Here is a 144,179-nt window from a genome sequence, read left to right on the forward strand (position 1 = left end):
AAATGCGTGAGAATACATTATTAACGACAAGGTTTTAACTTTTTCATTTCGATTGTAATATTCTAATGGAATGTAAACTCGCGTAGGCATATCTGAGCTTTTGCATAATTTAATACGACTATAAATTGATATAGAATTCTTGTTCTTTTTTTCCTTTTTCATTTTATTATACACTTGGGCGTATATGTACTTGTAGATGAAAGATTTGTTTTTATTTATTCATAAGGCTCACGTACAAGTATTTGAATTTGTTTAGCAATTATAATATCATATAATATATAATATAAATTTTCATTTATAGTTCATAAATTTTAGTCAGGAAAAAAAAAACAAATTTACAATAATCATTTTGTATTTATGAGTCAGGTGGTTAAATTGAATCGCTTTTTCTCGAGTTTTTTGATAAACATATTTTTCTATGCAGAGTAAGTCAATTTAATAGCACAGCGTGTCAAATTTCCCATAAAGATGACAATCACAATAAATGATCACGCGCTTCTACATTATTAAATTATATATTTTATACTACGAAATTATTCAAAAAGTTACATTGAATTTTATTATATTAAAATGATAATAACGATCGCGGAGAAAAATTTCATTATATTATTTCTATCGAAATGCAGAGAATTTTGTTTATTTTGTATTAGTTCATTAGTATTCATTTCCGTATTTAAAAAACATACATGCTAGAAAAATATCAATGTGTGTATGTAAATTCGTAGAAAAATAAAACCAACGCGTACCTATATACGCTTGATTAAAAAAAAAAAAAAAAATTAAGGCAAGGTTTATTAATCGATCGATTATAAATGTATGCCAGCAGATATTCAATTATTTTCTTTGAAAGAATATTCAAACACATATATACACTTACGTTGCGTGCAATCAGATCTACGCGATGATTGCATTATTCGAAATAACTATAATACTTTGAAGAGTTTCAAAACTTTAGTCTCGTTCGATCTTCTTTCCTCGTCGTGTAACAATTTTCATACTAATCTCTTTTCAAAACAAAATGATATTTATTGTTCGATTAACGATATTTTTGATTATTTTTTTACTACCAAAGATTGTTAAATCGTACGAACTTCTTTCTATCGGTGACGAATACGTTTCTTTAATCATTGCAGTTTGCAAACTTTACACCACGAAATCGGTCATTTTTTTATATGCTCAGGCAGTCAAAGGTAGGAAGATATTTTTCATTTATTTTTCATTGGTGCTGGTAATTATGACAAAATATTATACAAATTTATTCAATGATTTATTTTATAATATAATAAATCACTTTAATATAAAATTGATCATAAAACTCATATATTTTTCTTATTTTTGGATTTAGGCCAGTAGCATAATTACCGGGACATTGAATTTTTCATTGAATTTATTTGATAATTTCTTTTGAATTTGATTTTTTCGAAATTTTTCTTTTAGAAATAGAAATGACAACGATGGTTTTTAAATGGACTCGTGCACTTTCTCTCGAAGGTTATACGACGACAAATTTTTACTTTTCCGATATGCACGAATCAACGTATTACGTTAAACGAATCGAAAGACCGCATTACATCGCGATTATTTCCAATTACAGTGCGATTAATGAATTTTCTTTGGCAGCTAGTACATATGACATGTCGTTTGGCGCGTGGTTAGTTATTTTTATTTACAACGGTTATGGTTTCGATTATTGTCGGAATCCGCCCGGTAATATGTTTCATTTGAGATACAATTCGGAAATGTTGGTACGTTGCGGTAAGGAAAATATTTTAAGAAAATGGTATTCGTTTAATAATAATCGTACGGAGATCATTGATTTAGCAAAGTGGAACGTGAATAAAGGAATTTATGATCAAATTTCTGATCCTCAGTACGAAGAAAAGAAAAATAATTTACATGGTTTAAACATAAAAGCTGTTGTCGTTAAGGTAAATTTTTGTATACTATAAATATTTATTATTACAATATTGCCAATTGATCTCATTGCCATGTTGTACAACTGTCTCCCAGTTAACACGTTACTTTATTTACGCGATAATTTAGATTTACACGTTATTTTGAAGAACAGATCTTCTGTGTAAATCAGGAAGGGAGGGAGGGAGGGAGGGGGGTATAAGTGTAATTTAAGTTAACTTAAGTAAAATCTTCTATCATTGAGTTATCTCATTTTCTGTACAAGCGGTTTATTCAAATTTACTAAAAAATACAAATTATTCTTCATTCATTTTCTTTTATGATGTATCCTTGAACCATTGAACATATATTTTTGTTTCTTTTTTTTAGGATAATAAATTTGTAAGCGTTAATAAGGATGGCCAATTGGATGGTGTAGTCAGTAAAATAATAAGAGAACTTTCTTTATCTCTGAATTTTACTTTTGACATCGTCTCGCAAGTATCTAATAATGGATTGTGGGATCCAAAATTGAACACTTGCTCTGGTGCTATCGATGAATTGTGTAGTAAACGTGCTGATATCGCACTTTCTGATTTTACTATGACCAGTTCGAGATTGAACGTCGTTTCCTTTACTATTCCTTTTTTAGTATCCAAAAATTGTCTTTTCATACAAAAGCCAAAAAGATTCGTTATTAAATGGTCATCGTATTTTTTAGTACGATAATTTATAATCGACATTATTTAGTTTGACATTTTAAATCTTGGTAATTTAATAATTACTACTTTTTGTTTGGGTTTTTTTTTTTTCAGACATTTACTTCTACACTTTGGATTACTGTGCTTGGAATATTAATTGTTACAACGATCGTATTGGTTTTTATAAAAAAACAAAATGAAACAGATAGTTGCGTCGTAAATTTGTTATCAGATAATTTTCTCGAGATTTGGGGAATAATTTGTCAACAAGGACTCGCTGGTTGTATACAATATTGTTTTAATTCTAATTTCTTTATTTTTTTTAGGAGTGGGGGGGGGAAGGCGACTTGTCTTTTTTAATAATACATTTTATATTTGTTTTAGATTTTCCCGATAATTCGTCGTTAAGAATAACATATTTTTCTATATTGATTTTGGCTGTCGTCTTATTGAATGCTTATTCTGCAGCTTTGATTAGTTTTCTAACTTCTAATATGCAAAGCGTACCTTTTCATTCGTTAGAAGCATTTGCTGAAGACGGTACTTATCAATTAGCTGTTTATCATGCTTCTTCCGATTATAATCTGTTCACAGTGAGTATGCTAATTATTCTATCAATCAATTTTATTTTCTAATATTTGATTTAATAAAGGGCTAAATAAAATTCGTTTTCTCCCAAAAATTCTGTGCTTTTATTAATGTTTCCACCACAAATATTGTTTGCAACAAAAAAACTCGCTCTTCTTTGGTTAATTTGTGATTCATTTTTAAAACGAGTTAATACAAGATGCACGATAACAAAAAGAAATGAAATTTAACAAAAATATTATTGCCATAGTAATCAAATGAAAAATTATATTGTAGGAAAATATCAGTCGTTAACTATTATTGCATGAACAAATTACTATCATAACCGAATCTTTGAATAAAACAAATTTTATCTCGTCATTTATTCTAATTTTTTCTAATAGAATATTTTTCTTTGCAGGACTCAAAAGATCCGATAATGCAGAAATTAAAAAAGTTGATGATAGATGAAGACAAATTGCCGAAAACAACGGAAGAAGCATTTCGGATGGTACGATGAAATGTTATTATAAATACAAAAATATAAAAAGAAATGTGGGATGCGAGCACTTCCAAGCCAAACTTAAATAGGCGTTCGTGAGAAGATTGGACGGTGAGCCCTGGATAGCTCAATGGTTAAAGAGCAGTCGCTCGGAAAGCGGAAAACCCGGGTTTTCGAGTCCCGGTCAGTCAGTTCAACGGCCCAATTTTTTCACGAATCCTACAGAAATAATTTTTATTTATACATTAATAATACACGTTAATTATATTATATAATAATATTTATTATTAACTTACAGATCTGTAAAAATAAAAATCTAGCAATGTACACGTCGATATCAAGAAAGGAGATCATAAATTCTGAAATACCGTGCAGCGTTGTTGCCATTCCAACTGGACGGATAGAAAATTTAGCTATTGTTTTGTCAAAGTATAATCCATTCACCGAGGTTATTAATTTTAAGTAAATAACTTAATAATAAATAATATTAATATTCATTTATTCTACGTAGTTAAGGCACACTTTTATTGCAGGTTGCAGAAATTTGTCAACAATGGAATGATGAATCGTTTGAAAGATACGACATTTAAAAAGAATTTCAATTTTGTGCCTTATCCAAAACCGGTTCACATAAACAGCGTTTTATTACTCATTCTGTTCATCCTAATCGGTGTTGTTTTGAGTGTTCTTATTCTAATCCTAGAAAAATGTATTTTTGCGTATAACAGAAAGAAATCGTTGACGGTGGATCACATTCCATCGATCAAATCGTCAGGATTTTACTTACAAAGGAAAAATAATATTCAATTTCCACAATACTATTCTAATCGCAAATTTGCGCAAGTTCGATATTAACGAATATACTAATGTTCAATTTTTTCTTATTCAAATTACATATACTATTTTAATTGCAATTTTGTAATGGAATCTAAACACGCTCAGACAGATCTAAGCTTTTGCATATTTAAGCACAACATTAAATTGAAGAAGAATATATATAAATATTTTTTTATTATTATAACCTTAAACATGTATACTTATGACGTAGTTTTTTTTCTTCGTTAGTCGAACACACCCACACATATTTGAATTCTTTCAAAGTTTAGAAATGTTTTATTCTTCTACGAAGTATATTATATCCATTATTTTATAGTCGGGGCAAAAAAGAGAAAGAGAAAAAGAAAAAAAGAGAAATTACATTTAGTATATTATTTATTTATAAATCGAATCTCGTATCGTCGAGTTTTTTAATAAAAGTAATTTTCTTATTTGGAACGAGTAAAATTTCGATCGCAGCGCAACGTGTCAAATTTCCCATGATAGTAATCGCTATGTGTATCAACGTGTATGTAAATTTATGAGAGAATTCGCATCTTGCCATCAGAAATATGGCAGAAAGGTTAAACATATTGACAAAGATTAGAAATAATCTTGATAAAATATCATTTATTATCGTTAGACTTTTTTCCACGTTTAATTTATGAACCTCCTGTTCATTCCAACCATTAGACCAGAGAAATTTCTTCCCATTCATTCCCATAGTTTGAAAATACATTTCATTTACAACATCGTACACAGTGTGCTTCGAACCAGGTCAAAGTTTAACATGTCAAGTTTGTTAGTTTTCTTATTCACATATTTATTTTTCTTATCCTACGTCATGTGTTTCTTCAACTCCCGGACATTTTCATCGGATAGATTTCTCGCGGAAAATTATGTCTCTAACGTTATCGAGATATGTCATTTTTATAAAACATCTTCCGTATTTCTCTTATACACTGCTGCTTACATCGGAGGTACGTACGATTTAATCATTCGTTAACACATATTTGATTGTCCAGAAATTTTTAATTAAATTATAAATATATAATTAAAATAATTTAAACAAAATAATTCAATTAAATATATTAGGATGCACGAATAGTTTGTGCATAATACGATATTCAAAAATATAATATAGAAATATAAAAGTATTGTCTTCCAATAATTGAATTAACTTTTGAGACGAAATTTTTGCAATGCAAAATATTTTATTCTTACACAATAATTCACCAATATTTTCAGATTTAAAATTTAATACCATGGTACAAACCTGGGCACGTTTGTTATCTCGAGAAAAAATTTCTTTTATCAATATACACCTCTCGAATATGTCAAAAACGTTATGCTACTTATACAGAATACAAAAACCATTGTTCGTTGTCATCTTGATCGATGATCAATCAGTAGCAGAATTTTCAAAAGTATCTCGCATCTTCAACATGTCATTTCCTGCTTGGTACGTTATCTTCTTACCAGGAAATTATCATCAAAATTATTGTCAAGAAAGATCGACAAATTTGTTCAACATTCGTTTCAACACCGAAATGTTAGTCACCTGTCCCCCAGACAGTGTCATACGAGAATGGTATTCCTTGAAAAACACTGAAATTGAGACTTTTGATTTGGCTATATTGAAACCTGATGGTGCATTTAAATTTTTAACCAACCTGACAATGTATCATAGAAGGAAAAACATGGATGGATTGGAACTCAGGACAGTTATCGTCGAGGTAGGAAGAAAAAGAAAAAGTCTACATATATGAATTTTATTCAAACTTACGCGTAGAAAGTTTTGCAGTTTCAAAAGGGGCATTTACATTTATTACGAGAATAATTCATTTTATTCGTATTAATCTCTGAATGCTTAAATTTTGATTTTCTACGTGTGTATTTAACAATAATGATTTATTATTAATTTGTGTATTTTTAATGTTTTTATTTTTTAAATATTAAATGTAGGATAGTCCGTACATTGAGGTAGAAAAAAATGGTTCCTTGCGTGGATTATTCGGAGATGTAATAACCGAACTAGGTCAAGCTGCTAATTTCACATTGAACATCGTAGAATTTGTTAAAGAATACGGAAGATGGGACGACGACAATCAAATTTGGACTGGTGCGGTTGGTGAAATAGCAGCTGGTCGAGCCGACATTGCAATTGGTGAATTTTCATTAACAAATAGCAGGCTCGATGTCGTTGATTATATTTTACCCGTTTTAGTTAGTCATATGTGTTTTTATATAAAGGACCCACTTTATGATAATGTCAAATGGACCGGTTATTTTAAAGTTAGTATCGTTAATATTTATTTCATATTAATTCCCGACAAAAATATTCAATTATACGTTTGATCATTTTCTTTTTTTAAGGTATTCGATTCAAAAATTTGGATTTTTATTATAGTAATCATATCAACGGCACCATCACTTGTGAGTGTCTTGAAAATGAATGACATTCAGGAACGTAATATTTATCGGATTATTTCTATGGTTTTAGAAAATTATCTTGAATTTTGGGGTATCTTTTGCCAACAGGGTCTTGATGGTTTGTACATTTTTCATATATAAGAAATTTTCAAATTATTATAAAAATAAGTTAAATGGTAACATAGCTGTACTATAATTATCGTGACTATAAATCATCTAAATTTTATTTCTTTTCTTAAGGGGGGGGGGGTAGAGTTAATTCAGTCGAAAAATGGCATATTTTTATGAATTTTTATTAAAGAAACGAACGGTTAATATAAAGGATATTATTCTAATGGGGTATTGTCAAGTCACATTTCAAGAATATTCTGTGAAATTTTCGTGAAAAAATATAAAGATTTGAGCCAATGGCAGCAACTTTTGTCAGGCGCGCGCGGAAAAAACGCATTTTGCGGTGGTCATCAGAACTCAAGACTGAATTATCGAAACCAAAAAAATCCAAACGATTCTGTTAGTTTATAAATTTATCTAGATAGCCCTGTCGAGAACAAAATTTTTTTTTCATTTTTGGATTTTTGGTGGCATTCTAAAGTCAAAAACCCGATTTTCGACCAAAAAATCAACATTTGAGCCCCTATAAAAAATACTTAAAATTAAAAAAAAAAAAAAATCATCGAGAAATTTCAAAATTCATACTAAAAATGCTGTATCTCCGTCAATTTTTCTCGGATCGACTTAAAATTTTCACAAAATATTCCTGAAATCTGATACTTTCACTTCAAAAATTTTCAAAAAATCGAAAAAAAAAAATGAAATACCCCCTCCCCCTTAAAACAACTATTTTGTCCTTCATTTTATTAATAAATATAATTAAAAATAATTTATATCACAAAAAGCATTGACATAAATTTCTTAAAACATAAACCTAATTTATTAAAAATAATTCATACTTATATGAAAAATATCAAAATTGAATTCTTTTTTCTTTTTTAGGATTTTCTTATCGACTGTCTTTAAGATTGGCATACTTTTCAACCTTCTTATCCGCATTTGTAGTTTTCACTGCATATTCAGGAACATTAGTATCATTTATAACAAATAGCATTCATTCTTTACCTTTCCGAACACTCGAAGAACTCGTCGAGGATGGGACTTATCAGCTTGCAGTTTATAGGGGTGCGTCGGATTACGATACGTTTGCTGTAAGTATTATTAAACAAAATATAAACCTCGAAATAGATTATCGTTAAACTTTTATACTTTTATTCATAGTATGCCAATGATTCAACATCGAAAAAGATTATGAAAATCATGAGAAAGGAAGATGAGTTACCAACCACAGCTTTGGAAGCCCTTCTATTGGTAAATATTTTTTATCTATGATGCAAAATCTACAAAATTTTATTTTTCAAATAAGGTAAAAGACCCAATAGCGGAACGACTAAGGGCATGTGACAGTTAATATTATTTAAGAAATATTTATTCAGCCCGTAGAATGAATAAATTTTAATTAATAGTTTAGAACAAACATTCGGCTGTACGATAAGAATTGAAAATAAGCTTATCCAAAGTTTAATAATTAAAAAAAATGTTTTTCGAAGCAGCTTAAAAGACCTAGTACCGGAACGCTAAAAATGACTAGCCCTAATAGCGGAATATGATTGGCCCAATACCGGAACAGTGAATGATAAAAGTTTCTCCAAATGCAAAAAATGATTAATATATAAATTTAACGACGAATATTTTTTTATAGCATAAAATACTCTTGAATTAAATAATGTTTCATAAAAAATAATATATTTTCAACTTGATAATAAATATAAACACAAGATTTTAAAGCTAAACTTTATAAATTAGTTTTAGAGCAAAATATTAAATACAAAAATTTGTTTTTATTTTCAAAACTGAAGTTTATGCACATTTGATGATATTGTTATACCTAACGTACTTACTGTATTACTTATTCAATCACAAATAGTTTCTTTATTGCACTATTCACCTTGCTCTTTAACAAAATACACTGCATATGTCAGGCGGCAGAGTAAACATGGCAGACTGTTCCGGTATGGGGTCGGGCCAATTTCGAGTCTACCGATAGACGAACAGCAAAAATTAATAATTTTAATGAATTTTTTTCATATTAACACTTAAGACTGTGAATTCTAAATACCTCTGGGCACACATAAAAAAAAAAAACTTATGAAAAAGTTGCTTTTTACATTTTTTACGAGCTTAAGACTACGGACTGCTTTCTTAGCAAATTCCTTAAGGAATTGAGTTAAGTCATCGAACTAAGTTTGGTCCTACAATTTTTATTTTTTTTTTAATATTAGCGATGAACTTATAAGTTTTACTTATATTCCATTTCATGCCCAAACCATTAAAATTTCGAAAAAATAAAAATTCTTAAAATTCCATATCATATTCAATAAGATATAATATAATAATCCTGAAATCGTTCCGGTACTGGGTCTCGTTCCACCATTGGGTCTTTTACCTTACAATAATATAAAAAATAGTAGAAACCATTATCAATCTTGACTTATATCAAATATATTTGCAAAATTGTACAAAGGTCACGGTCTTTTAAAACGCGTTTGATTTTAAATATGAAATAGAAAAATACTTTTTTATTTTCCATTGGAAAAATGAATGATAACGTTACAAATGACCTAGTTTTTTAAAATGTGAAAATGATTGTAGGTTTGTAAAAGCAAACAAAGAGTTACATTTTATACAAGCGTGGATATAAGATTGTCGGTACGAAATCATTCGTTATGTAACTTGATTAGAATAAACGGTGGACGAATAATTACATTGTCGATGATCTTGACTAAAAATAATCCATTCATCGATTTGATAAATCATCAGTAAGTAAACGAATTTTGTTTCTTTTTTTTTATAACCAAAATTACTGACGGATATATAAAAGTTTAATTAGTATATTTTTTCATTGACAGTTTAAGACATTTTTTGTACAACGGTGTCATCGATCGTCTCATAAAAAAAAACAAGAAGAAATCTAACTTTCATGGTTTAACGTATAAAAGCGTTTCCTTGCACTCGGTGAATCCTATTTTTGATCTTTTAAAAATTGGTTTTATTATAAGCATTACTATATTATTAATAGAATTATTGTTAAGGAAAATATTTCTTTACAAAAGAAGAAACGCACGTGTGAAGAAAAAGATAGATGAAATTGTGAACAAAATCTAATCGACTGAAAATCATAAAGACCACTTTGTTCAAAAAAAATTGTCTAAGATAATTATTTAAATAATATTAAAATAAACTTGACCAAATTAAATAATGTAGGAGTTATAATTATAAAACAAATATTTAAGTATTTAATTAAATATAACTTATTACAAAATTTCGGCATTGCATTAAATTGACGAAGAATTTTAAAATAAATGCATAAAGAAATGTTCGAGAGAAAAAGAAAAAAGAAAACAAATTCTATTGAATAAAATTGTATTTCTCGTAATAATCGAGTCGAGTGTTCCTCTTCAATTTGTATTAGCAGTTACAATCAAGGTTGACATGTAATGCTTATGATTAAAGTCGACAGGAAAATGGCAGAAATACATCGTTACTTCAGAACGATTTTTAATCTAAATATTTGCGATCTTTACAAATGAGAGAATCTAAAGTAACATGAAAGTACATACGTCGTTAGAAAATCGAAGATAAAAATTGCCGGTATACCAAGTGAGTCAATAATTACTATCATTTATCAGTTAAATTGTCCATTTTTATTCATCTATTTGTTTCTTTACAATATTATAATCTTACAATCTAACATTGTAATTTAATGTTTAAAGTATAAAAAATGTTTATTTTATAAAATATAACTTTTTCTTTAAACATAATTTTTTTTTTTATTGAAAACAAAGATAGTTGTTGGCTCTTTCAGTATATAAAAATAAAGATTAAGAGAGATATCAAATTCCAAATTATTTCGCATACAAAGAGAGAGTTATTAGACAGAAATAAAAAGTATAAGAAAGAGAAAGGGAGAAAGACAATTATTTTTTATCTGTCGCAATCATCAAATGTTCCATTAGAACGCATGCGCATGCAATTTGTAAATTGTTCCGCATATCCTTTTATGATTGACGTTGTAATAGGGATGGATATGATTAAAAAATAAACTATATTATTTTACTTTATGTAACGCATTTATAATTTGGAATAATCATATTTTTGATATTGATACCATTTTATATGATGAACTTACAATAATCATGAAAAAGGTTTCTATTTATCTGATAAGCGAAATAATGAAATGACAATGGATTTAAAAAATGTTAAAAGATCTAATCGAATTATGTTTGAGTGCATCCGAGTCTGTTTGTTGGGCTATACCTGCAGTGCAGGTAAAATTACTTCTACTCGTAGTTGGAAACTTAGTCGTTCGTAGTGTTCGTCCTTGTTCGCGCCCTTATTTCTTGCTCAACACGTTTTTTCATTTGATGATCGATTCAACTTTTCAATCAAACTCAACCCACACTTCGTTGTATTCTATTAGAACGGACAGTTTTTTTTTCTCTCGTAAATGGTTAAGTACCAATTAGATCATATCTGTCATCCCGTTCATTCGAATTCATCGAAATTTATTCGTATCCGGAAAATTTGGTGTTTTTAATGTTGTAAATTTGTGAAGAGAAAATAAGAAATATGTTACAGTGGAAAAATGTTATCATCGTCGTGCTCGTACTTGAATTTGTTAAAACAGAAATCACCAATGATCACCATACGAACTATATTTCGGTCATAATAAACGTATGCAAATTTTATAAAACTTCGAGCGTGTTTTTATTCTATCTTCATACTAAGTCAGAAGGTACGTATTAAATCTAACTATTTTAATCAAAATAATCACAAAACGTATATTAGAGTTTGAAATGTTTCATCTATTTTATATGAATGACAAAAAATGTACAGATGAAAATGTCTGGTGGATATAAAAAATTATAATTTTCATAAATAACTTGCATTTATTTTGCACTGTTTGATTGAAAAAAGAAAATTTATTATTTACAACAATAACAATTTGATACAATATTTGAATTTAATATATATAATTTCAATATATTTATTTATTATTTATTATTTAATTTATTAAACATCTTGCATTAAAATTTAATTCTTTTTGAGAATAAATTTTGGAAAATGCTACATTATAATATAATACTATAATTAAAAATAATAATAATAATATTTTTCTTAGATTTAGAATTTAGCCGATTAATTCATCGTTGGATTCGCGAGTTGTCCCGCGAAGGATTTATGGCACTCGGGACAGAAATATCGAACATGCGAGAAATATCCTATTACGAGAATCGAATTGTACGTCCTCTTTTTGTAGTATTCTTATCGGACAATGAATCGATTATAAAATTTTCCAAGAATACTCGAAACTTCGACATGTCCTCAGCCTACTGGTACGTCATATTTTTACCAGGATACAATCAAAAGGATTATTGTCCTATACCAAAAGGTAATCCCTTCAATCTTCTCTTCAACACCGAGATGCTGGTCTCTTGTCCAAAAGACAAGATCATGCGGGAGTGGTATTCTCTGAGAACTAATCAAACTAAAGTATTCGAATTGGCTGAGTGGGAATCTGATGGAACATTAATGCTTTTAACTGAACTTAGTTTATACGAAAGGAGAAACAGTTTGGAAGGTTTAGTCATTCCAGCTGTTATCGTGCTGGTAAGCAAATATTTTCAACTTTTTCAAAAGCAAATTTTTATTCCGTTAGAAAATTTCCAATCAACATTGTATATTTATTTTTAGAACAATTTCTCTTACAGAAATACAAATTCGTCAAAGAATTTTTAAATAATTGCATCAAAAAGGCCTCGAGAGAAAAAGATTATAAATTAATATAATTTATATTTAAATAGAATTGTTTTTTTTTCTAAATATATATTTGTTAACATTTCAATGAAAATTTCGTGTCAATATTTCAGAGCAATCCTTTCATCAATATGGACAAAAATGGTACACTGACTGGTTCCTGTGGTAAAATATTATTAGAGCTTACCAGATTAGTTAACTTTTCTTTCGTTATTGTCAATGAATCTTCGTCGAATGGTAGATGGAACGCTAAGTATAATTCGTGGAACGGTGCGGTAGGTGAATTGATTGCCAATCGTGCACAATTTACAATATCTTTCGTGTCCATGAGTAAATCCAGATCAGAAGTTGTTGATTTTACTTTACCGTTCATTCTTTCATCTACTTCGTTGTATATCAAGGAACCTGATGTTTCCAGTGTAGGATGGTCCAATTATTTTCGAGTATGTATTCAATATTTCTTTACATTTATTTTTATGTCATGAAATTCATTTTCATTTACATTATTTCTCGCTCTTGTTATTTTTTATGTTTTTTGTTTTGTCTTTTAGACATTCAATTACAAAATTTGGATATCTTTGCTCATTTTAATCTTGACGATACCAATTTTGTTGGCGTTCATGAAAATTATTGCCAATCAACGTAATTTCGTGTCATTGCTTTTGGATTCTTATCTTCAAATTTGGGGTATTTTTTGTCAACAGGGACTCGATGGTAAATTTATAGAATAAAGTGTGTCTTCAAATATCGTTCGCTTTAAGTTCGATGTGCTTTAAAATGTATAAATAAATGTCTTTTATCTATTTTTAGAATTTCCTCAAAGGTTCTCTTTAAGATTGGCATATTTTTCATTATTTCTTTCGGCTTTTATAATCTCGTCAGCTTACTCAGCTTCGTTGATATCTTTTCTGTCAAACGTTATCAGTCGTTTGCCATTCCTATCGATGGAGGAATTTGTAAAAGATGGAACTTACACATTAATTTCGCCTAAGGACAGCTTGGAATACGATGTATTCGCTGTAAGTTATTTAATAAAACAAAAAAAAAAGGATTTTTTATTTTTTTTATATTATTTAGATTTCATTTTTTTTTTTTTTAATTTACTAAAACCATTTTGTGTATTATTATTTCCAAATATTTATGAATATATAAATAAAGACAGTAAATATTGATCGTACGTGATCGATACTTTCATTTGTTAATAAACATTTATAGAATTCTAAACGACCGTTGGCAAAGAAAATCATGTCTTTCATGAAACCCGAAGAAAAATTACCCTTAACTCATCTCGAAGGATTTTTTCAGGTAATTATATATAAACAAAATATATTGTATTTATTAATTATCGGGTTGTACGATAAGTAATATCGTTTTACGCAGAAAATTTTTTTTTTGTTTAACATTGAAAAAATGAAATTACTTTTTGAACGACCCAATATTAAATCATTTGAAAAAATAAAATAATGAGTTTACAGGTTTGTAATGAACGTAATGTAGCGATGTACGTGTCAACCGAAGTAAGAAACGTTCTAGATCCTGAAATACCTTGCAATATCGTACGCATTAATCTTGGTCATATAGATAGTGTATCATTAATGTGGTCGAAAAAGAATCAATTTCTCAGTTTGATAAATCATCAGTAAGTAATAAATAAAAATCAAGAAAAGCTGAATTTTCTATGTATTAATTAATATTAAAAGAATTTATTGCACGTAACAATTCAAGAAATAATTGTATTATAAAATAAAATTATTAACGAATGTGTTACATTATTTCAGTATATTTAAAATAATGAGAAACGGTATGATAACACGAATAAGAAACAGTTATCAAATTAAAAAAACGTTTAACAAGAAACTAGATTTACATGGTTTAAAATTTTGGAGCATTATACCGATTTTATCGTTTCTCGAAATAGGAATTGTCTTAAGTGTTTGCATGTTGATCGTAGAAAAATGTTATTTTGCGTATAGTAAAAGAAAGAATGTTATAATCAAAAATGGGAGAGGAGGAAAGAAATTTAAATTACGAAAATATTTTATTTAATATTAACTCGTGAGAAATTTCTAATCAAAATTTACGTAAATATTATATGTATGTTCGATAAAAAAGTTACATTTCTCGTAGGCTGTGACGATAATAATTTTGAAAAGAAAATATTGAATTTCATTGGGTCGGAATGTTTACAAACTTTTGTAGTTATTATTTATAATAAAATATTAATATGCATCAATCAATAATTGTAAATAAAATTCTGAATTCATTTAAAATAGTGACAAATGATTATTTTTTATTGAACAAAATGTTCGCATACAAAATACTCTTGCCAAATAAATAGAAATAATTTTGAAATTTTTTCCATCACCTTCCTCATTCACCCTCGTATATAAGAAAAAAAAAAAAAAAAAAAACACACGAGAATAAAAAATGCAATTCTTCGAGAACCAAAGAACCCAACGAAAACCCATTTGTAGTAGGAAAAAAAATAAAAACCCGACACTTGTCACATGTAGGTATGCGTCTTATAGAAGAAAGAAATTGTACACAATTTTCTCAACAATTTCTCTCAAACTTTTTTCCCATTTCCCATATGTGTCTGATATTATGCGGTCGACGACGGTCAGGCCAACACATTAACGATGTTTCATATGTAATATAGTGGGAATGATGTGAATGGCGTTCGTGATGATAGTGTTTGCCAGTGGAAAATGATGGAAATATAATTCACAGCTTGTTCGTAATTTTCCTGATAGAGGCAACCTTTATTTTTTATCGTCTTTTCATTTTTCTTTTTTTCTTTTTTTTCTTTTTTTTCTTTTTTATCTTTGGCTCATCTCTACGTTAGATAGAAATGCAACGACCAACGTAAATGTTACATTGATACATTCGACACACAGGACACACATAAATACACATATATATCATAAATACGTACACGATAGTCATATATAAAGCACATAATATAGAAAGTAGGTGATCAAGGAACAAGACCGTATAATACCTTCGGATAGAAACACGCATACGCATATAAATGTATATGTGTTTGTGTGTGTAAATATATATATATATATATATTTATATAGGGTGAGGTATTTAAAATAGGTCACTTAAATAATACAATTTTTATTAATTGATAGAACAAAATGCGTTACCCAATTCTCACGATATTTATTTCAATACCTGAGAATTTGTGCGAAGGAAATAAAATCAAAACTAACATTCTTTCCTTTTTAACGCTGTCACTATTACCCCTTTGCACTCAAACTGATGATATTTGATTATTTCTATACGCTTGTTTGTTTATAAATGTTTTTAAAGTACCTGTAAAATGTCTACTTAATTTGGCCGAAATCGTCTCGAGTTGCTGGTTCGCGCAAGCGAAAAAGGCCTCGAGTGCAAAGGGTTAAATCTAATAAGTAAATCTACCGGTAAGTCATTAGTTGATATTTTTTTTGTTAGTGAATAAGGTCAATTCTATCTTTTTAAATAAAATAATATATTAACATTGTTATATTTACTATCAAATCCTGTGATATATTTATTATTACAAAAAGAAATAAATCAAATACCACCAATAGTAATGTAGTTATTCAGATGACTTGTTTTAAATGTCTCACCCGGTATATACGTGAATTTGTACGTATGTATATGTTTATATAGATCTTCGGAAGAAGATAAAAACGAGCGTGGAAAAACGACAATCGCCTTTCAGTCGTTCAATTCAATCACGTGTTCGTAGTACACCGGACACCTTTCGAACTCCTTCTTATATTTATTGAAAAAATTATATCATTTTATTTTCAATCTTATTGTTACTTATATTACATTGTGTCAGCGTTAAAGAAAATAAGAAATCAGATTTAATTGTAGTAGTCATGAGACCAATATGTCTCCTATAATTTATTGCGTTTTTTATATCACATTCACTGGTATCATTGTCATTGGTTTAAGTTTGACCACTCATGATTATATTTTTCTTATCACCCAGGTATACACCCATTACGAAACCTCGTGTGTGTTTTTTGTGAAGAGTGGTCATTCCGATAGTAAGTGAAAATGCAGTATATTTGATTAAATAATTAACGGTTTAGTTTACATTTATTTTGACAGTATTTTGTTATACTTTGTTTTTTTTTTCAATGTTAACATGTCTCACACATCTGCATTAGTTAATTTTAAAAAGATAATTACGTGGTATAATTTCGCATATATGAGTCATAGTGTAAACAAAATTTCTTTTAACAATGACTCATATGCAACGTTAACAGTTAACTGGTCAAATAAACGGTTTGGTATAAATTTATATTGTTTGTTCATATTTGAAATGAATTATTTGAATATTCGATTATAAATATTTGAAAAAAAAAAAATCGATTTAATAAATAGGAACCATAAATGAATTTTGTAATGGTTCGATAGACATGCAAATGTCAACTATGATCCACACATGGTCACGTGAACTCTCTCGTCAAGGAATCCTATCTATCAGTATCAATTTCACGGATCTAGCCATGGACAATAAAAAATATAATCCGACGTCAAAACCATTGTTCGTTATACTTCTTTCTACGTGGGAGAATTTCGAAGAATTCTCGAAGGTCAGCAAGGAACTCGAAATATCCTTGTTCGTTTGGTTCGTATTATTTATGGAGACACCAGGTAACCCGATGGAAGAATTTTGTCTAAATCCAATTGGCAATTTTTTCAATCTAAACTTCGATACGGAGATGTTAATTCTTTGCTACAACGAAACGATATTAAAGGAATGGTAGGTTATTTCGTATGTTTAATGTCATAATATTTAATGCATTTTGCAATTTACTTTATACGTAGATGCAATTATTTTTATCGAACGATAGGTATTCCGTACAAGGTAATAACACGATAACTTCTAATTTTGCTACTTGGAAACCTGGAAATTATTTCTCCGCATTTAGCAATGAAAGCCTTTACGGTCGGAGAAGCAACCTTTTTGGAACAGTTTTACGCATTGGCACGGTCAAAGTATAATTCATTTATACATTCTAGAATAATTTACATTACGAATTTCAAAACGATTAACTCCAGTTGTAAAATTCTTTTTATATTTTATTATCAAACCATTAGATCGATACTTATCTTTTTAATACTTACATTTTTCAATCCCTACATGATATATAAATGTTTATTGAATTTTTATATTCAGTAATAAATCAAAGATTCTCTACTTTTTGTTTAGGGAAAGTTAATCGATTTGTCGAATGAGTGATCCTTATATATAAACATAATAATCATTTCGAATAGGATTCCTCGTTTATCGGGACAAAAAATAATAAACTGACCAAGCTACTAGGAGTAATAGTCACGGAATTAAGCAAAACGATAAACTTTACTATGGAGGTGTTAGAGCCTGTTGACGCTTATGGCAGTTGGGACAAAGAAAATGAAACCTGGAACGGAGTGATCGGACAATTGGTTTCCGGTGAAATTGATTTAGGTGTAGCTGAATTTACAGTGACAACTAAAAGAAAGGAAGCTGTCGAATTCACCTTGCCATTTTTACTTTCGCGTAATCGATTGTACATGAAAGAAAATCCTGGTTCTGTTATTAATTGGTCCGCATATTTCAAGGTTTAGTTTCATCCAAAAATTATTCATATAATATTAATTATTAATTTATCACGAAATATAATTTATTTATATATGCGTTGGTCGCCATATTGATATTTGTAATTTAATTTTTTTAATTTATTGCGTTATTATATACATTTTATTTTTTTTCCAGACATTTAGTCCAGGAATTTGGGCAATAATAATTTTAATGATAACGACGACGCCCATTTTATTGACCATAATTAAGGCAAAAAGTTTTTACATCTCCGGATCTGTCTTGTCGGAAAATTATATACACGTATGGGGTATTTATTGTCAGCAAGGATTATCAGGTATCTACATATGCGTTGATGAAACAAAAACTAAATAAACTATATGCGAGAGTTCTTATATTATTATGGTTTTAATGTATTATTATACGCTTTCAGAATTTCCCACCGACTCTTCTTTACGTCTGGCTTTCATCTCCATCTTCGTCTCGGCCATAATAGTCTCGGCTGCTTACTCGGCTTCTTTAATTAGTTTCTTGACCGTGACCACAGACAGTTTACCTTTTTCCACTCTCAACGATTTCGCCAACGATGGTTCCTACAACTTGATTGTTTTCGGCAACAGTGCTGATTACGACCTTTTCGCGGTAAATTTATCACGAATAAGATACAATTCAACGTTTCTTTATTTTTTTTTACTTATTTTCTTAAATATAATGAACAAAATTCTCACACACACATACATTATTTTACTCAGAATTCCAAAGATGAAGTCATCATCCAAATGATGAGTTTAATGAAACCGAAAAAAGAATTACCAACCACTTTATCTCAAGGATTCCATGAGGTATCTTAACACTAAAATATTATCAACAGTAAATAATTATTTGAATAGTGATTATAGTGATATCTCTAGACCAGAGATTCTCGAACTTTTCCACTTGACGATCCCCTAAATTTTGTTGACCCTATATAGGGTCGGTAGGGTCGTAATCGACATTTTGAGAAGCCTTTCTTTAAGTAACAACTGTTTTATCCGGAAAAAGGTATTTATACTTAGTTGTTCGTATTAATACAAGCGTTTTCATTTTTTCCAAAGGTATGTACAGAGAAAGTGGCGTTCTACGCAACCGAAGAAGTAAAAAAAGCAATAAATCTTTATCTACCATGTAAAGTTAATTTTATAGAAACTGGTAGATCCGATAGTCTGGCAATGACTGTGCCAAAGGGTAGCCCTTTCAAGGGTATCATCAATTATAAGTAAGTTCATTATTTTTTTTTTTTTTTATGATTAATGACGATCATTATTCGTAAATAGAATAAATTTATTCTTTTTTATAGTTTGCAAAAATTCATAGACAACGGTATAATGAATCGTTTGAGAGGAATGTTCGTTGTACAAGTTAATTTATCGAAAATTATTCACACTGCTGTTACTTTGTGGGACATCACACCGATTTTGGCATTACTGATTGGTGGTACCATTTTAGGTATCATTATTTTAATCATAGAAAGGTCTTATCATATTTGTAAAATTCAAAAAGAATTTACAAAATTACAAGATGAACTTTACAAAATAAGATTGAAGAAGATCATGCGAATGGATAAGAATTTTTATTTCGACAAGTTGAACAAAGCGCGTAAGGTGAACGAGCTTGAATCATCCGTTGGTTATTTTCCATGATTCGATTTTAAACCGATCATTGGTTTTGAGAAAAAAAAGGTATATCGATCTATTCATAATTTTTTAATTAACTTTTTGTAAAAGTTTAATGTAGAAAAAGGAAGGTGAAGCTTGCTAACTGTGCATGCATATTTTATTCCATTAAAAATATATGTCCAGGTATGGTATGCGTGTATAAGAGAAGAAAATCAATCGACCCACACTCTTTTTATAAATCATTAACATTTGCAATTTATTAACGTTCTAAAAATTATTCGATCGTTCTGAAAGTAATTTAAATCGCGTTTAATGATAGTTTAATCTTATCGTTAAAAATTATTTAACATTCTAACAACAGACACTTCAGACGTGATTTAAAACCTCCATTGTATTTCGATCTGTCAAGTAGCTATTTTGTTTGGCATTACATTAAAAATAACAAATCGAAGTCAGCATTTTCGTTATATTTTGCTTTTGTAAAAAAAAAAAAACGAATTAAATTTACCGAGGAAATCTAATATATAAATCAAAATATAATGATAATAATAACAAATTGTATTAATGTATTATATTTTCACGCACCAAACAATCGTGTTTCACACACACACACACAGTTGAATCTATTTATTTAATACTTATCTTATCTTGGGAAATTAATAAATGGCGACTGAAGTATGTAAAATGTTTGCGTTATGTTTTGTAAAAAAAGAAAAAAAAAAAGAAAAATAAGTCAGGAAACCCGCGGATAGGTATTATAAATGCATATAATAATCCATGAAATTGAATTTTCTCATACCGCGCGTGAAATCGCTTTCACTTTATGCATTACTAGCAAGAAAACCTATCTATCCATCTATTCGTCTTATCCGACCGAGAGTGCAATATAATTAATTACAAATAGATTTCCGCATATCGTTTCGCTCTCTCAACTGTAAATATTTATACAATGTTTCCGTAGTTGTAAAGACCAGCTGTCCGTTCGTCAGTCCGTTTCTGTTAATGTTTGTTTGGTCCGCCAGTCACGAAAGCAAATAATTCGTCATGCACGTTTCAGTTTAACACGAGCCTTGTCAACTTTCGACAGAATCAATTCGGGAATTGATCAAGCACCGAATAACACCTACTACAATTTATTTCCAATGATTGTGATTGGTGGAGGGGTGGCTCGTTAGAGGAAAGGGGGAGAAACTCACGTAGAGAATTGTCGACAGTTTTTCGATTTTATCGTAAAGGGGTTAGATAATTATTATGAAAATGCGTTACTTTTTCTCACGAGGGAATAAAAAAGACCTCCCCTTTCGTTTTATTTAATCGAGATCTACTGATTTCATAGATTTTTTTTTTCTATTAAACACTTTGTTACTTACATTGACGTTAATGAGATTGTAATCTGTTTTTTCATTTTTTTTTCTTTTTTTCTCCTTTTTCCTCCTTTTTCCTCCTTTTTTAATTTATCTTACATCATTATTGTTATACGAAATTTATCGTATATTAGAATTATTTTATTTTTCCTTTTTTTTTATGTTTTTAGAACACTTTCATTTAATTTAGATGGTATTTGAAAGATACATAATATAACATACATGAAAAGATAATTATATAAGATTATTAAATACACACTTCTAGGTATATTCAATACCAAGAAATATTTAAAGAAGTTGGATTTACGTGTACACGTGAAATCATAAAAAAACGTCTTTGAACTGTGACCTTTGGAGAAATTCGCCCACGTAACTTCTTCCCACGCGAAATGCAATGAGCCATATCTACCGTCTTCTGATTTAGAAGAAAATGAATGTTTACTTACGTTACTTTATAGATGTCATGATTATGTCTAATTAAAAGCAAAATATACATATATATTTGAAACTGATAAACATGTATATTCATTTATTTCAATTTATGGTTAACATAATAATCAATAATTGCTGATTTAATGATCAATCGATCATCGATACTAAATAATCACGAATACATAATATAATTTCAATTGAGATACACGAACAAGCGTACACATAATAAATAAATATGTGTGTACCAATTAATTGAAATGTATCACGAAAACCATTTGTGTTAATCATAATAATAATATCTGATTAATGATCTATCGGTCTTCGATGCTTAACAATCGCGACGGGGTAAACAAAATTCCGTTGTAAAATATATGAAAAATATTTTCGCATTTAAAGCACGTGTGCTCACATTCGCGCTAAATAAATTTCTATATTAATTAATTTCTACTCGTTATAATTATTAAAAACATTTTTATTAGACGTAATAATGGATAGTACGTAAATAATTGATTAGTCGCTGCGAATTTATCGATGATCGATTAATAGATCAATGCTAGATATTTACGATGCGGTTAAAATTTTCTGTTAAAAAAAAAAAAAACCAAAAAAATAAAATAAAAAATAAAAAGAAGATCTCCAAGTATGTCTGCACTTATTGTTAGAAACGCATCGGTGAGTGGTGCGCAGTGCGCAGTACTTACATTAGTGCGTTACGCACTCAGGTGTTACGAGGAGCTATCGCTCGAGCTACCACAGGATATGGAGGAGCACGCGCTGTGTTTCCGTTTTCTGCATGACCGGAAGTGACCTTTCGCTCATTAGAAAAAGATCCACGTCACTCCCTTCAACCATCCATCGACATTGAATATAACTGTACGTACCATTATACTCTCGATTCATTCTTTCTATATCTTACAAAAAGTTATCCTTTTTATTCAATTCTGCCAAAAAGAAGAAAAAAGAAAGAAGAATCGTAAAAAAAGAAATAAAGATTTTACGTTTAATTATAAGAATTGTATTTTTCATCGTAAAGCGTCAGGAATTTTAGAATAAACGTGAACAAGATTCGATGAAAATTGTACTAGTCTCTCGGAAAATAAATTGTAACACATAGCTAGGTTTTCTGCATGCATTTTCGTGAAATTGATTGCTCTACTTTCGAAATTGTTCATCCCTTTTTATTCTTTCTATTATTTAGTTAATTAAAATAGGTCTTCTTATGAAACATGTTTTACATATAGATAAATAGGATTAACTGTACATCTATAATGAACACATGAAAAATAATAATCATTTTCCTCGGTCGAAAGACTACATCTAAGAGTATACAGTTTTCAATGCACGTGGTTTTAAGAGAGCCATTGCTGGCACGTTGTGTCATCTCTGGGCGAGCCCAGAATGCCATTATCTTTGGCGCAAGCATGTTACCAAGTAAGAGACATAAATAGAGAGAGAGAGAGAAAGAGAAAAAACCGATTCGATATATACCTTCTCGTCTTAAGAATAATTGCGAACCAGGAAACGATAATTTATATATATATATCTATAGATATACTTACCAGTCGTGCTAATGACGAAGAAGATAAAAAATAAAGGAAATAGAAAAAATGTGATAACAATAGGCTGACTAACTTAGTGCCATATTACACATTCTTAAGAAAACGAAATATTTTCAAATACTTATCTTTCAAATAAATGCTATTGTTTATTATTATAAATATATGAATAATTTTATTTGATTTATTACTTGAATTAATATTAATTCTCGGTTGCATCTTATAATAATTATTTTGTCTAACTTTTGCCCCCCCCCGCGATAGGGAAACATTTTGCATATTATTATAATATTATATTATAAATATATTTTTGTAAACACAATAATTTAGTATTAAGATATAATTTATAGAGATTCTGAAAATGATTAAATAATATAAGAAATAAAAAATCTGTTTCTTTTTACTGTTTTTTTAAAATATTTATAAATATAATAAATGTTCGAACATCATCCTCGAACGTTCTCTCTCGACTTTTTCCACGTTTCAGATATATCACGTTCGAACTTTCAAAGAACTCTAACTATGTGTTAGAGTTCTATGTGGGAGTAAACATGTATATGTGTCTACATTTGTATTAGTGATTTTCACTTTCAAACTGTAGTGTAATATGGCATCATCAAACAAACGAGCTGCCGCTGTTTAATGATCTCGTGCAAAAGACCAACGTTTATTATTTTTATTCGATTTTTTTTTTATTATTATTATTATTAGAAATTATAGTTTCTTTCTTTCTCGTTTTGTTGTTGTTATTCACTTCCTCATGATCTTCTTGGAATAAATTATATTTTTAAACGTTAGCTCATAGAAAACATGTTCATTTCATACACTTTCGAAGTATCGTTGTATACGATTGGTGTGTTAGTAATTAGAATAAATTTTGTCCATAAACGTTACAATTATCTTGTCGTGTTAAGAAACAATGAGATGTGATAATAACGTACAAAGAAATTGTAAGTGAAGAGACAATACTTATGAGGATACGGTTCATTAAATTTGTTAACAATTGAACATAAAATTCATGACGATGATGAGAATGACGAAAAGAAATGAAAATTAGAAAAAACAAATGTTGACCAATAAAGTAGCCTCGAATTTTGCAATCATTTATATTCCAAAACGTAACACTATGATATTATAATATTTTTATTCGCAAATCAATTATTGTATGTAAAAAAGGTTAAGAAAATATTTTGAATATATTGAAAATAATGACATTTTTTTATTGGCCAATCAAACAGAGGTGTATCTTGTAAAGTATATGCAAGTTTTTGATTGTTTAAAAAATAGTTATTTCATAACGGAAAAGGAAAAAGGTTCAGGTCGAGGTAACGTCCATTCTGCGTTATGATAAGTCTCTTCATTTTATCTGGAAGTATACGTGTTCGTTGAGATTTGACGATGATCGTGGGCGTATTCTCGTCCCTTCTACGTTTCTATTATACCCTCTTTTTTCTTCTTTTTCTTCTTCCTCATCTTCCTTTGACTTCACTCTTTCTCCAAACATTTATCTCCTTCTCGAGTCTCAAAATACGTAGTATTCTTGTTAAGTGTTGGGTCCCACGAAGAATTGAAGAGAATAGAAGTTTACTGATTAGGAAATTCAAAGTTAGTATTAAATAAAAAGGAAAAAAAAAGAAAAAGAGCGAGAGAAATATATTTGTTTTAAATAATTAAATTCTTCAAAGATTATCTCTAAATCATATAAAAAACAAGAAGTGGTCTAAATTAAATTTGATCGTTAACTATGTAACAAATTTGTAGTAATCAATACAGAATCTACATTCAGCCATCCATTCGAGTAAAAAATAATTAATTCTATGTTCTATAAACGTAATACAAATTTCTACCCTCGATATAAAAATCCTATATACCCGTATAATTCTGCCGCAGCAACGAATAAAAAAAAAGAAAAAAAAATATATTACAATCTCCACTTATACAGAAATTGCATTAATACTAAAAGAAAAAAGAAAGAAAAAAGAAAGAAAAAAGGAAATTAGAAAAAAATACTCTTAATCAAAATAAATCCAAATAGGGTAAAGCCCACATAATCGAAATGAAGAAGAAAGAGAAGACGAATCCTTTATTTATAATAATCATAATAATAATAACTAAACGAGATATGCGTTTAGAATAGAAGAAGAAAGAATCGGTGCTCGTCTATCTCAATGCCATGCAGAGGCTTCTACGACCCACGTCCAACATATACCGGGTGTCGCGTGGGTGCTTCTGATTCCCCCGAGGCTCGTGCTTATGGCACGTGGTATTGGGGAGGTGTAGTGGGGAAGAGGAGAAGGGTTTAGAAGAGGAGAGGGTTTTTAAGAAGGTTCTTCTATCTTTCCCTACCCCACTCGTCTTACCGTCTACTCGTTTAAAGGAAAGGAAAGGAAAGGAAAGGAAACGAAGAGAGGTGTATATGCCTATCTACCACAACAGCGTCCACGTAAACGCGATTATGTTTCGTGTCTGGCAGACCCATTCAGTCCTTCTCACGACACGACGCGTCGTGAACACTCGCACAGAGTGACAGAAGAGGAAATCGGCTTCAAAAATCGTGCTTTCATCCTTTTCTTGTTTTGTATCTTTTATATTATTCATTTTATTAATTAAACATCGAACGTTTTTTTATTAATTAAAAATTTCAAATAGATCGTATTTCGTACGCACGTTTGTTTAAATTTTGTCGTTTAAAAGTGTTTACTAGTTTTGTAGAAGAAACAAAAAACAAGGCTGATGAGAGACGATCGAGAAAAATAAGTGCAACGCGAGTGACTTTTGATTTTTTTTCTTTGGTCAGAATTTTGAACTTCGACGTATTTGATTTGAAAAATACGACGATTGATCAATTGGGATTAAAACAAATAAAGTGCGACGTGACGTTTTAGGGGATTTTCATTTTTTCTTTTTGTTTTTTTTTCTTCTTTTCTTTAGTATTCCTTCTTCTCGGACAAGATTTTTGTTGTGGTCGAGTTATTTTATACGTTGGAGATACGACGATTAGGTGAGTTGGTGTTTATTTGAGCGTTAAGAAATCGAAGTGATAGCTCTGTCGTTGGAATCTTCAACTCGATGTAAGATATCTTTCGTGAGTTGCGAGACGTCGTATCTAATCTTTTATCTCGTCCAGAGAGACGAGAAATTTGACGAACGTAATCTCGTCAGAAATTTTTTCTTCTCCTTCGTTCCGAGCAAAGAAATACGATAGACGAGTCTAATGTTTAACAGTTTTATCATATGTCTGATATTTACGTCCATTTTGTCTGTTTTTGTTTGTACGTGCCAAGTTTATCGAACAAATAACTTTTATTTTTATTTTACCTTATGAGTTTTTTCTATTACAGTTAGTAAAGTAGCGTAAATTTATCGATTTTATCTTGGATACGGTAATTACCCACGCACGAAATAAAATATACATAAATTGTGCAACTCGAATCATCGCTGACAACTTGGTTGCATCTCCTTCTCTGGAGAGAAACCATTTTTTCATGCATTTTCTAAAAAATACAAGTTACTTAACCCTAAATGCATAAATTAATGCTCATAATTTACATAAGTTATGTACAACAGTATATACTTCTTTTTTCTTTTCAAATATATCATAAAACAAATGACGATTCAATTTTTTCAATAAAAATAAAAATCTATCGATTTTCCATGTTTCGTATTTAACTTTTCATCCTTGAATGATTCGCGAAATGGTTAAAAGTTCCATTTTAAAAGTAGCTACAAGATCGTGGCATATTAAACAAAAAAAAAAAAAAAAAACATACATCTCATCCAAGGACACTTTTTTTTTTCTTTTTCAATCTTATTACGCTCGACCGCTCGAGATTTTATTAATCGTCTTAAAATGTGTTGACTCCTATAACATATTCTTCGTAATATATAACGCGTAGAATATATTCTCAAATGAATTTGAGATCGATTAATTGAACATCTCTCGATCTATGAAACAAGATCTATTATATCCGAACACATAAATGAAACAAATAAACAAGAAGAAGAAGAAGAAGAAGAAGAAAGACATATGAGACACCGCACAACGAGAGAGACCACCATGAATTTATCGTCATTTTGCATTATTCTCTTGTCGGAACCATAATCTCGAGACCTAAATGATGCGCTTGATCGCGCGTTAACGAAAGCTTCAAAAAAAGATGATGCGCTTTTCTACGTGAATATATAAAGAAAAATACGAAACGTATTAAAAACCATTTGAGAAAGAGAGAGAGAGAGAGAGAGACAAGGGGTGGGGCTGGGGAGGAGTGGGGGAGGGGAGAGATTTGCATAACCAGAATCGGCGTTAATCAAGTACGACAAATGCATTCCGTTTCAACTTCGTTCTTACATTTCTATTTCTTATTTTTTTTTATTTCCTATTTTTAATTCATTTAACAGTCGGTAATATCGACTTTCAATTGCAATTTTTATTACACCCATTTGTGTTCCTGTTTTTTCTTTTCCTTTTTTTTGTATTTGTTTTTTTAATGAAATTTGACGTACTTTTTACGTGTGTATGTTGGAATATAAAATGAATTATTCATTATTATTATTATTATTATTATTATTATACAAATGTTAATATATCCCAAGTCTCGTATAAGATTGAGAGACAATTGGATTAAAAATAAAAAAAAACGAAGTAATTATAATCCAATTATTCGGAAGAAAAAATATGATAGGCATTGGGATTAACATAAATCAGATACAATACGCGTTTAAATATCATACGTTGTAAATTTCAATGTTTCTCCTCGTGCGAAAATTGTTATATACATATATATATATACATTGTAATTAAAAATAGAGCAACGACCGAGAATAATATTCGAAAGGTAGATTAATTTATCTACAATTAAGATATGGAAACGGATAATTTAACGAATTTAAGAGAAAATCACGTTGAGGAAAAGCCAAGTGCAGTTTTATGAATAAAAATGAAGAATTTTTTTTAATGGTAACTTTAGCAAGATGGAATATCGGTCGTAATATTCCTCTAATGGAAAATTCATGAACTTTGTTTTTGTTGCAGAATTAACGAGAGAATCGTTGTCGGGGCATAGCGATTTCCGTTATTAGGATTCCTCGAGCGAAACGTTAGAGCAGAACAAACGTCGAGTGAGACAACGAGAAAACGAGAAAACGAGAAAACGAGAAAGAGAAAGAAAAAGAGATTTAGATCGAGAGACCTAGAGATCTCAAGAGATCGTCGAAGAGAAAGAAGGATAGGAAACTGAACGCATCGAGGTCGGGATACATATATTGTAGACAATCGAGTGCAACGCTGTTATTTTTCAAATCGCGTGCGTTACACTACGCCTCCTATCGAAACGCATCGTCCGTAACATTAGAGGTACGTAATTGTTAAGTTATTTCGCATCACGAGTTAGCCTTCTTTTATTATTATTTTTATTATTATTATTATTATTATTACTAAGCTTATTAATTATGATCGATGGATCGATATCTTTAACTGTTTTTTTTATAGATTCGAACGATTACCATTTAATGATTTGTTCTTAATTGTAAGATCCAATGCTATAACATGAAAAGAAAAATATAAATAACATATTAAGATTATTCTTTTATTATTATTATTATTACTAAGCTTATTAATTATGATCGATGGATCGATATCTTTAACTGTTTTTTTTATAGATTCGATCGATTACCATTTAATGATTTGTTCTTAATTGTAAGATCCAATGCTATAACATGAAAAGAAAAATATAAATAACATATTAAGATGATGATAAATTTATTTATATAAGTTAAAATATATATTCTATTTTGTAGATTATATAATTTTTTTTTCTTCTAATATAATTTGTCGTGTACTATGAAAAAATAGGATCAAAATACAGTACATTATATATGGATAATAACTAATAATTAATAATTAGTATCTAATTGTAAGTGAGATTTAGGAAGTAAACCTGAGATAGTAATCAGTCAAACATTTATGTGCATGATATATCAAATATTTTTTAATAAAAAATTATATTAATGTTTATACCAAATAATTTAATTCATTATTTTCATATATTGTAAGAATATGAAAAAAAAGAAGATCATTTTGAACAAATTACTTATCTTATGGAGAGAAAAAAAAAGATTTTTTTTTTTAAATAAATTAATATATAATTAATTAAAATATTCTCATATATCTCGATGAAAGTTATAGAATAAAACTGACAGAACATTGACCTAATACACATATAACAATCTTCCTTTTCACGTTATTCAATATCGTCGTCGTTTTACCTTAGTATGGCCTTATCCTTTCTCACAGTTTACTTCGGCATAATCGTTGAGCGAGGCCAACAGGAAATATATCTCCTTATTGTATTGCTCGCGGAAATATAAAGTAACAATTCGCATGCAAATAAATTGTTTATAAGATAAGTCGTTCGATAAAAACGCTACGGAAAAACTCAAGATAAAATAATCAGATCATTTAAATATCATTCATACGAACAATTCTAAGAAATGCATGAAAAATACAACTCTCACATTTGTTATAGTTATTTTATTTTCTTCGACAATAAATTAAATATCGTATCTCGAATCAATTTTTGTTTTTGTAAAACAAAAAACATATGAAAAATGTTCCATAAATTTGATAAACGTTAATGCTGCGCTTTAAACGTGTTTAATTTTTCTAAACAAGACCATCAAAAATGATCTATTAATTTTTATAACGATGCACTGTTGCACTTCGTACGTGTGCTCAAACTATAATACATAAAATGAACTGCATCACATACGTCCGTTACTTGATACGTAAAACACAGACACTTGTCGATATAATCTAATTATCTAACCAACACAAACCTAATTCAAATACATAGTATAATATAAAAAAGGATGTACCTACCATATGTATAAGTAAGTATAATATAAGTATAAGTCTTGGCATAACGGATTCTTCATCGACATAAATCAATAATCATCAGATCGATCTATCTATCGATCATGCGTTCTCTTACAACAATCGTTCCAGACGATCGACCTCGGTGTCCATTTATGGCAACTTAGATCATTCCAATCCTTTTTCTCTCTATCTCTCTATCTCTCTCTCTCTGTTTTTCTATCTATCTTAGTCAGTCTCTGAACATATAATTAGAACGTGCAATACTCTTGCAGGGATTAGAGTAATTAGAATACGGGTGGTACGTACTTGACACGACTATTTGACGAGAGTTTCGAGACGAGAACGTTTAATATTTTACGCTGGTATAATACGCACACCTACACATATATACATATGTATATAAGTATATGTACATATATGCATATTCGATGTTTCGCGTGTCGTAAGATGGCCAGGTCGCTGCCTACATACTGACACCTACCTTCTAGAAAACCTTCACAACTATGTACATGTATATTAATGTATATTCATGTATTCATGTGTATGTGTATTCATGTGAGTATATACGTATTTATGTCCGTACGTGTATATATATTTGCGTATTCATATATATATATGTAGAAATGTACGGACGTTGACGTACTTCGAGCTTAATTCACGCCGATTAACGGTCATGCGAATAAAAGTCAAAGTCTAACCCACGTCTTTTATTCGACGAACGGCTTCTTAAGTGATAATAAAGCGGTATATGACCGCCTTTAAAAGACAAACGTTTTAAACGTGTCCATCATCGAGCCTACTTTCCATACCACGTTTTCCAATTTTCACATTTCTTTTTTCTTCCTTTTTATAAGATTTTAAGATCGAAATTAGGGTCTTCCCATGTTTATCGTTATCAGTCGTGAATAATGGGTAGTATAAATTTTTTTAATTGTATGTCGGTTAACGTGTTAATTGTTCTTTAAAAATTTCTTCATTCGAAGGTTTAATTTTAGGAAGCCAAGAAAAAGTTCGTGTCGTTTTATTCGATAGAAATCAACCTAAAAACGACAAGAATTTTCTCCTTTAGATAATAATAACAAAACCAAAATATATTTTTAGGTTAGAGTATGGATGAATTTAATGCACGGTCTTTATGGGCTACAACTCAGGACTCCGTTCGAGTTCAAAAATAAAAATAAAAATAATTTCAATTAAAAATTGAGGATATAAAAAATAAATTAATAATTGCTACAATTAACCCTAATTGGAGTTAATTGGGTAGGCCCCAAAACAGTGTTTATTCGGGGCTTTTGTAGGTAAAGGAGGGTTCAAATTGTGTGGGCTTCTTACTAAAATTATTTTCTTTTTACAGGTACACCCTGGGCGTTATGCGAGTATGGCCAATCTTCAACTCCGTTGAACCAACAACAACAACAACTTCGATTCAAGCATCAATTATAAGAAAATGGTCTATAGAGGTAGCTTGCAAACAGATGATCCAAGAGATGCACCGAAATTGGTCAGAATGTCGCCACTTAGAACGAGCAGACCCAACGGTCCAGTTTACAACACTTTCGGAACTTCAACGCCAATTAAAAATGTTTATCAGGGAAGTTACATCGGTCCCATCGATGCAAACCGTGCTAAACTTATCGAGGAGAAACGATTGGGTCGTGAAAGAGACATCGAATCAATGGAGAAAGTGATTATGAGGACAACTGGATTAAAAATTGGTGCACCTAAGCTTCGTAATATCAGTCAAATACGAGAAAGCGTGTTCGTTGATCCGGCATTGATGCCGATGGGTCAGATCGGTAGATCTGATGTTCGAGGTCGTCCAAGAACCATCGCGATTGGATTGGAAGAATCTAACGGTAGAGTTTCCAGAGTTCAAAGTTCAATGTTGGCTGATCTGAAAGACCTGGAACGACTTAGGAATACTCCGCCATCTCAAAGGAACGTGAAAACGACGAAGAAATTGGATAAACCTGAGATTAGAAGTTCTATGACAAATATGAAAAAAAATTCAACAGGAAATCCGACTAAAATTCGATCGGATATTATGAAAATACAACAGATGTTCCAGATTCCTGATAATAATACCAAACCGACGATGAAGATTTCTCAAGAGAGGAAGTCGAGGGTCGAGCACGAGAAGGATGATAAAAAGTTGGCTGGGGAGATCAACAGGACACGTTTGCTGGCCCAAAAGCTTTTGGAGGCGTCTCGAAATAACCGAGACGCGTTGAAGGATCGTTATGGTAATACCAAGAACGCGTCCTCGAACAAACAACTACAAACGAAGGAAGTTAATGGTAAAGCTCCCTGCAAGAGTACCACCATTCAAGAGAAAAATCTAGACTCGAGGCAACCCAAGACCAAGACCAAGACCAAGACCAAGACTACACCGGCAACTATCACGACAACGACGACGACGACTGAGAAAATCGAAACGAGTTTGAACGAACCGCAACCACGACCACCGATTCGTAAAAGAAGAGACTCGAGGAGTCGAGTTAACGACGATACTCAAGTTAATCCTTCGGAAGAAGATCTCGATGATATTTCGAAACATTCGTTGAGTTTGTCCAAAGGATTGGACAACGATTGTCAAAATAATTCGAAATTTGTACAAGGATTGGATAGGCCGGATATATTGGATGGACTTTTGAAGGAATCCGATCGACAGCTGGAGGATTTGAAAATGGATTTAGGGGAGAGGGGAAGATCGAGAAGTCACTGGAGGGGATTTATACAATCGATGAGATTACACGACGTGGAATTACATTCGGATAGCGAGGATCAACGAAAAGGTAAGCAATCTTTGTTAAACAATCACATTTTGAAGATTCTTATATGAAATAGTTGGTTGAATATTTGGAAATTTGGTTAGACATTTAACGCATATTCTTAAGATACATATGTTTCTAAACTTATCTAGGGAGAATGAATTTTACTTGATGTTTGATTGGATTAGCAAAGTTAGCGGAGATGTTTAAAATGACGGTACAACTGGCGTGGCCATTAATCCCTTGGTTGGCCTGTGGCAACCCCTATTTTTAGATACCCCTACTCGCTCACTCGCTCACTTAGTCAGTCTCATTTACCAGTGTAGGTCAGGGTGGTGTGCGACTAACATATGTCACTACATATGGATTTGCCGGGTGAAACAACCACGTAACGTTTTCCTTTTCTCTTGTCGCAGGAAAAGACATGTAATGACAAGTCAACCGAGTCTAAGTTATCCTATTTCATTCCTTTAACTCGGTTTTACCAATTCATTTCATGAAAATTAGAGCTATGATTAATTTCGTATCTCGTCTTATAAACGTCCGTATCTCCGTTTATATATTTTGAAAAAAGAGTAGAAAGGGAAAATGAAAGAAATAAAATAAGGACAGGGATACGAGGAGCCTGTTAATTTTATCTTCGTTTTGATACTTTAGCGATGAAAGTGCCGTAAGCTAAGCCAAGTTAAGCCCCGAGCCTTCTCCTTCCTTCCTTCCTTTTTTTAGCTTTTAAGTGTCCTTATCTGCGACATTATCTAAATACATACGAATATACTCTATCTCTAGTTCGTTGCACGCAACGAGTTCGGATAACAGGATAACTTGGTAGACTTTCAATGTCTAACTATAAATCTTATCGGAAGGATGTTTCGCAGTGTCCTTTGAAACAACGTCGTGAGGAAGTTAAAGGAACATTTGAATAATAAAAAATTGAAAAATATCAAGACAGTAAATATGTTTTATAGAAAATCTTAAAGATAAGATTCCGAGTATCTTTTAGATAGCGGATAAAAATAGCGAGATTAAGAAGTTTTTCGAAGTTTCGTTTGCTCGATAATAATTGTTCGCGAATGACTCGGCTAAAGTTCGATCAATTTGGGTCAGAAAAATATCTAAGAAAATGTTACTCTTCTCGTGTTTCACGTTACTTTCGAAGTTCATAGATGAACGCAACGTTGTACGGATCGTTCGTGGATCGGTTAGGCTCGCGGTTTTAATGTCACGTTTTCTTTAGGAACAGAAGGTCTCTCAGTGCGAATCGCTCCGCATGCGGATTCTCACGAACTGAACTGAGGGAAAGTTTATTCGATAAATGAGAAGGATTTTAGTATACTAACATGGATTATATACACGAATATATCATATATGTGTGTGTATGTATGTGTGTATATGCGTGTATGTATCTGTCGAAGGATGAGCAACGTACGTTCATTAATAGCTCGACGACACGCTATCATTTTTGTTTGTTGCTCGAGCGTTAAATTGCACTCGTGTCGCATCAATAATTACCTGACTAAATCGTGCTTTACGAATTTATATGATTTTTCTCTTTTATTTCTTTTTATTTTTCTTTTTCTTTTTTTTTCATTTGGTAGTTTTTAAAAAATTAATTATTAAAATTATTAAATTATATTTAATACATTAAACTTTGTAAATTGCAAACGACAATATCGCATATGACTCGACTTTTCTTCTAAATTACAAATAAATTATTAAATTTAACAAATAATTTTTTATATACTATGAAAATAATTATCGTTCAACGCAAATCTCTGTAAATTGCGTAGAAATATCCGAACCTTATATCCAACGATACAAATCCCTAAAACCTTTTGACAAAGAAAAATAAAAATACGACTAAAAAGAAAATAGTAAATAGATAATAGGAAACACTGTTAAGTTGGTGGGTACCAAGCGATAGAGATTTCCGGTTGCGATCGATCGGCACGTTTAAGTCACTTTTATCTATAAATGCGTTTCCTTTCGGCACACATCCGAAATATCCGGATTCCCTTTCTCGGTAGGATATGGGTTGGAATGGTAGGATACTTCCCTATATCTATATACACATACACACATACATACATACATATATACACGTATATAGGCGGTGTCGGCCCTTGCCCTTGAGTCTACGCCCTAATATTGATCTGAGTTCCTTTCCAGCCCCCTTCCCCGCCATATTCTCACCACCATCACTATCACCATCACCATCACCATGGTGGTGGTGGTGGTGGTGGTGGTGGTGGTGGCCTATGCTACTCGTCTATACTCTGCGTATCTCTACACACATACAGGAACACACATAGGGACGTACATACGTACAATGAAACGCATCGGCGTAACCCCTCTCTTCCCTTACCCCTCTACTCTTCTTTCTCTTCCTCCTCCTGTCTCACAACAGTACATAACCAATCGTTGGTACCATCGTCCGTCCCCATATGCCACCGATGTGTTTTACTCGACTCTCAGTGCAAACCTAGCTGTCAAACGGTCAACACTTTCCAGACGACCGAATCTATCCCAGTTGTGAAACGTTCAATCGTCTTTATCTTTTCTTTTCTCTTGCTTTCTCTCCCTCTCTCTCTCTCTCTCTTTCTCTCTCTGACTGCTATCGTCCATTACGGCGCACGATAGCTCGCGCTCGATCCCTCCAGCTCGAAAAAGATGTCAGTACAGATGTGACCACGCGACTGGGATACACGCGTTCCAAGACCCTGCTCGAGATGATGGTTCTTTGCGACGTTTGCGATCAAAAAGGTAACGATCATGCTTATTTCTATTTATTTACCTTCTATTCTTGAATATATGTATGTGTGTTTGTGTGTGTGCGTGTGAATTTACGTAGGTAGTCCCACTTGTATCTTCTTTTTTTATTCTTTATCTTTTATTTTTATTCTTATGTACACGTGCTGCGGATATGCGTATAATGTGTCTATTGGATAGCCCGAAATTTCATATCGATTAATATTATTTTCTTTTAAATATCGGATAATCTTAGGTAGAAGTTGACATTTTTATTAATCGGCACGGTATGAAAAATTTCTAAAAAAAAAGAAAAACGGAGAAATTTTTGACGGTTCGAACTTATTCGCATTTTTTCAACGTGGTCTGGAAAACTTGTATAATGGAAAGAAAATAGACGGAAAATTGTTTAATACGCCAACGTATATTTATGATCAACCTACGTGTATGCTGTATAGAAAGTAGGATATTTTGTGGAAGGGGGGAATAAAATAAAAACAAATACAGAAGAAAGATTAGATCCGATTGTCTTTCTGTCGAGTGTGTCAACATGGGGTAACGTGTAATACCGAAGATTAATCGTTTTCCGTAAATCATTCGATTGTCTCTGTCACACTTGAACTATAAACAGAATGCAGTAAACTCGTGTCACTGTTCAACTAGAAAGCAATACGTTCTTGTGACAATCATTTTTCTTTTCTTCTAACTTTATATATATATATATATATGTATATATTTATTTATTATTATGTTAATATATATTTATTTATGTGTATTCGTGTTTTTCTTCAATTGTTAGATCTTTCGCGTGCATTAGAGATCTCTCTCGTGCAACTCGCACGAGGTGAACAACGTGTGCGTGTGAGTTTACCTGAGAAACGTGCACGTGCAACTGAGGAACTGGTTTGATCTCGAACTATGTGCCGCTAGATACTACTAGTTACCCCGTTAAAGGTTAACGGATTCCAATCGAAACGATTTCTTAGTTTTTTTCCTTTTTTTTTTTTTTACAATTCTTTATCTTTGATTTATATACCCACCCTTGGGGAATACAGTTTAAATTATCTTTTTTCATGATTGTATTTTTTTAACATTTGAATTTAATACATCGAATCATCTAAGATCAGATTTGTTTTGTTTACAAAATTTTGTCCATGTTCAAACATTTAACTTCTTTCTTCTCCGTTTCCAAATTCAATTTAACTTCTTATTAAATTATTCGTCATATCTATTTTTGAATGAAAAAATATTGAAACTTGGCTCTAAAAAAGAAATTAGTTTGTTTACAAAAAAAAAAAGAAAAGAAAAAATGAATAATTTAAAATAATTAAATAACAATTAACTTAGCGAAATCTGTTGAGCATTTAGAAGAAGAAAAAAATGGTGCAACGAGTATTTTCCTATCTCGTGTGCCAGTATCATCGAAACTATTTAAATGGACACGTTTAAATAGAATTAACCGACATTCCGATTGAAAGGGAAAGCGAATTATCTTGACCTTGAAAGGTTGAGAGAGGAGTCGACAAGGAGCTTCTAAAATCGATAGAGGATTCTCCTCCGTTTGCTATTCGTGCAACTTCGTCGTCTTTCTCCGCCAAATATCCGAATCTCCCGAAAGCAAAAGAGGAGACTTCGTGCAGCAGCTGCTACGCGTTCGATGTGAAACGTGTGAGTGAAAAAGAAAAAAAAAAGAGAAAGAGAGAGAGAGTGTGAGAGAGAGGGAAAGGGAAGAAAATAAATAAAAGAAAAAAAGAAAAGAAATAAAAGAGAGGATTCATGGCGAACGCCTGACATTTTCACCCCGTAATCGTGCGTACCACCACGCAGAGAAACACGTTTATGAAACTCATACTTACGTACACACATAAACACACACATGCGTACACATTTATACACGTGCATAGATACTTAAGGTTACGTAACACATAGGGTGAAATCATTTAGACGTGCTTCCGTGAGCGCAAACGAATCGAATTTCCTTTATATCTTCTTATGGTGCTCGGTTTTATCGTTAAAGAATTACTCGTGTGCTGTTAAACCATACTTCTAACAATAAATCGACTTATTTACGCGCGACACCCTTTTATATAATTATCATTGTTCTCCTCGTCGTCATCGTTGTCGTCATCGTTGTCGATGTCGTCGTCGTCGTAGTTGTAGGCTAAGGGGTTCATACAGATTTTTACTTTGATCGTGAAGAATCAACAAAGAAAGATGTGTGCAACGAGGGGGTGGAAAGTTCACTCGAGTTAAGAAAATTATCGACGGGGTTGACACTTTATTGAACTTTTTCATAATATTTTATATGTCGTATATTTATTCTTTGAAATGTTCTTTTCTCTTTTCTTTTTTTTTTATTTTTATTTTTAAATTAAGTATTAAATATAACTAATACTATTCCCCCTTTTTTTTTAAGGATTCGAGGGGTAACGAATCTTTAAATTTATCTTGCATTGTTATACACGAACGGGTTCTATGTCAAACTTGGTTTTATTTTTAAAATAAAAGTTTTTCTTTCATCGAGGCTTCAACCCTTTTTAAACTTACCCTCGTATTACAAAATTATATAAAGAATAAAAATTGAAAATTATTATTATTATTTTGCGTGTGTATCTTTTCACTTGGGATATCTATTATATATATAAAAAAAAAAACAAGGATAAAAAATTGAATCTTATATCTAATCAATTTTGAATTTTATGCACGCTTAGATACAAATATAGATATACTATATTAAATTAGCGTTTATTCTTATCGTCGTCAAAATAGACATCTGTTTTCTTCTAAACGTTCATCATCGCACGATGTTATCAATGACGATTGATGACTGCTTTCTTGTTCCACTAACGACTAATAATGCCTCGTATTTTCCATATCTTTCTTCTATTTTATTATTAACCCTTTGCACTCGAGGCCTTTTTCGCTTGCGCGAACCAGCAACTCGAGACGATTTCGGCCAAATTAAGTAGACATTTTACAGGTACTGTAAAAACATTTATAAACAAACAAGCGTATAGAAATAATAAAATATCATCAGTTTATTCATTTATATGTCGAAAAAAACAAACTTTGATAAATACTACACTCTGTAATTAGTTTTGGTTGAGTTGACACTTAAATTCGGCCGGGCGCCGTATCGGCGCCACTCGAGTACAAAGGGTTAAAAATATAAAATAATTTTTATTATGCAAAATAATAATCTTATAATTGAAAAATCAAATAATAATATAACGATAATATTATACATCAAAATACGTTGTTGTTATTATTATTATTATTATTATTAATATTATTATTAATATAAATTTCAATGGAATAGAAATGAAGGGAAAAAAAGAAAGAGAGTAATGGAATGATGATGTAAAGCAAACAAGGGAGAGAAAACGTCATAGTAACGCATATAATGCGATCGTGTACCGTAAATTCTCTTCTGAGAAGAGTCAGATTAAAATGGCAGACTAAGCGGCTCTATAGATTACAACGACAAACACAGACGTGAACCGACAACTATAATACGTTCTGGAGCTCGGCGTAAACAAGTCTCGTTATAAGCTTAATTACGAGCAGTCGAAAGTGCACGTGCTCCTGTTCTGTTCTGTTCTGTTCTGTTCTGTTCTATTCTGTTCTGTCCTTTCATTTGTAGTGGTTGTTCACGTTTCTCTACGTTAATCTATCTCTCTTTTTTTACCTTTCTTTCTAATTATTTTATCGATTGGACAGCTCGATAAAAAGTTAAAATGAAAGTTTTCATCTATTTATTTTGAAAGTAGTTACATTTACGTTCTTGCAATTATATTTAATTGGGTGCGCAGATTCATCAAAAAATTCATAATATTTTCACCTGATTTAATTTTGATTTTTCTTAATTATGGAATGCATATTGGTAGGCAGAAAATATAATTTCATAAATAAAGGTAATTTTTCTTTAATTATACTTCTTTTTTATAAGCTTAAAAAATTGTTGTTATATCGCGTAAGTAATCTTCGCTGTAAATTAAATCGTAGAATTTAATATATATGATTTCTTTTTATTTTTTATTTCAATTATCGTTCCCAATCTATTCAAAAGTAGATTGGATTTTTTGGATATCAAAAAAATGCGTTAGTTTATGTTATTATATATTATTTTTTTTTCTTCTAATAGGATTTGCCAAGGAAAATGAATTTTCTTTCAAAATTTGTCGCTGTTCCTTTTCGTTAAATGTCATAAAGTGTTATTTATTATATATAAATTAATTATATATATGTTATTTATTATATAATTAATTATATAAATGTTATGTTTTAAATGTCTCGTTAAGTCTCATAAAATGTTATTTTAATCGTGTTTATGAATATAATAAAATTCAGTTAGCAACAACACATTGGTGTAGTATACGACTAACGCAATATATTACCACGCAACGTGAGAGAAAAGTTTGCAAAAGGACTTTGAAGCTTTATCGATAGTCGCTGTCGGTTGGTTCATACGATCGTCACTCTCCGAGCGTTCAATTACCCTGAATTGCCGGTTCAATGGGTTGCTGATAATTCCAAGTCAATTGGTATGATATATGTTTTGCTTTATACGGAATATTATTGTTTTAATGGAAACAAAAAAATAATAATAATAATGATAATAAAATCGCATTAATCGATAAATCAAATCCTTTGTTGTTCGCTAAGTATTCATATATCACCCATATAAATGCAACTATACCAGATTAGTTTACCCGGAATATTCGTGCCGAGATTAATATTTTTGATATTCAAACAATTGTTCTGAAAAATTGACGAAAACTTTTTCCACTTAAATTTAACCCTTTGCACTCGAGGCCTTTTTCGCGAACCAGCAACTTGAGACGAATTCGGCTAAATTAAGTAGACATTTTACAGGTATTTTAAAAACATTTATAAACAAACAAGTGTATAGAAATAATAAAATAACATCAGTTTATTCATTTATATGTCGAAAAAAAACAAACTTTGATAAATACTACACTCCGTAATTAGTTTTGTTGTGATATTTAATGAAACTTGAAATCAGCCGGGCGCCGTATCGGCGCCGCTCGAGTGCAAAGGGTTAATGCAATATTTAGGTATATTACATTTAATTATTATATATAATAAAAGTTGCTTTGTTTTGGACAATCTAATAAATTAGATTGGAACATTAAATCTATATGTATAGTTATAGTATAGGAATATAACGTGAGAATTGTTTAAAAATGATTTAGAATCAATGGTAAGAATATTCATGATGGTTGACATAATTAAATGCTCACGTTCACAAAGCTGTAGATATTACAACGGATGAAGGAACAGAGAGGGTCTCTGTAATTCATTGGACTTTACGTTGGTCCGGAGGCGCCTTTTCTTATCGTACAAAAGAGAGGATGAGAAAAAAAAAACACAGGAGAGAAGAGAAAAAAGATCTTATCAAAAGTATCCGATGTATTATTATCCGACTATTCCGGTATCACGTTCGTTCACTCTTACGGTACTGAAAATTGTTACACGCTGTGTGAATCTTCTTCCATCGAGGTCACGATCAGTTATGTGTGTGATTATGTTAATTACGTAAAAAGAAGATAAAATTTTATATCAAAAGAGAAGAGAAAAATTCGTAAGATAAAGAGAATTCGATTATAATTGATGAATTTTAATTAAAATTTATATGAAACTTTATTTGGAAATGAAATTTATGCGACTTAAGATTAGATTTTCGTGATTATGTTAATTAACTAATACGCAAAGATAAAAGTTAATTAAGAAAATATATCGAATAATAAGAAATTTAATTTATACGAATTTAATTCGTATAATTTATTGATGCGATTACCATTAAATTTATTTAGAAATAGTATCGATCGAAGTTATTGATAAATTTCGTTTTAAACTGATTCATGGTGTTGGAAGATGTATATGACTGCTGATAAGAAATTTATCAGCATAGGAAGTGTCAACACACCATCGATCGTATTGCAAGTGTTAAAGCGATGAGTTTAAGGGTTACATGAAAAAGAGAAAGAGAGATAGAGATAGATGTATAGAAAAACGTCGATGACGCACGATAGACATTCATCGATCTGTAAATATGTGTCACATATTTATTTAAGTATGATTTTGATAAAAAAGATCCTTTTTTTTAATGCCCGAAAAACTTTTGACCCACCTCGTTTTACGAATGAATATTTTTTTTTTCAATATTTTATTTATTAATTTAATATATTCAATATAATTTGCTGTTGCAATTGTTATCGTTAAATAAATTGGCATAAAAATTGTGTAATTTGATTGGTATTATACAGTGAACATATATAGACAAGAAATTTCACAAATTATTACTTATAAGATTTTCCCACATCTAGGATAAATATAATGACGAAATTCCGGGAAGCGAAAGAAGATGAAATTTCTCAGCGCCAGTCAATAATTTTCATCTTTTGTATTCTATAAGTCAATGATTGCTTCAATCGAGATACAGTTCTTTTCTTTTGGTTTACCATCCTTCCGGGCTGAGCAATGAGGTTTGAAAACTTATTCATTTTTTTTTATTACGTCAAACCGGTAGTTTCGAGAACCTTATTCTCAACAATAAATTCAGAATTATTCGTTTATCGTATTAAAAACAACAAAAATATTAAAAAATAATCCAATCACGGAATAAAATGTTTGGTGACCCAGAAAGTTCTTGCCGATTAATAAATAACTTATTTATTAATGAACATACACACATATATAAATATTAATTAAATTCATTGATTAAAAACAATAAATTAATTTTATAAAAATGTAAATCGAAATAATTTACACATTTTTAATATGAAACATTTGTCTAGTCATAAATCGATACGAACTACCCGAGCAATCCAATAAATATAAAAACATTTTTACAGCATAAACAAATTAAAAATATAATTACTATTACCGATACTGCACATTCACGACTTTTCAAATTATCGATGCTTATCGTCTGAAGTGTCGACATTTGTAATTAATAATAAATTCATTTTACTTTATCTCGAACCATCTATTACTATTATCACATTCATAATCACTGTTCTTAACTATAAAGAAGAATATAAATTATTATCTCCATAGTTCACATACACACACACACACACTCACACACACACACACACATATATGTAGAAACATTAAATAATCTATGGTGCTTCTAATGTATTGATATAAAAAATAAATTCTAATAGTCAGTTTAAAAGTCATCGTACTACATAATCATTGATGCGGGCTCGGAAAAAAAAAAGAACAAGAGCTCGTAATTCCCGTAAAGTATAATATAATACTCGTTCGATCGGACTGATTATTTAGTTAATTTTTCAAGCGGAAGTTCTTCGAACGGTAGTTCACCAAGGCTGATTGAAATTCGATGTAAAGATACTGTTTCCTGCCCGACAAGCTAGAAACGCTTCTTCTTTCTTGGCGAACATTGACACCAGCCTGCTTACTCAACTTACATGTGTGTATATATCTAAACACACACACACACACACGCACACACTCGCATATGCACTGTTACCACCAGCTAATCTCGCGTGCACTTAAGCGTTCTCTAACTCGTGTACAGTGACGATCGGTAGAATTTTATTGAATATTTTCTAACAAAATAGAAAAAAACCTGAAGTTTTTGTTTTTTATGACCACCTTTCATCGAACATCCTAATATTTTTGTTCTTTCAATTCCAACCAGCCCTCCCTCCCTTCCCCTTTCTCCCAAGAAGATCCGAAAACATTGATTTTATCTTTTTATATCTTTATCTCGTTTGTTATCGTATGGAATCGTAACTTTTCTTGCGTTACATCCATAAACATATAATTTTCTCATTATTTACGAACCCTAAATCATAAAGTTTGTTGCATATTTATCGACTGGGGCTTGAACAAATCGATGGAAAGTATGATCGATGTAACCGCATGATTCCAATACGTTCAGCCATGTTGCAAATATACCGAGACGACGATTACGTGTATTATGATCATCGAACGATGACGCGCAAAAAACAGTGTTTCTCCACTTTTTATATATTTTTTTTCTTTTCCTTAGAACTTTTTTCTCTCTAATTCTCAATAATTCTTTTTAAAAACTTTTCAAAGGGTAATTTAACCCTTTGCACTCGAGGCCTTTTTCGCTTGCGCGAACCAGCAACTCGAGACGATTTCGGCCAAATTAAGTAGACATTTTACAGGTACTGTAAAAACATTGATAAACAAACAAGCGTATAGAAATGATCAAATATCATCAGTTTATTCATTTATATGTCGAAAAAAACAAACTTTGATAAATACTACACTCTGTAATTAGTTTTGTTGTGATATTTAATGAAACTTGAAATCAGCCGGGCGCCGTATCGGCGCCGCTCGAGTGCAAAGGGTTAATCGTTATTAATTTAATTTATGAAATTGCGTGGATCTAACGGTACGCAAATTTACTTACCGTCGTCGTCGTCTGTGTTGAAATGATAAAACAAATTCTAGAAATTTAGAAAAAGAGTTAACGGCGCCAAGTTGAGAACTCCTTGCATAATTGGAGTCAACGATGCGTACCGAGTGGCCTCAGCCATTGTCTGCATACAGTTACCCGATTATTCCGCGCACACGTTACGAACTATTCACGCCATTGGCATGGTGTCGACTCGAATGTCATCGAATCGAAAACGGGTGTGGGTGTCTTTTTCTTACGAAAAGGAACAGGAATTAAATTACTTGGATACATTGGCTTGCAATTAGCCGATAAGTCATGTTGGAACTTTAAAGGTGGGCTCTCGTAACTATTTAAATTCGTTCAAAAACTTTAAATAGCTTTTAAAAATATTCCCTACGTTTTATCAAGATTTTTCGAAATAACGAATGTAGAAATTTTTAAAATATCGATCAACAAATATTTTGTTCAACGATTTAGGAAGTTTTGATTTCTCTTGTTTTACAAATTCAAATGTTGTTGGACTAATTTGATTTTGCACGAATACGTAAAAATAATTAACTAATTTTACACAATTGTATTATAAAATTAAATAATAATAATATAATAATATTATAAAATTATATAATTATATTGTATTAATAATTATTTGTGCGAAAAATTGTCGAAAATTTTTAATGGAAGATTTAATATAATTTTATGTTTTAAAAATTGTATTACACGTTTAAAGATTTACTTGTACTTTTTAATTTTCTACCCCTATGACAAAGTTTATTGAATAAATACGAAAAATAAAAGAATATTCTTAGCGAGTATATAAATCATTCACTGCGGTTTAAAACAGACAAATAAAAAGAAGAATAAGAATAAGAAGAAGTAGAAGAAGTAAATAAATTAGGTTTAGATTGTTTTCGATCGGTTTTATTCGCGCATAACTTAAACTTTCTTGGCTTCTGCTTTAAAATCGCGGGGACGTTTTCGACGCTCTCGTAAATTACTCTTTCGTCGGCATCTCGAAGCTTTAGTTTAGTTCGAGCCAGTTGAGTTACTCTCTTCCGTTCCGTTTGTAAGAAAGAGAAAGAGAAGAAAAGGGTCGTGAAATAAAAAAAGAAAAAGAGAGAATGAGAGGACCTTAGACCTCTTGTAAATGCAGCTGCGAGCGAAAAATGTATGTACGCGTGTGCGTTGTGTGTGACTTTCTTCTCTTTTTTTCGAACACTAATACTTAAGCTCGACTTAAACGTGATACTATTATCAGACGTAATGTCATTGACCTTTTCGTATTGCAAAAAAAAAAAAGAAATTAAAAAGGGCAAAAAATCGATAAGACACTTTACTTCCCGTTTGATTTACGCCATTTTCTTTTCTTTTTTAAATCTTTAATCCAAATTTTATTGGATCTTGACTGAAAACAAAATATTTCAAACAAAAGTTAGTATCTCTTTCAAAATATTTTACAATCATAAAAAAGTCTAGAATCTTATTTATGTAAAGAAAAAGCAAACTTAATGTTAAAATTAACATCAAAAGTCATCCGTTAAATAAAAAACAATAAATGCCATAATATTTTTCTCTCGACCATGAAGAAAACTGTTATCTGAAAAAAAATATTTCTGCAAAATTACCATATTGTTCGTATCAAAAAAGGAAACAATAATTTAGCAATGATAAAATAAATAAAATTACATAACGGAGAGTCTCTCGTATTTATTCGTTTTTCATGCAAGCAGTTTAACTCGAGTTTTTGTTACGTGTACATACACACACGCACGTAAGCACTCACACACACGCACATACACATCTACATACGAGCTACTTCTACCCGGAGTCCATGATTTATCATAGTTGTAAAGTTCGCAATAAAGTTTGAGGGTGGTCCATGAAGCGCGTGGCGTCCCATAAACGGGCAGGACCACCTCTCGTGGTAGGGTGGTAATATGAATTGAAAAAAGAAAAAAGAAAAAAACCAATACAAACATGCCCTTCCATGCTTGTTCTCTCATTCGTGGGAGAGATATCGATTGGTACATGGCCGTTACGATTTTAATGGGGCTGCTATATTTGTGGGAAAACGATAAAGAAATAAAATCAAATAAAAGAGAGAGAGAGAGAGAGAGAGAGATATATAGAAACCATGCAAAAGGTACACATACACACATATACGTATATATATGTCCTCAGCTACGTCTCGTTTTAATTAAACTTTACCACAATTTTTCTTTTTTATTATTATTTTTTTTTCATCTTTCCCATTCGTTTGCAATCGTCTAAAAAAAAAGGATGGGAATGAGAAAAAAAGAGAGAGAGAGAGAGAAATAAATGGAAATAAAAAATAAAATAATATATAAAAAATATATAAAATAGTATATATATATATACATAAATAATACAATATATATATATAATATATAATATATATAATAATATATATATAAATAATATATATAAAAATAAAATAAAGAAATAAAAAAAATACATAGAGTGTATTCGGTCCCATCGAGTTCTAACAGAGCTTAGACATTCCTCGTAACCACTAGCTACACAAATACGTACGTTCGTGTGTGAGAGTTTACGTATGTGTAGTCAAACTTACACATTTGTATTTTCAGCTGCAACATTGTATCTAGGAGCAACCTTCTCTCCTCCCCTTTTCGTCTCTTTTTCTGTCATTCTCTATCTCTATCTCTCTCTTTCTCTTTCTCTATCTCGTTTTCCCTTTTACTCCCTACCCAGATCCTTAGACTTCTTTGACGTTACAAACTTTATGTCGTCGGGTAGTTCCTTGCTGACGTATACGAAAAGAATGTTTGCATTCTCTCGATGCTCATACTAAACTTAGTTCATGTAGTTTGCCTTACATAAAGTATTTCTTGTTAATAGTTTGTTATATATTTGTATTAATAATCATCACGGTAGACTTTGTGTTTAAAAAAAGATTGAACAAAAATTTATTCGTTACAAAAAAATGTCTTTATAATATTAAAAACAATTGAAATTTTATGATTAATATTATAATAAATATTCTATGATTGGATGTGTGTTTAAAAATGTAGAATTTATTGAATTCATCATTTATTTTATACTTAAAAAATAAATGTTGTAATTATCTGTAAGTATATTTAAAATTAAGTATTATTTATATTATGCTAAATATATAGTAATCATCAATGAATCGTTAAATATCTCCACTCGATCACACACACACATATACACACATATACACACATATCCTAATAAGAAGATTCGCAAAACATATGTTACTTTTCTGATGGTTAACATATGCCCTTACTCTCTATCTACATAAGAATCGATTGAAAAGGTCCTCGTTGCTAGTCGTTGCGGTTTTTATTTCAAAGCAACAACCCCTGAGGTTCAAAAGGGTTCCACGAGAGAGAATCCTAGTTAAAAAAGTACAAAAGACACGACGAGGAGAGATTTTGTCGTTGTCATAAAGTTTGCTCATTCTCATTGAACTTTAATACTTGCATTTCAAATATCCCCTACGTATAAATAAAATTAGTAAACGATATTTATTTATTTATTTATTTATTAGAACAAATGGATGATAAATTAATTAGAAAACTATTTGTTTAACACGATGTATGAAGTGAAATTAATTAAATAAAATTAATTAAATAAATATTTTCTTTTGGAAACTCAAATCCTCTCAAGATTGCTTCAAACTACTTTTGCAATAAATTACTACCCCTACTATTAATTTAATATATCCCTAATAAAAATTGTTATATAAGTGTGAATATTTTTTAATAATATATTTATTTGATTGAAAATAATTATTTAATTTACATATGTATTTTCATTACAAACAATTAATTAACTTTCTTTTTCAAAAAATATTATTAAACTGCTATAATAGATAAATTATATTTAAATAATAATTATACAAACCTCCTTTATAAAAACAAGTTTATGCTTATTATTTTGTTGAAAATACTTAAGCTGTTTAAGAGATTAAAAAAAGAAAAAGAAAAAGGGTAAAAACGATAAACTTAGTTAAGAGTCAGAAAGAAGAGAACAGATAATGAAAGACAACTGAGAAAACAATATAAAGAAATAGACAATGACCGAGGAACGGAAGAAGCATTCTCTTAGCTTGACCTCACGCACACGTAGTGTCACTTTTAGTCACGTACACATCCAAACATTCTACGAATTTATGAGAACGCTCACGCATGTGCCAGACCTTTTTTCTGCATGCCCTTTCCACCACATACTTACGTTCTACGTTTCTGATGTTACAAAAGACGATTTAACTTTGTTAATGGGTTATGGGCCAAACTAATTTTGTTAAAAGTTGCGTGTATTATTCACGTGCATCCCTTCTGCGTTGTCACGTTTTCTACTCAATTAATCTTTGTTATTTCTAATTATTTGTAAATTAAATTAATTATATCATCCAAATTTTAGATGGCGATGACAAAGCTATAAATTTTTCTAAATTATTATAAATTTCTTAAATTATATGTATTTAGAAAATATTGAAATTTGAAATTCTTGCAATAGGGAAGAAAAATATTATTTTCATTATCTACTTGATTAATAAAATATTGTTGATTTAATAATGATACATTTTTGATTAATTTTTTGCTCAAATGTATTTCAAATCTATATAATATAGTATATTAAATAATATATATATATAATATAATATTTGTTTTATATATTTTTTAAAATACTCAGTCTAAATATATGGCTCATTTTTTTATTTGGTTTTTATATCATTCAATGTTCTTTTATGTTGATTTTGAATAAAAAATTATAAATATTCCTAAAACATGAATCAGAGCACACGTTCACACACACACACACACACATATACACATAACTTTCGTTTTAATAATAATACATAATCTGATACTTCTCAAGTGTCAATCCATTAAACATACCTACCACCCTAACATTTTTCATTGATTGTATCCAAAGGGGGAAATGTAACAACGCTCGAGGGTAACTTTTCCCTATTCGATTAAATGAAATCGAATCAGACAAAACGATTTTGATTACGTTCGATCATTCCAATTTGTATAACTATATTAAATTAACGTTAAATTTAAACTCCAACTAACTCGAGATTTTTCTTATTCACCAATTTAACATTTTAATTCTTTTTATTTAATTTTATTAAAAATTCAATAAACCTCGCAAAAAATGTTCACAAAATAAATCCAATCACTGCATCTGAAAGAAACAAAAAATTGAAATATAAAAATTACAAAATAGATTTTTAAAACATCAAAAAAAAAAAAAGTAAACAAAAGTAGTGTGAGAAGTATGTTAAGGACAATTGTCGTAGTAATCATTTTCAAGGATCACTTGTATTTAAAAGTATCATACAGTCTAACAGGAAAAACCGATTAGAGTAACAAAGTTTCTGTCGTAATACGCATGAACGTATCTTTAAATGCATAGGAAGACAACAATAACAACGACGACATCATTACAATGACGAAATCTGCATTACATGTGTGTATTGTGTACAGAAGTATGTGTGTGAATAGTATCTTCATTAATTTCTATGTGTAAACATACAAACGTCTTTAATGCTGTAATATTAAATGCACTGTGCTAATTATGCGCATGCTTATCGAGATCATCGACGAGGTTCATGGGAAAATGTTACATAAACCTGTTAGACACACTTGTTAATTTTCTATCAATATCGACAGACAAACGCAGTAAGTTAATTTAACAATACAATTGAGTTAAATATTAGACATTAAGGGGTTATACGCAGTTAGAATTTTCAAAAAATCAATTTTTTTTTTTTGAATCTAATGGAACAACTTCTTGAGAATTACTTTTATATAAAAAGTTTCGTTCACTCTTTTCAACCTGATTCCAAGGTGTACCATTAGTATTAAACGATCTTGAACTAATCGTTCCAATTTAATACACATTATTATAATTATCTTATAAATTACGTTTACATATAACAAACATAATTATTCTTTTTGTAATTTCTTTTTTAGATTTCATTTAAATATCGTAGTAGTGTAAGTTGGTAAAGAAAAATTAATATTAGAAGGTGTAAATGTATTCGTGTGTATTTTAAAAAGCAGAATGCGCGTGTCCACCTTTCGTGCAAATTCGCACAAAGGACACTAACACATTATTACAGGAAATAATGCGTCCCGCCCTGACCGTGAGCCTTACCAGTAGAATTGTGCATGGGGTGTGCACGCAGCCGTGATGCACGTTAAGTAGGTGTACGCGGCTTTGGTCTTTCTTTGGTATATTCATGGAGAGCGTTTACCAATACTCGGAGAAAGGTTCTCACAATCAGCGTACACAATCTGAACGTACCTTAGACCTTTCTATACGGTGACTACAAAAAAAAAAACCCATTCATTCGGATTCTAATATATTCCTTAATTTTACAAATTTACAAACATCTTACGGTGCAATAATAAATATTCCTTAATTTTACAAATTTACAAACAACATCTTACGGTGCATACTTATATATAATATAATAATATAATATTATTTAATTATTTCTCTCAATAATAAAAATATATGCAATAGAGTGTTGTTAATATAGTAAAAAATATGTTATACATTTTGTTACTTTTTATAATAGATAAAGTAAGAGAAAATAATTTTGTAACCAAATGAGACTCATAGATCATACAGATAAATTAAAACATATTCAATAATATACAAGAAATTTATTAAAATAATATTTAGGAAAAAAAAGACACGTACTATATTACACCAAACACTTTACTTTATTTCATTCCAAGAATCAATTCTGATTTATTTCTAGATCTCAGTCACGTAACTTACGTGAATACTATAAAACAAATGTATCTCTATAAAAGAAAGAAAAAAAAAACAAGAATAAAGTAAAACAGGAGGAAGGTGTTAAAACGATCAAATAGGTTTCTTTTGAAGTCACCCTGTATGCACAGGTATATACACAGAAGTGTTCAGAATCGTGTGTACGCATAGAGAGACGACCACGCACACATGCGTTATAACAGTCGAACGCACACGGTAAGAGAACAGTACAAACCACGACGACGGAGTTCTCTTTCAGTCCACGTCGAGACCGCGTACGGCGTACACAACACGGGTTTTAAGTGCTTTTCCAAATATTTTCTAGTAAAACTTTTACCTGGATACACACTAACGACATATATTTTTTTCTATTATATATACTCTCACATTTATATTCCAATTATTGGTTTCTTTTCGTATACGAAAATATTTGTCGATTAAAAAATAAAACCATAGAAAAGAAGAAGGAATACTTTAAAGTGCTTGGATACACACTAACGACATATATTTTTCTATTATATATACTCTTACATTTATATTCCAGTTATTTGTTTCTTTTCGTATACGAAAATATTTGTCAATTAAAAAATAAAACCATAGAAAGGAAGAAGGAATACTGTAAAGTGCTTGGATACACGTTCCTAACGTTTGCCTCTTCCTGTATACAATATAGCTTTTATATGTATATATACACTTTATATACTCGATAATATATAAATGGAAGCACGAAAGAATCTATCGATCGGTCGATCGATGATCGTGTGAACCATAAAAGAAGTTTTACGTTTGTACGGTCCTACACAATCGTGAGAATCCTTATTCGTCCTCTTTTCTGTATACACGCGTACTCATACTCATAAACACACACATACTCGTGTGAGTAGCAAGAAACCAAGCAAGCAAGCAAGCAAGCAAGCAAGCAAGCAAGAAACCAAGCAACCAATCATTCATCGAGTGTAATACTCTTCGTAGCCAAGGATGCTCGCATACATCGTCGGATTCTTTTACTTTTATGCGGAAATGTTAAGACTAGAACTTCAAATGATGTTACACAGTGAGGATTATAAGCTCTCCAAATTTTTACTCGGTTGATAAATGGTAGTTAATAGTAGTAGTAGTAGTAGTAGTGATGATGATAGTGTTTGGAAATCACTTAATGGCTTGTTTGTAAAAGAACAAGAAGAATCCTAAGATTTGAAAAGAAGATAACATTTACATTTGAACGTTTTAGAAAAAGACTCCTTCCTTGCTAAAAGTACATTCCAAAGATGCTTTAGCTAGAACCAATCCTCTTATCGTTGATCGTACAATTCTGAAGGATCAACGATAAGAGACTACTCTTATCGATATTTTTATATAAACAAGTGTGTCGTCTTTATAATCAACGGATTTCCTATAATCATCTATTCTGATGAAAAATGGATTACAACATTAACAGTGAAAGTAGATAACTGTTGTATAGTGATTGGATATTTTTGTTCATTGGTGATTAAAAATTCGACTTACGCTGGTCGTAAAAATGCCTACTCATAAAAAACATGTTTAAAAGAACGTTGTACAAAGTATTACGTAAACCCATCTACCTATATTTGATGAAAGTGTCGATACAATTAAGAGAATAAATTAATAATTAAATAATTGATCAATTAAACCAATATTAAACAAAGAAGGATAAGCAACGGTACAATATATACCAAATAAATTGATAGGATTAATAAATAAAGATATAAAAATATTATATAAAGAAGAAGTTGCAACAATACAATGAAAGGGTTGATACAAATAACAAAATAAACACATTAAAGTAATCAATTAAGAAATAAAAAACAATGAAAAATGAAAAATAACGATGCAAAAGTGTTGATACAATTTACGAAAAAATAAACGTAAATAATAAAGTGTCATAGATTAAAAAGCATAAAAAAACATAACAAAAACAAAAAAGACAATAAAGCAAACAAGTCATAATATAAAAAAATTAAAGAACAATGAGCAATGTGAAATAATTTAAATTGGAAAATAATGAGGGAATGAGCAACGTCCGGCTGTTGGATCTAGCAACGAAGAAGACCTCGGCAAAACTGTGAGATATACCCAACAACACGTCGGGGACGAGAAGTGAAAGTGCATTTTGCAAGATGACCGTAACGCCGGATAACGATGCGATTCGTGTCCGGCGTCAGCGAAGACTCGACAGTGGACTCCCATCGTTCAACGCTTATGCTAGTATCCTATTCGTCTCTTCGTCATCATCATCATCATCATCATCATCATCATCATCATCATCTTCTTCTTCTTTTTCTTCCCCTTCTTTTTCATCTTTCACTTCATATCATTCGAAATGTCAACAAAGTAACTTTGATTCTACGTAACTCGTATAATTCAAAAAACGAAAAGAAATTAACGTTAACTAGGTGATTCTAATTAAACTTTGTAAGTGACATTGGTGGTGGTAGTAATAGTAATAGTAGTAGTAGTGCCGCCATCCTACGAATGATACAAACGATTACGACAATAACAATGACTACTATGCACTGAGTTTGATATACTTTTTTCTTTTAGTGAATAATTCATTATCGATTTTTTTTTTTTTTTCATTTGTGCATCGTTGTGTTTTCGTTCGTGTACCTAATGGTTCTACACTTCTCAAGATCACCAACGGTCTTCCGCAACGAAGAACTGGAAGAAACAGAAGAGGAAGAGGAGGAGGAGGAGGAGGAGGAAGAGAAAGGGTCACGACCCCCCCTCCTTTTTAAAAAAATCCTCTATTACCATTATTATCATATCCATAAACGTGGGAGAATATGGAGACTATTTTAAATTGTAATTACTATTGGGTCATTGTGTATGTGTGTATGTGTGTGTGTATGTAATAATTTTCTTTCATTTTTTTTTTCTATTGAAGTTAACTAATTTGCGTTGGAAAAATTGCCATAAAATTCATTTTATTATTATTCGTTCTTTTTCTTTTCATTTCTCGTTCCGTGCGTATGGAACGTGTGTGTGTGTGTGTCGAGTAATTACGCTTGGTTAACCGTGTACGTCGACGTGTGCGGTAAATTATAACGGGTTTGGACACAAAAAAAAGGAAGATTAATTACAATAGTTACATAGAATTCTTCATCTTATTATTTCGTCAAACGATTATGTGTATCGTGATTAAAAAAAAAGTATCATTTTACTTTTCGTATTGCGATAATAACGGTCTGATCGATAAACGTATATCCGAACGTGTGTTTTTCTAATCGTAACGCTTATCGTTCTAAATAAAGAGATGTTACTCTGTTTTCTTGTCTGTCAAAGTAGATAAGGAGTTTCCGTTTTGACGGGACTCACTTTTTCGACATTCGTACACCACCCTTCTTCTCTCTCTCTCTCTTTTTCTCTCTATCTGTGTGTATTTCTCTCTGACGTGAGTCATTCGATTCGATATTACGAACGACAGTCTTGCATTCTTGCGATAGTCCTTCTGAGATAGGCTCATTTATGTTTACTGGATTTCTTTCTCTGCTACGTATTTTTTTGTTTTTTTTTTTAAACGCGTTCTTCTTATTACATATTTGTTTTGTTTATTTTAGATCTTAATTTGTGGAACAAGAGTATCAGTCAACGTTGGAGGAAACTCAGAAGACGATGTTCCGTACAGGAAACATCCGAACCACAGGAATCGTTGATACCTGGTGGTGGAGCTCAAGGTGTTATTCACACTGTAAGATCAACCCCGGCTAGCAGGGAAGCCTCACCGGCTGCTAAAAGTCTTCAAGATGGTAGCTCGCCGAAAAAGTTACTTCAAACTAGTTCCCTCAGACTGCCAGGTTAATTATTATTCATAATTTTGTGTTTGTTTAATTCTACTAAATTCTTGAATCAGATTGTTTTATATTGACTATTAGATAAATTACTGTTACCGTTGATATTCGTCATTGTCCAATCTTTCTAAATTCCGAATTTGACTTTTATATTACGTTAATGGGTTGAAACAATTTATTTACTTTTATTTTTTTTCAATATAATATCAAAACATTTAGAAAAAAAATAAGCCGAACATATTTTTCGATCCATCATAGTTTTTTTTTTATTAGGTAAATTACTATTATTATTTTGATTAATTCAATTTTTCGTAATATATTTGTTTATAATATTTGAATTTGATTCTTCTAGGCACTACGAAAGGCATAGCAGATATTCAAAACGTATTGCGAAGCAAATTCAGTAAGATAAATGCTGGAATTAGAAAAAGAAAAGCACTGAGCGTGACGGAGGTATTTTCGCAGAAAGACAATGCTTCGAATTTTTATGTTCCGAGTCCGTTGACTTCATCGACTAGTCAAAGTTTCGACTCGTCCGAACGTTTCGATTCTAGCGAACCAACGTCCTTACCACCATATCCTTTCCACGATACTTTAGAAACCTTAGCAGAGACTAGTGTACCGAATTCACCTAACTGCAAGAGTCCTTTGGCTGATGGTTGTCAAAGTTTCGGGTATTCGGAGAACACGCCCAGTTCTTACGATCATCAACTAATTCATGATAATCATGATAAAAAAGACGTTTACGAAAACGTGGTATTCAACAATTCAACAAGTTCCTCGACAAGGTCAAAGGTTTCACTTTATCGAAGTAATTCGGAAAGTCGGGACAATATCAGACACCAGGATCATTCCTACGAGAACGTGCGTTTTCACAGAGGACACAGATCAGAAGTTGATTCGCCTGGAAGTCCTTATTGCGATAGGCAAACCTTAGCAAGAAGTAATTCCGAGACGAGAGATCATCATTGTTACGAGAACGTACATTTTCAGAAAAATGGTAAAACTAGGAATCAATCGGATTCATCTTTCGAAACTATTCATATACCAAGAGTAACGCCAAGAAAAAGAATCACGGATTTCAAGGTCGGAGGACAAGTGAGCAATTATTCGACCGATTCAAGCGCCACCTCTATCGTTGCCAAGGAAGATGGACCCTCCAGTCTTGGGACCGAGAGGAGTCCTGGGAAAAAGCCTACGAGGAGGTTGAACAGTCGAAGCGTGGCTAATATTCCTAGCTCATCTGGTGCTAATTTAAAGACTTGGCAAGTGAGTAGAACATTTTCTAATTGCAAAAGAAAGTCAAAGATGAAATTTGAATCTTTAATGAAGTGAGTCCAAAGTTAAATCTATCTTGAACCATTTTTATCGTACAATTTACGTTCGCATTACCAATAACATATTTGTTTTTTTTATTACGAACACATTTCCGTGTTGCCAAAAAATGATCGAATCCTTTCCAACTGTTCGTTTGACGTTTTACAGGGCGCTCAGGACACGGATGAAGGTCTGAACACAGATTCCGAATTGGAAGACATAGACGAGGCTGGTGAAGGTGAAGAATCAAGATTCTGTACGTTACCAAGGCCTGGTAAAAGTGGTGCATCCTTTACGATATTGACAGCCAGATTCTTCAAAGGACCTGGTCATAAGGGACTCGGTTTTAGCATCGTCGGTGGCACCGATAGTCCACGTGGAAATATGGGAATTTATGTTAAAACTGTTTTCCCTAATGGTCAAGCTGCTGATCTTGGAACTGTCAAGGAAGGTATGATCTCGTACAATGTTTTTCAACCTGTTCAAGTGTGTACACAATTTTAATATGCTAAATCATTTAATTAACGTTTAAAAAATATTAAGGAAGTTACAAAAATTGTTTATTACAAAAATTTAGGCCACAAGTATCGTCAAAATGAAATGCGTTGAGTTGCGGTATTAAAAATATTGAAAAATCTTAATTAAACGAGTTTAATTAAAAAACAAAAAAGCATTAATCGTAATATTGTTTCAGGGGACGAAATTTTGTCAATAAATTCGAAACCCCTTCACGGGATGACGCACGCCGAAGCAATTGCAGAGTTCAAATCCGTCAAGGCTGGAGACGTGGTTCTTCACGTTGGTCGTCGAGTTAATAAAAAAAAACGTGAATCATTGACGTTACCTCCGGTTGGTCCACCGGCACCTCGGCAACCGATCAAGTGAAGGAAAAATTCCAATAATTTCGGTTTTTTAAGTTGATCTAAAAAAACGTCGAGATGTTAAGTGATATTTTTTGTTGACTACCCTAATCTATTTGTAAGAGGCATTTTTCTAGGGACGTAATCTTTTTTTAATTATAAACTGTTTTTTTTATTTTTTTATTTTTTTATCATCAACGATGGCCAAGAATATTAATTGTTGTATTTTCTTTTTTTTTTTATATAATCGTACAAAGCAATAGCGTTTATTATTGCTGGCAATAATAGAGAACTGTGGCCACCACCCTTCTCCCCCCCCGGTCTGTTTTTCGACAGATTTACGTAGAACAAAAAATAAAAATAAAAAAATTACCGTTGATACGACAACGACTGCGATTTTTGCAGGCTGGAAGACTGTACGTGTGCTTTCTATTTTTTTTTTTTTTTTTTTTCATTAAATCTTATCGGAAAGTAAAAAAAAAAATATTTAAGGCTTCGCGTTTGACGTAAATTTAATAATTCTCTTTGTTTTTACTTTCCTTATGCGAATGAATTAATTAACTCGATCATTATTCTACTGAATAGTTCGTGGATGATTCAAAATGTTATTTACCACGTGACTGGAGTTAATTATAACGACGAATACGAGTGATGCAAACCAAACGAATAAAAATGAAAATAAACATAAAATAAACATCAAATTATGATAACATGTAATCTTGAGAGACATACTAATCTTTAACAATCATTTATATATATCGTCTATTTATATTCGGAATTATTAACGAAATCTCAAAGTTAGTATTTAAGAATCTAAGATCAAAATTAATGAAAAAACAAAACTTTTTCTCTTTCACTCTCTTTATCTCTTTGTCTCTCTAAATATTTTTTCATCGAGTATATGTAACTACACACAGGCACACATACACACACACTCACACACACACACACTATACACACATCTTCATAAATTGTATTATCGTAAAAATTTAGAAAAAAAATTATTTCTAAAGGAAGAAACTCTTTTTCATACGAGCAATGAACAAATGAACTGAATGAAATACATTTGGTTGTCGATCGTAATTAATTAGATAGTAGTTTATTTTTTGATAAGGAAAAAACATCGAAGAGACGAAGAAGATTTTTTGTTTATAATAACTTATTAGAAAGATTAGCGAAAGAAATGATTATTTTTCGATGACGCTTTTGCGAAGCTATAAAAGTGGCAAGGAAAAAAGAAGAAACGATACAAAAAGATTTTAAATATACTGGGAACGTGTGCAAGAATCCTACTAAACGCGACAAAATAATTGTTCTATTATAAAATTTAAAGTTTTTATTTTTTTTTAATTTTTTTTATTTTATTTTAATTTTATCTTTTTGTACTTCGTAAAAATTAAAAATTACGAACGTATTATAAAAATATTGTAAACATTTGAAATCCAAAAAAAAAAAAAACAAAAGATGTAACAACGATGAAAATGAAACAATTGTTATATGTTAAATTCTTGCATGCACGTTGGAAAAAAAGAATTTCAAATATATCACTTCGTTTTTATTTTATTGGAGCTTGACCGAGAAACAGGACGGAAAAAAATTATCATCGAGGAGAAAAAAGAAGAAGTAAAAAGAAGAAAACGCTTTAAAGCAAACTCATATGCGTTCGTAGGCGTATTTAAAAATATATGCAATAATAATTCTATGGAATTTATTTTCTAACGGTAGATTACGCAAAGATCGCCCAAAGATGAAACCCAAAAAATATTTTTATTACTAATGGAAAATAAATGAAAAAAAAAAAAACAAAGAGAAAAAAATAGCGTATATAGAAGAAAGGGAAAGAAAGGAAGAAGAACATAAAAAAAAGAAAATAAATAAATATCTTTACACAGGGTGTTTCAAAATACATGGACGTAACTTCAGAGATGTTTTATTTCGATACGCTAAAATAAAAATCAAAAATTTATAAAATCACATATACAACCCAATACGACTTTGTTTCCAAAATTGTATTACACAATTTCCGAAAAATTGGTCGAAGTGATGACCATTTTTTATTTCAATTTATACTTCTAATCGGTCTTATCATCAATCTTCTTATTCGTTCAAAAATTTGGAATTTGCCAACAACGCGAAGAAAAAATCTTACTTGTAAATAGTTGAAACAAGTAGTCAGAAAAGTTACACGAATTACTGGAAAACAAAAGCAGCTGTAATTTAGCAAAAAAGATCGTATCAAGTTCATATGATTATATGATTTGTTTTTCCTTATTTTAGCATACTGAAATTAATTCTAAAATTACGTTCATATATTTTGAGACACCTTTGTATATGATTATATATATATATGAAATATATATTTTAAACGAAACGAACGCGAGACACGTTTATTTTAAAACGAAATATTGTTAGTATCTAGTCGACTTGTAATTATATCTTTTTCGAAATCTCTTCTTTTTTATATTCATATATTATATAAATAAATATAAATATATAAAATTACGATTTAAGAAGAACAAAAAAAGAAAAGAAAAGAAAAGAAAAAAACATACACTCATATAATTGGACCGTTTACTATGAAAGTGGTGTAAATCTATTTCTAAAAAAAAAAAAATATAATTGAGAAAAAATAATTTTCATTAATTATAAATAAAACGTAAAACTTATGTTTTCTCAATTATTTTTTTTTGTTTTAAGAAATTAACTTATACCACAATTTCATAGTAAACGATCCAATTACAAATATATATCTCTACATGGTGACATATATAAATTATAAATATAATAATTATATATTTCTTATACACATATACATATACATTCTCCTAGATGATGTAATCGCATAATCGATCGAATATCGTTCATAGAATTTAAGGCGTCACCGATTGAAAAACTTCATTTTTTGACGATCAACAGAAATGAAGCTAAAAGCAAATTTTGTTCATGAAATTAATTTCGTATGCTTTGTGATTCGGATTATGGGGAAATTAATAATTAGTATGTAATAACTATAGTAAGGTTGTTTTTTTTTTGTTTTTTAGCAATATGTACAATAATGATTCATCCTACCTTTTATTTCTTCACTATTTATAGATGACGATTACTGTGTAACACAAAAGGCGAGAAAATGATGGTCGATGGCATTGTCTTCCGAATAAAACAAACAAACGTAAAAAAAAACACATAGCAAAGAAAAAAAATATGAGAACAAGACGATCCTCCTAGAATATAAATTGTCGTTCGATCGTTCATTCATCTATACAGATGATAATAATAATAATAATAATAATAATATAATAATAATAATAATGATAATCATAATAATAATAATTAATCAAACAAGAAAGCCTTTATATATATATATATGTGTGTGTATATATATATTTAACAAATTTTTTAGTTACTTTCACATATCCCACGTTTGATTTATTTTTACAGTGCGATAAAACGGAAGAAAATATTGCTTTTGTGTGACAAAAATAAAGATATACATTAACATAATTATTCTATCGGATCCTATTATGTATGAATAATAATTAAAAATGAAGAACGAAAAATAACGAAGGAGAAAGGAACTCAAAGCGAGCACGACGATATATTATTATATATTGTATTTTCTACTTAACGAACGGTGTCGAAAAAAAAAAACAAACAAGAAAAAAAAACAGAAAATAAATAATTCATGACAACAACAACAAAAATAGAAATGTACTATACTACGGGTGTGTGTGTGTGTGTGGTTGAGAGAAAGAGAAGAAGAAAGAACGATGACCTATTCGAGTATTCCCCAAGTCATATCACGTGTACCTTTTGTCTAGAAATGTATGCACGTATGTGTATGATGCATGTACATACGCATATCTGCGCATGCTACGTTTGCATGTATATATTTGTATGCATAAAGTCGAAAAAGAAAGTAGTTTTATCGTCACGTTTCACTTGAGGGACACTTTTCACGCGTTTAGTTGTCATACGTGCGTATATTTGAGTGCATGTGTGTGTGTGTGTGTGTGTTTACAAATATATATATATGCATATATATATATATATATATAAAAAAAATCGATGAAACCGTTAGTAGTAACGATTTCAAATGCGAAAGCAAAAAGAGAAATAGCGGGATCACAATTGAAAAGAGAGATCATTCCGACTGAGCTGGCCGGCACAGCGTATTAAACGCGTGACACTTGTAGAAAAAGCGAAAAAAAAAGAAAAAAAAAAGGGTTAACAATATAATGATCTCTTGAGATCGGCGAGGTGAGGAGGAGGAGGAGGAGGGAAGGGGGGCGGGGGCCAGGAGGGAGGGGCTTTTAATCGAGTTTAAGAGAAATTCTTTCACGGACGGTAACTTTGCCGGGAGATCGTAGATTAAAACAGCTTACGATCCACAGAGAAAGAAAGAGAGATAGAGAGAGAGAGAGAGAGAGAGAGAGAGAGAGTACACTGATTATTTCGTGCACCTACTTTCTAACAATATCTAACATCTATTCCTAATGACCTGGCTCGATTCAGATCGGCATGATTTTTTTCGGATTTCTACTTTTTTCTCGCGAATAGAAAAAAAAAAACAAACAAACAAAGAACGAACATAATTGAACCACCCACTCGTTTCCCATCGACCAGCCCAACAAAGAGTAAAGAACACAACGGACAAACGGAACAACAAAGAGAGTACGCTAACTTAAAGACAAAATTCTACTCATGGTTATCCCTCTTTTGACGACTCCTGTTCGGTTGAATGAGAAAACTCGTTCAAATCTCGTTGACGTGCTGATGAATACTATAGGCTCTACCACCTCGCCTGGATTCCTTTGGTACGGTCAAACGTTGAAAGGAATCATCGATCGGCTCGATTTCTCCTTTTTTATCTGTTATTCCTCTTTCTACTGGTAAACCAACTGGTAAACCAACTGGTAGACCAACTGGACTGGAATAAACAAATGTCGTTTGCGCGCCATTCGCTTGACCAATTTTTGCGGATTCTTTTAATACGTTATCCTGTGCGCTGAGCAGTTGTTTAAATCGTTCGTCACTTTTGTCTGTTTGAATGTCCACCATATTCCGAGCAGATCTCGTCTGCTGGTCAACACTTTCTACTTGACGTTGTTGTTGTTGTTGTTGTTGTTGTTGATGCTGTTGCTGTTGTTGGTTTTGTTGTTGAGATTGTTCGTGGAATGGATTCCTGTTAGTGAAATTTAATCTTGGATTCAAATTTAATCCTAACCATTGAGAAAATAAAGCAAGTCCGTGTTCAGCACTAGCCGACACAGCTGCTATCAACTCGTCCGTATTGATGCCCTCGTCTTCCTCTTCATCCGTGTTATCCGTGTTCTCGGTTGTTTCGGCAATGCTGATTAAATGTTAGAATTCATTCGAAATAATTATATTTAAATTGATCGATGTCTCACACATATTATTACTTACGCGGACATTTCTATTTGCCGTACTGTCTGGTCAAAATTAAAACAGCCCATCTGATAAGTGGCCTGAGGAGTACCCAGCAACGCTGGCTCGATCACCAAACAACCATCGTGACCATGTTCAGCAGATTTAACGGAAGTGAATCTTGCACAAATTTGCGCCAGATCCGATAGAAGGTTCATGCATGTCGGTTTGTTAGCTGCCTCAGCTGTTTAAATATAATAAGATAAATTGATTAAATTATTTTTCTTTTTATTAAACAATCCGAATTATTTATTACAAATATACATGCCTATCTTGATGGTCGCATTGTGGACCGGATTGTCGCCGTAGCTTAAATTCAGGGTAATGTTCTGTTCCTTTTGCCTAATATTCACACAAGACGGACCACCGAGGTCCATTGTCACGGTTAAATTCAGGTCGACGCAACAGAGACAACCGGAAGTCTGGCAAAGACACTTTGATTGAGTTTGAGTTGATCTAGCTTCGGAATCTGGCAAGTCCCAGGAAAGCAATGTCTCTGTGAAGAAAAAATACGCGTGTATGTATTTTTATGCATAAAAATCGAATGAAACAACTTGTTCAAGTTCTAATCTTTACTTTCCAAATTTTCTCGAGCTTGTTCGTGACAATTAACAGAAGAAAAAATCTATTAAACAAATAATATAAGTATCATAATACAGATAGCGTGAAATTTCTATCATCGTTACTTTCACGAATTACTCTAAGAAGATAAACAAAAAGGTTTTGAATAATAAAAAGCGTCAAAGTGTTACGCGTGACGTTAATACAATTAAGAAAGTTATTTATATTCTTAACACTTAAATGACAACATGGTACGTGACAATAAGAAAGAAGAAGAAAAGGAAGGAAAAATAACCGAGCCGTGATTCTCACCGAACAATCCAGCTGATGAGACAACAGCGATGCTGACGAAAAATAGGAAGATCGTGAACCTGACCGCCATGTTGGTGGAAGAACCGATAAGAAGAAGAAAAAGAAGAGGATGATAGGAATATTCAAAAGTTATGTTTGGAAACCGAATTTGATATTGAACGTGAACGATGACAACGACAACAATGACGACGACGACGACGACGACGAAGAAGAAGAAGAAACGGCACGCTTGCGCGATACGCGAGACTCTACTGGCTGGTGAGCGAGCGTCGAAGGATAAAGCTTCGTTCTGTTGGAGAGTAGAGAAAGAGAGATAGAGATAAAAAAAAAGGGAGAGAGAAAGAGAGAGAAAGAAGAAAGAAAGAAATAAAAGATGGCAGGCCGAAAGAGATCCTGCCCGGCAAGGAAGTAGTTTAAATCTGGTAGCAAACAGAGTCAATGCCGGTTGACGATCGTCAACCGAACGAACGGTGGTCCCTGTTAAAATAAGCTAACAGGATTGGTTGAGAGGACTCGGAGGATGTAGAAGTGGCCCGCCATTGGCCGTGGCAAGGAATCTCATCTGGGTGACCGGGTGACCTCCTTCCGTTCTTCGAACACTAACAGGGAGGAGGTCTGGACTCTTTACTTGCTGCTCTTGTATCTTATTTCGATATCCGACTAAAAGTATTTACTTTTACTTTGACCAGAAATAGAGAGAAACAAAGAAATAAATAAATGAATAAAGAACGTACTATTGGCGCCGATTCCAACGGAAATTATAACGGAATTATTTTACTTTCGCCATGTTAATTCCATTAAAAGAACTGCTTTGCTGCTCTCTTAATCTCTTTAAACTGTCTAATCTTTTCTTTTTTTTTCCTTTTTTTTTTTTAATCGTAACAAACAAACAAAATATATATAATATAACACTCGTCTAACCGATAATAAATATGATGCAAAATGTACGTATATTTTCGATCTTCTTTGTTTTCTATATTTTTTTCTTTCGATTATTTTCTTCGAAATAACTTGCGTCACGAAACTCGTTTCTCTCGGTACAATGACCTAGATATTACTGTCAGTTGGTTTACAGTTGGTAGGATGGTTTAATTAAAGAATCCTCGGGAGATGGTAGTGGGACTTGTTTTAAAAATACACACAGTTCGGGACAACACGACAGTCCGTTTTCGAGTGGTTAACAGGCAAGAATCGTACGAACCATGGCCAAACAATTATTAGCCAAGGTAAACCACTACCGACCACTACTTTCTTCGACCTACTAACCGGAGAAAGGCCTAAAACACGATTCCATGGATTCGTTTGTGAATTCCTTCTCGAACTCCTCAATCCTCACCCATCGTCGTTGTCGTCGCCGTCCTTCTTCTTCTTCTGCTCATTTTAACTGACATTTGTTCTTGTTCTTGTTCTTTTTTTGAGGATTTTTTCTTTTTTTTTTTCGATTGATCTTCAGTTACCCTCCTTCGCTCGTGTTTCTTTTATTTCTTCATAAAGGAAAGATCGTTCGATTACGTTTTAATGTTTTACCTAGGACACGCGAGAAATTGTTGAAGATGAGGTCAACGACACCAAAGATATTAAAAGATAACCGTGATCTTGATCGACGTTTATGATTACCTTCCTACTCTCTCTCTCTCTCTCTCTCTCTCTCTCTCTTATTTTCCTTCTCTGTGTAAGTTGTTATTTATTCAGTATACGGACATCCTTTACGATTTAACTGCATCGATATGTACAACACGTTCCTTCCGCAGGACGTGCAACGTGTTTGCCATCAATTGCATTCTATTTATCATTTTCAAATCGCAATAAAAATTATTCTCTCTAGATCACTGTTATTTAATTCAAATTTTCTAAACCATCAATATTTTTTCCTATTTATAATCTACAGGTTGGCTCAAAAATTACTTGATTACCCTATTTTGATATTTTTTTTAGGTTAACTTTTTATCAAATCATAATTATCGATTACTCTTCTTTAATATTTTTTAGGCTAATTTTCTTTTTATTCAAATTGCGTAACTAAAAGCTTCGAGATTTTATCTTTAATTAACATATAATTATAGATAATTATAAGATAAATGTTAAATAAATCATAAAATAATAATGTTTAAATACAGTTTACGTTGAATATTCTCTTTAACAGGTTTCGAGGTAAATAGGCGTAGAAATTATACATTTACAATTAATTAGCTTTTATTGCATGGCAAAAGAAAAATTTCATTATCGTAATTGCGTCAGGATAAAATGTACCTAGGCACATTCGATGAATATAAAAGCGAACACCTGTTCAACGATCATCATACTCGCTGCGCTATTCCGTAGCTTTTTTTCAATCGATATTATTTTATGGCGATAGGAGATATTGAAAAGTGGGACTCTCTCTACATTGGTATTTGTGTCGTCAATAGAAATAGAAAATAACTTGCTGTTCTTCTCGTTATCTCGAATATGAAGAACGTAAAAACAATTTAAAAATAAATGCATACAAAATATTTTATCCAACTTATAAACAAGATTATGAACATCTTAAACGAAAAACAAAAAAAAATAAACAAATTGTATTAACTAACGTTAAATAAATGCAACAAATAATTGTACTGGAGATAACTGTTAACTATAATAATAGTTATTTAAATTAAACTTGAAGCACTAATGGCATAAACGACTTGGATTGGATACAAAAGTAATCAAAGATTTTGTTGGGAAACTTGGTACATTAATTTGTCGTATTTATTTAACAATTTGTTTTTTTCTTTTTAATACATTCATACAAAATTTCTCAAAAAAATCTTCGAATAAATTGTTAATACCCGCAACACAATAGTACACTAATTTCTGTACCAAATTTGGGAATAAAAATATAAAACGATACAAAGAGAGAAAAAAAAAAAGAAAAAAGTCACGATCGTAACTTCCTGCTGGTAATTTGAAAAATATTTTAAGAGTAGACGTTGAATCACATTACTCGAAAGTAAGAGATCTTCATTGAGAAAACTGAGCGAGCATAGTTCATCCAAACACGTTCTTGACCGTGACTCGTTCGAAGGCAACTCGAAGAGAAGAGAAAGAAAGAAAGAAAAAGAAACACAGAAAAAGAGCATGATTTCCTCATGCTACGTTCTTATGGTCGTTGACGTTGAAACACTCCGACGAGTTGGAGAACTATCAGTGTTTTAATAGTGGGGATGTGTATAGACGGTTAGAATCTACCGAGTCTTATTTACCTAGAACACATTAGAATGTTTAATAATCCTAGCAGCAACAGCCGAGGCAGGTGGTGGTGGTGGTGGTGGTCTGTGACCGACTTTTAAAGAAACCTTGGGGGGAGTTGGGCGGCATCTTCAGTTGGACATTGGCCTCCGTAAGATTAAGAGTCGAAGAAAAACGAGTCGAAAGGGTGCAAAGAGGATAGAAGCATTTTGTTTTTTTTTTTTTTAATATACGACGAATTTTCCGTTCCAGTCCAATCGAATCGTCGCCAATCTTTTTCACCAACGATTTGCTTCGTTGTATTTTTCTTTTTTTTTTCTAATAAGGATTAAAGGTAAGTCCCAACAAAATGATTTCATTATTTTCTCATCCAATTCGATATTATGTCATCGACTGTTTTCGAGTTTATCATCTAATTGTAAGTAATCATTCTAAAAGTTTACTGTTATTTGTTTTTTTTTATCCATTCAAATAAGTTCCTCGAAGAAAATCTTTGATTATTTTCTTATACCATTCAATTCGATTATGTCATTGACATGGTTGTTCAGATCAAAATGATTCAAGTTTAATGTTTAAGTAATCGTTTAAAAATGAACATTTGTATGTTTAGTTTGTTTGTGGTTTCCTTATCGTGTAAATTGGTTACAAAATGATTATCTTTTAACTCGCCATTTCGTATTTAAAAATATTTCAAAGTATTATAACTTGTCAAATAGTTCCAGTTCGTGATCAATCAATCAAAACGGTTCTTTAAAGTACTCGGCAAGCATATTAAAATGTTCGCTTGGTAGCTGAGTAAACCAACCATATAAAGTTATAGCGATGAACGATTACCTTGCACTCGACACAGTAGTTGTATGATTTGTATGATGAGTTAACTTATCTCTTCATCATTGAGTTATTCGTCATCTTCTTCTCGTTTACGTGCACGAAAGATACTCCGCTTTGACCGTGACCGAGATTTAGGTCAAGCGGTCGCGGACAAGAAACTTCAAACTATCGTTGTGTGCGTGTGTGCGTAAATAATATTTCCTAAAAACCAGTTTACATTCCAACGGCCTTCTTCCTTTTGACTCTATTTTCTTCTTTTTTTTTTATGATATTATGAAACGTAGCATACGCTCTTTTTCTAAATAACCATTCATTCATAATTAAAAGAGAATTATATAACGGGGTTTAGAAGTGTTTAAAAATACTGATCCGATAAATGGGTGCTCTATTTTCATTAATTATATCATTTATAATAATTAAAAATTATTGAAAACCTCGTTGTGCAAATATTAGCCACCTTTTTTTTAACATAAATACATTAATTAAATGAATTGAATTGATTGAATTCATATGATTGCAGATAAATCGTAAAGATGCGTCTGTCATCGATAGTGGAACTGTTGTTAATACTTTTAGTGATCGCGTTTGCTGCTTATGGAAGAGTAATCGGTAAGTAAATAGCAATAATAAATTCATTTTTGGGATCAACGTATAGAAAAATTGAAATATAATTTGATTATTGTACAGATTCAGGCCTGGTAGCAGTGAATCGAAGTATACGAGCCAACAATGTCCCGAAACAATCAATTCAGTTACCAACAATAGCCGAAACTACCGAAAATGTTAACAGATATTGTACATGCAGCAATCTCATTTGCAACTGTTGTCGAGACTTTCACATTCCGTTGGTGCAATTGAAAGGACCAGGTGAAACAATCGACCCGATTAGGTTTACCAATCAATCCATGTGTTTATTTTCAATTAAAATAACACACATATGACTTATTGGCGAACATATTTTTCTTTAAACGATGATTTTTCACTGAACAATTGTAATTCTGTTTCTAGGGTGTGCTTCTTTACAGTATCTCCAAGATGACAATTTAGCGGTGCAATTGAGCTTCGGTGACAACATTCTTACTTCGACAATAGTAAACGGTGAATATTTGTCTAAATATAAAACATAAGATTGGTGATCAAAATTGGATCGTTGGACCAAATTTCAGGATCCTTCGGTTAACTTCCTCCCTATTGATTATTTTATTTCGAATGGAGGTGCTCAATCCTACATGTATAAACTATAATACATGAAATTTATGAACAAACGGTAACACGTATCGCCCATTGTCATTTATTTTCTATAAGGAAGGAAGCCATTGTCTCTCTGGACGCATCGGTAATCTTTACGTTCTGTCTATCATGTAACGAGTTAACTCAATCGCTGACGAAACGTTCCGTGACAAGAAAAAAGAAAGAAAGAAAGAAAGAAAGAAAGAAAGAAAGAAAAACTAATTTCTTTTATAATTAGTAAACATATTAGAGGCACCGTGTGTCCATGATCGTCATGGACAGGTGTAGAGGTTTGTTAACGTAGGAAGTGTGTTAATTACACGGATACGAAATTTCGATTATTCTCGTAGATATTAAGGTGACCATGACTTTCACCAGGTGACCATAAACGGAGGATAATTATCGGAAGTAATGCGTTCGTTCAGATGTATTCCTATGACTAAATTTAAATCAAATATTTTGATGTTACGTATAAGTTAAGAAATTATGCGCGTAACGCGTAAAGTTTATAATTCGTGTCAACACGGAGTATATGAAATTTTGATATTATTTATGTTAGATGAAAATTTACATTTGGACTTCTGTATGAAGAAAATATCGATCGATTAACATTTTATTGTTTTCTTTTTTAATGATTTTCTTTTTTTTTCTTTTGTTTATAGGTAAAAATCCAAAACCTGTTTGCGTACCACTACCAGGTGGGTTCAGCAAATTTTGCGGAAGAATTTATTCCATCAAAAGGGACGTCAACAATCACTTCAAAGCTTGCCTCGGATTGGAACTCCAATCGGCAACCGAATTGGAAGCCAGCTTACGCGTCAGCTGTTTTAGGTGATTTATTCAAATACACAAATATCATTTTATTAACATTATTTAATCACTTTTCTGAACTTTGTCTTTCGTATGTTTTTGTTTGTTTTTTTTTTTTCTTATAGATTCGGTCCGGATGGATTAAAATTACGTCCAGCAGAGCCATTACCAGTCGTTGTATCCGAGCAAACTTCCGAAGAAGACGACGACGACGATCTGTTTGGTTTAGGTTCGGATGATGACGATGATGACGAAGAAGATGAAGATGACTCGGTTAGACCAAGTTTGAATGCAGTAACGAACAGTGCATCATCCAACGTTGGATCAGCCGAGGAAGAAGACGAGGACGATGACGATGACGATGTCCTTGGATTTGGAGCATTGTTGGATATCATCACGGGGGACGATGAAACTACGAAAAAACCCAAGGTCTCTACTGCACCTCCACTTTTACAATTCACTATACCAATCTTAACGAGACCTACCACAGCAGCACCTGCAACTTTGTTAAACCAAGAACCTTCCAACAATCCAAATGATGCTTTGATTTCTCAAAATTTGAATGAAAATCAAAACGTGGATGATACACAAAACTTGAACAGTATTGAGGAAGAAAGTAATACCGAAAGTATCGACGGTTTTACACAGGATTCTGATTCGTTGATAGATCAAACGACTCCCGAATCTTCTGCCAATAATGAAAACGAAGAAACGAAGATTACGAACAAATTGATTAAACCTGAGAAGCCTTTGATTAGTCATAAAATTAAAAAAATTAGTACCAATCAAAATAAAAAACCTAGTATAACTGCGTCGAGTATAAACGCCATCAATGACGATACTAAAAAGAAACCGTTGAAAAAACCGATCAAGGATGAGAATAATGAGGATGATCTTTTGGATGACGATGATGATGACCTTGTTGATTTGGACGATGACGACGATGATGATTTAGAAGATGACGAAGACGAAGAGGATGATGCTGATGCTGATGCTGACAAACACGAAGAGGAAGAAGAAGAAGAAGAGGAAGAAGAAGAAAACGAGGATGAAAAAACTGAGGATCTTGATGATTTGGATGACGACGATGACGAGGAAGAAGATGCAGTTTTAAGTGCACTCGTTCAAGATGATCATAAACCTAAAGGAAAGAAAAATAAAGTCGCGACGAATCAACAACAATCGAGTCATCACGAAGAAGATGATGATTATTCAATTGGTATCACTGATTTTCTTGCGAGGAAAAAACAAGATGGCCGTCAAAGTAGAATCATGAGGCTGTAAGATCAAAAAAATCATTTTGATCGACTTTAAGCGTTAATTATCGACAATGACAAGTGTCTCGAAAATCAGAATAATTCTTCCCGACAGGGACGTATACTATTTTTGATAGCCTAGGCATCAAATTATTATGAAATTTTCGAAGAGAAAAAAAAATCAATTACGGTTAATCAAATTTATACTCATAATTTTTCTTTCGACTAAAGTTCAATATTGTTCATTTTGATATTTATGGTGAAATTACGTTCTCTTAGGCTACGCAAAGATAAAATTCATTGAGAGATACCATATCATCCACGACCTCTGCCATAATGCGGTGCTCGCACACACATAGTTTGATATTATTTAAGACAAATCTTTATTTATTATCGTATATTTATTTATAGAAATTTTATTTAATTAACTTATTGAACTTGTACTTAAGTACACATCGAATAAAGACTTACACGCGTACACAAAATACAAATGAAAAATTGTTTTGCAGATGTTAACAACAACCTATTTTCCTCGAATTGTTTTGTTCGAATTTAATTAACAATAATTTATGGATAACATATTAATTATTAAAATTATTTTTGTAACTGAAAGCATGTAATTAAAAAGAAGTTTATCCTGAATTGCATTAAATGTAAGACACAAAGAAGCACGTATATTTAAAAATACATGCCCACAGAAATAGAACCTTATATGAATCGAGATGAAAGTATCGAGATCAAGACTACGGTAAAGCAAGTTTTGGGGCTCGCCTTAAGCTTAACTTTCTATCGAAAGTTTATGCATAAATAATGAATTCAATGTCTTCGTGGTATGGTTCAAGGTAAAACCAATTTCAGTCTTGAATTGAAATCGAAACACGAAACATCTTAGCTCGTGAGTGAATCGAACGGAAAAATGACTCGACAATTGTTTACCTTGCTGATTTTCATTTCGACGATCGTGAATATTAGCTACAGTAAAAAACCCGTAAATATAGGTGAATAGATATCATTTTGAAATTATTTTAAGTAACCAGTAAAAATGAACCAAACATAATTTCGATTTAAAAATATCAATTTGTTACGTTAAATATGTAGAATATATTTCAAAAATGGTCATTAAAATGGCACGGTAATTTAAAGAAAATGTATTTTTAGATTTGACAGAGTACTTGTCATCCTATTACGATCCAACAACGGGAATAGAATTAAAAGGTGAACTGGAAGAAGTTGAAAGAAGTCCAAATCAAATGCCGAAGTTCGTTTTTCGCGGATTACCTTGTTCGTGTACCAATATGACATGTGGTTGCTGTGCGGGTGTTAATTTAACCGCAATTAATTTTAATCGACGTGCATGTACCAAGTTCACTTACGATCCTCAAGAGTTTGCTATCAAAATGGCTTTCAGCTTGAACGAAAAAGAAATGTTTTCAGGTTCTTTGTCTGGTGAGTTTATTAATGAACGATCAACGAAATAATGAATAAGTTATTGTATCCTGATTTCTTTTCCACAGCAAAAAATCCTCCACCAATTTGCATTCCATTCACTTTTTTGCCTGTGATAACGTTCTGTGCTCGATTATACGACATTCACACACCTGGCAAGAATCTTCACGCTTGTTTGGATCTTGAAACACGTGTGGTGAACGCACCGATTTTAATTCTACATTTCAATTGCATCAAAATCGGTACGGATGGTATATCCTTGTTAAAACCAAATGAAAATCTAGCCAATTATTTTCCAACGACTGATTCGAACGATCCAGAAATTTACGACGAAGTTAATTTCGAACAATCCGATCTCGAAGTTACGGACAACGTTGGTACAACTCTTAGTCCCGAAGATGAAGCTGCGATTGGACAATTAAAATATTGATTTAGTTTATAAATTATTATTATTATTATTATTATTATTATTATTATATTTTGTACAGTAATATAAGTATAAAGTTACGTGTATATTTATTTATTTAAAATATAATATATAATTTTAATTTATGATTTACGACAGGGCTTCTCAAACGTTTCCACTTGGCGACCCTCTTTTAACCGAGAAAATATTTTCTTCTCCTTAACTATCATAATCACGCGCATCGAAGTAATATACTTATAGTATTGACAAACTGATTTCAAATTAATTTTTAATTACGCGACCCCATACAGGGTTGCGATCAACGCTTGGAAAATTCCAAATTTATGTGAATCTATTCTTCTTTAATTCAATATTTGATCATTTAAAATGACAGTATTATAAATTGTCAGCATTATAATCGAATCTTCGTGTCACGTTTTCACACATACATACGTACGTACGTTTACGTATTTTACAATCATCGCGAGGAACCGTAAAAATGCAAGATATGGGTGAACAACTCGAAGTAAACCTAAATTTCTCCATTAAACGAGGTCATAATACACATGTCGCGTCCGTTAACTTAACCAGTCGTGTTTCGATCGTTTAACAGACAAGTATTACTATTTCCAAATGAAAAAGATGTGAATTCGATTTGAAATCAAAATGAAAATTCAAGGAATACTGATCGTTCAAACTATATTATTATTTGTGATATTTTCATTATCAGAATCTAAAGTGAACGTTGTAGATCATGAAAAAAATACAAAAATCATTCTAAAAAATGAGGAATCAATGAAAAAATTAGAAACATTGTTAAAACAAGCAGTGAACGCGAGTGCAAACTCTACAGAAATAACAGCAACTAAACAGGGACCATGCCAATGTGCTTTAGGTGTTTGTAGTTGTTGTTCGAGAATACTTTTCTCAACGTGGAAACAAAAAGCATGTGTTAACGTAAGTTATGATCCAGATGAGTTCAGTTTTACTGCAAAGGTGATGATGAACGATAGGGTTCTTTACACTAGAACGGTTTCTGGTAAATTTATTTTTCAATTCTCACGGAGTTTTTTAACAGTGAATTTATCATTTTTCTGATTATTTTCATTTTTCGTTCTTCTAGGAAAAAATCCTAGACCAATTTGCGTACCAGTGCCAAGGATTCCGTACGTTAGAGCTTGCGTGAGATTTTATAATATTTTTTTCCAAGGTAGAAACATTCATCTCTGCGTCAACATGGAAGGCAAATTTAGTGATACGACATTGTTCAAAGTATGGCATTTTTATGATCCTATTTTTATTTTTACTAATATTTTTATACATAAGAAAAAACATTATTATTATTACTATTTTTATTAAAATGTTTTATTATAATTTTTTAAATGCATAAATGATAATAAATGAAAATTATATTCGCGTATTCAGGTTGGATTAGATTGCATTCGATTTGGTTCAAATGGTTTGGCTTACCTAAAACCGGAAGATGGGGGTGGATTAGGTCAAGTCGAACTCTTTCCAGGCGACAGCAATGATTATAATGATGATTACAATGACGAAGATAATGACGATGACGACGACGACAGCGATGATGATGATGATGATGATGATGATGATGATGATGACATATTAGATTTATAATAATTTTTATAATAATATTTATATACTTCATAGATTAACAATAATAATTTACTGTATAATTTTAGAAAAGAAAAAAAAACATTTATCGTATTCTTCTTCTTGTTTTTTAATATGTACTTTAATTACCTTCCTTCAATTTTAAAATTGGATCAAAATCATGAATGACTTTTTATTTTGCAGTAACGAAAACGAAATGTAAAACTCAGTTGAACTGTTGCTATATAAAAACGTTGTCAGATGAAAGATAATTGTGACAAAAAAACACGTTGATTTCCTCTAAAATTCAATGAACTTTTATATCGGTCATCATAGTAATTATTATTTCCGGTAGAAAAGGTATCGAATAGATGGAAAACCAGAGAATTCAGCTTATTTTATTGTAGATCCTTCAAAGTATAGAAACATCAGAGTGTTTACCTCTCCGAACTGTTTGTTTTATTTGTAGAATATTTTTAATATTGATTAATCCTGTGTGAAGAAATGCATTTACGTCTTTGTAAAATAATCATCATATTGTTGTGCATTTTTTCTGAATTTAATATAAATAAAAAGCAAAGTTAGTTCATTGGAAAATTACTTTTATATTTTAATTTGTTAATTTTTATATTTATAAAAGAAAAAGAATAAAAATTAAACATATATTTAAATAATCAAATACACTATAGGGTTTCCTACATCAAGAGCATTTTTGATTTTCAAAACGAATTCAATAAGTGGAAGATCATGTACTTGCCCAACATCTTATTCATGTTCTTGCTGCGAAAATGTTATCATCATCTACACTAAAGTGACAAAACAACGTGAGTTCAGAAAAATATATTCTATGCGTCTATGTGATTTTTTAATGATTCATTTTATTTGATTTTTGTTTAGTTTGTGTGAATTTTAGTTATGAAACAAATGGATTGAATGTAAATATCACACTGAATACAATAGTCCTAACTAATCAAACTGTTACAGGTAAGATTTTCATGAAATATCCTTTAACCATGTGTAATTTGATTTCTATATTTAATTAATCTTATCAATAGAGTATAAACCATTTAAAATATGCAGCAAAGTACCTGGTAGTTTATTTTCAAGTGTTTGCGCTAACATTTTAGAACTGAATCGATTTCCCAGGTAAATAATACTCTTTTAAATCATAATCCAATAATGTTTACTTTATAATTAACTATTTTTTGTAGATCGATCACTGCTTGCCTTCGGACAGATATAACTACTAAATATAAATTATGGGAATTGACTTACAATTGTGTCAGCATATCAACAGAGTTGCCAATGATGACTTCTACACAATCATCACAAATGCCTGCAGGACAAATGCCAGCAATGCCAGCAATGCCAGCAATGACTCCAGGACAAATGCCAGCAATGCCAGCAATGACTCCAGGACAAATGCCAGCAATGCCAGCAATGACTCCAGGACAAATGCCAGGAATGCCAGCAATGACTCCAGAACAAATGCCAGCAATGCCAGCAATGCCAGCAATGACTACAGGACAAATGCCAGGAATGCCAGGGATGTCAGGGATGACTACAGGACAAATGCCAGGAATGCCAGGGATGTCAGGGATGACTCCAGGACAAATGCCAGGAATGTCAGGAATGACTCCGGAACAAATGCCAGGAATGTCAGAAATGACTCCAGGACAAATGATGGGAATGCCTCCCGGATAAATATCCACAACAATACTAATAACATCAGGTCAATAATTAGGATTGCCATCAATGAATATAAGAATAACTATATTACAAATATTTATTCAACTAATACCTACTTACAATGATCTTAATAATCTATTAACATAAATGAAACATAGCATAATGAACAGTGAAAAAACTGAAATTATTTAGTATCTTAAATTTTAATCCATCAGAGAGGATATTTGTAAAATAAATTGTCCTTATATGTATAATAACACATTACCGCTTCCTTTCAAACTTCCATTTATAGATCGGAGCAGAATATCTGGTCGCAGGTTTAACCTGTTTCGGTTTTCTTTCCTTCTCTTTAGATAAAATCCTCTGAATTTCTAATTTTTGTTGTACTATACTCAACTCTCGTTCTCTTTCAATTCTCTTATCCAATTCCTTGTAAGCCATGCGTTTCTGCTGTTCGATACTAGCAAGAGTATTTTCATCGATCTGAGGAAAACTGGTCTTCTTTAATTTATCCAAATGAGGTCTGTTTGAACGTCTGGACAATAATGCAGGGTGTGTATTTAACTTTTTAACAATGTCAAAGTTTTTTTCTTCTTCATCGTCTTCCACAAAGAATATATGCTTGTTTTTTGTTTCATTGACAGCGTCTATCAAATGTAATCGACTCTGCAACTTCTCTACCTTTTTAGCTTCTATGTTTCTCTTATATGCAACGTATCTGATATCTTGAGTCTCCATTAATTTGATTTGCTCAGGTGTATGCTCATCATCCTTATCTTTTTCCCTGTGAATACCTTTCTCTACCTTAGAATTGATCATGTGGAAATAAAATTCATCTGGATTTCTATTGAGTGCACGCTGTTGCAATAACTTTAAAGTACGCTCTTTCTTATGATGATCTTTAGCTCGGGCAACATAATCTTTCTTTTTTTCGAGAAGACCCAAATGTTTACGAGATTCGGGTTGATGTCGTTCTCTATGCGTTTTTTGAGTTGATTTAGCTGCTTTTTTCCAGGAAGACATCCTTAAATTATTTTCAAAGCCTACAAAAATAACTAAAATTTAAACTGTTATCGCACAAGTACTAGAAAAATAAAAATAAAATAAAAGTAAATACCTTTTTTTCGTAATATTACTTCCAAGCAATATTATTCGAACGATCAAAAATTTATTTAGAACAAAAAATCACGTGTATAAATCTCTTTTAATTCGAACACTATGAAACATAACCTTACAATTCCAAACTGAACAAACGCATGCAAGCACGCGTCTGAGTATAACAGCGTTATACTCCGCATGTGCAAAACAAAGTACAATTTCTACCGCCAAATATGAAATTTATATACTTATAAATAAATCTATTTAAAAACAAAACAACTAATCAAACAACAAAAACTTATCATATTTATGTTTTTAAATATTATATATATTACCATAAAAATGAAAGTAAAGCAAAAAACGCAAGAGAAAAGAAAAAAAGTTTCATAAACAAAAGATGACGTTATTAATGAAAAATAAATATAATTTACTAAAATCCAATAATAATGAATCAACAAATCAAAATTGTCGTACATAAACTAATAATGTATTGCTTTGAATTAATATTATTTGAAAGACTTGATCAATTTTTCTTTAATCGTTAGATATAATATCGGATCGCACAGATTGATGTGCTCGTGATGGAATCGGTATAACCGTATTTCCAACGGACAATGAGCCTTGACTAAAAATTTGTGTCTCCGATGATATTCCTCTTTGAGAAGACAATTGATTTTTCATCCTTGCGATGGGCTCTCGACCTTTGATTTTACACCAACCACGGTGTCTTTTCGGCGTTGGACTTCTATCATCCGCACGTAAAATAGTGGAATCAGTTCTCGTCATCGTCGTCACACCCGAGGATGGAGATTCTTCCTTTAAATCTCTTGATCGTTTACGCGAAGTAATATTTGACGCACAAGAGGTAAAAATTGGTAGATAATTGTCGGTTGACGACGATGAAGGTATTTCGTTATCTTTAAACATTTGATCGTTCGAAGTTGACATTAAAAAATTTCCACCTATACCAACACATAATTGGATAGAAAATATATACATATATACACAAATAAATATGTTTTTAATATATTATATCATATCAAAATATATTATATATTTCATAATATATGTTATATAATGCAATTAATTTTTGAAAACAATTTTGATCTCCAAATATAACGAACGTTTGTTTCAGAATAATATTAAACAAGTAGCGTACGATAGGGCTTTCAAAAAATTCATTAACATACCGGGAAAACTTCTGAAAACTTGTTTAACGGCATGCGTCATACTGGATAACAGACCTGCACAATTGTTCTTTCTATTTAAGGAACTTTCTACGTTACTATTGTGCGACGACGATATGGAATTTGATGCAAGATATAATGCACAGTTGTCGTTGTTCTCTTTATTATTGTCCATCGACGTGGTGGTCGATTTTCTACTTGTCGTTTGAGAAACTTTACTTTCGGCCAAATTGGAAATCGATGATAATTCTTTTAAGCCAGATTCGATAAGAGGTCCAATATTGTTTGACGTTTCACCGGCCAAATTGTTCTCGACAATCACCATCATCACCACACGAGAAGAGCCAGCAGTCTTTTGAGTAACGCATATGTTGCTATGTGTTCTGTTGTACGATCGATTCTCTTGTTCAATATTATTGTTCTTCTCATAACTTTTCTCACCTGAGTTTAATTCATTTTGATTTTTATCAGACGTTTTATTCGTAACAGAAAAATTTGGCTTCTCTTTATCCGATTCCATGGGTATTTCTTCCATCCTAACAGTCGATCGTGATAAAGATTGTCGTGCTTCATAATATTCATCATTTTCCGTCATATTCGTACTACCGATACTACCTCTGCTCATGTCATATTGATCAGAAAATCGTACTTTTTTAAACGAATTTGATCTTCTTTCCTCGTGTATTCGTACTTCAACATTTTTCACTTCCGATAATAACCCACCTTGAACTTCTGTTAATTCCATGTGATCATTAGGTTTTTCAATTTCATAGTTCAAGAATTGGGTTTTCATAGCAGTTACATATTCACTTGCTTCTCCTTCTGTCATAACCGATAAGGTCAATCCTTTTGGTGTATTCTTCGAGATAAACTGTTGTTCTTCCACACCAAAGTTGCTTGGTAAAGATCGAAATGGTGTTTTATCCAGATTAGTATAACAAGTCAAATATCTACTAGACTTACCCTCACAATAATCACTTATTTTAGAATCCGACGAGTATGTGTAACTTTTGATCGATGTCGCCGAACTTATGTTAGGTGTCTTTAATAAAAAATTCGGTACATGTGGTGTCTTGTATTCGAAGCTCGTTTGTTTACTCGTAACAGCAACGTGCATCGGTGTACTCGTTGTTCTATAAAGTTGTGGTGGTGATGTTAACGAACCGACGAAATTACCATTGTAATCACCATCGATTGTTGAATGTTCTTTCTTTTTTGTTCCCAAACAACATGAGGTCGGTGTAGCCACGAGAGATCTTCTTTCGGATATCGATATTTGAGATCGTTTGGTAAACCAAAATTTGCAGGGATCTTCGAAAATTCGAAATTACGTTGTATATTAGAAATTCGTTTAATAATTATTACTAATTATAACTTTCAATGTCAAATAAACTTGGAATATCTCGTACCACGTGAAATCTTTATTTGTCTAATGAAATTTCGAATTATTTGTATTTTTCTAAATATGTACAACTTATAAATCTCTTAACTTCGATTGTTTTAAAACATTGGATCGAAATTTCACGTAGCACCAGGTAAAAAAATAAAAATTACCGAATAATTCGAAATCCTTGTTTTGTTCGAAATAATCACCGCACAAGTGGCAATACAAGGGAAGATGATCGATGATTACATGATTGAGTAATTTCTCGTCTAATTTTGGATGCAACGGGAATTTTTCACCGTGACACAACGGACAATAAAATTCTTGATCTGGATGTTTATTTTTTTTATGCCTATCACAACATTCGGTGCAACAAAATAATTTCTTACAAATGTTGCAGGTTCTATTCATCTGGAAAATCTTAACACGCGCGCGAGAAAATTAATATAACACATTTTTCTTGTTTCTTACTCAATTATAATTTTAAAGATAATTACCCAAGAAGAAGACATGAAGACGAAGAAGTCGCTAAATGTTCGCTAGAGCAAATTTTTACTTACTTCTTAACTTGCAAGCATTTTGATACACGAAGGATAGTCCAATAACGTAACAGACGATTTGAAATATTATTCTTGCTGATATTTAAATAATTCATCCTTTAATCCCTTAATTTTATATTTTACATAATTTCAAACTAAAAGTATTTTTAATATCCGATTTGAATATAATTGTCACACTCCAAATATTAATACTGATCAATTTCTTCCAAAGATAGGCAAGTTCTACTCGTGTTTGATACTTATATGCGCAAGGTTAATAATATATTTGTCTTCCGAGTTTCTCAATGTTTACTAATATTTTTTTTTCTTTGGCTTGTACAACACACAAGAAGATATAAGCCAATGTAATTTATAACGCGGTAAATTAAAAATAATATTTTGTTTACAGATAAACTTATGTAACATAGAATAAATAGAAACATTTATTTGTTAAATATACAAATTAATTTGATTACAATATTCTTCTTTTAGATTAAAATAATTTATTTACTTTCTTAACTGCTATTACTTTCGCTGGATATATTTAATTGAAGTAATGTCTTCAGAGAAAGTGTATTAATCACTTCCTCCTCTTCTTTTTCCTCCTCTTCCCGATTTTTATCAATATTTTCTTCTTCTTTTAATTTTTCATTTATACATTTTTGTTTTTGCCTTGCTTGTTCCTTGAATTCAGATAAAGACATTGAACGATTGCTATCGATAATAACACTAACATCTGCTTTTCTAAAATCAGTATTCCTATTTTCAATTAAAGAAAGCGCCTCTTCGTATGGGGGGGCAATTGGGCTTTGCACTGGCTCATGATATTTATATTCTTTTCCTTCGAACTGTAAATATGTTAAAATCTATTAATTTAAACGATTATACAAATAAATAATTTTTGTAATTATTAATTATTATACTCCTCACATTAAGCGGATAGCAGGTATCAGAATCAGGTTGATTTAAATCTCCACATACGACAAATGGTACAATGAGTCTGTTAACTCCTGTCAATTTTTCAAAGTTACATGGTTCATGCGTAAGAAGAGGATTCAACATGTGAGGTTCGTATCCTTCAGGCGGTGAATAATCTTTGCATACTACGAAAGCTTCTATGCTGGAATTTCTAGAACTACTTGGTTTGGCACAGTAGACGTAAGGAAAAAATATTTTTAATTGCGCGTATAATAAGGAGACATCTTTAGCTCTAAAAATCTTTGCTACGAATGTTCCTCCGGGTCTTAATATATGAGTAGTTATATTTAAAGCTGCTAGTAGAAGTTGAGATTGAATGTAAATATCCATATCATGTAATCCAGTGACTAAAATATACACAAACAAAATTATTTATTATTAATATTTATATCATTTTAAAATGTTAATAAAAAGGAAATCTGAGAAAGTACCATCAGGAGCTCCATCGCATACAACTAAATCAGCTTGCATATTATCAAAGTAGGCAATTATGTGCTGAGCAGTAGCAGTATTTGTAATATCTCCTTGAATTTGAATGACACCTTCCAACGGTGCCATTGCTTGCAAATCAACAGCAACAATTTTGGGAGGCGTAGCTTCACCCTTTTCCAATGCCTTTTTGTAATTTTCGCTTAAAATTTCAAATGCATTATATTATATAAAATTTAAATATGTATATGTTATTTTATTATATTTATATTTATATACTTTAATTTACGTGACAGAACTTGACTCCAACTACCAGGTGCTGCACATAAATCAACAGCCTTATTTACACCTGTAATGAAAGATCTATGAAAAAATATCACTTTAATAGTTTGTTTTAAAATAGAAAATGATTGTAGGACAAATTTATAATTTTGTTACGTTGGAGATACGGTACCATCAAAAATATTACATTCATTATCGATTTGTAATAATTTGAATGCACTACGTGCTCTCCAACCTTCTTCTTTTGCTCGTCTATAATAAATATCACGTTTGTCTTTCGATGTTTTTCCCATTTTTAATAGAAATGATATATTCACTATTGTTTCTTCTAAGTTATTATTAATTAATTAAATAATAGATTTATATTTAATAAATAGGATAGTAAGGTTATATAGTTGTTAGAAACTTTAGAAAGTAAGGAAGCCATGTTAAAAGAACTATTAGCGCACCTAAAGTTGAAAATGGAAACTACTTGACACTTGAAATTTTAATTATTTATATAATTTTTTTATTTATTGCGCAAGATATGTATAATTATGGATATAGAAAGAAAAAAGAAACATTTAATTAGAAAATTTGTATATATTTGAACTATTATATATTTACAATGAAAAATAAATTGCAATTAATAAAACATTCCTTGATACATTATTAATTTATTATGAAAAATATATAATAGTATTAAAAAAAAAAAATTAACAATATTATTTGTATGTTTGAGCCGTTCACTAAAGAAAAATATTGCCTCCACTTTTAGAATTTTTAAAAATTTCAGCAATAAAACATTCATGCACATTATTAAATAAGAAGAAATATCAATAAAACATTACAAGATGTATATAATCATATAAATGTTTTATCATTTTTTTATCAAATTAATAGATTTGATTATTTGAACGGTTTATGTATTTAATTTACATAATTAAAATTAATTAAATTGCGAACTATTATTAAGGAAATGCGAATAATTGCAAATACCTTAATCATCATTCTTGTCAAAATATTAACTAGTGTTAATATTAATATTTACTGTGCAACGTACATTGCATTGTTATTATTATTATTATTATTATTATTATAATTACTATAATAATATTATTATAATAATAAAATTATTATAATAAAATTAATATAATAATATTATTATTATAATTATTATTATAATTACTATAATAATAATAATAATAATAATAATATAAAAATACTAACTAGTAATATCTTTACTTATTAATATTATAATGAAAACCTCGTTACTTTGTTCAAAATATCAATCAATATTAATATTCTCTTTGAAATGTAGATTGCATTATTACTATTATAACAATAATAATAATAATTTTTATTATTGTTGTTATCTAATCTTATTATGAAATTTCTATAATTTTTGCCAAAGTATCAATTAACCCATTTGCATCAGCGACGTTCAACTGTCGACTGACCCGTATCACCGATCAAATTCTCACAAATAGAAAAAAAAAATGTTTCTTATGCGAAATAATCCGCGTTTGGTGATAGCAAACAGTCGCAGTTCGCGTATATATCCGCGCTGCAAATGGGTTAATATTAATGTTTATTTTTACTCTAATGTACATTATGTTATTGTTATTATAACGTTACTTCATCTTATTATAAAGATCACATTTTATAAAGAAATTCACTTAACACATTACGTACCACTACAATTGCGAAAACTAAAAAATGTAATTTTTAGAAATTTTAAACAAGAACCCTCTTGCATCATACAAATGACATTTCGTTATTTAACGTAATACACAAATATGTACACATGGGTTTTACATAAAGTTCTAACGAAATGCAAAAGTATGTGCAGATGAGTTTTACGTGAAGTACAACAAAATTCACAAATGTGTGTGCAAGGTACGTAATTTGTTAATTCAACAAAAACTGACTAACTAGATTTAACGCGTTACAATATATTTTCGATGTAATCAAATTTTTTTATGATTTCCCTAATATGTACATTATTACAAGGACATTTTGCGTCCCTCTATCGATATATCTACAGCTCTTCTCGCCGATTTCATTTTTTTATTATCCATGTAATTTTTCATATGCCTCTCAAATCGATTCATTTGCTTTTTGGTGCTCTATAAAAAAAAAAATATTTAGTAATTTATGCATAATAATAAGATAATAAAAGTTGACTTATATAAACTCATACTAATAATAAAAACTTACTCTACTTATATCAACATCTGACTTCCAATCAGGGCGCACGACGTAGTCCTTGTTAGATGGTCTAGGAACTCTTGCTCGTGCAACCCATCCCGGATCTCCAGGTCTCAATGGTCTTAAAGAAGGCATTAAAATAGGACTATTGCTAATATCATTTAAACGTTTTCTAGATGATGAAAGGTCATCATACTTAGAATCTCCTTTTAAGGCTTTATTAATGTCTTGTGATTTTAGAGAAGATCCATCCTCTTCTACTTTTCTTCTTTTATGAGGTTTCTGCTCTATATCACGCTGTAATCTTTCTTCCTTTGATAAGGCCTTAAAATCGGCAGACAAGTTGAATATTGGTCTTGCCCATTCGTTGATTAATTTCCCAGCACGTTCTTTATTTTCCTTAGTTTCCTTGGGATGTTTATACAAATACATTACAGCCTTGCCAATGCCTGATTGTTTCAAAGATGACTGATCGATTCTTGGGAACTAGAATAAAGAAAATAAAAATTAATATTTATACATAAATTCTAACATTGTAAATGTTATTAATATGTAAATATTACATGTGTAAATATTAAATATTTTTATCAACTACATTATATTTACCTCCCACAAAAGTTTCAAAAGACTGTCTCTTATTCTTAAAGAGGGTAATGATCGATCAGGCATTGGAGCGAGCCAGTCTGTTAAAACTGCTAATACATTATGCTCTAAAAATGCCAATTGCAAATCATGCTTTTTCAATTGGGATAATACTTTAGGTAGCATTGCAATTTTATTCGTGGCTGGTCTATTTGATTGATTTAACTTTCTATCTTCTTCACAAGCGCCTTTCATGTCGGCTAACAATTGAGCAATAATATCATCATTGTCATTAATTATGTCAATGTCTTTACGTTTGCGTCTGCGTGATTGTTCCTCCTTTTTGCGTGCCAACATTCGATCAAAATCAGACATGGAATCATCTCTGGAAAATAGAAATAATAAAAACGATTAAAAGTTATATATTTTATTTAATATATTTAAAAAAAAAAATGTTAATTCTCTAATATAATTTAATGAAAAAGGAAAACAATAAGAAACTCTACTTACATTCCTCTCTCTCCAGGAATTATTTCATCATCGGATTCTTCGTTATCTTGTTCTCTATTAACTTCTTCTCCATCTTTTTTTGCATCTTCGTCTTCTTTCGGTTCCTCATCATCTTTTTTCTTAGCTGATTTATCCGCATTTTCTTCATCTTCACTATCGGATAATTCACGAGTTACTTTTTTAGAACTTTGAGCAGCATCATTTTCATCTTCCGAATCAGAGAGTATTCTTTTTCGCTTTTTTACTCCACTATCTGACTCTTTGCTTGGACTCCTTGATCTACCAGACTTTGAAGCCGATCTTGATCTCGATCTGGTGCCAGATCTTGAGCGAGATCTGCCTCCAGACTTTGCAACAGAAGGAGACCGTGATCTGGACCTAGACCTTGATTTTGATCGTGAACCCGAATGCGATCTTGAACGGGATCTTGATGGTGATCTTGATCTTGAGCCTGATCGTGATCGTGAACCAGATTTCCTCGATCCAGAGTGTGATCTAGATCTGCTAGATCTAGAACCTGATCTTGATCTAGAGCGTGAATTTTTTCTTGATGCTACACCAGATGGGGAACCTTTTCTTGATCCTGATAATGATCTTGATTTAGATCTGGATACAGATTTTCTTGATCCTGATCTTGATCTTGATCCGGATGCTTTCCTTGATCCTGATCTTGATCTTGATCCGGATGCTTTCCTTGATCCTGATCTTGATCTTGATCGGGATGCTTTCCTTGATCCTGATCCTGATCTTGATCGGGATGCTTTTCTTGATCCTGATCCTGATCTTGATCGTGATGCTTTTCTTGATCCTGATCCTGATCTTGATCGGGATGCTTTTCTTGATCCTGATCCTGATCTTGAACGAGATGCTTTTCTTGATCCTGATCTTGATCTTGATCGAGATACTTTTCTTGATCCAGACCTTGATCTTGATCGAGATGCCTTTCTTGATCCTGATTTTGATCTTGATCGGGATGCCTTTCTTGATCCAGATCTTGATCTTGATCGAGATGCTTTCCTCGATCCTGAATCTGATCTTGATCTTGACCTAGATTTGGATTTTGACAATGCCTTTCCTCCTGGACTTGGAGATCTTGATAATGATCCTTTATGCGATACCACAGGAGATTGTTTTCGAGATCCTGAGCCAGATCTAGATCTAGACCTGGATCGTGACTTTGATTTAGCCTTTTCATCTCCTGAATTCGATGGTGATCTTGAGTGTGAACTTTTTCTCGATGAAGGAGAATGTTTCTTTAAGCTTTCAACAGAGCGTGACTTTGACCGTGACTTTCTAACATTGGAAAAGGAATTTTCCAATAAAGCTTTAGGCGAGCAAGAACCCTTTCTTGAGCCTGATTGTGAATGAGATTTTGATCTTGATCTTGATCTTGATGCACGATTGGCATTAGGAGATACAGAACGTGATCTTCTTGATCCAGAACGAGAACGCGATCTAGAAGCTGCCCTGGGTGATGGGGATCTTGATGGAGATCGGGAATTCATTGGAGAAGCACTTTTACTTGGTTTTGCTGAATTAGATCTAGATCTAGATCTAGATCTTGATCTAGATCTTGAACGTGAACCCTCTTTGGATTTACTCGGTGATGGACTCCTGGATCTCGAAGAGGATTTTCCAGAGCGTGCGGGACTGGGTGATTGGATTTGTTTCCTTTCACCACTATCCGCACGTTCTTCAGAAAAAGATTTGGAACGAGATCTGGAAGCTCTTAGATTCCGAGTACTGGATGCAGGAGAAGGCGAACGACTTTTAGAAGGTGAACGAGATCTAGAATATGACTTTCTAGAACTGGCATTGGAACGTGCAGAAGTGGACGATGCTGGTGATGCTACTTGCATCGGCGAAGAGGGCTTAGATCTGTAAAACATAAAGCGATATGATTGAATATAAGGTTATGATAAATAAAGAGTATAACAGAGTATACAATAGAGTATAATAATTAATATTTACCTTGCTGGAGATGAAGTTGGACTTCGAGTATTTGATCTACTCCTATTCACGTTTTCAACTCTAGCAGAAGAGTCCTGTGAGGAACTTCTAGATCTTCCCCTTTCGTCTTCTGAATTACTATTTTCGTCTATAATCACAAAATAAATTTCATTAATTCAATGAATATTTTCATATAAAGTTGATTATTTTATTATTTGGCGAATCACTTTGATCATTTTACTTACCATCTCTACCCATTGTATCTTCTTTTTATATATAAATATGCAAATATTTATAAATAACTAGTCAGCTCTTCGATCGATTATTAAAATGTTTAAGTTAGTTGTTTAAACTATTAATAAAACAGTAATAAAACGTTAACTTAATTTTAATAATCGACTAATATCGTGGAAACGATATTTCACAAATATATAAGACAAAATAAAATCAGAAAAGAAATTTTATGGCACAACGCTTAAAAACGTCCGAATACTTTCGTAGCTGTTTTCTAACTAAAGGTAGAGGTGTTCAAACTCTCCTCAATACTTTCACTTTAGATAATTCCGAGTATTAGCCAATGAGCGAGCTTGAAAATGCTTTCCATCGGCGAGTCCCCAAGTGCTAGCCAATGAGTAAGCTTGAAATATTGCCCCCCTTGCGGAATCTTAAGCAAGCTTAGATATTCTCTACCGGCGAGTTCTCAAGCGCTGGCCAATGAGTAAGCTTGAAATATTACCCCCCGGCGGAAGTCTTAAGCAAGCTTATGATATCACCCCTTGCGAGAGCCTTAAGCAAGCTAGAAAACTTTCTCCAAATTCCAAGAATATTTTTGTTATTTACGCAGTTAGTCATTGATCTTTCCTGTCGAAATAGAAAATACGTAGAATCTAAAAAAAAGTCAAAAAAGCAAGAAAGCGGCTGACTTTTTCTGCTAATTGAAACTGCATTGCAAGGAAAAATGTTATTTTTAACAGAGGACAATACTCTTAATATGAATTAATTATCAAACGATAACTAATAAATGAACTTTTAAAAATAATACAATAGTAGTACGCGTTGTTCGAAAATACGTCTTATGATAGGGTTAAAAAATATAGCATATAATTCATAAGAAATACATTAACATATATTATAATTTACTTTATTTAAGAAAAATATTTAACATAGGAATGTGTTGAACATATTGAACATTATTACATTAACTCATTGTTAGACCAATATTTTTTTGATTCTCAGTTCCCTTGCTAAATAATTTTAAAATCTTACATTTTATCTCACGCTAAATTTGAAACAGAAATAAATATAATTAATTAAAATTTTATAATATTTTATATGTATATATATATATATATATACACGTATAATATATTTCTTATATATAATATAATATATTACTTATAATATATTTATTTAATACGTATAAGATATAAACTATCGTGTATATATATATATATATATATATATATATATATACGATGCATAGTTTGAGAACCAAATGTTCGACGTGGCAGTTTACAAAAGTAAAATTCCCTCGGGAATCGCTGACGTCAAGTACGATCGTAAATGAGACGATAAAAATGACTAAGTTTAGTTAGTCAATCATACTCCAGATGTCGTTTAACGTAAATCTCCATGTGAGTTGACGGAATGATCCGAAGGTAACCGAGTTGATCCGAGTGTTCCCGTGGAATGACATGGCGGCTGTGAGAGAGTTTCGCCGCTCGCGCGAGGCTGTCGCGTCGTTCGTATTTTATTTCATCCGCGTTAAAGAGTTTTCGCGTGTCGTCATTGTTTCGCCCTAACCTCGCGGTTGACCTATTTAGTTCGCGAACGTACGCATGCATTCTCGTATGTGCGGGATAATAGTTTGCGTGTTTTGAACAATCGACGAATCGTGCGAGAGAAAAGTTTGCTTTTTTTTATTTTTATTTTTGCATAACGAAATTTAAAAGCGACCAAAAGGAACAAAAGAAAGAGAGAGTGAGAAAGAGAAAGAGAAAGAGAGAGAAATAGATACATAGAAAAAGAATAAGAAGAAGAAGAAGAAGAGAAAAAGAGTAAATAGGGAAAGGGATAGGAAGAGTTAGATAGATAGGGGAAGGAAGGGAAGAGAGAGAGAAAGAAAGAAAGAAAGAAAGAAAGAAAGAAAGAAAGAAAGAGCGAAAGAAAGAAAGAAGAAAAGAGAGACCGAAGGAGAGTGCGAGAGAGATAGAGAGAGAGAGAGAGCGAGAGCTAAAGAGCTAGAGAACGGAATCCCCGATGCGGCGGGGTGTCTCGCGCACGTAACGAGCGCAAATGACGACTTCGATGTTGCTCAGCTTCAACCCGCCTATTGTGAAGCGGCTGCTAGGCTGGAAGAAGGCCGAGGGCGAGGACAAATGGAGCGAGAAGGCCGTCAAGAGTCTCGTTAAGAAGTTGAAGAAGTCGGCGGGTCTCGAGGAACTCGAGAAGGCCATTACCACGCAAAGCTGCAATACCAAGTGCATCACTATACCGAGGTAAGCATATCAAATGTTAATATTATTATCTATATATTTTTAATCATCTATATTTATTTATCTAAATATCCGTCTGACTATCTTCCTATCTTTCTTTATCTCTTTATCTCAACGCGTGTCTCTGTCTGTCTAGTTTTCTTTTTTCTTTCTCTTCTCTCTCTCTCTCTCTCTCTCTCTCTCTTACTGTATGTCTGACTCTCTCTGTCTTCTTTTATCATTGCCAGTGTGCGTTATATGGGATGCTGCTGCCCGTATATTATCCCTCTTTTCACTGCGTGTGCGCGATACTGTTTTATATACATACAACACGCTATAACACGTTTTTATTTATTCTTCTCCCCCTTCTCTCTCTTTCTCTCTCTATAAATATATATATATATATATATATATATATATATATATATCTATTTTTTTTATTTTTCTATGTATCATGTAACTCTCTCATGCGTACGTAAAAGCTCTAGAGATTTCACATATTTGCTATTTCTTTCTCTTTCTTTTTCTTATAGTGCGCGTATGTGTTGCGCGTCGTGCCAAAAGAGAGAGAGAGAGAGAGAGAGTACAATAAATGAAGGTACTCGCGCGTTCTTAGCACGTAGTAGTGTAGTAGTAGTAGTAGTAGTAGTAAAAGAGTGTTGCGAGAGGGTATGTTTCTTACATCCTGAGAGTAAAGTTCGTTTTAAATAACTTTCTCTCTCTCTTTTTTGTCTTTCTTTGGAGATTTTAAATGTTCAGTACAATAGATATAGTACAAACATTTGACGATCGAAGATACGAGATAAAAACAAGCTAACGAATGTCATAACACAGGCTCCGAATTGTTCATTCATAAAATTTGTCGATAAGGTTAGCCAGTAAGTCTGTGTACGGTTTTTGTCTAGGTTATTTAATTGAAAAAATCACAGAACTTATTGGCTATCAAATATAGGGCTTCGCATAACTAAATATAAGGATTACAGGTATTTGAATGAAAGTAAAAAATTTCTGTACGCGTAACGATTGAAAATGAATTCTAAATTAAATTTAATAATTGTACGCGTGTAGTATGTCTATAAGTTTATGATAGTAAAATAGAAAATAGTGTATAGAGTTTGTACCAAAGGTTGTGACAAATTTTTGCTCGAGTAAAGAGGGAGGAGGGTTGTCATGTGAAAAAGCTTGAAAACCCTGATTTAAAATATATTATTTATATATGTCGTTCTTTGAAATGAATGAAAGTGTATACATGTGTATGTACGTTTGTTCGATCAAACGATAATTGACGTTCTTCCGACGGAAAGCAATTCAACTTGCTTACCGACTTTCTTGCTTTGCGGAGCATGACGAGAATAGATACTCCATTCGCTAACCGATCGGCGAACATCGAGGAAACGTACGAACGAACGAACGAACGATGCCTAAGTTTATCTTTTTCTCTTTCTTTGTTTCTTTCCTTTTTTCTTTCTATTTCTCTTTCTATTTCTCTTTCTATTTCTCTTTCTATTTCTCTTACTACCTCTCTCCATGTGTCTCGCGAATCGTCTAGACAAAAAGAACGTGCTTATTTTATTTCGTACAGAGTCGTGATCGCTTACGTGTTTACCGCATGCACTTCTTTTTCTTGTCTTCTTTTTGTTCGTTTGTTTGTTTGTTTCAATCACTTGATCATAACGTGACATATATTTATTATTTTTTGTTTAAAATACGTAGGAACACGTACGTGTATATTGGGTGCTTCGTTGGAACTCATTTATGGATTATTAATAAACAGGATGAGTTAAAGGTTTTTTTTCTTTTTGTAATTTTACAATTTAAAAAAAGAGTATGAATAATTACATTTTAAAATTATTTACTAACTTTGGATCCCCTTTTGATATTTAGTAATATATTTTTTAATTGATTCTATTATTATATATTATTATTACTTTTTGAAAGTTATTTAAACGATGTATACAAAATTTATTATAAGATATTAATAATATTTTTCAACGATTAATTTGAATAGTCACACAGCATATTAAATAACAATTTTCAATAGTCACCCCATAAATGTGTATGTGTAATTAGAGTATAACGTTTTTTATCGATTAAGTTTTTCCTACCTTCGCACACACACGCGCACACGTATACAAAATTATAAACGTGAAAAGTTGTGTAATTTCATAAAGTTATAAATTACGTGTAATATTAGGAATCACGAATTTGTTAACAGCGATATGCAATGTTGGTTGCGCGCGCATCCAATTCATCAAAACTTAAAAATCGCGCGGCGCGCATCTATCATCGTCTTTGTTTTCTTCTTCTTCTTCTTCTTCTTCTTCCTCCTCTTTTTATTCGTCATTAGGAATTTTTTCTGGCAATTCATTCATTAGTCCTGGTCTATGTACATCAAGAATATTTTGTAGATCGTGATGTAAGCTAGAACGATGGAGTAAAGAATGAAAAATTCATTATCTCTCGTTATCTCTCGTCTTATTTTTCTTATTTTGTTTTTTTTTTCACTCGTATCTCGTTTATAATTAATTTTCATTCTTTGTTCGATATTTAATTTCACTTAATTCAATATTTAATTTAATTGTTTTTTTTTTTTTTAATGTATAATATTGAAAGAGAATTAACGTAAACGATGAAGATGTTGATCGATATAAATGTTCTTTAAAAAAGAGGAAAGAAAAAATAAAGAAAAGGAATAGAGAGAGAGGGAGAGAGAGAGAGAGAGAGAAAGCGTCATTGAAGCTCGTTCCACGTAGAAAGAATAAGCTCGGTGTATATATAAAAACCTTAATCAATAAATCATATTCAACCCTCGTGTCGAGGGATATAACATACTGCCTAGTTGGTCTATCTCGGCCGCCCACTCTTTCCAAGAAAAGTTATACGCGTTTTGTCGATAAAATAGAAAAGCGGGGAGAGAGAGAGAGAGGGAGAGAGGAAAAGAGGAAAAATAAAAGAAAAAAAAAAACAAGAAAAAAAAAGAAAATTACAGTAATAAAGGGAGAGCATGAATTAATTTATTAAAATTGTTTTTATTTAAATTTTATTTTGATATAACAGTATTTGATTTGTATTTTATTTTTATTTTTATTTTTATTTTTATTTATTGAAGCGTGAGAAAGCACAGATATGTCGGAACATCAGTAACAACATACTCGATATACTTAAAATATACGTGTCTATCAATATAGAAGAATGTATGCTTTCGTATCTAATGCATGTATGTGTACGAATACATATAGAAGCGATCGAATGTTTAGGAGAGTTCACGGTCGGCCGTATCATACGAGAGACATGTTTTGTGCACGATCGTGCGTAGGTGGAGATCTCTTTAAGCTACTTGGGAGCGTCGATCTAACGAGACGCCTTTCGTCCCGTTTCTTCAAGGTCTCTCAATTCGATCTCTTTTAACATCTCTTTTATTATATATATATTCTTTTTATTTAAAACGATGATATAAATATTACGAAATAATATAAATATTATTATTTAATTTATTACAATTATTGGATACAATTTTATTAATTTTATATGTTCGTAGATATTTCGAACAAATTTCATCTACAATTAAGTTTTTCAACGATTTATTTTTCATTCTTATCTTAATCTTTCAAAAAATTCATCGACTGCTAATGGATAGGATAAATCTAAATAAATATTTGAACGTATTTAATTATCTTCAATATACGAGAGATAATTCTCGTAATAGTTGAGATTTTTAATATCTCTTTAATATTAATCGATTGAAATCTAAACGTTTAATATACCTAAATATATTCTAATCTAAAGATAATTGTAGAAACAATCATTTATTATAATTAACATATTTCTAACATTGTAATTTATATATGAAATCATACATACAAAATTATAATAAACATTTACTTTTTATATGAATTTAATTACGATTTCTAATACTAATTTGTTTAGACGTCACTGATCTATTGTTAAAAGAGATAAGGAGGGGGGAAAGAGGGGGGAAAGAGGGGGGGGGGAGAGAGAGAGCAAGAGAGAGAGCGAATAACGTAGATAAGATGGTGTTAAAATCATTCGCTCCGCTGGTCGTTATCTCTCCCACGGCGAATTTTCAATGCAAGTCTCTCTCTCTCTCTCTCTCTCTCTTGCATGCACGTCATCACGTTTCTCGTTCGTTACGTGCGTAAGAACAAGAAGGTTGAAGAAGGGGGAAGGTGAGGAGGAGCTTTTGTTGCGTGGGTGGCTGTTAGTTTATAGTTATTTTGTGTGTGTGTGTGTGTGTGTGCGTGCGTGCGTGCGTGTGTGAAGTAAACAGTTAAATATAAATATTTTTGTACGTGTAAAAATATAGAAAAACATTTTTCTTTTTTAATGTAGAATATTTCTTAACGTGTAAAAATATGTAAATTATTATTTACGTATTGTTTATTCAATATTTCTATATTGAATTTCTTGATATCAGGAAGAATATAACAAAAAAATTCTATGTTTACAAAATAAATTATATTAAAATATATTTATAATATAAGATAAAATGTTAAATTTGAAATTTATAACTATAAATAATTGCAATAAAAAATGTATACAGAAATTAATTAAATATTATCAACGTAGTGAAAGATATTTCGATGAATTTTTCCTTTTATTGTAAAATAATTGAATAATAAATGAATAATAATGTTGATAAAATAATTAGAAAATATAATGAAACGATATCCTATCGAATATTTGTTTTTAATCATTTATATTTAACATTTAACATTTCTGCAAAGGATTCTTCGTATTCTTTTTACGTATTATTCGCGTATTCATTAAAAACGGATTTATCTAGTTATGGCATAAGCCTAGCAGAAAGGCGAGGTTGCAATGAGTCCAATGAGTTTGCGTTACTAATTAACGTTATTTTTAATCTCTTCGAGTAAACTGATATCGTTAAACCGATTTAATCGCATTGAGGAAAATTTCACGAAATTTTCAACTTCATTTAATCATTTCGTACATGCGCGTCTCATTTGAAAATACTAATCTTTCGATTCATGGATTACGATAGTCATGAAAGAGATAGCAAATAAATAATTATACACACGCATTACTATACTTAAATAATTAGGTACATTTATTTAATTCAGGGTAGATAAAAAATAAGTCGATCATTTATGAATATTTTTTCTCAATTATTATTTTGCGTTATACAAGTGTATTTTCATTGTATAAAAAATTGGATAGTATGTATACTCTATGATAGCACGTGTACGTAAATATCTATTTTGATATGCAATACATTTGATTTATTTCCTATCTCTTGTCATATGCAACGTTAAATCTAGCAAATAACAACTGTGTTCGCGAACGATAGCACGTGCCATTGGTACTCGGATTCTCCTCTCCACCTACGCAATTCATCATCCCTCGGCTTGATCTCTAACTCGATTTAACTCTTAACACGTTGACAGTGTCCATTCCTCTTCACGTGAATCAATAGATACGTTACAAGGATAAGCGTACATTTATTTTTATTTTATTAAACAATAATTAAACAGAAAAATATATTTTTATTATTATTGTTATATATAATGATTCATGAAAGTATTTCAAATTGACTTTTATTTTTCGACATAGACTCAAAACTTTTCAACCAACCCTCCATACATATTTAATCTTATTCGTGTTTCTTTTCTAATTTTTTTGTTTTAAATAAAAAATACATTAGAAAAATAATTTGAATCTTATCGTTTGTTAATTAATCTGAACGTATTTAGGAATAGTTAATAGATAGAAATTGACTAGCTTTCGATAATATACAAAGAACGTGTAATACGTTAGGTAAATTGAAATCCAATATGCAATGGCGTAGCTTCGAAATGCGCCGTCGTAATGGCCTACAGTTACAATCTATAGGTTTTAACGGAAGTTCGATAGAACTCACGTCGATGTTAGTGGTTTCTCTATTTTGGCAAATCGCCGATCAAATTAGAGAGACCATGATAAACTCCTTTGATCGTAACACGCTTCGATAAATCAACGTTACTATCCAACTGAAAGAGACACTTACAATTACATATTCTGATTGCTTGCTTGCTTACGTATTCCAGAGAAAAGCTTTTCAAATTAATGACTCGTTAACTTTATCTAAATGAAACAATTTCAATGCGTTTCCTTTTATTCGTCATTACAATTCTAATTATACTATAAATACTTTATTATCCGTATCGTCAGTTTCTTCAATTTAGGCTTAACGATCAAAATGTTATTATAATTGTTTATCTAGGATTATTCATGAATAATAATTGTTTCAATTTTTAAAAAACACATTTATTACGTAATTGCTTATCAAAAAATGTAGATATAATTAGTGATATGGAAGATCGATAAATTATTTTGCAATATATTGTTGAACTTGATTAAAAGTTTATGTTTCTAGTTTTTACAATTAATTATAAAAATAGATAATAATAATGATAATAATAGAATTTTAATGACTGAATTATTCAAGAATAATAATTGTTTAAATTTTTAAAATACACACGTTATTACGTAATTGCTTATAAAAAATGTAGATATAATTAGTGATATGGAAGATCAATAAATTATTTTGCAATATATTGTTGAACTTGATTAAAAGTTTATGTTACTCGTTTTTTAATCAACGTTGAATTTTTCAATGGTAAAAATAAAAAAGGGATAGCATGTTACCGATCACGCGATATTAGCGAGTGACTATACAATACGTGAAACTATTCTCGAACAGTATGTAGACCGTATCGTATTGTGTTTCAACTCGGTAACAGGGAACGATGTACATATATACATATATCTATGTTCGAAGATGTGAAACCCTCTCATTTATGACACTTATCCGTTAGATCATCGATAAATTTGCTAAACGTTACGTCAATCTTCTTTACGACTGCGTTAACATAGAAAAAAGGCACTTTTCAACCGATCTTAATGTCTTTTGAATACATATATAAATGATCTAGAGTATGCTCTAATTTTAAATGAAAAAAAAAATATTAGATATTTAAACAATTGTTATTCGAGAATAATGTTCTCAGTTATTAATCATTATTAAATATCATTAGTTATTTTTGTTTATTTTCTTAACAACTAATAAATACTATAATAAACGAGTTATTTACCAAGCTTTTGAGCACCTTTCTATTATGATTGATTAATTGAGTAATTAATAATGAAATAAAAAAAAAAAAACAATTAATTATATACTCGATAGAAATTTTTATTCAATCTAAAAAAAAATAGTTTCATTATTAATTTATTATTTATATAAACAAAAATAAATGAATTTTAGAATATTAGGATTACAAATTTGTGTTTAATTAATGGAGAAATATTCGTAGAGATTTCATCGTTCGATATTCTTAAATGCGATCGTTTGAAAATATGATGATGCTGTTTCTTGTTTCTGATAACGGATTATACGATTATACATATATACGTAAACATACATAGAAATGGTAGAGACTTTACATGACAGTAACAGCAACATTAACAGCAACAGTAACAGCAACATCGATGCAAAAGTTAAACAGAGAAAGATATAATTGCGTATTCGTTTTTGTTGCGTAAGCAAGTCGTGCGATTATCGATGACACGCGAAACACCATGTCTCGGAAATTGCTACGTGAGTTCCTTTCTCGTTCGATCTCTCTCTCTCTGTCTCTCTTGAAGAAGAAGAAGAAGAAGAAGAGAAAGAAGAACGATGCCTGTTACCGCAAATGTAAAAGAAATTCTTCAAGGTAGTACTTTGAAAAATGACTATTATTTTATAAACTATGTATTCTATTTTAATATACTTTAACTTTTATTTTTTGTAAGCTAATTATCTGACAAATTATTTTACATATGTATTATTTACTTCATATACGAAATGAATAATATTTTGCGTTTGTATATCATGATTTCGATGTAACGTGTTATTAACTTTTGCGTTACTAGAAAATTTCTTGTACACACGAGATCTGTGTGTACAATTAAAAATATAAAATAATATAAATAATATAAATGTAATAGAAAATGTGTGTGTGTGTGTGTGTGTGTGTGTATAAAATAGAAATAACAAATTCGCAATGACAGACACTTCAAACGAAAAGAAATGAATCATAAAATATCGTCCGATATTTATAGTTTTAGAATAAGATTAATCTATGATATTATAGAATACGAGAAGAGAGATCATGGTAATGAAGTTTCCATTAGATTAAAATGTTAAATGTGTGTTTCGTTAGTGATAGATGTAAGAAGTTTTTTAGAAAGTTGTTATTATCGATAAGGTGTTGTATATCACATGGCGTGTTCCACGTATTTTCTCTCCCTCTCTTTTTTACTTTTTTTTTCTACGTGTGTGGGTAGATAAAAACGTGTACGAGAATCGATCAGAGCCCAGTGCTCGCCTGATGACGACTTTATTAATAGTAATCCTAGTTACATCGTTACATCGTTAACGTGCTAACGAGCTAACGTGCCAACTATATTTTCGTTCTCATCGTTATCGTTTTATATATCGCAAGGGTATTTAATAGAAGAGAAAAACATAGATAAACGAATAGATAAAGATCCTTTTCTTCATTCACTTATTCATTCTCTCTGTTTTTTTTTTCTCCTTAATTTCTCTCCATCTGAATCTTTTCAATTCACGAAGTACGCGTATCTGCGTTAACAGCGTTAGGAAATGAAATTTTTCGTTCTTTCGTGATAATCGATCGAATTAAACTTACGAAAAATTTCTCTTTATCATTCAAATAATTTGCTATTATTAGATTTATTTATATTTTATATTTTTTATCTTATTTATCTTATTTATCTTATTTATTTATTATCATCGTAAAGAAAAATGTTTTAACAATAAACACGCGGGTGATTTATTTTTAGAAGCTAACAAAATACGTTAACCCCGGAATGTATTGGTGTCTATGCGTGTAAAATTGTTTTATCTTGGTAGATGTAGAAATGCATTTATCGTAGTTATAAGGGTGTGTGTATGTGTGAGATGAATAAAGTGAATTCGCGGACGTCAATCGACGTCGATGCTCCCTTTGGCTCGCGTCCTTTATCGAGGAAATTAAACTTTGTTCCATTTCCCGAGTGCGATATTATCTAATAATGAGAGTTTGCATACGGAAGAGAGACGCGTGTGTATCCTCTCATATCCTTCCATTCGTTCTGCATATAATACTACTTATATGCGTTCGTTTTACCAACTGTATTATCTCTCTCTCTCTCTTTCTCTTTCTCTCTGTTTCTGTCTGTCTGTTCGTCCGTCTCTTTCTCTTCCATTATATCTTTCTCTCTGTTATGGTTGGTACCAACCAACGTATTTCGTATCACGATGATGGTGAAGTGGCTCAATTTGTTGAATGCTAGAGAAAGAGAGAGAGAGAGAGAGAGAGAGAGTAGTAACGGTTGTAGACTTTCGGCCCGTTACGTTTCCTGATTTATGTATATTTATGCGAAAAGCGTGACATTACCACTAACTTGATATTAAATTAGCTATGTCATTTTCATATTAACTCTTACGCACCATTTTTCTCTTATCCTCTCTATTTTTATTTATTTATTGAAGTTATACTTCTTTCGGCGCGTTTGGGAAAATGTGATGGGAGTGATTTTTTTCCGAGCGTCTGTAAAAACGACACCATGAAGTTTGTCGGTATTTAATGACGCGCGGCAAAGCAAGCGATTTCAAATTTACGGCATGAAGTTGTCTTTTCTACTTTCTCTTTTTTTCTCAAGCGGGTCACCCATTCAAAATACTAATCATACTCGGAGCTGCTTTACTTAAATGATCGATATATCTCTCTTATATTTAGTGTGGACTGATATCTATATTTTGATATTTTCTTTTTCTTTCTTTTTATATTCTTCCTTATATATATATATATATATATAATATATCGATCGATTGAAAATATGTTTCCTTTCTTTTTTTGTTAAATAAATAAATAAATAATAATAATTAGTAGCTTATCTTCTCATACTTCCAATCCTTCCACTTTTTACTTGGTCACGCTATATATATATATATATATATATATATATATATATATATATATATTTATAAAATTAAATAAATAAATAAATGAATAAAAATATAATAATAAAAGAAAAATAATCGGCTTACATTAGCGAATATTATCGATCATCAAGCAGGGAGGGGAGAACAGGTTTCTTTATCAACTAAATTCTATGTAAAAAGAAAATTAATAATAATATAATAATAATAACATTAATTAAAAAATAAACAAGGAAAATTAAAAAGTATTTATATTTTAAGTAAAATATTTTGAAAAGTTTAATAAGAAGAATTATTATAATTGACTTGACATCGATATATCACTTTAGAATATAATTCTGCGTAAAGGTGTTTCATCGCGTGGAAAAAGATAATGTGACAAATTGAATAAACATAAGCAGTTCGTAGGATCATTGAATTTATTTATCGTCTTTGTTTTCCTCCTACGAATAATAGAAATGTGTACCGTTACAATGATTACCCTCGTTTATACAAGGTATTAGATAGTAATAGCTGCGAATACGACGAAACAGAAAAAAAAAGAAAAAAGAAATAAATAAAAAGAAAAATCCTCTTTGGAATCGCGTTGTAATCGTCGTCCTTGCCAACGACGTGCAATTTATGCAGTCGACGAGAAACTTTGATTATGCAATTTCACCGAGAAAAAAAAGAAAAAAAAGAATTAAGGGAAGAAAGATTTCGTAAAATGTTCATAGATTTAAAAATAGAAAACAACAAAATGACCAACAATTCTCTATATTATTCAATTTACTTTACCGTCCTCGTGCATACGTCATTATTCTACGAATAATTAAAGTTTACCATTCGAACGATTATCCTCGTTTATACAACAAATAGTAATAGCTGTTAATAAGATAAAAATAATAAAATACAAATCGGAGAATCATAGTCATCGTCATCGTTGTCGTTGTGTGTTGTCGTTGTGTGTCGTCGTTGTGTGTCGTCGTTGCAAGGTCGACGATTCTAATTTATGCAGACGCGAACGTGAATCGTGTAATTTTACGTTGTCTTTTAAGAAGTTAAAAAGTAAGAAAAAGAGAGAGATAGAGAGAGAGAGAGAAATAGACAGAGAATTATCGTGGCGAGTTATGTGTGCAAGTATTCTATACGTTTCTCGAGGCGTCGTGCTCTTATCGACCCGGCCTTTTTCTCGAGTTCTCTTTCTTCCTCTTACACAACATGACTACTACTCGACTCTTATCGTTCGTCCAGCTACCAACACCAGCTACCAACACCAGCTACCAACACCCAGCTGACGACGACCACCACCTACCTACTGATAACAATCATACTTCCTTCGGATATTCACAGGATATCGTTCTTGTTTCCTACTAACGAATTCAAACACCTAAATCCATTCCGTCGATCTTTTTTTACGATCTTTACTTTTACTTTTTTTTTTTTGTATAAAAACTCACACGTGAATGATAACATTATATATATATATATGTGCCCATAATTATGAAAGTGGTCTAAGTCATATATTTCTTGTTTCGAGATATTTAAAGGATTACATTTGAACATTCAATGAATTCTATATAATATTGAAATGACAAACACTATCTAAAGGTTTATTTTTGACAGTATCGTGAAAATTACATTGAATTAATTTAGTTTAAAATAATGTGGTGTAAAATAACTAATAAACTCATTTTTTTTTTCATTTTGACTAAGACCACTTTCATAATTATGGGCAGATATATATTTATTTTATTATATTATTTTTACGTTTTATTTCAAGTCAAAAATAATTAATTTCTGTTCTTCAACCTAATATATATTTAAGGATCCTATATATATATATATGTAAATTTGTGTTGATAGATGATTTTTATTTTTATTTGGTTGAATAAAAAAAAAAAAGTGTTTAAAGCAAATTTCAGGTGAAAGTTTGATAAAAGAAGAAATAAGAAAATAATTTCTTTTTAAAAAAGACGCAGTTCATTAGCGACAACTAATTCGATCCCGTTGATATAATTTTTTTATGAACGTACACGAACTCATGTGAATAATTACATTTTATATTTTTCGTTTCTATACAATTACAAGATTTTTGTTCAATCCATGATTTTCATTTCAATTTTGTGTGTGTGTGTTTGTGTGTTTAAAACAAATTTCAGAGAAAGTTTGATAAAAAATGAAAAATAAATAAAAAATAAATAAATGAATAATTTCTTTCAAAACGACAAAAGTACAAAATTGGTTTATTTTATATTAATATTATACATAGACGTGTATATATTTTATAATACGACAACGCATCGTCGATTAAAGATGATTTAACTCGCGTTTCTCGTTTGATACGCGCGTGGATGGAATACAACGGGTGAATTCTAACCCGTTGCCGTCGTCGTCGTCGTGTCCTCGACACGGAGAGTCATCCGACTACAGTGCGTCAGCAGGATGAATAATAAAATTGTTGAGGAATATCTACAAACTAGTTTTCACCTTTTTCTCTATTCCTTTTTTGTTTTAACGTTACAGTTCCGTAATACGTATAAAATAACACAAAAAAGAAAGAAAAGAAAATTCGAATCTGACCTCTATTATTAAATTTTGCAATTGTTATTTAATCTTTTGTTTAAACACAATCTCGTGGATGATACAATTAATAAAATATTTATTTTTAATATTGAAATTATTGTCAGATTTGTATTTATTACAAACTCGTTACGTGTTGCATGTTACGTTGAAATATCTCGTCTTAGATTTTGTTATATTTATTTTTAGTTACATACCTACATTCATGTATGAAAATATAATAATTTAAATATTAATAATAAAATAATATTAATAATTATTAAATAAATATTAAATAAATAAATTAATAATTAAAATTATATAATATTATAAATATTATTATATTATTTATAATTAATAAATTATATATAAATATAAATAATAAAATAAGAAGAAGACAATTTTTCGAAATTTATTCAAATATATTTCATTACCGAATTTGTATTTGCTACTTGGTATACACGTGAACGTAAATATTGAAGTCTTATCGCTAACAATAAGTTATCTCATGTAATATATGTTAAAAATAGAAACGCGAAATAGCACGATTAGAAATAGAAAAGATTATATGTCGTAACAGATAGTCCATTCCATTATAGATTTCTTATTACACGGATAAAGTTTAATAGAGAAAAAAAAGGTGAATGATTAACACGTAATTCTAATGCAATTATTTGCGAAACTTGTTATTGGATAAACGTGAAATTTTTTCGCTATCATGTGATTCATACTCGAAACAGTCAATTTTATGATTGATCAGAAGAATTATGAAAGTTTTTAATTTAATATGAAATGAATCTTTTGAATTGATATTCCGGACTCAAGGACTCCTTTACCTCGGCTATTTTTATTTGAATTCATTAATATTATAACATATATCCGTTTATATATATATATGTAAATATAATGTAAATAATTTTACTTTTTTTTTTAAGATTGAAATGATCAACGAAATGATCAATTAGATAATTTTACTTTTAAAGCCAGCAACGGGATTGAGTTTGCCGATCTTAAAATATCGCGAATTTGTGATTAAAAAGTTTTGAAGAGAAGTTTGAAAAATGGAATTTTTGTTTATTAAGACGTACGGCTGATTGTGTATATACGTATATACGTAAGTAAATACATATAGGTAGTATATAAGTGTCACAAGTAATACTCGAGTCCTTACGTAATGCTCGGCACAGTTAGAAATTATTCTTTATTTCTCGGTACTCGCAGGATACGCTTTTGAAATCGTTTCGACGTACAAAGAACTTCAATAGATTCTTTCTTATATTTATTTCTTTCTTTCTCTTTTTTTTTATTATTTATTTATTGCCAATTCAGGATTTTTTCTTTTTTCTTTTTTATTCACAATTACATTAGGTTAGTGTGAAATTAAAAACGAGGTTGTAATATTAAATAATCACAATGAATTTAATCATTTTACAATAGTATATTCTATACTATTCTAATAGTATATATATCCTAAATAAATAAATGATGTCAAATTTATAATATTATTTTTATATGTTTCATTGGTATTTCGTTAAACAAATAATTTTTAAGTGATTTGAATTAATTAAAATATTACAAAAAAATAATATGTCGATAAAATAATAGCCAAATAATAAAAAATTGTAATAATGTTTGGCACTAAGTTAATTCATTTGAAATACTGACGAAAAAATATTTAATAATACTACTTTAATTTCAATAGAAATGAAATAATAGAAATTCCAAGAATTGGCTTCATTGGTATTGATTAATATTTATGATGATTATTAAGCAAAAAAGTAAATACAATCATTTTCTATCGAAGTTTTAAACGAATCTAGCATTATAGGATATATCGAACGGAATCACGTTGCTTGTTAGAGGGCAGATAAGAGAGAGAGAGAGAGTCGATCGATGCGCAAGAAATTGGCGTATAAATTCTATTAGAATGTTTCTGTATTGTTATGTAACTGAACGCAGTAGTGAAACCATGATTGAGAGTGCACCAATGTGATTTATGTTGGTATCTTTGTATGCGTGTACGCAAAAGTAGGTTCTTGTTTGAAAGAAATAGAGAAATATATATTTAAAGAGAGAAAAAGAGAGAGAAAGAGAGAGAAAGAGAGAGAAAGAGAGAGAAAGAGAGAAAGAATGAACACGTACGAGTGAAAAAGCCAAGGCTATGACACAACGTGTACCTTGACGGAAACATTATTGAAAGAACCGATGCTGTTCGTCGATGAATCTTCATACGATGTCGATCCCCATCGATCCAAGATCTTAAAATTATTTTCTAATGCGAGAAACTTCACGAAAACAAATTTTCTGATTTTGATAGATTTTACTTTTGATAAAAGTTTTAATATATCATCCATCCTTGCAATTTTGTTCTGAAGGTATTCTTTTTTTTCTGTCGTAATTTATCATTTTACGTTCATTTAGTTTATACTTAATATTTATTTATCTTTCCTTTTAAAAATTTTATTAACAAATTTTTTAATTCATATTTGTTGTAGCCAAAACAAAAATATTTACAACGTTGAATGTAATCTTCAGAATTGAGCCCGCGTGGTTTTTTAAAATCGTTGAACTTGATCCTTGATCATGCTTCGTAATTTTTCTATACTACTTTGTTACATCAATCATATTACCAGTCGTATTTCTAAATTTATTTTTTTTTACAGAATTTATTACATTTTTATTTTGTAATAAATTTAGACAATTTTTAAAATTCGAACCCAATTTTTTTGGATTGATTTTTTTTTTCTTTTGTTCGACAGTATCTTTGAAAATGTTCAATTCGATTTCTAATTCGATTTCTAATTTATAAAAATTAATTATTAAATGAATATGTTATCAGGCCTAGCCCGGGTGGCGTGGGCGACAACGGGGTCCAAGGTGTACGAGGTAAGGGTCTCCCCCACGTGATCTATTGTCGTCTCTGGCGTTGGCCAGATTTACAATCACACCACGAGCTAAGGGCGATCGAGCATTGTGAATACGCTTTCACGCAAAAGAGGGACGAGGTTTGCGTCAATCCTTATCATTATCAACGAATACAAACTCCAGGTTGGTTATATACGATTACATCATTTAAACATTATTTTTGATAGCTTTGATATCAAATATTTCATTTCATTTCTCATTTATTTTCAATTAAAATGTTTCAACACACGTCGAATATCCAAAGGGATAATTTCATATTTTTCAGATTTAATTTTTTATAATTTTCTTAAATGAGTAAAAAATTAATTAATAATGAGCATGATAATAATTTTTTCTTCTTGTTGTTTTTTATTTTTTTATCTTCAAACAATTATTGAAGATATTGAATGAACGTGTTTGAACACATTGTTAATATTTAATTTATTAATTTTTTTATTTATTATTATTTATATATATATGTGTTTTTTTTTTTAAATCAAACTTCAATCAAACATTCAACGTATTTAATGAACGTTCAATGTATTAGTTACATTTAAATTTATAATTATCATTAATTATATTGTATATTTGTTTTAAAGTGAAGCTTTATTAATAAAATGTCTCTCGAGTTCTCTACATAACATGATTTATTTATAAATTAAATTTATTGAATATGATAATTATTGAATTGTGTTAATATGCCTCTAATTTAATAAATTCAACAAACATATCGATATCATATACGTGCTAGTAATTTAAGCGGAAGAGAAATCATTGAAAGGTTTTCGACGTGCATCGAATATTTCAAATAATCCAAGAGCGATATTCGTAATCCTATTTGCCTCTAATCGATAGTTCACACGTATTATTATATCAATTATGGATTTGTAATGACGAGAACGCCGATTTCGTGACATCGAAATGAAAATAAAATGTAATCAATTATAGGATATATTTAATTAATTCCAAATAAAATAGAAAAAAGAATACTACTCGATGATAATACACAGAAAATAGGATTAAAAAAAAGGAAAAAAAACTCGCTCATAAATTACTTTTAATAAAAATAAAAAAAGTAATAATAATTACGGTGTCAAATGTTGACAAAAATATTGACCCAAATAATCAGCGACCCTTAAAAAATAAAAAAATAACAAAATAAAAAAAAATGATAAATAAATTTCTATATTAGAAGAATAAGAATAAGAAGATGAAGAAAGAAAAGAAGAAAATAAAATAAAGTAACGCAAATTGAGCTAGCCAAATTTATATTTGATATGATTTATCATACTTTTTTTTTATACTTTTTTTTTCATTTCTTTTTTTTGTGTTTTTTTTTCTTTTATTTAGAAATTGTTCCCTCCTCCTTCTTGCTCCCAGCAGCCGGTTAAATCGAGCGTCACGAGCGATAACCAGTTGTGATCGCGTGACTATATCGATTGCACGAAACTTTGCAGTTTTGCCGGCCATTCTCGTGCCGCGGCACAACCAAGCCGGGGACGAGAGCGTTCTCTACAACACCTCCCTCGAGGAGCTGAGCGTCAGCGTACCGGAAAATACGAACTTCCACGCGACGTTGAATCATCAGCATCACAATCAACAAAATATACCGCAATCTCCCCAACAGCAGCAGCAACAGCAGCAACAACAACAACAACAGCAACAACAACAACAACAACAGCAACAACAACAACAGCAGCAGCAACAACAACAACAACAACAACAGCAACAACAACAGCAACAGCAGCAACAACAGCAACCGAACAATCCGTACCAAGGAATGCAGGTAATTTTTGTATACAACAACGATGTTTAATTCAACGTAGTTGCATGCAAGGAACTCTTGATTATATGTTGTTTATAATAGAATAATGTTTTACATCATGCGAGAAACTTTATGCATTCGTATATCTGGTGTTTTTGTTTTGTTTTTTTCGTATTACATTGTAAAATGTGCAAATGAGAATATGGTTAAGAGAAATTGGTGTAATATGAACTTTGATCTTTGAATTTAGCAATTTATATCATGCAAAAAAACTCAATTGAGCGAACATGTTGATTATATCACGTAACAGGTTCTTTCAGGTATTCGAAGAATTGAATTATTAATCTAAATAAATTTTTATATTTATTATTCGTATGAAAATTTGATTTCATTCTAAATTTATCGTACAAATATTGTTTCCAGATATTATTATAGATCATTACGATAACTAGTCAAAGTTTATTAAATTCATCAAGCTTAAAAGTAAAATCAACAAAATATCTCTATAATAATTTAGATTATAATTCAATGATTAATCAAAATGTTCCATGATTTATGTTATTTTTAAAGAATATATATAATCTAGGAATAAGAATATATAAAATCTAGTCAAGGTTAGACAATAACCTTATGATTGAAATTTAAAAGGTAACGGATCGTTTTAGGCTATATAAATGTAAAGATACGAGCGGCGTTGGGGATGATTCAATTATTAGATCAGATTGTGGTGTAGAATAAAATTGAAGATTGGAATATTGTGAAAATTAATTGCCCTGTGCTAACTCAAAATACTATATTGAAACAATTATAATATTACGTTACAGAATATATGAGCCGTTTATTTTGAAAGTGGCCTAACTCCATTAGGAGTAGAGATTTTGGTGTGGTAGAAATGGCATTAAAAAAAAATAATTTACTGTTTGTTCCCCGAAATTATTACAATATTATTAAAAAGTGTCGGAAAGGTAATAACTTTATTGTACATGAAATGAGACAAGAAGATTTTGTATCAACAAAATTATTAGAATACGCAATTTTCTAAAAGGGTAAAGAATTCTAACGGAGAACCAATAAACTGGTTAAAAATATGTTGGATGGGTTTTGTCATTGTTATTCTTTACGTATATTTTTAATTGCATTGAAACGCAAACCTTTAAATATCTCAAATTAAGGTTAAATGGAGTTAGGCCACTTTCAAAATAAATGGCTCATATATATAATTGTTATGATGATGATGTACTATCTTTAAAGGATTAATTATTTTTCTTTTTTTTTTTTAATAAATTATATATCATTGCGTTGCGATGATCAACCTGTTTTTAAATGATTAATTATTTATTGTTTTATTAGAGTATGCAGGCAACGAGTCCGGCGAGTGTTGGGAGTCTAGGAAGTGTACAGGGTTCACCTCATCCAACGTCGGGGTCTATGGATCCACCAGCTGATACACCACCACCTGGATATATCAGTGAAGACGGCGATAATATGGATCACAACGATAATATGTCTTTGTCCCGCTTATCACCAAGTCCTGTAGATGCCCAGCCCGTTATGTACTGCGAGCCAGCTTTCTGGTAAATCTCATTAGCATATTTTCCCTCTCCCTTTGTTTCTATCTTTCTTTGATATAGGCATGATCAATTACATTTAATAGATCACATGGATCTATCTATTCGTCAAAATTACGTCATCTAACTTCGTAGAAAATTCATCCAATTGTTATTATCATCGCCATATAATGTTGGAATTTGTTTTTTTCACCGAATATTTAATATTATTCCATTTATTTGGAAAATTATTTTTTTTACAAAATATCCGATAGTTGAAAGTATTGAAAATTTATTGGGAAAAAAATTGGAGTAAAAAAAATACTGAAAATAATTAAATTAACGATAAATGATTGGATGTAGAAACACTGTAACTTCGTTGGAAAAATATTGCAGTAAAATGTGCTGACGAACTTGTAGTTAGAGCAAAATTCGAGTAAAAAGTTAGGGAAAAAATTTTCGTTAAAAAATATCTTAACAATTTGTTATAAAATTCCAACATTATTTATAAACAAATTGAATAATTTACACAAAATATATTAATATTTGAATTTGATGAATGTAGGTGTTCAATAAGTTATTACGAGCTAAATACGAGAGTAGGCGAGACGTTTCACGCCTCGCAACCAAGTATCACAGTGGATGGTTTCACGGACCCAAGTAATTCCGAACGTTTTTGTCTTGGTTTACTTTCGAACGTTAATCGTAATACCGTGGTGGAACAGACAAGACGACACATCGGTAAAGGTGTCAGACTTTACTATATCGGTGGCGAAGTCTTTGCGGAGTGTCTCTCAGATTCTAGCATCTTCGTTCAAAGTCCAAATTGCAATCAACGTTATGGTTGGCATCCTGCAACCGTTTGCAAAATACCACCTGGTAAGTTTATTCTAAACTTCAAATAAGACGATCTATTCAACTAAAGAACAAATATTTCAATGATGAATTGAGTTTTGATCATTTTCAATCATTTGAATGGAAAATAAGAGAATGGGCCATTTGTGACCAAGAAATTTTTTTGTGTGTAAAAGAAATTTTAATCAAAAATTAAAGGCATTAACAAAGTAATTCATTGTCGGATTGATCTTCGATGATTTTCCACGTTTTAAGCCACGTGGGTTATATCACATCCCACAAATGAAATAAACAAAACTGTAAAGTAAACTGTTTGTTTTTCATGCGAGATCTGAACGTGTTAAAATTAAAAAAAAAAAAAAAGAAAAAAGAAAGAATGAAATTGTAGAAATTTGTTTGTTTTTTAATTACAGGCTGTAATTTGAAGATCTTCAACAATCAAGAATTTGCGGCATTGTTGTCGCAATCTGTGTCGCAAGGTTTCGAAGCGGTATATCAATTAACGCGTATGTGTACGATCAGAATGAGTTTTGTTAAGGGTTGGGGCGCGGAATATCGAAGACAGACAGTAACTTCTACACCTTGTTGGATCGAGTTACATTTGAACGGTCCGTTGCAATGGTTGGATAGGGTACTCACGCAAATGGGTTCACCACGTTTGCCCTGTTCATCGATGTCCTAAAAAAAAATCGAGTTATTGAAAGAAATAAAAAGAAGGAAGAAACAAAAATCAAGAAAGAAAGAAAGAAAGAAAGAAAGAAGGAAATGAAGACAAAAATAATAATAATAAGGATGATTATAAGAAGTTCGTTTTCTTATCGTCTCGTCGTTATCATCGTCGTCGTCGTCGTCGTCGTCGTCGTCGTCGTCGTCGTCGTCGTCGTCGTCGTCGTTGTTGTTAATCGGGTCAGTTTTTCATTTCCCTTTCACGTCATCGATATAATTAAATATGTATCACCTCACATTACCGGGATTTACAACACAACGCAGTGAGAACCAACGTAACAACAGCTAGTGTGAGATAAGAAAAAGAAGAAGAAATAAGAAACGAATAAAAGTCCCTGACAAAATGATAGCGCATATGTATTGTATTTAATTTATCGAAGAAAAACTTTACAATTTTTATAATATAGTTAATAGTGCATAAATGTCATGACGCAAAAAGAAGGAATCTGTTAATAAACAAATAGTTAAAGTTGGACTTTTAACCCTTAACGGACCAATGCCGTCATATAAACGGCATGGCACTTTTACTTACTGAGTTATTATAATAATTATACATTTTAGGCCGTACATAGTATGATAGTTTTTTATGCAGATTTTGACGCTTTAGCAGAATCCAGGAAAAAAAAGTAGGCATTCCATTTAAAAAAATAACGATGATTTTGATATCTCATTAAAAAAGTACATTAAAAAAAAAGTTTCGTTCACCATTACATTTGTCTCCCAATTTTGTTTAACTATGCGGGGAAACATTTTTTCATACAATGTATATTTTACGAGTTATTTTGAAACGTCATGTTACGTGACTCACCCTGTATATATATATTAATAAATTTTCACTAAAAGAATATAGATATTTTCTTTTTTATACTTCTATAAAAAACGTTGAGTACACAGTTTCTCTTTGTATGAAAAATAGCTTGGATCTGGTGGGAAGTAAACTTGAAATACTTCCGGACCGTTAACGGTTAAATTCAAATATTCTTTCAATCTCGGTTTCATTCAATTTCCTTTCACGACCTATATCGAAACATATTCGAACAAACGTGACATTTGATGTTGATAGTTGAAGAATATCAACACAAAGTTCAAGCGTGCTATCATATTTTCGCTTTTACCATTTGTATCATTCTTCTTCTGTTTTCTTCTGATTCCTTCTTTTTAGCGTCGTGACATTTATATAGTATTTACTATATCTAGAAATTCTAAGTTGTTCTAGATAAATTAAAGATAGCAGAATATACGAGAGCTATCATTTTGTCCAGGAGTGAGAAAGGGAAAGTTCGAGAGTTAAAATATATATAAACATAAATAGTTTATCTGCTAAATACGTGATACCGAAAAATGGAAGTAACGAGAAAAAAATCTACCTACGCCAAAATATGTACGCATCAAGAGTACATAATCTGTTTTCGTGGTGAGGAAGAAGAATAAGAAAGTAGAGCAGGCTCGATTTGAAGATCTGAGCATAGCAACTATAAAACAATAACAAGAATAATAATAATAATAATAATAATAATTATAATAATAATAATAATAATAATAATAATAATATTAATAATAATAATAATATTAATAATAATAATAATAATAATAATAATAATAATATTAATATTAATAATATTAATAATAATATTAATTAAAAGAGGAAGAGTGACTCGTTTGTTAATTACACCGTAAGCTTTGTGATTATCGGTGTAAATGATCGAGAATATCGAGAAAAAAAAAAGTAATACGATCCACGATCGTAAAGTTTCGAGCTAGTTTAAAAAGAAAGATTACGTAACGATTTTAATCGGCACAATTAAAGCGTGTTGCTAATCTATCTGAGGAAGAGGTAACAAAAATATTTAATTTCGATCCGATGATTGAAATGAGAAAGAGAGAGAGAGAGAGAGAGAGAGCACGTTATAATAGTAATCGGAGACTTTTGTAAATCAGGATAATATCGTATTTTACGATGGTATCTCGTTAAAACAAACAAAATTGATTAAATGAAAAGAAATGAAATCAAGTGAGACGAATGGAGGAAGAAGAAGAAAATGAAGAAAATAGTCATCGGTCCTTCGTTAGATTTTTGTACGCATATTGAATTCATTTTTAATGAGAATTGCGCGTTCATGGACGAAATTTCCTCGCATATCATGTAAATCTGCACGTATAAGTTTTTACATATACAGTATAGAACTTCCATTATATGAATAATAATGAAATATAATTAATTATATACGCAAACACATTATTAATTAATTAATATTACTTATATACTTTTTTGTTTTTTTACAAGCTTTTTCAATTGTTTTTAATATTCATTTTTAGGTTTCGTAGTTTGACTTCTTTCTTTGGTTTCATATTCGAGCAATGGTTCTTATCTAATCGAATTTTTCCAATCTTTGATTATTCCAATGCAGACGACGGAGAATACGATTTGGTGGTTAAATACACAATCTTATTCAATAAAATAATAAATATGATTTGCTATTGCAGGACGAAATCTATCATAATAATTCAGTTTCATATAGTGCAATATGTGCTATATATAACTTTATTGTAATTACGCAAAAAGATTTGTATTGAAGAGATTATGTGATTTGGCTGCCAGTAAAATTTGGGATCCATATATGTTAATTTGTTAAAAGAAAGAAGAAAGATCGGAAAAATATTATTTCTTTTTGATTATGTTGATTCTTTCTACTTATTTTATTTCTTTTTGTCTCTCGATTTATTAAAACATTGAATGTCAAACGCTTCTTGTTGTTTTATTATGTGAAAAATTATTTCATATGAGCACTTTTTCTCCTCATTTTTTCATATAACGGAGGTTTGTACTGTATGCAATTATACGAGATTCGTATGATTTTTATTTATTTATTTTTTTTTGTCATAAACATCTTTTTATAATCATCATTATGATGATAACGATGATGATGATGATGATGATGATGAATTCGTTTCAATACTTAAAGCGAGATAAGTGATGAGTTAGGAAGATGTATAGAATTTTTGATTTTATTTTGAAAGGACCACAATCGTGTTTGCGAAAATTAGAAGAAATTGATTTTCATGGCGGTGATATTTTTTAAGTGATTTGAACGCGTGTAAAGTAATTTCTCTCTGTCGGTTGCACGAAAGAATTTGATAAGTAACCGCGATAAATTTTGGAAATTTAAAATCATATTTTTATTTATATTTTTATTAAATTATTTTAATATTTTGTTGAATAAGATTTTATCTTTTCCGTGCTATGTGGACACATACACACACGCATTCTTCATAAATTTACATATTTTTTATTAGACTTTGATTTTCGTTTCGTTTTGTTTTGTTGTAAACATTATTTTATAATCATGATAATGATAATATTTTCGTTTTAATAATGAAAATGTGATAAGAGATTAATAGAAAAGAATTATAGAATTTATTTGTTTTATTTCGAAAAAAATGATAATCGTGTTTTACGGAATTTAGAAGAAAATTATTTTCATCGCGATGATTTATATTGTGTTTTGAAAGCTTGTAAAGTAATATCTCTCTGTCGAGTGCATGCAAGAACTTGATAAGTAACTGAACTAATTTGTTGAAACTTTAACAAATAATTTTATTTACAATGAAATAATTTGTATATTTTATTAGAGAGAATCTATTATTTATATGATTATTTATTTTATTTGATAAGAAATTCAATTGAAACTCGTTAGGAAGTTTTACTAGAAATATATTCTAAAATGAATTAGATCGCAATAATGGATATAGCGTTAAAAGTAATATATTTTTCCAATATATCTATATATATATATATATAAAATAAAATAAAAAATGTCACATATCAGGTTTCTGCATGCACACGCAGATTTATATAAATCGTAAACGATTTTACGAATGTGCAGTCAATTTTAGAAAAAGAAATGAAAGGGAGAAAAGACGAATTGAAGTTCTTATCTGGTGAAATTACGAAGTTAAAAAAATACCCATTTTGTATTTTACAAAAGAAATAAGCGTTGATTTTAAGAAACGAAACAAGAAAATGAAAAAAAAGATATATCACTATTACGTAATATAGTGTCTTATCTTAATCATTATTCTTGTTAAAAAAATGAAACGCTTTCTTATTAATTGTTTTTATGAAATTATGGTATTGAAAAAAAAAAGCACAAAAAAGAAACAAATGATTGTAACGTATTAGTGAGAAAATGCGTCAAGAAAATTATATGATATTGTAAAAAAAATCATGAAAATCATTTAGATCGAGGAATGGAAATAAAAAATTTGAGCTTTATACGAATAATATACAGATAAAAAAAAAGTAAGAGCGTATGTGTGAAGTAAAAAGAAAAAAAAGTAAGAAAGAGATAGAAAACAAATTTTATGCTGTTATTTAAATTGATCATTGTCCAAATTGTACGAGTTATATATTACGGATATTTTATTGTTTATTTTTTTGAAAAAGAAAAATGTTGCAAAACGACAGGAAAACATGATTTTTTCGTTTCTATTATATTTTCTAATTTTTATTTTGAGTTTTATTATTTTTTTTTCTAATCGACAAACGATCTGAATCGTTTTTATTTTGTTGTTATCGTCGTTGTATGATTGTATCGAGAATATTATATACTTTTTAAAAGAAAATGAGATAAAAGATATGAACGGAAAAATAAATATATGCATGTGCATACAGGATGAGATAAAATTTGATTTGCTCAGAGATTCGTTTACGATAAGTAAATCGTTGTTCATGCAATGACATGCGAGTACACCTGTAATAAATTCGTAATTGAACGTCAGTGAGTTGTATATCGAGTATAATGGACACTAATTTGAACAATTTATGCAAAGAAATTAATATACAAAAATATAAGAAAAGAATAGTGTTTATTTAAAAATTGATTTCAATGAAAGAGTTCATTTCGATCTCACCCTGTTTATATGAACATACATAAATACACGAATGTATACATGAATAAGAAGAGTTGTAGGAATGTGCGAAAATATGACGAAGTGTGAATTTTTAATATATGAAAAAGAACAAAAAAACATGCGATATATGAAGCTAAAATTAAACTTGTATATTTCGATATATATAAATATATAAATATATTTATGATAGAATTTAAACAAAACTAGTGACAGAAAAAACAAACAAACAAACAAATTATGTAATAAATTAATATTATATCAATAATGTGTGTAACACACGAACACGAAATGAAAAAAAAAAGAAAAAAACAAAGAGAATTTTCATTGTTTGCGAAAAAATGCACGCGACGAAGATCGTTGTCGTGTTAGAATTTTAAATGAGAATTTAAACAATTATTATTTTATTACAAATTTAATGAATCAAATTCTTTTTTAGATTTATTTGTATGCGAGTTATTGAGAGATTAAAAAACAAAAACAAAAGAAGACCGACAAAAAATGTCTTGAAAGAAAAACAAATTAATTAGTGATAGAAAGAGAGAAAGAGAGAGAGAGAGATTTTATTGCAAAAGACAAATTATCATAATATATTTTGAAAATTATTATTAAAGAAGATAAACGAAAGATGATTCAAAGTTTACCGAGGGACAACATTTTATAATAGTTATGTTTGAATCTAAAAATTAGATGTGAATTCGATTACGACGAGAGAGTAGTTGATCCACGTTGCGCGTGTGTCCGCTTTTCCTTTTATTTTTTTATAACGTGCTAGACAAAGAGAGAGGAAGAATGAAAAAAGAATGAGAATGAAAATGGAAATGAAAGAAAGAGGAAAAAAAAAGAGAGAGAGAAGAAAATGAATATTATTAGTACGGTGATCAATGAGAAGTATCGAGGGTCCAATTTTGCACGCACATAATTTAAAAGAAAAAAAAAAAAAATAAGAGAAATACCAAAACGAAAAAAAGATACAACAAAAAGTCAAAAAAAAATAACGTATCGAAACGTTTTTGAGACAACTTACAGGTTCCTTTTGTACGTAAAACCCTTGGCTGCCGTTTGTTAATAAAAAATTAATTGTTTTTTTTTTTTTTAGACCGAAAGAACAAATTGAAGAAGAAAATAAAAATAAATAGATAGTTTATAAGAAGATAAACTTTGAACTTTGAAAACTCTTTTATTACTTTTTATTAAATAACAACAAAATGGGGGAGAAAATAAAAATAAACGAAATTTTAGTGACACACACATTTTATTCATTGTTCTTTTTTTTTTTTTTTTTTTTCTTCTTCGTAGCCACGACTCAATTATTGTCATCAATTAAAATTAGCCACGCAATTATTATACATACTAATATTTAAAGTATTTAAAAGAAGACAAAAAAAAGAAAGCTCAATTGAAGGAATGTAATTTCTGTAGGAAAAAAAACATGATGAATATGAAGAGAAAATGATCAAGAAAATGATGACGTAGAAGAAAAAGATGATGAAGGAAAAAAAAATAAGAAAAAAAAAAAGAAAAGAACGTAAAGAAATATTTTGCTACTGAACTACTACTACTACTATTACTATTACTATTACTATTACTATTACTATTACTATTACTATTACTATTACTATTACTATTACTACTATTACTACCAACGTTTATGGATAAATAGCAAGTACGTGATCCTATCACTATGATAACTATTATTATTATTATACTACATAACATTTTAACATTTAAACTAATTCACACACACACATACACACACTTACACACACATGTACGGATATACATACATATACATAAAATGAAAGGGAGAGAGAGAAAAAAAAACCATTAGGAAGCATATTGTACATTGAACATTTTTACCATTGTATAGTGTCGCTATTAATTATTGCTTTTTTCAACTGTCACTCTCCTTCTATCGTAATTAATTAGTTTGGTAAATACTTTTCTCTTTTTTCTCCTTTCATTGTAATAATGTTATATAATATATACATATATATAATATATATATAGTATATATATTTGTTATATCATCTTCTTCTCTTAAAAGTAAAAAAAAATAAAGAAAAAGGAAAATAATAAGTAAACAAAAGAATAAATATTAACGACGATACAAAGATCAGCCATCCAAGTATTTCAATATTATTCGAATGATTATGTTATCGAGCATTGTAACACAGTATTTTTTATTCTTTACTGATTACAATGATTATGTTAAATATTTATCATTATTATTAACATTTATTACGAGTAAATAACAAAGTGCAAAGAAAGAAAAGCAAAATGATTAAGCGAAAACTCGAAACATCGCAGTTTTACTCTTTCATTTCATATTTTTTCATTTCGTTTATTTTGAATTTGGTTTTGGTTGTCATATAACCCCGTTCTAAAAAGACAGAAAAAAAAAATAAATAAATAAATAAAAATGAATTTTCGTAATATCGGACTAAACACGAAGACGAGATGCGTAAACTTGCCAGATTTGTATGATCGAAAATCAATCATGGGATTCGAAATAAACGGAGAATGATAGATGTTTTAATTAATTACGTTATGTTACCTATCGCGCGTTAGTGCGAACAAAATGTAGATTATTAATAATGTGGGATTAAATGAGGGTGTGTCACCCGAAAGGGGTGAGAATTAGTGATCGATTAAAATAAATTTCAGAGAGAAAGAGAGAGAGAGAGAGAGAGAGAGAGAGAGTGAGAGTGAGAGAGTGAGAGAAAAAGATAATAAAAGAATGTAAGAAAGGAAGAATTATATAAGTATAAAAAACAAAAAATGAATGAAACGAATGAGTAATATAAGGAAAAAAAACAAAAACATGCAAAACAATTGTATCAACATTGTACCAATTCTCCCCGTAGATTTAAATTCTTTTATAATAGATTTAAAAATTGATGAGAGACGAATTTACACGAGATGTATATAAATACATGCACACGTACACACACGCATATATATATATAAATACATAAATACATAAATACATAAATACGTACGTACCAAGAAAAAAAAATGAAAAAGTAAAAAACAAAGATAAAAAGAGAGATAGAGACAGAAAAAGAGAAAAAGTGAGATAAAATCATGCTTAATGAACGGTGAATATTTTGAAAAATATGTATGTATCGCTTTTCTAATTCGTATTGAATTGTTTTCTTTTTTTTTTTTCCAATATACGTAATATATTTTATTTGTGTATTCGTGTTAATGATCATCGATAATGACGTCTCGATAAAAAATTTCGAAACTTTTGGATCGTCGGGCTGTTCGAATGAATCAATTCGATTTTGATTATAATTTTAACTTTGTATTTTCATTTGATTTGATTTTCAAAATTTTTCTTTTCTCATTGTTATATCTTTGCTATTAATTCTCGCGAAGGAAGTTAAACGCGATGGTTGGAAGTTGGTGGTCGAAATTGGTTTAGGGTTAGGGTGCTTGAGATCGAATGATATTTTTGTATGTATTACGAATAATAATCACGATAGACACTCGTTTTTAATCCTTTGATAAAAAAAAAACTGCCATTAGTGTATTTAGTATACTATTGTTATTTGATCCCCCTCCCTCCCTGTGAAAGTTCTGACACGAGTTACGTTAAGTCGATGAATGAAAAATAATGAATCCTTTTAAATAGAATAATCCTTCGAATAGAAATCATTTGAATAGATTATCTTATAAGGATCTCGTTTCGGGGTGTATTTGTAATTTAAATCTTGATGAACTTGTGTTGTTAGCTAAACTTTTTTTTCCATATATATTTTTTTATCATTTTTCAAAATAAAACAAATTAAATAAATATAAATAATCGAAATATCGAATATATCGAACTAATAGCTGCTGCAACAGCAAATAATATTTTGTTTACACTTTAAACGCGACATACGCGAATTAAAAGGGTTAATTAATTAATTAATTAATTAATTAATTTACCCCCCACGGTAATAATTTCTCCCTAAGTGTTCCTTCTTCGCAACTATTTTTCTTTTCTTTCATTTTTTTTTATTATTATTTTTATCGGTTCGATCTTTTATTTTCCCCTTAAACGAATCGTCTGTGATAGTTGGTAAAGTTACGTTTCTAATTAACGTATGCCCTTTACTTTACTTGTTTTATTTTTCCACTCCCTTTTCTTTCCTATTTAAATTAATGTGTTTATCGTAAATACGATATCTTTTTTTTTTATTTCATAGCTAATTGTTATTACTTTTTGTTTTTTTATTAATGGCACACCAATTTTTTATTAACATAGGGTAAATCGTAGTACAATTATTGATTAAATCAATGATACGAAATGTAATAATTAAAATAATCATGATCTTTTGTGTGTGTGTATCTTAAAAGTAGTAAGAAATATGTAGGCTACTTAAAGTAATTTAAAAAAAAAAAATTGTTTGCATTATCTTTATATTGAGATTAAGGGTTGAATTTTTATCTGAATATTTTGTTTCTATAATTATTATTCAAATTATAAAAGAAATTAGAAATTATAATATATTTATATAAATATGAATAATTTCACACTTCTCGATTTATATGTCGAAGTTTCAATTCAAATGAATTTGACATGATTTTTTATAGAAAAAAAAAAAAAAAAAAAACAAAGTAAAAAGAATATATGTATATATATCTATAATCGTTATTATTGTTATAATTATGACCTATTATAAATAAATAAATAAAAAAAAGAGTAAATCTTTCAGTAAAAAGTGATCAATAACTGTACGATCTATCCTTGATCGTCGTTTGCCAAAGGTTCAAACAGCTTTCTGCCAAAGTTTCTTATCTCGTTCGTTTGTTTTGTGATTTATATGCAAAAAGTAAATGAAATTAAATTAGAAAATTGACAGGATCTTCGCATGATTTTGTTGAATCGAACGGCCCGTCGATCGCAATTATCTTTTTTCTATTTTATTACGATTTTTACACTTGATAATTAATTGCTGCTTAATAAATTAATTGCTGCAAAGAAAGAAAAAAATATTAAATAAAAAAATAAATAATGAACGCGTGTGTTAATCGCGATTAAAAGTTGTTTATACAAAATAAGTATACGAATCGAATTATATTGAAATATACTCGAGAAAAATTGTTTGTGTTAAAATAAAATTAAAAAATTAGGTGGGGTTTTAATTTAATTTTCTTCTATTAAATAGATATTTTTTTGTTTGTTTTTCGTCTGCGTGGGAACGAATAGTAAGAAACATAAGGGAGAGGCAAAATTATTGCGAAAGATTTATACGACGAGAAATATCGAGTGTGAGAGAGACTGTATAATAATTATAAATAAATACATACGTTAAGTCCCAAAAAATTGTACGTTTTTAAATGAAATTATCTAAACTCTGATAATCCAAACTAATCCTATCCAATAGAATTTGATTTTTCATATATACAGTGCCAAACAAAATTAATTTACAATAATTACATTTTCTTATAACATTTCTTTTAAATCAGTAAAAAAAATCTGTAATTCTTTTTGATTAATTATATTACTTCGAGTTTAAAGATCAATTATTTTTCCAATCAATAAGAATTAAATAAGTCCAAGAATTAAAAAGCTAAATGATTTTTAATAGAACCACATTTATCACTATTTCTTTTTCATTGTAATTCTAATCTCCAAGGTTTACAACACACTTAAATTTTAGACCCATAAGATATATCTAATTGAAGAAAGTAAAAAAAAAGAAATTAGTGACATTAAATTCTATAATTAAATACAAGCTAAAGAAAAAAAACGGTTAGTCACTGATTTAGTTTATGAATTTTATTAAAAATCATAAAAGGTATCGCCGATATCAAGGATATACTTTCTCAATAAGAATAGATAAGAAACATTAGTATATATATATATATTTATATATTATATGTATGTATAATATATGCCGATGAAATCAAAAGAATTAAAAATATTGTGGGGACATGTATAGGTGGGATACGAGGATAAGTTAAAAAAAAAAAGATCAAAAGACTTTGTTCAACAATTGTACGTAACTATATCACAAAGGTATTACTATAAATATATAGTCACTATGATAGTAATGGATCATATAATATGCCGAGTATACAACGTGTTGCGTTTAATACATTCGAGATTATGTTGTTGTTGTTGTTGTTGTTGTTGTTGGACAGAAATATGTAGTATCGTGCGCAATACTAAATTATAAGAAGATAGAAAAAAAGCAAAACAAAAAATAGGTTCTTCCTTTTTTCAATCAATCAGTCTAAAATTATACGATCGACAATTTAAAATGAATTCATAAAAAAAGAATTATCAATGAAATGGCACAGAAAATTCGCGAGATCTTTTAATACGTAGATGGTGATATATTTGGATTTTAGAGCTCATTCGATGAATGAATGAATGAGATATTATAGAATTATCTTTGACATCGTTTTCATTGACTCGCGAATATTGCCAATGTAAACGCGACGAATAATTTTGAAAATAATGCTCTTATATGAATATCACCGTTTGCGTTTACAGGAAAAGTTCTTTTTAATTAATTATATCAGTTCTTCGAGCAGTCCTAATTATTTGTTTTTATCTCTATTAGCAACTTACACGAAATGACTGAGAGAATCGTTTTCTAATACAATTTTAACAATAACAATATTTCAATTTTTCACTTCATCTAGAATCCAGAAATGGGGAACCTGTTGCCTTAAAGCCGCATACCGTTTCCTAAAATTTTGTATGCGATTTCTTTTTTGCGTTGATATAAAATGCAAAAATTGATGACGTATATAATTATGATAATATTATGAATATAATATGTTTTAATCAATAAGTAATGGTTTGTAAAATCGATGCAGCCTTTCTTTCCACTATATTGGAAAATGTATTTGGTGATTCATTTAAAAAAATAGGGTTCCCCACTCTTGTCTATATCACATACTTAATTCGAAATAATTAAAATATCATATATCGTATTATATAATATATACATTATAACAATTATATCCTAAGTAAAATGAAATCTACAATTTTGTTCAATTCTTGCTTTCTTCTATTCCAATTGCAACTTTGTTTTATTTATTTGTATTTTCTAGCTCGAATTGACACGAACATATTCGAATAATTCGAATTATTTGCGTTTTTTTTTTCTAGCACCAATGTTCAATGACTGCTCACTTCAATTTTCTTCTACTTCTTTTCTTTCTTCGTCACTTCTCATTAGTGTGTTGGTTATGATCATTGATTAATTAATAATAATTACATTAATCTTCTTCGACGTGTTTGGGGACACGATCGCAGCTGTTGAAGTGAAAACATGCTCAATGATAATCCAGTTGCTGCTAATAATAAAGCACATGCTGCTACGCCACGTTCTTCGTTAGTTTTACGAATAATTGACGAACCAGTCTGAAAAAAAAATTAACAACAAAATTATTCTTTACATTTTTCTACATTTTTATGGTAAGATTTATTGACAGAAAATTCATTGTTCCACGATCGAAACAAAAATAAATATTGATGTAAATACAATTCAATAAATATATTAATCCTAATGCAAGAAAGACGAGAAGAATCAAAGATTACGTAACGTGGGATTATAAAATATATGAGAACATTATACCAACCTGATGGAATGTCAATTTGAGACCGTACCGGTAAGTTTGGGATAGATGCATTTCGAGATTGCAATATCGAGTCCGTTTTCTGAAAAAAAAAAAAGAAAAAAGAAAAGAAAAACAAATTAAAAATTTCTTACAAGGGTACAGGGTGAGCCAAAAGTTTCTATGTAATTTAAAAATTAATTACCCTTCTTCGAGACTTTCTAAACTGATTTCTTTTGTTGATTATAAAACTGCAAGTTTTGATTTTAAAACTTTACACGTGTTTAGGAGCCTGAAACCTCTGAAACAAGAGCAATTAATTTTTAATATCACCTAAAGACTTTTGAATCAATCATTGTGGGTGAATATTATTATTTATTACATTTACTATTTATTATTTTTTGAACTTAATTAATAATGACGCAACATTAAAAGCCATATTGTATAATATTTCTAAGTGGGTACGACTTATTATTTAAAATTCTAATATTCATAATATTCGAGATTATATTTATAATTTCACGATAGTTTGACTAAAACTTGATAACGTAGCGATAAGATTGTACGTAATATATTGACCGATTAGCTTTAAATTTTGCAATTATCTTTTTTAATATATTCTATTTTTATCTGTTCTTATAATATTTAGTTAGGATATATCCTGCAGATATTATATATTTAAAAAAAATAAAGTTCTGTAATATTGAGACATAGTAAGAAGTCAAAGTTCAAACACACATACACATATATGTATGCAGGTCAAAAAAATGATATTCTACGTCATTAAATATCACGATTGATTTCATTACGTATGAGAAAAAAATTGCATTGACGCATACTAATTTTTCTTATGAAATGTATAACGTAAAATTATTGGAGCAATGAGTGATTAACTGATCAATCAACAACTATTTATTTCTACATGTTCGTTTTAACTACAAAGTTTTCTACTTAACATCTCGAGACATTTGTTATAATAATAACTAGAAGATAAAAATGTCTTCTTGGCGCCGTCTACGTTTTAAAATAATACAATGTTGTTATATATCTATGAACAATCATAAGATGCCAAAAATTAAAATGATCGTCAATTTTGATAACCAATTTCATTAATAAATAATCAAATTAATACAATAAACTAATAACAAAAAATGAGATTACATTTGTGAACTATAATTTGTACAAATGCAAATTGTAATTTATATAATGTTAAATAATTTTGGATTGATTAAAAATGATTTTAAAATCAAAATTTAATAAAGTGTTTTTTTTTATTAGTAATTATGAAATTGAATGATTTACATTTATTTAGTTTTCTTTTAGGTTTATTCATGTTTATTCATGTTTGTTAATGAAAAAAATCGTATCATGTATTTCGCGATTTGTAATTCGAAGGCAACTTTCCAAATTACATAATTTCAAAAGCTTTCGGTTATTTAAAGACGATAAAAAATATACCTGGTAATGTTTTAATGGTTTGAATTTCGCGCGCTTGCGAGATCGTTTTGTCTTTCTTTAATCTTGTAAAAATTAAAATCGAATAATTTGTTTATTTGCACTGTAGTTTTGTATTATAAAATGAAAATTTTCTTTTTGAAAATAATGATTATTTTATAAATCATATAAAAAAAACAAATATAAAACACACATCGAACGAGTTCTCCCATAAATCTTTTTTTTTAGAAACTTTTCCTTGACTAATCATATCGTGAACACGTTAAATTATTAATAAAATGTATTGAAACAATAAAAATTCGAAGAATAATACTCTAAAATGATATTTTACATTCACAAGAACAATAGCAAAATGGAAAAGAGGTAAAGTTATAAATTCGAAAAGATATAAAAACTTCTTGCCGGGGAACTTAACCTAAAAAAAAAGTCGAGACAATGAATGTTGCTCGTCGTTAAAAGTATATAAAAATTAATGAGTTTTTAATGTTATGAAGTCCTTTCTACAAAAGACAAGTGTGTTATTCAACATTATTACTAATGACTATATGGTAGACAATTAAAATCAAATGATCAAGCTTATACACATTCTGTGTGTGAATCAGTAAAATTTATATATTTAATATATTTTAGAAAGAAAATTTAGTACAAAATATTGTAACATTTGAGAAAACAAATTGTTCGGTAAAAATTGAATAGATCTGTGGTCTTAAATTTTAAACAAACAGGTCTAATAATTGATCAAAAATGTTTGTTCAAACCTTTTATATTTGGAGGATATAAAATTAGATTATATAATCTTGTATATCACAGTTCTTCCTATTACTCGAAATTTGTATCACGAAGATTAGTGGATCACAAGTTTCCATTATGGAGATGGTTTATATCTTTTTAATTTTGGTGCACATTATTTTTGGAATAATAGGATGCTTTCGGACTCACCTGGTGGCACGAGATGTTCTGGCCAAAAGAAACTCGTTTAGTGGTTCGTAGTACACTCACGGCGACACCGTCTAGAGAGAGAGTTTATATATATTATTTTTTAATTAGAATAACTTTCCTCAGGGACTAGATGGAGAAGTATCTTTAATCGTCATCTTACGGTAAATATGTATCCTCCGATGGTAACAACGATTCCATTATTAGTTGATAGAAATTTACGCTAGAGGGTACTTCATGCATCTTACTGATTTGAATTAATTTTTAAATTCAATTCTTTTTGCAAGGAAATGATAAGAAAATTATCAAAAAAGAAAAAAAAAAAGAAAAAAGATAACAAAATTATAATCAATTTGTTGAATGTAATATAAAAAAAAGAAAGATAGGATATTTTCTGCGAATGTGGAAATTATTTTGTAATTCTTTTTTACCGATGTATTTAATATTAGCGCAGGACACAAATTATTTTTCAAAGAAGATTTTTGCAAGCTCTTATCTGAGCGGAAAAAAAAACAGAATCTAATAGAAAAAAATAATAATTTTTATACTGATTAATTTCGATTCGTGTAATAAAAGCGATTCGCGCTGTTACGAGTTTATCAACCGACGTGCTTATCGAAAAGAGTTCAGAATTTTTTCAACGATTATGAATACCATTTTAAAACGAGAGCACTATTAAACTCGCAGTTTCCACGAGTTGGTCGTTGTGATATAAAGATCTGTTCCTTCTCTCTTTTTACTTTTTGTTTTGAAAATTATTCGTATCCTAGGATTCGTGATTTCGTGCGAAAATGTTGCAGAAATTATTATCGTTCGTGATATTTTTATCGATTCTTTTCTATTGTTGGGCACAGGATTTTCCTTGTGGGACACGCTCACCACAAAAATTGTCGAATACCATAGACGGTTGTATAGCCGACAATGAAACTGCAAAAGTGTGCAATGGCCGTGGCCAGTGTATTTGAGGTTTTTATAAATGTTTTTATCAGACAATTTTTCTTGAAATCGTGTCGCGCGAGTCTAGAGTAATTATTTATTAAAAATATTTTGTCTTTCAATGAATGGACAATTTCAATGAAACATTAAAAACCTTTCCTGTTTTATGTACAATTTTCGTATGTAAGTTATACATTTTTATTGACAACTTTGATTTGAACAATTTAACAATTTGGATTTTATACCGCGTGTCGTAATTTTATTTGATGTTTTCCAATGTAAATTTTCGTAGTTGTACAATGGTCAAGGAGCTTGTGCATGTGGAAACTATCGTTGCTATTCGGGAAAGATTGACACAGCTTCCGATTGCAGCACGTTCACTTCTGGTTGCATAGATCCAGAAAATAGCGAAGGATTTTGTAATGGTCATGGATAATGCGTTTGCGAGAAATGACGGGAAAATCAAAATAGGAAATATATTGGCAGAGATATTATCAAAGATAGATAAATAATAATAATAATATGGTGTTAAGACCAATCAGTAATGTTGGTATTTCAAATATAAAAAAATACTATGGTGTCATTTATTAAAATATTATATAAAATATCCAAAATATTTATTATTTAAAATAAAATACTATGCGTTACATTTAATTGAATAAAAAAACACTAACAACCTTAATTCCAAAATATTACTATTATTTATATATTTAAATATACATTTTTCAAAATTGTAATAATACCTATTTAGTTAACTTAATTGCACACATACCTATACATTAATAATAATAATAATAATAATAATAACAAACAAACATCACATTTTATATAATGTAAAAATTGGTTTGTAAATAGTACAAAAAAAACAAAATAAATCATAAGTTTTCAATTGAATTTTTTTGTTATTAGCGATTACGAGACTCGATTCATTTTATTTCTAAGAATTAAAGACGACAGAGAGAGGTAATTAATTAGACGGAATTTGTACTTCGTGACACATAGACCGATCGTTTTTATCTCATTGTTAATATCATTTCCGCGAAATACCGCAGTATCCTTCTAAATCGTTACTCACTTACTATATTTGAAACTTCTTATAACAACCTCGGAATAATTCGCATAAGCGAATCGTAGCAATAAAACAGTCATACGATGCATCGGTCATATGTACTCTTCTCACTGCACGCATATTTATTTCTTAGTATTATTATTTTAGTGTCAGGTGAATACAAGGATTCGGAAAGTATCTGCGCGTCTCAAGAAACATGTGGAAAGTGTATGCAAATCCCGAAATGTGTTTGGTGTTCGGCGAATGTAAGAACAAAATAAATGAAATAATGAAAGAAGTGTAAAAAGAAATTTTTATTTATAGAAAAAATCGTGTAATTATGTTAATATTTGACCAATTTTCGTGTTTAAAAATTGAATACATTGTTTCAATATTTAATTGCATTATATAAATATTCTTGCTTTTTTTTCTGTGCTTTTATTAATAATTTATAATAGATAGATATTTGAAAACTGTACGAACTTTTTGGTTAACTAATTACTTTGATTTATATTATTGTTTTTGGTTATTCAACAAACAAGTATATTTCCTTTTTATTTTATTAACCTTATCTGATTTATTTTTCCAAGTCATTTGGACAGAACGGACAAATTGTACGTTGCGTAACGAGAGAGAAATTATTAATGGAAGGTGATTTATGGTGTAAAAAAGATGATGTGGTTGATATACAAAATTCTATGACGATTATTAAAAATCTTCCGTTGTCTTCTATCAAAGGAAAAACTCCAGTTCAAATACAACCTCAACGGATTAAATTACGTTTAAGAAAAGGTAAGATATTATAAAGAAATATTTTTTAAGATAATATCATCTTAAATCAATTGTATACAAAATTATTGTTCTTTTTATAAAATAAACTTCAAAGACAAGGAATACCGGATTATTTTGAAGTACAGCCAAGCGGAAGATTATCCCGTTGATTTGTACTTTGTGATGGATATATCATATACGATGAAAGTTTACAAAGAAAAATTATCGAAACTTGCTGTAAAATTACAGTCAGCAATGAAAAAATTAACGTCCAATTTTCGTCTCGGTTTTGGAAGTTTCGTTGATAAGGTTGTCCTACCGATGAGTAGGACAGGAGAAACATGGTAACTTTGATTTTTCATGAAATTAAATATACTGTAAAATTGAATAGTTTGTATAACAAAATATGAATTGTTTTTAGGTTGGAAAATCCTTGTTATACGCCATATAAAAGGAACGTCTATTGTGTGCCATCGTATGCATTTAGGAATCAGTTGCCTCTCACTGAAAATGCTTTACTTTTCCAAGTACTTTTTATATTTTTTATAACAGAAATAAAATATGAAAAAATAGTGTTTTTTTGTTCTTTTTAGTAATATTTATATCTATTGAAAATAATATTTTTAATATTTTAAGAACGATGAGAGAAGTAATAATCGAGTATTCATTAATTTTTTAGGACAGAGTGATGAAAACTCCAACTTCCGCGAACAACGACATCCCCGAGGATCTTTTCGATGCTTTGATGCAGGCCATAGTTTGTTCGAATGAAATTGGTTGGCGAGAAAAGGCTCGTCATCTTCTCGTACTTTCGACGGAAGGAACTTTTCATATGGCAGGTGACGGAAAAGTATGGCAAATATTTCGTCTAATATCTCATTGCTATACTTAAACAAATGAGATCAATTAATTTCAAAATTAATTGAAACTCAGGGATTTTCAGTTAGCTGGTATCGTCGAGCCAAATGATTGCCAATGTCATTTAGATAAAGAGGGATATTATAGTTATTCGTTACTTCAAGATTATCCATCGATTGCTCAAGTATGTTAATTCATTGATCGTTCATTAAAAAAAAAACAAGAAACAATTACCGGTTAACGATTCTCGAATTCAGTGATCGAATAATTAATTTTTATTTGATTACTTTGATTATTTGATTACATTGATATTACTCCTTTTTATAATGCAATTGAATTTTGTTTTCAACGTAGATCGCTAAAAAATCTCGAGAACGTAACGTGAATATTATCTTTGCCATGCCGACGAAAAAAAATAGCAAATTTTATAGGCTTTATCGAAATTTAAGTGAAATTATCAGCGGATCGTCCATCGATACGATAGAAAACAACGGTGAAAATATTGTTGCACTCATCAGCAGACAATACGAGGTATTTTCTTTATCATATAATATTCATTTTATATTAATATTAATCTATAGTAAAGTAGAAAGTTTCTCGAACATTTCCATTTGGCCATCCCTTTTATCCTTGCAAATACTTTCACGACCCTTAATGTAGACATTAAATTACGTATCTTCTCTTTCATTATCATAAATTTATAGACATATATCATGCATGTAACGATATTTAACTAGTTTTTCATTAATTTTCAAATACGAATAAGATATTATTTGGTATTATTGTCGAAAAAGATATTTTTGTATGTTTGAAAATAATTTTGTTTGCTCGGAGTGAAACTTTGTAATATCAACAACGTGTAATTTGAATATTAATGATAATGATAATGGTATTCGACAAAGTAACGTTCAATCAGTCATTATCAGAAAGTTCAACGAGAAAAGGTTACAATTTATTTGTTATTTTTTAGTTTATTTTGCATTCGAATTACGCGAATAATATCTCAAGACTTATGAGAAGAAAAACAATTTCTAACATTGAGAGATATTGATGTAATAATATTTTAATGACATCATCTCGTTTAATTTAGCAATTAGTGAGTTCAGTGTCGATGATAGATAACGCACCAAACTTTATCAACGTTAAATATTATTCGCGATGTTTGAAAGCGACCGAAAAATTAATGGAACGGCAAGAATGCGAAGGATTGCGTGTTGGAAACGTCGTAGAATTCGAAATCGTTTTGAAGGTAAAACGAAAAGCGAACTATTCATTTCAAATAATTTTGCAATAAATGTTAATCCGATTTATTTTCAGGCTTATGAATGTCCAAAGAATTTAAGCGAAAGGCAGCAAGTGTTGCAGATAAAATCACGTGGAATAAACGAAAGTTTGACCGTAGATATCGAAATTCTTTGCGATTGTCCTTGCGAAAAGGAAGATAATTTTGAGGTATATTTATTTTTTTTTTTCTTACAAACACACTCGCAAACACATACACGTAGGTTATAAATATAGTAGTGTAAATAATTTTAATAAATGATTTATATAAAATATAATACAGTAATTATTAATTAATGAATATATTTATATTTATTTGAACGATAAAAAATAAATACATTTTTATGTTTATATCAGTTGAATTCAGTTAAATGCAGTAAAAAAGGCACGTTTGCTTGCGGTATTTGTTTTTGCAACGATGGCTTTTACGGTAAACAATGCGAATGCAAGGGACACGAGTTCGGTTCGAGTAGTCAGAACGTAACGGAAGATTGCAAAGCAAGCAGCACAAGCGACGAGATTTGCAGTGGTCACGGTGCTTGCAAATGTGGTGTCTGCAATTGCATGAAACGCGAGAACCCGCAGGAAATCTTTTATGGGAAGTACTGCGAATGCGATAACTTCTCTTGCAAACGAAGCGGAGATGAGGTGAGTTTCCCTAATTGTCGTTTTATTTTCGAAATTATTTACACGATGGGGGATCGTTATCTTTACCGATATAGATACGACTTTTGCGATCTTCTATTATATACGCCTACGTTTAAATTCAAATGAGATTCTCGACGAACGATTCAAAATAGAGAAAGAATTAATATCGTTGACTAAAATTATATTTGTCGAATAAATGAAACGAAATTTCTTTCTCGAACGTATTAAACAAAATTTTACGATTTTACTTTCTGAACGAAATTTATTTCTTTTTTTTTTTTTTTTTTTTATAGAAATTAATCAGTTGAGACGTAAGATTCGCTTTATTTTTGAAACTATAATACTTTTGAAGAAAATTCCTTCTTCCTGAAAAGGAAAATACATTTCTATATATTTGTATTTTGTTTATTTATTTTTCTACATAGCGCATCATCTTGATACCATATCTTCTAATATTTGTTTCTTGCAACTTCGGTGCTTTTAAGGTCTGCGGCAAACACGGTAAGTGCGAATGCGGTAGGTGCAATTGCCGGCCAGGTTTTAGCGGCGAAACCTGTGATTGCATGGAGACCAACAGCACGTGTATTCTTCCCTTGACGGATAAAGCCGAGAAAAGTTCGACGATTTGCAGCGGCCGCGGCGACTGCATCTGCGGCAAATGCCACTGTCACGAAAAAGACAACATCCGATATTCCGGTGAATTTTGCGAGGAGTGCCCGGTAAGAAAAAAAGTCAAACAACTAAATTGAGATATTAATATTTATCTACGTTTTAAAACGGATCCTCTTTCGATTTTCTGTGCCTTTTTTTTGTTTGTTTGTTTGCAAATTTGACAAAATATAACTGTCAATTTCACATTTCACAAGAATACGGAAGAAATAACTTTTCTGATTGGTTAGTTTAAACGATTTCTTTTTTTTCTTTCGTATAAAGTATTTTGCAAAATATTTTCCACGTCTTTTAACTTGAATTTATATTTAATCGACTTGCTTGCTTGCTTGCTTAAGCCAAATTTGCCTCCTTCATATTTTTTTCTTATCGCAAAATTTCCACTTCTTCGATATAATTCGCGTTGCTGAATTTTTTTAAATTTTATTCTTGCGACATACCAATATACATATGCGTTCGTTCAACTTTTCGACTATCATAAAATCGACGAATTAATTGTCTCATTCTTTTTACGGTTAATAACGTTGCTACAGGCATATTATTTTCGGTTATTCGGCAATTATTTATACGCCTCTCGAATTTCCAAATGAGCCTACTCTCAATTTTGACTTTTATAGAATTTGTACAAGTTAATAATAATCGAGAAGTTTTCTTTATAGAACTGTCCAGGTCAGAGATGCGAGGAATTAAAAGATTGCGTCGAATGTATGGCTTATAGAACTGGTCCACTTGTCCAAAATGGAACTTGCAACTGTAATTATCAAATCCGCACTGTAAGTTTTATTATTTATTAATCATTTATATATAAATTGACAAGAACTTGAATTCAATTCTTTATCAAAATGTGAACAAATTTATTTATTAGGTAGACGTTGTAAAAGAAGATCCCGAAAACGATTATAAATTGGATACTCATTATTGTCGTACTGATGGAGACGGGGGTTGTTTCTTTGCATTCAAATACGAATATGTTGGAAAGGATAAAAATAAAGATAACATCATCAAGATTTTAGTGCAAAAAAAACCAGAGTGTCCTGTACCAATCGATGTGTTCGGTAATAAACAGATTTTTAAATTAGAATAAATAGCTTAATAGAAAAATATGAAATAAATGTAATGCTTGTTCATGTAGGTGTTTCTATGCGTGTTGCTATTAGTGTAATATTGGCAGGATTATTGATTATTATAATATGGAAAATAGCAACGATGATTCATGATAAAAGAGAATTTGAAAAATTTGAAAGAGAGCGTGCACTTGCAAAATGGAGCCGCGTAAGTTATTTCATATTGCTTAATTATTGTTATTAGGAATACTATATTATTTTGTTTTATTATTTAAAATGAAATTTATGTAATATAATATATAATAAATAATATAAATAATTTTTATTCCAGAATGTCAATCCTATCTATAAACAGGCAGTGTCAACTTTTAGTAATCCTACATTCGGGGAAAACATGTAAAATACAACGACATAAATATCTAAACATTAAAAATAATTTAAAACGAATTTTTACGAACGTTAGGCCACTAAAAAGAAAAAAATTAAGAACATTTAAGATAGTTGCATACCTATATATATATATAATAAAAATATATTACGTTACTCGCATGCATATTATATGCGTGAAGTTAGATACATCCGACAACTAGCGCCACCATGTGCGAAGAACTTGCAAGTAAAAGGCGCCATTATGTTTAATTGGTTCTTAATGAGTGCGCCAATCGCGCGTCTTCGTTCCTCGCGTTTAAACGGGCAAAATTCTTTCTCTGCTTCTTTTCAATTTTATTTAATTTATTTTTTCTTTTCTTATTACGGAGGAAGGATATTCTCTTTTTCTTTTTATTTCATCGATATTCTCCATTTTGTTCGTGTACGTTTCGTTACACTTAAAGGTTAAATTCCGAACAAATTTGTAGACGTGAAATGAAGTTTTATCGAGAAAGAAAGAAAAAAAACGAAAAAAAAGAGAAAAAGAGAAAAACGTAAAATGAAAGCGATCGCTCGTAAATCAATTTTAAATTTGATCGAGCCTTCTTCTTTCGAAAAAGAAAATATAAAGAATGAGAAAGAGATAGAAGATACTGGGTTCCTCTGAGAGAGTTCCGATTGTTTCGAATATCCTCTGGCCTCGTACTTTATTGCCGAGCCTGACTCGGGGAGGGCAAGCACGTAAGGAGCTCGTAAATTCGTCACCAGACTTGGCTCCCGCTGCAAAAGCCCTCAAGGGATTCTCGAACCACCCTATATTACCTACTATCTAAGTATTTCCCTTTTGAGTAGTCAGAAAGTTTAAACTCAACCCACATTGAGATATACCTACGACTTGATTAATCCCAACACTTCGATGATTACCAACGGCTATTTCGGTTATTTTTTTTTCTCTTGTTTTTTTTTAACCAACCCTCCTCCCCCTCGTTTGTTTCTTATTCCAATCAAAAAGGAATGAATTTAATTAACGAATTTAATTAAGAGTATGTAATATGGGTTGGATTCAATTTATTTATTCCGTTTGCTCGGCACACTTTTAGAAAATTAAACATTTTTCATGCGCCTGTTTATTATTTTCCTTTTCTTTGGGGGAAGGCTTTTTATTTTGTTGTTTTGTTTTAATTTTTCTTCGCTCATTGGCATAACTTTATTTGTTGCTCCCAGGCCATCAATCACCGCGCCTTTAACGCCTCGTAAAGAGTAGAAACGTGCCGTTTGAAATGGCCACAGCCACGCCTTTTAACTGTGTGCCATGGAGAGCAACGGCTAACGTCATTTCGTTGACTTACGTTCGCAAATGGATCGAGTTGATGAGTCGGCGAGTGATTAGCTTACTTCCATCTTGAAATATTTTCTATCATTACTTTCTTTTTCTTCCACACTTTTTCCTAAGATTTTTCATTTTTATTTCTACGAGAACGCGAACGTTTTACCATCAAAGATTTAGATTATCTTTTCAAATGATAATAAATGATCATATAATATATAATAAAAGATCGATACGCGATTTCTAAAACAATTCTAATGCACACCTAACCTTACAAATTACGTGATCGTTTATAAGTAAAAATATTTGTTAAAAAGATTATTTCAAAATATTGATTAAGTATAAAGAAAACTATTTTTTATTTGGGGGGGTACGTTTTAAGAGATAATTTTTAATAAAAATAAACAAAATAGTAACGCGTGTCAATGATTTGTCGCAGCCAAGATTTTCATGAAATAAAATGCACAAAGTCGAAGACAAGTCGGTGGCAATAAAAATGTTAGAAACGAAGTTGGCTGTGGTAGAATCGAAGAAAGGGATAAGAGCAAACAACGTACACGTACACATAACAAAGAGAAAGAGAAAGAGAAAGAGAAAGAGAAAGAGAAAGAGAAAGAGAAAGAAAGAGAAAGACAGAGAGAAAGAACACGTATACTAAATCACCGCCGCACGTCCGTTTCTTTACATTGTACAGATTTTATTGATTATTTTACGGCCGGGAACATTGTAAATCTCTTCATCCAGCATCGGTTGCCCTTACGGCTAGCCATGCTAAGCTGCCCCCATCGGGCGCCTATAGCGCCAATTATGCGAGTCCGCGAGCATTGCTCGCTTCTCTTCTTTTATTATTCTTCTTCTTCAGCAGGAAGGAAGGAAGGAAGGAAGGAAGGAAGGAAAGAAAGAAAGGTTGCTAGAATATGGCAGATATCGCGAAATAATTTCGATTGCAAGTATGGGCTGTTGCGTAGAATTTTCTTCATTCGAAATCGAATGTTTTTTTTTTTTCATTTCTCATCATACAATTTTATATTTATAATTTTGATTTATCTTGTCGATACTATTTCAGAAAGGTATTCTTACATTCGGTTAAGATTTGTAAAGGAATAATTTATGATTTTGTTGTATTTTGTAATCAAATTTAATTGCGAATAGGATTTTCAATATTTACTTTGGAACGGAAAAGTGTTTGAAAAAAATTGAAAAAAGGTAATGCTCGTGAAGAAAGCGTAACAATCGAACAATGAGTAATTATTTCGCTACAAAAAATAAGTAAACAAATTATATCAATAAAATCGTGACGCAACACTGACGTCGTTGATGGGCAAAAATTATGTCAAAATTTCTATTTTATCTTTCGTTTTAGAAACCATATTCTAATACAATTATATTGAAAATAATAATTTTGAAAAAAAAAGATGTCCTTTAGCGAATTTTAGTTTACAGGATGCTCGTGAGAAAGGGTAATAAATAATAATAAAAAAAGGAAAAAAAGAGTAAAAATCGTCTCGTTAGGGTGATAAAATGCAGCATCCACGCGGATACGAGTTTACACGGTCGTGAAACGAGCGAAGGCGACAGGTATCTTTGAAAGTTGATTTATGCCGCTTGCCTTTGGTCGGTACGTTTTACCTTTCGTCTCGTTCGCAGAACAATGTTGTTCGTTTTCGCGGCCGCTAATGACCGACGCCGGTGCCTTAATTAGAACCAAATACGGGCCAATCAGCCCCCGGGCTGCTGAACCAACCTGGTGTCTGCTCGTCGCCTTCGTTTCGAGCTTTCGAGAGTTGAAAGCGAGCCAACTTGTTCGGCCGGCTTCTTAAAACTCCTTCCATGTAAACTTGCTGTATACGTGTATATTATTTTAACGATCGATAAAAGAAAATAAAAGAGAAATAACAATAAAAAAATATGGTAGAAAATGGATATGCGCTTTCGAAACGACTCCATTTTTCTGTATTTTATGCATTTCATTTTTCAACCGTACGAATTATTAACGATCGTGGTATTAACTTTTTTCCTTTTCTGATTTTAAATTAAACGAGACTAATATTTGCAGAACTAATATTTTCAAGTCGAGATGTTTAACAGAAGGAGAAAAGTAATTTTGTTCTTTTTTAAGTTAGGATCAATTAAAGACAAAACGTTGATGTTACAATAAACAAAGTTCTTATCTGAAGATTGCAAGAACCAGTGAACGATTAAAAGTCGATTTGAAATAGAACAATATACCTAGATATCTATGATCAAATATTTTAATTCTAAAATCACAAGCTGAATTATATAAAGAATACTATTAACATTTAAATAACAATTTACCAAACATTCTAAAACACAGGAATCGCAGAAACACGTTCACAAATCAATATTTAATTTAGCCTAATAAATATATCAAACATCTATAATAAAATAATTCTATTTCAAAGATCAAGTTTTCAACTGACGATAAAATAGAACGCAAATAAAAGTATAGGTAACTACCAACTTGTCGATGCACGTGCACATAGTTGTATTTTTCGTAACGCGTCAAACATGGAATAGGTCGTGCTTACAAAAGTAAAAGGTCAAGGGTGGTGTCTTGCATCTACCCTCTCGCTTCTTTTAAGTTTCATCCGCATCAATCCGAGAAGGTTGCAAAGATTGTAAGTGTAAGTGTTTAAGGTTTGTTCGCGAGTAGCTGCCGAGTCGTGGTTGTTCTCGGATGTTGGTGGCTGTGTACCAACTTGGATATCTCGTTCGAGAAGCACTCTGACGCAGGCTCGAGGCTCGTTAGTTGGAGCCCGTAAATCAAGCCGCAGGGGTGCCAACTCGCTAATACGCCCGGGGTTCCCCGAAGAACGAGAAGAACAAGAAGAATATGAAGAAGAAGAAGAAGGAGGAGAAGAAGAAGAAGAAAAAGTATAAGAAGAAGATAAGACTGTGTGAGTTCGCGCCGTAACTGCGTCCAGTTACGCGCGGCACAGTAAACGTTCGGCGTATCTCACCGATGATAATGAGTTTGTTAAATGGATTAATATTCCTTGTACCTGTGTATTAACACTAACACAGATACGTCCTTCATGTCATACCAAAAAGGCAAGCTTTGCTCCCATTGAAAATTTCTTACTCTTGATACATACCTGGTACTCGTTTATCTGCAACCATAGACAACAAGGATATTAGTGATTTGTTCAACAAATTTTCATTGGCGATAGGTAGATCTTTGAACATTTTTCTTTTTTCCTATCATTTTCTTTCTTTAAAATATCAAAATTCTTCTTCGTAGACAAAAGATTTTTAGAAATACCTAATTGATTTGAAAATTTACGCACAGTATAATATTATATAGGAATAAATGATTTATTCTCCGATTCTCTTGATATATAAAAAAAACAAATAAACAATTAAACGGGTGTATAATATATGTTTATAATATGTTAGAAATTGTTTATCATTTAGTTGGGAGGAAACATAAGTTAAGTGGATGATCTAGACGAAGGGAACGTTAATATCGTTCTCGTTGGAGAACAGAGAATCGAATTTAGTGCGCTCCTGGAGGCACAGATATCGGGTACCGCGTATGCAGTCGGATAATTAATGGAGCCGGTAATGAGCTGATTATTATTAATAATATTTAGCCGAGGTTAAGCCGGCGCGACCCCGCGCTACGGTGGAGCTCGGCTGCTCGTTAATTGAATCTGCCAATCATCGTAATGAGCGTCAGCGCCGGATCCCCCTGTCCGCTGCTTTCCTTATACTTCTGCTTGTATTTGTGAGCTCGGAAACATTGAGAGAAAGAGAGATAGAAATATGGAGAAGTTGATGCTCGTCAGTACCGAAAAAGAATATACGCATCGTCTTCTATAACCGACCACCCTTGTTCTTCTTCCATCCCTCTTCCTCTTCTTCTTCTTCTTCTTTCTTTCTTTCTTTCTCTTCCTCCTCTTCTACATTATCTTCTTGTTATTTTTCCTCTTCGAGAAATGCGAACAATTTTCTCCTAAGTGTTTTAACGCCTTTTAGGAGGATTATTTTTATTGAAATGTTGTATTTATTGATCAAAGTTTTAGTTAACATAAAAGAGTTTAAATATAATTCTTCTTTTATTTTCTATTTTTGTTTTGCTTTATTACGATTGTTGTATCATTAACTTTGAGATTGTATTGGAATTTATTTAATTAATGTTTTATCTTAAAATATATTTTTGGACTTTTAGATATTTAGTTTTTTTCTTTTTTTTTTTTTTTATATATAAGGGTTGTTATATTAATTATTTTGAAATTATTTGATTACTATTTAATGAAATAATTGAACTGTGATATATAATAGCCTGTAGATAATATTTTTTGACAACAATATAAATGTAATAATTTTAAATACACGTATTTCTCTCTCTCAATGACTTTTCGTTAGTTCTTTTTAACAAGGTTGCATATTGATATTTGATAATAAATGTAAAATAACTTGTTTCAAATTTTATCTCTAATATATTTAACGATATAGAAACAAAAAAATACGTAACCCTGAGTTATATCTAGCGAAGTTGAAATAAATGAAGGAAGTAGAAATATGATAATAAATTGTTATCTCGCATTAACATTATAATTTGAACAAAGTAAAAAATGTAAATATTAATTTGATGTCAGTTCATGTATATTTCATCAAGTGTTGCTCATTGTCGTTGTAATTTATCGGACGAAATGTGATTACTATTTTTGTTAACTCATATATTTTAATGTTATCACATTTGTTATCTTTTATGTTCTTCATTTTCTTATTATTTATAATATTACCAATAGTCTAAAAATTGTTCAGGGTAAAAGGAAACACAAAAAGAGGAATGGTAGAAAATAAGAAGAAGAAGAAAAAGAAGAAATATGAATCGAACGGTATTTTCTACCTACCTCGATAGTAAAAATGGTAGCACACACAAGACGAATGTATGCGTGTGTATGCGTGAGTTTGTTCATAATACACTGATGTGAATCCCTAATGTCGTATAAGTAGCAACGATAAGCTGACGCCAGACAAACGTTTCGTCTTTCTTTTCGTTCGATAAGAAAGACTTGTGTGCCTACCTGTCTGTCTACAGCCTCTTATAAAATCCCTTCGCATATTTTTTCGATGACTCATCACAAATAGAATCAAAAAAGAAAAAAGAAAATCGAAGAAAATATTTCTAAACTCGTTTATATTTCAAATATTATATTAATATCGTAATAAAACTCGTCATTTTTTTTTAAACTAAACATTAAGAACAACAAATTCAAAATCAAAAAGTACAAATAAAAATGATTCAATGTGATAGAAATAAATTTAATAATTGATATTGTTGCAAATAAAAATGTGTGATATATATATATATATATATACATATACATATAATATTTAACAAAAACATAGACATATAGAAATATGTGATTATTTTATGCTAACATTTTTAAACGATTACACATTATACCATATATTATCAAACTATAACAGATGATTACTCGCGATTGCATCCTTTCCTCATTTTTTCTTTTCGTGTTGTTTGTATTATTTTATAATTTAACTCTATATATAGTTAAACTAACATTTATAAATAATGACACATTACCATAATTACAAATTATTTTGTTGTTGTATATGTTTGATTGTAAAAAGTGCATTAAGAGGAGTATCATATATGAAAGGAAGAATGAATCACACATACACACACACAGACACACGGGTAAGAATGTGATCGGGTATATGTACTCGATGAGAGTACATCAGAATATAATTTGAGGTACATAGATGGGCTACTTACTTAGGTAGTAGTTCGAAAACTCGTTTCGTTCGACGCCCGGGCCCCGGTGATCTCTCTCGCGTGTAGGAATTAATAGATTAGCGAAGGGCACGTCTCCTCTTAATTCCATCCCATTACGTTCCCCGGGTGCTTTCGGTTTCTTGGCGCGAGGCGGGCCCCACCGATTATGGTAGATAGCCGAAATCACTGGTGGACTGGCGGAATTAGACCGAATTACCAAGCCGCGCAGACCCCGATGGACGATCATCGACGCTCGCAATTTCTTGCGGAATGATGAAAATGGCTGCCGTACGTTATGCCAGTTCTATCCCTTTCTCTCTTTCCCTTTCTTTCGAGATCAAATAAAAGAAGATAAAAGCAGAGATAGATGGACCATTACCTATACTTACAAAGTAGATAGAGGCATATCTCTAGAACCGTAGAAGAGAGGAACGATAATCGAATTAAATCGATTTATACCTTTTATTATTATTATTATATATTCCTCTATCGAATGAAACTTCTATTTCCGTTTATAATTTGTTTCCTTACTTTTTGTCTTTTTTTGTAAATAATTTTTTAAAGGAATTTATTGTCGTCGTTCTTTTTTTTTCTTGTCTTCTTTTTTTCTTTTCTTTGGCAAATCAACAGATAGAACACTTTTGCAGGAATCGCGTTATTTTCTTTCGAGAAATAAAAAAAAAAGAAAAAAAAAACACAGATAAAATCCGAATATCCTAGCGGCGTCGAGCTACCGAATGACGGGAGAAATTAATCAAAATAATCATGGCCGGTACCCTGGGGCGGTAGACGAAGCCTGTCATTTACTCTCCTCCTCCCCCCCTCCCTCTCGCTTACCTTCACCTATCTCTTTCTATCTCATTCCTTCTTACTCTCTTGTTTCTCTTTATTTTTCTCTTCTTCTCTTCTGTTTTATACGTTCCCTGTCCGGTAGCCGACGAAAATCTACTTCGAGGCCCTGTTCGCGATCAGTCCTCCTCTTTCAGCAAAAGATGAATTTCAAATGAAAGGGGGGGAGAGGCCGAGTTAAGCCCAAGGCTTCCAAAGAAAGGGCAACGCCAAGAATTTCGTTAGGTCGTTTCGAAAATAAAAGAAATAAAAGAATTATTTTCTCCTTTCTTTTTCGTAATTCGATTAATCCTTTATACTTCTTCGTTTTGTTATCAAAGACAAGTAAAAAACTGGTGTGTGTACTTATGTACGCACGTAAGAAGTTATACTTCTTTGCCGTACCAAAACGAATATAACCTCAATGACCTCAAAAATAACTTCAAAAAAAAACTTCAAAGAAAAAAATAACTTAAAAAAAAATAATTATTATTATATATATATATAAGAAAGAATAAAAAAAAGGAAAAGAAAATATGAAAATATAGATATCAGTCCACACTAAATATAAGAGAGATATATCGAATTACTTTGTGCGTCAACAGCTATGTAATGGCGCGGTTACAGCATTAGTTCTCGCTCGATCATTTAAGTAAAGCAGCTCTGAGTACGATTAGTACTTGAATGGGTGACCCGCTTGAGAAAAAAAGGGGAAGAAGAAGAGAAGACAACTTCATGCCGTATACTTGAAATCGCTTTGCTGCGCGTCGTAAATACCAACAAACTTCATGGTGTCGTTTTTCCATGAGATGCAAAGTGTTGAACGAAGAAAAGGGTTCAAGGGTTTAGTTTGGAAAAGATCGTTTCGTAATTCGATGATTTTTTCTTTCTGTTTATTTTTGAAGAAAGAAAACTGAAAAATGTTTACACGGAGGGATGAGATAAGAGGAAGAAAAATGATAAGAAGAAGGGGTTCAGGGTTCAACCGGTCGTTTGAAACAAATTTTCTTTGCATATCGTAGTTCGATTACTTTCTCTCTCTCTCTCTCTCTATCTCTCTTTACTTTTTAAGAAAGAAAACTGAAAAATGTTTACAGAGGGATGAGATAGGAGAAGGAAAAGGAGTTGGAAGAGGAGTTTGAGAGGGAGAGTTTGAGAAGGCAAAGTAACACCGTCGGACACGTGAATGAGAAACGGGCCGGTGCTTCGTGAAGGCAGGAGGTCCGAATGGGCCAATAACTTTGTGAGCTTATGTTCCTGGATATAAAGGGGACAGTGGTACTTCGTGTTACGATGCCACTCTCTCTCTCTCTCTCTCTCTCTCTCTCTCTCTCTCTCACTCTTTATTTATTTTTTTCTACTTTAACTCCTCTCTCGCACTCGAAAAGTCGTCTCACTGATGCACGACTGTCGTTCCTATTCAAATGCACGCCCCTGCAAAGCAAGTATGATGCCTTCGAACAAATCCTACGATATGATTCACGGCTGACGCTTTTTTTTCCACGAGATATCCTCACGCTCGTGTGTCGTATTATTTCTCTCTCTCTCTCTCTTTTTATCTTTCTTTCCTACTTACATTAAACGGATAAATATTTTTCTTCGCGTATCATAAGCATCAGCGATGATTTAACGACAATTTTCATTATTTTCTTTCGTATCATTTTGTAATATACAAAGTTTGAATTTAGGAAATAAAGTTCATTCGAGTGTCCTTGTGAATATTGTGAAATATGATTTAAAAGTATACTTGAGTTTAATTTAACGTTCACATTTAATGAATATTTAACAATAATTTACTAATATATTTGATGATCGTTTGGACCGTTTATTTTGAAAGTGGTGTAAGTTCATTTACTCTATTGTTTCGTGAAAATTAAAGGTTTACATATTTGTCTAGCAATGTTTTTACTAATTTATCAATATGTAATTTGATTATATAAATTTCTTTTAGGCTAATTTAATGAAAATAATGTATATTTACGGGGGCTACAAGTGAACTTACATCATTTTCAAAATAAACTGTCCATTTGTCAATATTTCAATGATTATTTTGAATGATGAAATGAACAATGAATGAAATGAAATAGGATTTGTTTGTTTTTGTTTCTTTTTTTGTGTTTTTTTTCTTCAAAAACTGTAAAGTCTTTTGGTATAAGTATTTTTGAAAGAAAAAAAAAATAACGTTCTAGTATACTTTCAATCTCTATCTCTTTCTTTCCTTCTCCGTTTCGCGGAACAATAACACGAACGAAGTTGGCGGGCCAATGTAATTTATGTGTTTGGTGAGGCGACACGGCGTGTGGGTGTCGAAGCCCGGTGAGCACCACAGGAGCTCCTTGGGTAGCGTGCCATGCCGCGTGCCTCAACAAAGAGAAACAGAGAGAAAGACAGAAAGATAGTCTCATGCGACCTCTCCTCGTGAATACTCTTGGACACCTTTCTACTACTTCAGAGTAAATCGATAGACCTATCGATTCTATTTGCTATAGTATATTACACGATATTACTAAGGAATATCACAAGAAATATCACCTATAAATATGTATAATAAATACTTCGGAAACAAGTATCGCTTTTACGGATTAATGTCATTTATTTCAATTTATATTTCACAGATTTATTTGTTATAGGTATGTATATACTATCATTTTTTGTAAAACTTAATAGAAAATTTATACAAAATTTATAAATAATTATTGATTTATTAATTAAAATGCATATTGAGCGAGTAATGAAAATTATCTGATTTTCGTCTTTAAAATATATTTATTAATAGTCTTTTGTTTTTTTTTATACAAAATTTATATTACAATATGATTTTTAACTTAAATTATTTCGTTTCGGTCTCAGGAAGTAATCTGTATTTCGGGGTAGTATTGATGATTCAAAGTTTAGATGTTATTGAAATGTATAATTGGTGATTAATGTCATTTATTAATTAGAATGAATATTTCGTATATCAATATAAAATGCATTGATTTCAAATAAAATATAAGTGTAATTCGTTCATAGCAAAGCTGGAGACTTTAATGCCAGGAAAGGAATGTTAAGTAATTGAATTACTCATTCGTAGATATTGATTTTCTAATAATATTATTTTCATATTTATTTTTCATATTAAATAAAGGCAATTCGTTTAGAAAATTTCACGAGTGACTTAACGAGACTTTGTCAAGAATAATAAGAAGTAAAAGAAGAAGAAGAAGAAGAAGAAGAAAGAATGAGATGCAATAATAATAGTCAGCAATTGAGTAGAATAATAGTTTCTATCAGTTGGAATGAATTGGTGAAGATATTATAAAAGCAAGTAGTAGCTAAGAGATCAAATAGAAATGAAAGATTAACATAGACGGATGGTTGTTCGTTGGTTGGTTGGTTGGTTGGTTGTTTGGTTGCATGGTTTGTAATTTCACGCTCGACTCGTGACCATCCGTCCAACCGGTTGGTGTCATTTCGTTCGAACGTAATTATAATCGTTGGTAATTCTTTCCGAGACTTTCCGGTCCTCTCCGGTATAACAACTCCGACGACAATATGCCCCAGGACTCATGATTGTTATCGAATTAGGTTCGTGAGTAGGGCTCGTAAGAATATGAAATTGTTTCCGAGGGTTGTTCTTTCCTGTCTCTTTCTACCTTTTTTCTTTTACTTTTACTTTGATCATTAAAAACTTTACGAAGAGTTCGTTACACTTTTTAACTTTTCTTTCGTTTTTTTTTTATTGTTTTATTCATTCATTGCTTGCCATTAAACATTTTTTCGAGTGAAACTTTTTAAACGGTGGTAACGATCAAATTTGATAAAATTTCATGAAAAGTGATAGAACAAAGAAGTGGAAAGAGAGAGAGAATGAGATAGAACTCACAGTTGATCGACAGTTGAATGAAATTATGAAAGATTCTAATGTTTCTGTGGATGTTTTTTGATATATCAGAATCAATTTAATATTTATTAAAGTAAGAATAGAACAAAGTACATTTATTTAAAAATGAGATATTTATTAATATATTTGAAATATTTA

At 30.7% G+C, this 144,179-nt stretch overlaps 16 protein-coding genes and 3 long non-coding RNA genes across 23 annotated transcripts in view; 13 read left to right on the forward strand and 6 right to left on the reverse strand.

The window, feature by feature from the left end:
* The window catches only part of LOC122514439 (glutamate receptor 1-like), a 15,332-nt gene extending 15,196 nt beyond the window's left edge, over window positions 1-136 (forward strand). The window contains exon 8 of the mRNA XM_043631274.1: window positions 1-136. This exon is cut by the window's left edge and continues 311 nt beyond it. The gene's annotated coding sequence lies outside the window, so the exon portion shown is untranslated.
* A 693-nt stretch (window positions 137-829) lies between these two features.
* Window positions 830-4,661, forward strand: LOC122514438 (glutamate receptor 1-like). The gene is made up of 8 exons (XM_043631273.1): window positions 830-1,190; window positions 1,438-1,928; window positions 2,284-2,613; window positions 2,709-2,874; window positions 2,979-3,187; window positions 3,583-3,672; window positions 3,962-4,125; window positions 4,197-4,661. Exons 1-8 carry the CDS (start codon window positions 1,019-1,021, stop codon window positions 4,516-4,518), a joined length of 1,944 nt encoding a protein of 647 aa, XP_043487208.1. The 5' UTR covers window positions 830-1,018; the 3' UTR covers window positions 4,519-4,661.
* Window positions 4,662-4,928: 267 nt separating this feature from the next.
* Window positions 4,929-10,222, forward strand: LOC122514441 (glutamate receptor 2-like). Its single transcript, XM_043631282.1, has 8 exons — window positions 4,929-5,459; window positions 5,728-6,215; window positions 6,445-6,774; window positions 6,856-7,030; window positions 7,906-8,114; window positions 8,185-8,274; window positions 9,616-9,782; window positions 9,873-10,222. Exons 1-8 carry the CDS (start codon window positions 5,144-5,146, stop codon window positions 10,126-10,128), a joined length of 2,031 nt encoding a protein of 676 aa, XP_043487217.1. The 5' UTR covers window positions 4,929-5,143; the 3' UTR covers window positions 10,129-10,222.
* Window positions 10,223-12,342: 2,120 nt separating this feature from the next.
* LOC122514650 lies at window positions 12,343-20,046 on the forward strand. Its single transcript, XM_043631586.1, has 14 exons — window positions 12,343-12,633; window positions 12,894-13,223; window positions 13,332-13,494; window positions 13,591-13,799; window positions 13,996-14,085; window positions 14,256-14,419; window positions 14,559-14,581; window positions 17,200-17,548; window positions 17,640-17,784; window positions 18,064-18,390; window positions 18,545-18,704; window positions 18,801-19,009; window positions 19,462-19,622; window positions 19,704-20,046. Exons 1-14 carry the CDS (start codon window positions 12,343-12,345, stop codon window positions 20,044-20,046), a joined length of 2,964 nt encoding a protein of 987 aa, XP_043487521.1.
* A 5,993-nt stretch (window positions 20,047-26,039) lies between these two features.
* LOC122514521 lies at window positions 26,040-28,520 on the forward strand. The gene is made up of 2 exons (XR_006303077.1): window positions 26,040-26,375; window positions 28,407-28,520. It is a non-coding gene; the product is annotated as an uncharacterized LOC122514521 (long non-coding RNA).
* A 34-nt stretch (window positions 28,521-28,554) lies between these two features.
* On the forward strand, window positions 28,555-57,674 carry LOC122514520. Its single transcript, XM_043631405.1, has 6 exons — window positions 28,555-28,727; window positions 31,603-33,043; window positions 54,566-54,802; window positions 55,149-56,065; window positions 56,282-56,564; window positions 56,808-57,674. Exons 2-6 carry the CDS (start codon window positions 31,696-31,698, stop codon window positions 56,996-56,998), a joined length of 2,976 nt encoding a protein of 991 aa, XP_043487340.1. The 5' UTR covers window positions 28,555-28,727; window positions 31,603-31,695; the 3' UTR covers window positions 56,999-57,674.
* Window positions 57,675-61,453: 3,779 nt separating this feature from the next.
* LOC122514523 (SWI/SNF chromatin-remodeling complex subunit SNF5-like) lies at window positions 61,454-66,563 on the reverse strand. Of its 2 annotated transcripts, none has more exons than XM_043631409.1 (4): window positions 66,516-66,563; window positions 62,687-62,914; window positions 62,398-62,602; window positions 61,454-62,323 (listed from the first exon to the last, which is right to left on the reverse strand). In XM_043631409.1, the coding sequence occupies exons 2-4, from the start codon at window positions 62,793-62,795 to the stop codon at window positions 61,726-61,728; spliced, it is 912 nt and encodes a 303-aa protein (XP_043487344.1). In that variant the 5' UTR covers window positions 62,796-62,914; window positions 66,516-66,563; the 3' UTR covers window positions 61,454-61,725. The 2 variants fall into 2 exon arrangements, with proteins under 2 accessions (XP_043487344.1, XP_043487345.1); XM_043631410.1 differs by lacking the exon at window positions 66,516-66,563 and adding an exon at window positions 63,292-63,361.
* On the forward strand, window positions 66,554-71,126 carry LOC122514522 (mitotic apparatus protein p62). Of its 3 annotated transcripts, none has more exons than XM_043631407.1 (6): window positions 66,554-66,835; window positions 67,853-67,941; window positions 68,020-68,199; window positions 68,341-68,430; window positions 69,225-69,393; window positions 69,498-71,126. In XM_043631407.1, exons 2-6 carry the CDS (start codon window positions 67,866-67,868, stop codon window positions 70,654-70,656), a joined length of 1,674 nt encoding a protein of 557 aa, XP_043487342.1. In that variant the 5' UTR covers window positions 66,554-66,835; window positions 67,853-67,865; the 3' UTR covers window positions 70,657-71,126. The 3 variants fall into 3 exon arrangements, with proteins under 3 accessions (XP_043487342.1, XP_043487341.1, XP_043487343.1); XM_043631406.1 differs by lacking the exon at window positions 66,554-66,835 and adding an exon at window positions 67,121-67,515; XM_043631408.1 differs by lacking the exon at window positions 66,554-66,835 and adding an exon at window positions 67,121-67,507.
* A 256-nt stretch (window positions 71,127-71,382) lies between these two features.
* Window positions 71,383-72,504, forward strand: LOC122514651. Its single transcript, XM_043631587.1, has 3 exons — window positions 71,383-71,626; window positions 71,787-72,074; window positions 72,143-72,504. Exons 1-3 carry the CDS (start codon window positions 71,545-71,547, stop codon window positions 72,502-72,504), a joined length of 732 nt encoding a protein of 243 aa, XP_043487522.1. The 5' UTR covers window positions 71,383-71,544.
* Window positions 72,505-73,146: 642 nt separating this feature from the next.
* On the forward strand, window positions 73,147-74,106 carry LOC122514652 (the record flags this gene model as incomplete). Its single annotated transcript, XM_043631588.1, has 3 exons — window positions 73,147-73,519; window positions 73,604-73,752; window positions 73,906-74,106. Coding segments are annotated over exons 1-3 (723 nt in total), but the record flags the coding sequence as incomplete, so codon positions are not given.
* Window positions 74,107-74,598: 492 nt separating this feature from the next.
* Window positions 74,599-75,798, forward strand: LOC122514653 (inverted formin-2-like). The gene is made up of 5 exons (XM_043631589.1): window positions 74,599-74,674; window positions 74,784-74,918; window positions 74,992-75,078; window positions 75,150-75,240; window positions 75,306-75,798. The coding sequence occupies exons 1-5, from the start codon at window positions 74,599-74,601 to the stop codon at window positions 75,796-75,798; spliced, it is 882 nt and encodes a 293-aa protein (XP_043487524.1).
* A 68-nt stretch (window positions 75,799-75,866) lies between these two features.
* Window positions 75,867-77,052, reverse strand: LOC122514525 (probable U3 small nucleolar RNA-associated protein 11). Of its 2 annotated transcripts, none has more exons than XM_043631411.1 (2): window positions 76,901-77,052; window positions 75,867-76,826 (listed from the first exon to the last, which is right to left on the reverse strand). In XM_043631411.1, exon 2 carries the CDS (start codon window positions 76,804-76,806, stop codon window positions 76,045-76,047), a length of 762 nt encoding a protein of 253 aa, XP_043487346.1. In that variant the 5' UTR covers window positions 76,807-76,826; window positions 76,901-77,052; the 3' UTR covers window positions 75,867-76,044. The 2 variants fall into 2 exon arrangements, with proteins under 2 accessions (XP_043487346.1, XP_043487347.1); XM_043631412.1 differs by having other exon boundaries at window positions 75,867-76,838.
* A 328-nt stretch (window positions 77,053-77,380) lies between these two features.
* On the reverse strand, window positions 77,381-80,186 carry LOC122514526. The gene is made up of 3 exons (XM_043631413.1): window positions 79,623-80,186; window positions 78,072-79,379; window positions 77,381-77,843 (listed from the first exon to the last, which is right to left on the reverse strand). The coding sequence occupies exons 1-3, from the start codon at window positions 79,861-79,863 to the stop codon at window positions 77,416-77,418; spliced, it is 1,977 nt and encodes a 658-aa protein (XP_043487348.1). The 5' UTR covers window positions 79,864-80,186; the 3' UTR covers window positions 77,381-77,415.
* A 96-nt stretch (window positions 80,187-80,282) lies between these two features.
* On the reverse strand, window positions 80,283-82,120 carry LOC122514527 (putative tRNA (cytidine(32)/guanosine(34)-2'-O)-methyltransferase). The gene is made up of 5 exons (XM_043631415.1): window positions 81,853-82,120; window positions 81,678-81,747; window positions 81,401-81,600; window positions 80,922-81,316; window positions 80,283-80,839 (listed from the first exon to the last, which is right to left on the reverse strand). The coding sequence occupies exons 1-5, from the start codon at window positions 81,971-81,973 to the stop codon at window positions 80,507-80,509; spliced, it is 1,119 nt and encodes a 372-aa protein (XP_043487350.1). The 5' UTR covers window positions 81,974-82,120; the 3' UTR covers window positions 80,283-80,506.
* A 941-nt stretch (window positions 82,121-83,061) lies between these two features.
* On the reverse strand, window positions 83,062-87,404 carry LOC122514528 (protein IWS1 homolog). Its single transcript, XM_043631416.1, has 7 exons — window positions 87,158-87,404; window positions 86,934-87,060; window positions 84,963-86,840; window positions 84,477-84,837; window positions 84,067-84,356; window positions 83,880-83,991; window positions 83,062-83,788 (listed from the first exon to the last, which is right to left on the reverse strand). The coding sequence occupies exons 1-7, from the start codon at window positions 87,168-87,170 to the stop codon at window positions 83,666-83,668; spliced, it is 2,904 nt and encodes a 967-aa protein (XP_043487351.1). The 5' UTR covers window positions 87,171-87,404; the 3' UTR covers window positions 83,062-83,665.
* Window positions 87,405-89,079: 1,675 nt separating this feature from the next.
* On the forward strand, window positions 89,080-110,032 carry LOC122514529 (mothers against decapentaplegic homolog 2). Its single transcript, XM_043631417.1, has 6 exons — window positions 89,080-89,410; window positions 104,770-104,978; window positions 106,292-106,620; window positions 107,950-108,173; window positions 108,712-109,025; window positions 109,415-110,032. The coding sequence occupies exons 1-6, from the start codon at window positions 89,208-89,210 to the stop codon at window positions 109,681-109,683; spliced, it is 1,548 nt and encodes a 515-aa protein (XP_043487352.1). The 5' UTR covers window positions 89,080-89,207; the 3' UTR covers window positions 109,684-110,032.
* A 12,403-nt stretch (window positions 110,033-122,435) lies between these two features.
* LOC122514530 lies at window positions 122,436-124,728 on the reverse strand. Its single transcript, XR_006303078.1, has 2 exons — window positions 124,596-124,728; window positions 122,436-122,502 (listed from the first exon to the last, which is right to left on the reverse strand). It is a non-coding gene; the product is annotated as an uncharacterized LOC122514530 (long non-coding RNA).
* A 515-nt stretch (window positions 124,729-125,243) lies between these two features.
* LOC122514531 lies at window positions 125,244-125,990 on the forward strand. Its single transcript, XR_006303079.1, has 2 exons — window positions 125,244-125,711; window positions 125,821-125,990. It is a non-coding gene; the product is annotated as an uncharacterized LOC122514531 (long non-coding RNA).
* A 445-nt stretch (window positions 125,991-126,435) lies between these two features.
* On the forward strand, window positions 126,436-132,303 carry LOC122514532 (integrin beta-PS-like). Its single transcript, XM_043631418.1, has 15 exons — window positions 126,436-126,842; window positions 127,167-127,368; window positions 127,463-127,691; window positions 127,769-127,874; window positions 128,027-128,197; window positions 128,291-128,389; window positions 128,560-128,736; window positions 129,296-129,454; window positions 129,523-129,657; window positions 129,844-130,134; window positions 130,620-130,853; window positions 131,463-131,576; window positions 131,669-131,858; window positions 131,936-132,075; window positions 132,199-132,303. Exons 1-15 carry the CDS (start codon window positions 126,681-126,683, stop codon window positions 132,265-132,267), a joined length of 2,478 nt encoding a protein of 825 aa, XP_043487353.1. The 5' UTR covers window positions 126,436-126,680; the 3' UTR covers window positions 132,268-132,303.
* Window positions 132,304-144,179: the final 11,876 nt, after the last annotated feature.

The sequence above is a fragment of the Polistes fuscatus genome, unplaced genomic scaffold (genome assembly GCF_010416935.1).
Source record: "Polistes fuscatus isolate 324 unplaced genomic scaffold, CU_Pfus_HIC Scaffold15, whole genome shotgun sequence".
Lineage (NCBI taxonomy): Eukaryota > Metazoa > Arthropoda > Insecta > Hymenoptera > Vespidae > Polistes > Polistes fuscatus.

Coding starts and splice junctions, on each gene's coding strand:
- LOC122514438 (XM_043631273.1), top strand. CDS start 1,019: ATGATATTTATTGTTCGATTAACGATATTTTTGATTATTTTTTTACTA. Junction 1,929..2,283: donor TAAAAGCTGTTGTCGTTAAG/GTAAATTTTTGT, acceptor TCTTTTTTTTAG/GATAATAAATTTGTAAGCGT. Junction 3,188..3,582: donor CCGATTATAATCTGTTCACA/GTGAGTATGCTA, acceptor TTTTCTTTGCAG/GACTCAAAAGATCCGATAAT.
- LOC122514441 (XM_043631282.1), top strand. CDS start 5,144: ATGAACCTCCTGTTCATTCCAACCATTAGACCAGAGAAATTTCTTCCC. Junction 7,031..7,905: donor TTGCCAACAGGGTCTTGATG/GTTTGTACATTT, acceptor TTTCTTTTTTAG/GATTTTCTTATCGACTGTCT. Junction 8,115..8,184: donor CGGATTACGATACGTTTGCT/GTAAGTATTATT, acceptor TTTTATTCATAG/TATGCCAATGATTCAACATC.
- LOC122514650 (XM_043631586.1), top strand. CDS start 12,343: ATGTCCTCAGCCTACTGGTACGTCATATTTTTACCAGGATACAATCAA. Junction 12,634..12,893: donor TTCCAGCTGTTATCGTGCTG/GTAAGCAAATAT, acceptor TCAATATTTCAG/AGCAATCCTTTCATCAATAT. Junction 17,785..18,063: donor TACGCATTGGCACGGTCAAA/GTATAATTCATT, acceptor CATTTCGAATAG/GATTCCTCGTTTATCGGGAC.
- LOC122514520 (XM_043631405.1), top strand. CDS start 31,696: ATGGTCTATAGAGGTAGCTTGCAAACAGATGATCCAAGAGATGCACCG. Junction 54,803..55,148: donor TAGTTCCCTCAGACTGCCAG/GTTAATTATTAT, acceptor TGATTCTTCTAG/GCACTACGAAAGGCATAGCA. Junction 56,066..56,281: donor CTAATTTAAAGACTTGGCAA/GTGAGTAGAACA, acceptor GACGTTTTACAG/GGCGCTCAGGACACGGATGA.
- LOC122514523 (XM_043631410.1), bottom strand. CDS start 63,361: ATGGCGGTCAGGTTCACGATCTTCCTATTTTTCGTCAGCATCGCTGTT. Junction 62,603..62,686: donor CAATGCGACCATCAAGATAG/GCATGTATATTT, acceptor ATATTTAAACAG/CTGAGGCAGCTAACAAACCG. Junction 62,324..62,397: donor CGGCAAATAGAAATGTCCGC/GTAAGTAATAAT, acceptor ACATTTAATCAG/CATTGCCGAAACAACCGAGA.
- LOC122514522 (XM_043631407.1), top strand. CDS start 67,866: ATGCGTCTGTCATCGATAGTGGAACTGTTGTTAATACTTTTAGTGATC. Junction 67,942..68,019: donor TGCTTATGGAAGAGTAATCG/GTAAGTAAATAG, acceptor ATTATTGTACAG/ATTCAGGCCTGGTAGCAGTG. Junction 69,394..69,497: donor TTACGCGTCAGCTGTTTTAG/GTGATTTATTCA, acceptor TTTTTCTTATAG/ATTCGGTCCGGATGGATTAA.
- LOC122514651 (XM_043631587.1), top strand. CDS start 71,545: ATGACTCGACAATTGTTTACCTTGCTGATTTTCATTTCGACGATCGTG. Junction 71,627..71,786: donor TAAAAAACCCGTAAATATAG/GTGAATAGATAT, acceptor ATGTATTTTTAG/ATTTGACAGAGTACTTGTCA. Junction 72,075..72,142: donor GTTTTCAGGTTCTTTGTCTG/GTGAGTTTATTA, acceptor TCTTTTCCACAG/CAAAAAATCCTCCACCAATT.
- LOC122514653 (XM_043631589.1), top strand. CDS start 74,599: ATGCATTTACGTCTTTGTAAAATAATCATCATATTGTTGTGCATTTTT. Junction 74,919..74,991: donor CACTAAAGTGACAAAACAAC/GTGAGTTCAGAA, acceptor ATTTTTGTTTAG/TTTGTGTGAATTTTAGTTAT. Junction 75,079..75,149: donor AACTAATCAAACTGTTACAG/GTAAGATTTTCA, acceptor TCTTATCAATAG/AGTATAAACCATTTAAAATA.
- LOC122514525 (XM_043631411.1), bottom strand. CDS start 76,806: ATGTCTTCCTGGAAAAAAGCAGCTAAATCAACTCAAAAAACGCATAGA.
- LOC122514526 (XM_043631413.1), bottom strand. CDS start 79,863: ATGAATAGAACCTGCAACATTTGTAAGAAATTATTTTGTTGCACCGAA. Junction 79,380..79,622: donor CAAGGATTTCGAATTATTCG/GTAATTTTTATT, acceptor GAATTTTCGAAG/ATCCCTGCAAATTTTGGTTT. Junction 77,844..78,071: donor AGTTTTCAGAAGTTTTCCCG/GTATGTTAATGA, acceptor GTGTTGGTATAG/GTGGAAATTTTTTAATGTCA.
- LOC122514527 (XM_043631415.1), bottom strand. CDS start 81,973: ATGGGAAAAACATCGAAAGACAAACGTGATATTTATTATAGACGAGCA. Junction 81,748..81,852: donor TGAATGTAATATTTTTGATG/GTACCGTATCTC, acceptor CTTTCATTACAG/GTGTAAATAAGGCTGTTGAT. Junction 81,601..81,677: donor GTTCTGTCACGTAAATTAAA/GTATATAAATAT, acceptor TGAAATTTTAAG/CGAAAATTACAAAAAGGCAT.
- LOC122514528 (XM_043631416.1), bottom strand. Junction 84,357..84,476: donor TTTTGAAACTTTTGTGGGAG/GTAAATATAATG, acceptor TCTTTATTCTAG/TTCCCAAGAATCGATCAGTC. Junction 83,992..84,066: donor GCCTTAAAAGGAGATTCTAA/GTATGATGACCT, acceptor GCCTTCTTTAAG/ACCATTGAGACCTGGAGATC.
- LOC122514529 (XM_043631417.1), top strand. CDS start 89,208: ATGACGACTTCGATGTTGCTCAGCTTCAACCCGCCTATTGTGAAGCGG. Junction 89,411..104,769: donor AAGTGCATCACTATACCGAG/GTAAGCATATCA, acceptor ATATGTTATCAG/GCCTAGCCCGGGTGGCGTGG. Junction 108,174..108,711: donor TACTGCGAGCCAGCTTTCTG/GTAAATCTCATT, acceptor TGATGAATGTAG/GTGTTCAATAAGTTATTACG.
- LOC122514532 (XM_043631418.1), top strand. CDS start 126,681: ATGCATCGGTCATATGTACTCTTCTCACTGCACGCATATTTATTTCTT. Junction 128,198..128,290: donor ATATGGCAGGTGACGGAAAA/GTATGGCAAATA, acceptor AGGGATTTTCAG/TTAGCTGGTATCGTCGAGCC. Junction 131,859..131,935: donor TGTACCAATCGATGTGTTCG/GTAATAAACAGA, acceptor TTGTTCATGTAG/GTGTTTCTATGCGTGTTGCT.